The 144,179-nt window shown below is 43.1% G+C and overlaps 1 protein-coding gene and 1 long non-coding RNA gene across 2 annotated transcripts; both read right to left on the reverse strand.

Annotated features, from left to right (window-relative positions):
* Nucleotides 1-3,286: 3,286 nt before the first annotated feature.
* Nucleotides 3,287-54,414, reverse strand: LPAR1 (lysophosphatidic acid receptor 1; the record flags this gene model as incomplete). The annotated part of the gene is made up of 3 exons (XM_082497523.1): nucleotides 3,287-3,598; nucleotides 41,780-42,527; nucleotides 54,355-54,414. The coding sequence occupies 3 exons, from the start codon at nucleotides 54,412-54,414 to the stop codon at nucleotides 3,297-3,299; spliced, it is 1,110 nt and encodes a 369-aa protein (XP_082353649.1). The 3' UTR covers nucleotides 3,287-3,296.
* Nucleotides 54,415-54,499: 85 nt separating this feature from the next.
* Nucleotides 54,500-78,261, reverse strand: LOC309683545. The gene is made up of 3 exons (XR_014270218.1): nucleotides 78,211-78,261; nucleotides 77,585-77,656; nucleotides 54,500-54,523 (listed from the first exon to the last, which is right to left on the reverse strand). It is a non-coding gene; the product is annotated as an uncharacterized lncRNA (long non-coding RNA).
* Between the last annotated feature and the right edge of the window lie 65,918 nt (nucleotides 78,262-144,179).

A 144,179-nucleotide genomic window follows, 5' to 3' on the forward strand; every position in this document is an offset into this window, starting at 1 on the left:
TTAATACACAACTCCCCACCGCTACAATTGCTGAAACAAACACCATTACATTTGAACTTCAAGAGGATTTACTTGGACCAGAGGCAGCCAGCAACAGAAGAATTTTAATGACTGTGGGAGGATCGTTGGTATTTTAAGAAGTCTTCTAAAACCTTTTGAAGGATTTGAGATAAGTAAAAATAAGTGGAGCAATTTTTTTTCCCTAAGTACTTTGCACCATGTTTTCACATAGCAGAAGTGAGTTCTACAACTGCACAACGAAGCTGGAAAATCTGAACTGAGAAGCAAAAGTTAAAAAAAATCTGAGACGAAACCAAGTGGCATGGGAACCACTCTAAACAAGAGAGCAAATGAATCCTTCTATTCCAAGCTCTTGTTTTTATTCTCTTTGCCCACAACAGCTTTAATTTCATTAGCTTGCAAAGAAACACTCCATCCACAGATCAGGTTTCTCAAGGATATAGGGAGATCATGTCAATAAAAAACCCCACTAATTAAATTTTTAAACAGCAGCCACATGCTCAGTGAGTTCCTATAGTGGAATCATACAAGCAACGTTTGCATCCTGTTTCCTTTGATCTAAAGGACTGCATTTCACCTTTTAGAAGAAAAAATCACCTGCTGCCTGAAGTGCTCCCAGATTAATCTACCTCAAGACTGAAATTTAACTGCTGTTAAGAGTTCTAAAGGTCCTGCTTCTTGAGTTGTTGAGTACCTCCCTGGAGAAGGGCTGATCAATGTACCTGGGCAGCAATTGTCACCTGTCACAATTACAATGAGAAAAGAAAAGCCTCCTTTGGCGTCTGTCTTCAGAGGGGACTCTGGACCCATCTGCATGTCACGAGGGATTGCACCCCTGCTTTAAAATAATTCACCCGCAACTTCTCCAAAACCACATTTTCAGCATGGTAAACTGGGGTGAGTGATTTGCTGCTATTTCTTGACATCCTCCCACCCTACGCAGGAGAGGTTCAATAAAGAGCATGTAAACAGCAGTAAAAAGGACACTTGGAAAGGGTAACTCCCCCCAAAAATAAAGCGTCTACAATGTCCTTCTTTTGTGGGGAAGCTGGGGACAGGAAAAAGTGCTCTCCCTGAATCCAGGGAAGAAAGCAACTCCAAGCACTCTTGAGAAAGGAAATTCTTTGGCAGTCAGATGTCCCCTGTTTTTGGAGGCACTCTTACCCTCTCTGTTCTTCTGTTTACCTGCACTAGCTCAAACATCATGCAGGCACTAAGAAATATTTATGAGTGGCTTAGCAATCAGGTGCTTTTAAATGAAAAATCTCACACAGCCTGTTCTTTTCCTGCTCAGTACAGTGGATAAGAAACAATCAACCTTCATGTTCACTTGCTCTCAAATACAGTCAGAAAAAAGAGCTGTTTTGTCCAAAGCAAGTGCGACGTTCAATACCTCGATCAACCTGCAGATAATGCTGCCTTTATCCCCTCTGCCCACTCCATCTTCCACAGTGTCCACGCAAATTTGGCTTGACAGTACAGGTGAATTTCAGTTTTACTGAAAGCAGTGGCAAAACTCTGACTTTATTCAGTGGAGACATGTTTTGCTTGCTTGCTGCTTTCCCCTCCCTCAGCAAGGAACTGCCTTTTCCAAGCAGTTTTATGCTTGGAAGAATAAAATCCAAACATCTTTTCCAAGCAAGAGATGCTAAAAACTCTGCTTTTTGTTGGGCTAACCCTCTTCCTCCATTTCTTCCCTGTGCAAATGGGAGAATATCGTCCCTTATGTTACATTCCAGTATGTTACATTGATGGATACACCTCTGATTATTTTTTTGTTGGTTTTGTTTTGTTTTTTTTTTGTTGTTATAGAGGCAAATTACAAGGAGGAAAATGGCCCCAGGAATTTACTGTTGATATACTTTACAATACTAGGAGAACACACAGTTTCTCAAAGAAAGGTCCCAAGTTTTTTATCAGCAAGATCCCATCTTTGCTCACATTTACCCCTGTCAAGTAGTTTTGATTAATGTCACTGATTTCTCGGTGACTGAGATTCACCTGAGTGGCATTCCTCTTTGAAACAGCCATACATGAAAAAATCCATCTGTTAGCTTAGCTATTCATAACAATGTGCATATGTGGCTATTATATGTAGCACAGTCCAGTCATTTGCAATAGACTGCTACATGTGTTGTCTTGACTTTACAAAATAAAACTGTACCTTGGATTTTAGTAGCCTACTGCTTTCAAAATGAAGCGTACATCACTTAAAAGGTACCCTACAAATATTTCTCAGTGCAAAAATGCAGAGGGTGTTTTTTTTTTCAATTACAAGAAAGGTTCTATAAAAATGTATACTTTTTTCCACGTTAAAAATCCCTTTGCTTTCTGCCACGAACAAGAAAAGCATTCCAATGTCATAAATACATTTTTTTTTAAAATCTACCAACCTGACCATAGCCCTTTAAGAGCCTTAAGGATGTGTCCTACTTTAAGAACTTGCCTATGAAAAACTTGGGACCCCTCATGTTACACATTTCATACCGCACTTCAAAGAAGAACGTTAAATACCTTGTGACTAGAGTATTGTTTATTTCGTAATCTAAACAAACACTGGAATACAGTCTATGCTTTTCTACTTTCCTGCAGACATTACAATGAGCTTTTTTTTTTTAATAATTAAAACAATCTGCATACACACAGAACATGCATGCTCTCTAACACCAGTAATGAAGGTAAGAAGAGTCAGTTTCCATCATCTTCCTGTTGCCTGTATTAGAAAAAAATACTTTTGTTTTTACTGTAGTTATGGCAGTGTGGCTAAGGATATGAAGGCTAGAGCACAGTCTTACTCCCTGCACAGAAAATGTTCATCACAAGCATGCTGATGGTGATAAATATTACATGTCTATTAAATGATAGGCATACTTTTATCCCCTTTACTCCCTTTTTTAAAAAGACTAAGTGGCTACATGTAAATGCAGTGAAGCAGGTATAAGCTTAATTAATCAGAGTTGATTCAGACTGGCACCAAGACGCAGCGAAGTCCGACGAAGTCCCAGAGAGGCTTTCCATGGGCTACCAATGACCTCCGCAGCAAGGCATCTGCCTTCCACCTTTTGAAAGTAGAAATCAAGGGCCTTGCAGCACTGCCAGTCCTGTGGACGGGGTGGACCACGCCGGTGTGTCGGGCTCCCTGGAAAAGATGCACTTGTAGTCCATTAGTGTTTGAGAAAACCTTGTGAGTGGGTTACCTTCCCTGGGGCCGAGCACCCACCCCGCTCCGTGGCGTAGCCCGCTGCCCTCCGTCGGCCACGCGGCTGGCTGTGGTTTTACACCACCGAGTGGTCGTTGCTGTGGACGCCAGCCAAGATGGTGTGGTTGAGTGAGGACGCCGATCGGTCTGAGCCTTCGGTGGGGCCGTTGGCGTTCTCACTGCGCTGGCAGCAGAGGATCTGCTTGAAGGTTGCGCTCATCTCCTTGTCCCGGTAGGAGTAGATGATGGGGTTCATGGCAGAGTTGAACTCCGCCAGGAGGAGGAAGAATTTTTCATAGGCCAGGACGTTGCACTGGGGACAGCAAACATCAAGGAGCAGCAAGACTAATCCTGGGGTCCAGCAGATTATGAAAGCACCTAGGAAGAGAAAGAGCAGACAAAATACTACAAAACCCACAAATATAATAATGCACCGTTACTCATCAAGACACTATCAGAACGATCCAACGGGAAGCTGCAACATTTAATTTTCTCTTTCAAGAGTATCGTTCCCACACTATTTCTTCACTGACCTGATGAGAGGGCCGTCTTTCAAAGATCTGTAAATGATTATGGGCAGCACATCAAAAGAGCAAGGCATTCCCCCCCCCCCCCCCCCCCCCCCCCCATTTGAAATGTTCTCTGCTTGGCAAATACATTTGCATTTAAAGTTGATAATGAGGAACATTTTTTCCCTTCAGCTAGAGACCTCTGACTAATCAATCTCTTGATCAGGAGAAACAATGCTGCAATTTACTTCTCAAACTAATAACAACAAAGAAAACCTTTCTGTGAGTGCTGTGACTGAAGCATCAGTAATAGAAAAAGAGTGATGCAGGCAGCAATTCTCAAGAAAAAGAAAGCCTGGGTCTTGTTAATCCATTTGAGCCCCATTATGTAATGGAAAGTCCTAAACACACATCCTTCTTGCACTGAAATGTCATCCTTCAACAGATCTACTTCTTTTCTTAGGGCTCTATTCAACAGAAATTCAGAGGCTCCTCAGGCTTCAATAGTGTAAATGCCAAAGAGCCTTACCCTGATTAAAATGCTTACCCCTCCTTTCTCTGCTTTGCAAAGCTCTGAGGGGGATAAAGCCCACAACAAAATTTGGAGTTCAATGCAGAAATGAAATCAAACGCCTTGCACTTTATTTGGAGTACTGAGTTAAAAGAAGATGCTAACTCCTCGTACGGTTAAAGATGTTTTAAATATAATCAGCGCTGGAAAAGCCCTTACACACCAATCATGTCAGAATGAAGATGGTGCTCCTGAGATTTTCCAGGCTGACATACTTGGCTGAGGTGGAAACCAAGGTCTTATCATCAGCGGGCAGTTTTAGCGCAGGTATCAGCAACAAGGGCTTCCCAGCTCTACCCAGTGAGTGCTGTTTTCAAACAGGTTCTCCTGTCCCTGTGGTATTTATTTGTTAACATATTGCCTCAATTTTTATTTTTTTTCTGCAGTGATGCTTTCTGCAGGTCCAGCAGCTGACTACAGTCGGTCTCTGCAGCGTGCAACCTTTCCTCCATGCCTGCCAAGAAGGTGCCAGCTATTTCCAGCTTGGGCAATGTTGGCTGTAAGCTGTGCAGACACCCTTCTGTTTGGATACCAAACCCACCTAGATCAAACAGAAGAACAGTTTCCAAAGGGCTCTGCAAACACACAGGGTGTGCCAGGCTACAGGCATTGGTTGCCAACCAGGCAACCATACACAGGCTTCCTACTTACCAAAAAGCATCCCTAAACTGAGCTTGCTTACCACTGATGGTGCCACAGTCCTGCCTATCACTTTGCTGACCAACAAACTTCACAAAGGGAAAGAAGCTGGGAGGCGAACTGCCAGCTGCCAGTACAAAGCACCAATGTCTTTGGCCAAATGACTTTGTTAGGGGTTGGCAGCAATTTTATAGAATAGGGATGAAACTCTCCCACGCCGAGGTGGCATCAAACACATGAATCCACTTCATAGCTTTTGTCTGCAGCTCTTTCAGATTCCAGTAGTCCTAGAAAAGAGTACTTGAAACCCATGCAAAGGACTATGGTCTTTTGTCCCTTCCTTGTACCTGTTGCCAGTACAGTAGAAAGCTGCATCTTTTTATGTGCAGGATTGTCTGGGTTGAAGCAGAGGCTGCCCTCTGCACGGAGCAGCTCTACTAAGCTGGTTCCTGCAGAAACCAAGAGAATCTTTCAAATTCAACCACTCACTGCTGAAACTGTGTGCGCTGCTTTCAACCTCCTAGCTAGTAAGGCAGCGGTGGACTTAGTTGCTGCTTGAGCATATATTTTCTTCATTACAGGCTGCCTCGGGAGAACAACATCAGAGATGGGAACACTGCAAATCATGGGATCTACAGTCAAGGACAAAAGATGATGACAGCATCCTCACCAGCCCTGTAGCAGAAAAGTCCAACGTGGGAACAATGAAGCTGACAGGAAAGCTCTCCTAGCGTTGTTCAAAGTTGCAATTGAAAACTTCCAATTTTCCAACAATTTTGTTGTGGTGGTTGTTGTTTTTTAAATCTGCTGTTGAGAAACTAAATATGTCAAACAGAACATTCTGTTGCTATCATTTTGTGGTATATTAAAAGCAGCAACAAGAAGAGGTATGGTGAGGCAGGCAGGCATTTGCTCCTGAGAAAGCCCCGAAGTCTTTGACAGACTTCCACATCCACTGAACACTGGTCTCAGGTGGAGTTTCTGAGCCTCTCTGGGCTCCTCAGTATCTCAAATAGGTCCGACAACCTCCATGCAGAGGCCTGACATGGTTGCACTCAAGAAAAAGACTGAGGTTGAGCAAGCAACTGAATGCTCTGTGCAGCTCATGCTACACTGAAAAAAGATAAAAACAAAGGGTCACCTTTCCACCCAGCTCTGGAAGAGAATGGAAGCCATTACTCTGCAAGTTGCCACCCTGCTGCTCATGCTGGGCCTGGAGCTGGGTCAATGACGTGCTGGCAGCCAAGGTGTCAAGAGGAGAAGAAACCCACAGTCCCCAGCTCCAGACCTGCTTGGGTAACGTGGCCGTTCCACTGCCCTGGCCCCCAGCCGCAGACCAGGCTGACTTTCCAACCTCTCTCCTCCACGCAGCAGTGATGCAGCAGAAGAGCACACAGCATCCAGGACCTGGCCTTTGTGCAAACAGGGCTAGTAGCCTCAAGCTTCTGAACAGAGGGCTCATTTGTTATTGGGAAGTAAGAGCCATTGAAGCCAGACCCATTCAGTCTAGTGGGTTTAGTTTTACTTTAGCCCCTGGGATTTTCCTAGCAAAACTTCCCACCATGCTAATGGATCCTGCGGCTTATTAAGTTAAGTGCTTGCAAATGGTGACACAAACAATGCCTTGGGTTTTCTCACTTGTTATTTAACTGTCAGTACCCTGGAAAATACTGGAAAGCATCACTCACCGTAAAGGCATGTTTGAGTTAGGTATAATGCAAGCAACATAAAAATGTCAGGCTCCTATTAATTCAGATTTAGGAAACATCATGTGTTAAACATGAAATTCTTTCCCTGAAAGGAAAAAAAAAAAAAGCTTGAAATTTATTTTTTCTACTTCTTACTTGGAATATTTGTCAAAGTAAAGTGATGCAAAGATAAGAGGTTAAATTCTTCTCTTTCCAGAAATCTGTTGTGCATTGATTTCACCAAGAATGAAGATCTCAAAATATCATATCTAATCAAACAATGAGATCCAAAAGCTTCCTACACCAAAATCTTGATGTATTTTTCTGTTCAGGAACAGAATTGAGAGCAGCCCAAAGTACAGTGTCAGTAATTTTCAGGTGCATCCTAACATTTTACAAACTCGGTCAAACCCACGTTACAATGACATATAAAGCAGATCTATTGCATTCAATGAATCAAATAGGAGGTTGCAGAAAGGTGGGACTCGACATGTTTTGTCAAGTCACAGAGGACAGAACAAGAGGAAATGGCTTCAAGTTGCGCCAAGGGAAGTTCAGATTGGATATTAGGAAGAATTTCTTTACTGAAAGGGTTATCAGGCATTGGAATGCATTACCCAGGGCAGTGGTGGAGTCTCCATCCCTGGAGGTATTTAAGGGTCGTGTAGATACAGTGCTCAGGGACGTGGTTTAGTGGTGGGCTTGTGAGTGTTAGGTTAATGATTGGACTAGATGATCTTACAGGTCTTTTCCAATCTAGGAGATTCTGTGATTCTGTGAAATCTGCTCATCTTTGTGGATATGTCATTGTCATGCCGTGGCATGAGGAAAGCCCATCATGCATGAATAAAAATGTTAATGGTATGTCCTTGGGTGGCTGAAGAGCACTGGTGCCTGAACAGATAACACCTTGGGGTGACACCTCCAACCCTGGCAGTCCTTAGAGGTGCTGACACTGCATTAAACTGACCGAGCCATGCATTTGCAGCAGGAGGAATACCCCTATGGTGCACAGACAAGGTCTGCCCTGCAGGTCTGGCAAGAGAGGGCTGGGTGAGGAAGAAACGCCTATCAGGCTGAGGGGAGAATGGCTAGCCATGAGACAGGAAAGCATGAGGGAACCGGAGAAATGGCACTGCATCTTTTAAAAATATTTAAGGAGACAAGAGGGGAAGTGTCCCTGTAGACTCAGAAGCATATTTTACAGCAGGAAATCTAAGTTACAACAGAGCAGTCATGACACTAATCTCATTTTCTGTTGCTGTGTGATACCTCACACTCAGGGGTGAAACTCCAGCTCCTCGTGCATAGTCTGTCTGGCTGAGCTGTGCCAGAAGTCCACTGCGGGCTTTCTGATGACCAGCATATGACTACATCACATATGTCTTGAATCCTTGTCTGGTGCACCAGTGCGGATTGCATTTGCATGGTAGTTGCAGGCTTGGAAACTCCTGGGTAAGTGTGGCATGGCCTTACAGCCAGATTTGATTGCAAGAGAGTAAAAACTGTTGTGGGCAGTAGGCGTATGAAACCAGCCATGATAAATCACACAAAAATGACTGACTAGCGAAACTAAAGAGAAAACAACTCCAAAACCCAGCAGCAGTAAAGAAACAAGCTACATGAGAATAAACACTGACAAACTAGTCACTCATTACTAGGCCCTTGGTCCTCTCAGGAATGTTTGCAAAATCCACACAACAAACTGCAGACAGTACAAAAAGATAAATCAGGAAAAAAGGACACGATAAAAACAGCCTCTTAAAACACAGAAATATTAATTTAAGGCTGTACTTGAATGACAGATCACCTCTGTGCTACTGCAGTCAAGCATGCCTGCTGTTTTAGTTTATTGCTAAGCACTGACCATTCGGGATGACTTTTCTTCCTACCGGTGGAAACTGTCTTAAATGCCTGTATTTACAAAAACTTGGTAAGAACCAAAGTGAGTAAGAGCCCCCCTTCTGAGAAGCAGACATACCCGAAGGAGCTGACATAGTGGAAAAGATGTTGAAGACAGGGGGGAAACATTTTCAGTTCGTCTTGTGGAGCTTTCTTTTGTTTTTCAAAGGCAGACAGTGCACAGATCCAAACCCAGACTCAGAGAAGTGAGTTCCAAGGTACCATCCCTCTACATGCATGGCAAGAGCATTTGGTCCAGCTTTATCTTAGGGCTGCAGATTAAATCATTTCATTGCTGCTGCAGATGGAAAAAGGTCTTGTTTTAGCAGGACACCGATCAACTGCAGTATATTTTTGTGTTAGGCTTCGCTCTGGGGAGGATGTAAGAAGTTCACAAACAACATGCTGCAGGCACACTGTCACCCAGCCCCCAGGGACTGCTCGGGGCCAGCCTTGGCAGGGGGTGGCAGGGAGGAGCACCCTGATGCTCGCCTGCCGTCTCCCTCTTGGCAGCTCCCGGGGGCCACGGTGTCCCCGTGCTGCCCTGGGGGTGGGCAGTGGGTCATGGATGCAGTTCTCCAACATCCAGCCCATACGCTAAGGACCCGCACACAGCCACCTCCCGGTGACCAGGCTGGATGGCTACAGGTGAAACTTCTCAGGTTAGCAGGCGAAGCATTTCCTAAAAGCAGCAGTTTTTTGTTGTTGTTGTTGTTGTTGTTGTTTTTTTTTTCCTTTTTGCCTTGGACAGTGTAAGTCTGTGTTTATCCCATGAACATTTATTTTCCTCTAACTCACAACAGCGAAATAAAAAAAGCGCTTCTGCTACTGCCAAGTCACACACACACATCTATCCATCCCTCAGAGGCTCCAGTGGGATGCAGCTCTTGTAAATGCACACCTATTCTAAAACACCCCTTTTCTTCTCCTTAACCATACTGTGTCCCTTTCATCTGCCCTCTTCCACCCATCTTGGGTGTTGATCCTGGCTTTACAGTTTGCTGGCATGGCCTCACACTCACCCCGCAAATTGCTTATACAAACAAGTATGAGGAATACTCTTTTAGGGAGTAAGAGGAGAGAAAAGGGAAAAAAGATCTTGCTTGTGTTTGCAGTTTTGTTAAGATTACAGAAACAGGATAAGGCACTACTATATCAAAGACAGAAAAGACGCATTCCAGCTGAACTGCAGGGACATTTATGTTCTGCTGCTGTTGCCCACCTACTCTTGTCCACCCGCTGTCCTCTCCAAATCTGCTCCAGTTCTCAGAGTGGCACTTGTGATGGGTGGCTACACCACCTCTTCCACTGGGACAATGGTGACGGAGAGAGGAAAGGATACTGAGCATCACTGACAGTTACCAACAGGGAGAAGGGTCTTGCTGCACTTTCTGCAGGCTGGAAGCAATGCTATGGGGAGACAACTTGTTTTATTCAACAAAACCAAAGCCAAAATGGGCTACAGAGATGCCTGGCATTTTCCACGTCCTGATACAATCCCACCCTTAGCAGGGAAAGCCACTCGCTATGCTAGCTGAGGAGCAAGCTCATCAGCTGCAACACAACTGCACTTCTTCATGCCCTAGCCATCTGTAGGCTGTATCAATAACCCTCCTTATCACAGGGCGTATTATCATGTGCATAGCATGAATAGAGATAAGTACTGCATGAAATAGTGCTTATTTATAGCTATGTATTGTTTTCCCCAGACACAAATATTAGAGAATGAAATCTAAAATGAATACTGAATCATTATATATGAAAAATATCCATGAAAATCATTTATCATGCTGTAAACATAGGGAGTGTAGGAGTAAGTCTTCTAATTCTAGTCTGACATAATTTTCCCCAATTTTTCCACAACATTACTACAACATCGCTTATAGTTCTCGGTGGATGAAAACACAGTAGTTACTGTTTTTTTGTAGTTTCTACTGGAAACAGTCAGTATTGGGGTAAGGTTTGCTTCCACTCTTGGAATTTTTATGTGAAATATAAAATGTGAATACCACATATGGAACAGATTATTAAATGTAAAATAATCCCATGTGAAATTTGGCAAATTCTGCAGAACTTTAGATATGAAAGGCTTGCCTCTCCATCCACAGACTCCAAAAGGCTTGGGGAGGATGACAGTCAAAGATGGTCCTTGAAAAATACCCCTGGAGAGCAGCATGCAATGTGCCAGTAGGAATGGTCTTGTTGAAAAGGGTGCTATCAAAGCCCCTTCATGTATTTAAGGTGTTGTTATTTAAGGAAGCTCTCTGAATTCTGAATGAGGGAGAGATTCGTAGCATACTCCTACTGGAGTTTTTGACTGAGTGCAAAATGCAGTTTTCATGGAATCATAGAGTCACACAATGGTCTAGGTTGGAAGTGACCTTGAAGACTGTCTATTTCCAACCCCCCTGCCATGGACAGGGATACCTCCCACTAGACCAGCTTGCTCAAAGTCCCATCCAGCCTGGCCTTAAACACCTCCAGGGATGGGGCATCTACAACTTCTCTGGGCAACCTGTGCCAGTGTCTCACCACACTCATAGTGAAAATTTTCTTCCTAAAATCTAATGTACATCTACCCTCCTTTAGTTTGATGCCATTACCCCTTGTCCTATCACTACATGCCCTTTTAAAAAGTTCCTCTCCAGCTTTCTTGTAGGCCCCCTTCAGATACTGGAAGGCCGCAATAAGGTCTCCCCAGAGCCTTCTTCAGGCTGAACAACCCCAACTCTCTCAGCCTGTCCTCATGGGAGAGGGGCTCCAGCCCTCTGATTATCTTTGTGGCCCTCCTCTGGACCTGTTCCAACAGGTCCATGTCCTTCCTGTGCTGAGGACTCCAAAGCTGGATGCAGAACTCCAGGCGGGGTCTCACCAAAGCAGGGTAGAAGGGGGAGAATCAGCTCCCTCGCCCTGCTGGCCACACTTCTTTTGATACAGCCCAGGATACAGTTGGCCTTCTGGGCTGCGAGCACACATTGCCGGCTCATGTTCAGCTTCTCATCAACCAACACCCTCAAGTCCCTCTCCTCAGGGCTGCTCTCAATGCATCCTCCATCCAGCCTGTATTTGCACTTGGGGTTGCCCTGACCCACGTGCAGAACCTTGCACTTGGTCTTGTTGAACTTCATGAGGTTGACATGGGCGCACCTCTCAAGCCTGTCCAGGTCCCTCTGGATGGCATCCCTTCCCTCCAGTGTGTCGACCACGCCACACAGCTTGGTGTCATCGGCAAACTTGCTGAGGGTGCACTCAATCCCACTGTCCATGTCACCGACAAAGATGATGAACAGCGCTGGTCCCAGTACTGACCCCTGAGGAACGCCACTCATCACTGGTTTCCACTCAGACATTGAGCTGTTGGCTGCAACTCTTTGTGTGAGACCATCCAGCCAGTTCCTTGTCCACTAAGTGGTCCATCCATCAAATCTGTGCCTCTCCAATTTAGAGACTAGGATGTCATGCTGAACAGTGACAAATGCTTTGCATAAGTCCAGCTAAATGACATCAGTTGCTCTCCCCTTATCCACCAACACTGTAGCCCTGTCACAGAAGTCCATCAAATTTGTTCAGGCATGATTTGCCCTTGGTGAAGCCATGTTGGCTCTTACCAATCACCTCCTTATTTTCCATGTGCCTTAGCACAGTTTCCAGGAGGATCTGCTACATAATCTTGCTAGGCACAGAGGTGAGACTGACTGGCCTGTAGTTCCCCGGGTCTTCCTTTTTTTCCTTTTTGAAAATGGGGGTTACGTTTCCCCTTTTCCAGTCAGTGAAAACTTCACCAGACTGCCACGACTTTTCAAATATAATGGAAAGCAACTAAACAACTGCGCACCCTCTTTGCTGCCCTAAGGATCTTGAACTCTACCATTTCACGACCACTGCAGCCAAGGCTGCCCTTGAGCTTGGCATTCCCCACCAGCCCCTCTTTGTTGGTAAGGTCAAGGTCCAGCATAGCTCCTCCCTTATTGGCTACTCTACCACTTGGAGAAGGAAATTGTCATCAATGCATTCCAGGAACGTCCTGGATTGCATGTGCCCTGTTGTGTTGTCCCTCCAACAGATATTGGGGTGGTTGAAGTCCCCCAGGAGGACCAGGGCTTGCAAATGTGAGGCCACTCCTAGCTGTCTATAGAGGGCCTCATCCACTTGGTCACCCTGGTCAGGTGGCCTGTAGCAGACCCCCACTGTAATGTCACCTGGCCCTGTGTTCCCTTTTATCCTGACCCATAAGCTCTTGGTTGGCTCCTCATCCATCCCCAGGTGAAGCTCTGTGCACTCCAGCTGGTCATTGACATAGAGGGCAACACCCCCTCCTCATCTCCCCTCCCTGTCCTTCCTGAAGAGCGTGTATCCTTCCCGTCAAACACTCCAGTCATAGGAGCCATCCCACCATGCCTCTGTGATGTCAATAAGACCATAGCTGTGGAGGCATGTGCACATCTCTAACTTCTCTTGTTTGTTCCCCATGCTACAGACATTTGCACAGAGGTATTTAAGTTGGGTCCCTGTAGAAGCTGACTTACTGGCTGGAGTGACTGCAGTTCCTTTGTGCTGCACTCCAGGTGGCCTTCCTTTGAGGTGTTTTATCTGCATTTTCCATTGGCTTCTATTACCTCAGGAGCCCCTGGCTCACCTCCATAAGACTTTGAGTGTGCTGCAGTGCACCCAGTACATCTCGGAGCAACAGGCTGAGGGGCCTTGTAGCACCCTCTAACCTTGGTGTGTCATCCCTTGGTTTGTCACGGGCAGGCCTGATAATATCCCCTTCCCCCTTTAAATCTAGTTTAAAGCTTTCTCTGACACGTGTCTGGGAGACTTTCACACAGTGGCCCCTTGGGGTTTCAAGTCAAACATTTCTCTGCTGGGACTGTGTGTGAAAGGAAGGGGAGATATCTCCAGCAGTATAAAATAGGAAATGAGAAAGAAAGCAAAGCCGAATAAAATCTACATTCATATTAATGCAACAATATCGTACGTGTACTTCTCATAAGATGATTTGGAGCAAGAAGATCAAAGCAAATAAGAGAAAATACACAACTAGGGGCACATGGGAGGATCCAGGTGGTATGAGCTATCAGCCTGTCTTCCACAACACTTTATCTGCCCCAACCCTGGGGACCCCCATTCTAGTCTCCTATGAGCTGAATGGCTCTGAAGGTGCAGGTTATAGATAAAATCCTGACCTCAGTTTTTCCAAGTATCTGAACTCCACAGGAAAATTTGACAGGTTTTCCAGATTCTTCAGTCTGTTGTACCCATGCTTCGCAAAGGGATTTTTAAATAAACTGTTTCTGCTAGTACTGCATCCATTCCCTGATTTTCTGCCTTCTCCACAGATATATGCACATGCATACTCCAACTTCTTCTGAATCCTGTTCTGGGATTTTGGGCTGCTCCATTTGGTGAGACTTCGCACAAAATAATGGCTGGATTGTGTAGGAACAATAAAATCATGTCTTGCTCCAAAACTTATTTCCCTTTCCCAGCAGGAATACATTATGTGTCTGCTTCAAACATCTGTTTTCACCTTTGAACTCCTGTGCACAGAATTTATTTGGTACTTAAGACATGGCTATCTTTGTCAACAAATCACCCCTTCTCTGAGGAACCTGGCTCCTTCCCTCTTGAAGCATTTATCTGGTTTAAAACATGCTAATGACTTAACATGAAAGCTTCCTTGGGGCTCTGCCTGTGTTCTAGCTGGGCTGGGAGAAGCAGCAAGCTTTGCCCACAAAATGTGAAGTTCCAGTGTGTGTTAGCATCACCTCTTTCTGCGCCTTAATATTTAGTGTTTCACCTATGTCTGCTCATCCCTTTAATCCTTATCACCTTCTTTCTTTTCAGAACAAATAAAATAAAGTAAAAAATTATTCCTAAATGGACATGCAGTCTTGACCACAACTGATACTCCTGCTGGCATATAGACTCCTCACCCTGTTCTCTTCCAATGCTCGCATCACCACATTGCTCCTGACAATTTGTCATACTCAAAAATTCCTTGGTGAAATCTTTAGGTCAAAGCCCATTTTTAAACCAGACACACTTCTGCACCTACACCTGCTGCACACAGGGCCAACTGAAGATACACCTGACCCACTGTGGCATTTCACAGGGTGCTGACAACAACCACTAGCCAACAACCTCACTGCCACCACCAGCCGCATGACCGCTGTCTCTGAGCATGGAGATGCTCAGACAGAAGATGCCTGTGGTCAGTGGGCTGCATCTGCAGCCATCACGCCTTCCTGTTTCTTGGGGTGGCAGACACCTTTGGTCTTCTTCTCCTACTTCAGTTTGCAAGCCCAGACCAGAGGTAATGAAGAGCAGGTTTCTCTCAGTAGGAGTTGTAAATGGCAGCTGTGGGAGTTCTCATGAGCTCAATCTCTGCAGCACTTCGTGCTCGCTGCCCCCGAGTGCTTGCTGCCGAGTGCTTGCTGCCAAGTGCTGGAGGCAGGGTACCCTGACAACCCGGCTCCTGGCTTTCCTTCTGGAGGTCCTATTGGCTGCATGTCTTCCCACCTGGACCCTGGGTGGCCATTCTACAGAGCCTGGCACCAGCTGTGGATGTTTCAGATACCGTGTGGGTCTCCAAGCCGTTGTGTATCTCTGTAGAATCTGAAGCTTTTGAAGGTTGAAACAGCAACAGACAGAAAAGTCTGGGGAGGACCGATAACAAAACAAAACTGAAGAGAAAATGAGACGTGGGCAGAAGCAAGCCCTCAGAAATGACCCATTTATTTCATGGGTGCTTGTTAAACTCTAGCCTGAGTTAACACTTGGTTGGTGTCATTCTCTGCCTGCTGCTCACAGTCCTGCAAAATGAGTTTGCTGGTATTCCACCAGCTAATCCAGCCACCCTCAAGTATTCCTTGGCTGACATCTCTGAAGGAGAAATCAAGTTTTAATGCAAACAGAGGAGACGAGGACTGTTTTCAACAGACACCTGCAAACCAAAGGTGTTTGAATACCTCCTTGTTTCAAACATACGCTTGTTGTGGTTTTAAGGAACACCTTACAAAGACGGCACATGCAAACTGCTTTCCAAAAAGAAAGACAAAAGCTCAAGCCCATGGCAATTTATCTGCATCCATTTGAATCCCTCAAAACAAAAGGCTGTTAAGGAAAAATGATATTCACCACTGATCTAGTGACTGCAGCAGAGAGATGGTGCTCCCCTCACTGCCCCCCTGCCAAAGAAGAAAGTAAGCCTTTTATCTATAAAAAGCATTTTAGACAAAAAACAGGAAGTCATTAAACGCCAATAGTCAGGATTCCAACTGATTTCTACATTCATAAAGATATGTGAAGCTAATCTCTGCATAAAAGCCTGGCTGTTGCCAAAGCAATCTGAGTATTTATCTCTGTGTAAAGACAAACAGTAGTCCCTGTGGAGTTTCGCTGTTGCCAAAAATCTGACACACAGAGGAAATTTTGGTGTCTTTTTCATCTTTCAGGCGTTCTAGATGAGCCTTTATGCTCTATTGTGGACACAAACGCGCCTACAATCCCAAATCAGTGGCTGTGGCTTGGCTGGAAAAAGAGCACAAAAGTCCAGCTGATAAGAGGCTCCTGAGGCTCATGGTACTGGTCTCCCTGGGTCACGGTGACACAGGACAACGAAAACCAGGCAACAGATGTCTGGGAAAAATTAGAAGCAAGAAACTGCCTTTCAGTCCATACCAAAACTACTTTCATCCCCTAGTCCAAACTCAGCCAGGATACTCTTTATGGGCACCGATTACCCATGGTCATGACTTGGGGTGCCAGGTGGTGGACAAACCCATCCCTAAATGACAAGAAGACCCTGTCCTAGGGGTCTGGGTGAGGCTTTCAAGTCCCGGATGTGGGGCAGCTGGATGTGACCAGGTCTGGTGGCAATGCAAACGTGCCTAAGCAAATGTGAAGGCTCACTGCAAGAGGTCATCTGAGGCAGGAGCGGGACAGCTGGCACCCTGCAGGCAGGGCTCACAAACCGGACTCTGTTCTGCCTGCCTCTATGAGGTATATTTAACATGCCTGGGACCTGGGTGTTTCACTGCTTTTCTAGTACCTCCAGTTTTCAATCACAGAAAAATCATTCACGACCATGTTGAAAAAAAAACCTGTTTTGCTCACTTTTCCTTTGGAAATCCATATACTCCCTGTGGTACTCTGGTACTTTCCCAGGGACAGTCACAATGCGACACTCAAACAATACAGTTTGTTTAGCAGATTTCAAACAACTTTGGTGCAAGAGATTGTTTAAATGTATTTTCTTTTGTTGTTAAGGACATTAAGCGTTACTGGTATTATGTTTGGATAAACTCCAGTTGCAACACAAGTTTCCAAATGAAGCATGGGCGGATGCAATTTAATATGTAAAGGATTGCTTTGATTCTTACACAAGATGAAACCAATAATATTAGAAGAAAAATATTAGAGTCTATCTGCTTCCTTAATAGGAATAAAATTTGTTTCTCCCATGCTAGTACCAGACTGTGAATAGGAGAAAGTGTTACAAAAAGGTAGAGATACTTAAAATGACTATATTATATACCAATTCTACCTCAACTGCAGGAAATCTGAGTGCGTTTTTATTTTTACATAGCCATACTGCATTTTATCTGATTATAGCTAGCTGGTTAAGCTGTGGTAGACACCCTCAAGGCAACTGCATTAAGTCCAGTTATACAAAGCAGTTTCAAGAAGCAGAAGCCACCATGACAGCTGTGCTCCTCTGGGAAAACAACGAGCATGAGCTCCAGAGTGAAGTGGACAACAGGGAAAAAGCCCTTTTGGTTAAGGGGATGTCACTCCAGAATAAATCTTCCTGGAAAATCAGTCTGTCTTTTGGACATGTTAGGATAGCCTCCTCCCCGAAAAGACCTTCTACTCCTCCTCTGACTGCTTACAGATCAAAATACTGCCTTAAAGCACAAGCAGGCTGGGACAGACTGTACATGAACAATGGTGCTATAGTAAGCCACCTGTACACGCCACTGCCCAAGCAATGTCAGGTCCAAACAGAGGTTGCTCAGGCTATCAGACTACCAGCGAGGTGTTTACAAATAGCAATGATAAAATAGAGGGAGGATGAAGCCTCACAGTAGCAGACAGGCACAGCACTGCACTTCACAAGAGAAGCTCTGAGTGAAGAACCACCCAAATTTTGCTTGTGGTAAGTGTATACTGACAGCTTTTCAGAAGGGTAAATTCCAGGTTTTAGCACTTAATTCTATATGTACTCGTTTAAACCTGTCTAGATGAGGCTGATAATTTGGGCAGAAAAAACAACTTTTGGTCTGTATTTCTATGCAGAAGATGAGACGTGGTTTGAAGGGACGCAGCTACCCATTGGTTCTGACAGATGCCTCTGATTTCCCTTGGAACATCTAATATTCCTTATCTGGACAAGGTGCCATTATACTGTAACTTATGCCTTAGGTGTCAGGGAGAATGAAAGATCAGTATTTTATCAACTTCTATGAAGCCCATCTCTGGATTCATTAAAATATTATCATGCAGAAAGAAGCACAGCATCAGTGTACCGTAGGTACTTTTTTTCCTCTGTCAGAAAGGTGTTTACCGTCCTGCAGTGTATAATTTTGCCGTGGTAATGACCGTATTTCCCATGCTTAAAATGGGAAATACAGTGAATAAGTCTGGAAATGTTTAATTGCTGATGGTAAATATCTGGATTCCAGTGGCAGCTTCTCTGTATTTCCTTTGCATTTACCACCCCAGAATCTATATTGATTTAAAGTGTTCAGGCAAACACAGAAGACAGTATTGATAAAATTTAGCCTTTATTTCAACTCACAGCTTCAAGGGTCACATTGCCAAACCATGCATTATAGTGGGGAAAAAAGGTACATCTTCAGGTAGTTTTTTCTCTCACCACTACACAGCTGTGGAAAATCCTGGGAACACAGCTATTGGGGGAGCGATGCTTTGCACTGTTCTATTTTACGTCATTAGGTCAGGACAAGCAGGCAAAAACCAAAGCAAGGGAAAAATTCAGAATGCATAAGACACCCTCATCATTACCAACAAGGGAACCCCAGTCTCATCCATTTAAAGGGTTAGCCATTAAAACTGCTGCTGGGCTAGACGAATGATGTGTCCTCTCACTATGACCGAGTTTCCCCACATCTTGTGCACTTATTGGAGATGTGAATTTGATTCGGCATGCTGAACTGATCTGGGTGTTGCAGTTGGTTTTGGGGAACAGCGTTCTACCTTTGGCAGTCTGCTCTCCTCTTCTAATTTTAGCCCCTGCTAAGCAAAGTATGGCACCTAAAAGAATCCAAGAATAACGCTCGCCTTCCAGCTACTGTGTTAGCACCACATACTGCATCACTGTGGCTTAAAGATTTCTATATAAATAGGCTCTGAAACCACAAAAAAGAGCACTTTCCTACTATTTTGAAGGTTGCTCAATCTGCATGTTTCTGAGGATGTGACTCCTTTGACCTCTGGCGCATAGTTTGCTCCAGTGTCCCCATAAAAGATTGTAGATTTTGGCTATGATAAAAAGGAATAATAACAATGAAGAAAAAAAAAAAAAAAAAAAGCACTAAAACTTCTCTTTCAGTTCCCTTACTCCCACCTAGTCATGAAAGAGCAATTGTATTGCAGCAGAATACTGAAATACTTTCAACGCCGAAACAGAGCTGATTCCCAGCCACCTTCATCTCTTTCAGAGGTGTCTGTGACAAGTGCCAGACAAAGGTCATTTAAATCCAGCCCCTCTCTATGAAGCAAGGAAGGAAGAGGCATTAACATTGCTGCTTTCCCTACAGCGTGCCTTGACTGCAGCTTGGCTTTGTCCTGGGTCATCTGCTGCTGGGCATGAAAGAGCCATCTCTGTTCCCACCGAACTCTTGGCCTCTCTAATGAGACTGCCAGAGACGACAGTAATTATTTTCTACTGTCACCTGTCTTCAGACTAAGGGTGAAGCCAACTCGTCCCTCACAGCGACAGGGAGCAGGCGAGCTGCTGCGAGGGCAGAGCTCATGGCTGTGCTCAGAAAGGGCTCCCCACGGACCTGCCGGGGAGCGCGCTGCTTCTGTGGGGCAAGAACTTGAAAATTCTTCCCTTTTAGCACTCTCCGCTTGCCAGGGACTTCAGTCCTCAAGGGATAAGGGATTTAAACACCATTCAATGTAAAATTTTTGGCAGTTGAAAACGAACCCGTCTAGAAGTTTTCAAAATACAAAAGACATTTTAAATGATTCTCTGAGCTGCAGACCGAGCTGATCGGTAATAATTCACATCACCACTAGGTACGGCAGGGCAGTACTTTACTTTTCAAAATAGCCACTAACAACAGTTCAGTTGGATGGGGCAGATCAGGTACGTACAGTACAGGCCACACCAGTGGGTGCCAGAGGCAGAAGACACCTGTGAAAGCATTTGCTTCTCGCTTGGAAAGCCTGAGAGTGCATGCAGAGAATGACAAAGAAGTGGCATCCAAAAAGCATGCCTAATTTGTTCTGCATGCTCTGAATGGCCCTTAGATCTGTCTAATCCCCTCCAATTGATGCCACAGGCTATGCCCACCAGCCACATCCGCACGGCACAACCGCTCCATGGGAACAGGTTCTAGATGCAGGGGGGTTGAGCTCTCTGCTCTAAGAAAGGGGACGGCACACAAGCCAGCCATCAAAAAAAAATCGGGACTCCACTGACTTCCAGAAGCAGTTGTAAAAACAGTCGCAAATGGTACGGCTGCATTGAAAGCAGGCCTCTGAAAGAAACACAAAAGGCTCCTCCGTACTGTCTCCGTGGAAAATGACTAGAAATTTCCGCAGGGTCCTCCAAAGAAGGTGTTAGTACATCAAGGCTATCTGCTGTACTGCATCCTTCTCCTTTAAACAACGCAGGGTTGCGATCATGGATACAGGCTGCAAAATAGAACACCTAGCTAGTGTAACACCAGCTGTTGTTCCCCGATGAAAGAGGAACCGAAGGACGAAGACTGCTACCAAAACATAAAGGCAATTTCCAGCTGGATTACCTTCCGCGGCTCCACAGGTCTGCAGCTCACCTCTGGGGCTGAGGAGGCAGCAAACTGACGGAGTAGCAGAAGCGGTGAAACAAGGCCGTGATGATCAAAGACACCTCCTCAAACTCCCGCTGCCAGCTTCTGAATTGCTCCATGTTAAAAAAACCTATAGCAGCAAGCAGATGGGCTGTGCCCACCAGCATTGCTCAATGGTACCAGCACACGTCCAGGAGCTGGAACCTGGGGACACACGAAATATGTTTTATTGCAATGACAGCTAATTAAAGAACATACACTGAGTACTCCTCCTCCAGCACACACCCAAAACAGTGCCTGCAGGATCATTCAGATGTTTTAATTCATCACGGCTTGCAGTAGTTTTTTTAGCAGACACTTGTGGGCTTGCACCTAAAGCAAATGGGAAGCTGCACGAGATAAACTGAGACCTTTGAGGCAAAAGGCCCTCCGCTAAGGAATTTTTGGGTTAAAAAAGAAGGCAAAAAAGCAATTAGTACATTGTAAGCAAATCGCTTGCAAAATCCTTCTGCTCAGCAAAGTAATTGCTTCCAAGAAGTACCTCTGCTGCTCTAAATGCAATACACAGCTTTTCTTCTTCTTCATAAAAGAATAACCCCCCCTAACTATTCAGTGACACAATGAAGGAAGCCAGTCAGAGCTGACCTAATTTTCTTTTAAAACATTTTAACAATGAAAGGAGTATTGGGGCAACTTTGAGGTAAACTCCAACACAGCAGCAGTGTGTAAGGAAGGTGCATGAAGGAGGAGCCCTGATGCAAACTCAGCTTAGCCTTCGCTGGACTGAATTTAAAGATCCTGGTGATACTTGCGGGCTTCTCACCATTTTTCTGCAGAGCTCAGAGCAGTGACCGTAACAAAGCCAGGCTAGCAAAATTAGGGATGAATGCAGCAAGGCAGAAAGACCATTTCAGTGCTGTAGGAAAAGCCCATGCCTCCAGTTGATTGTCTCTAATCGGCAGGCTTTGTAGCCTGGGGATTGATCACAGATGAGTCTCAAATAATAAAGGGCAAAACCAACCAGCACAACAAGCTTCAGATCTGCTGGGTTCTTACTAGCTGTTCTGCAAACCATGAGGGGAGGAGAAGAGCACAGATTTTCTGTCTCTGGTACCTTCTTGGAGAAGTAAGCAACAAGGGATGAGTGCACTTGTTCTTCCTCCAAAATTAATCAGCATTCAGCTTCCTTAGTCATCTGGTGATGCCATAAGCATTTGTACTAGCACCAGTGGTCTCTCTGCAGTTCTGCCATCTGAACCCTGAAATTGTAACTGTGTTCATTAATGCTCTCTATCTATGTTCATGAGAATGCAGGGCTGGGAACAGAGTAACAACCAGGTTTTCCAGAGTGACCTATTGCAACTTTGATGATTCCATGGTATTTCCTGCACATATTTTTCTGAAAACACTCACTGTTTATATTTATCATTGACTATACACCTGCCTTAAACAGCATTTCTCAGAGAAGGCACGTGCCAAGTTTCACCAGCTCTAATGCTTTTAAGGATGCAGCGTTGGCGTACGCAACGAGGCTGAACATGGCTATGGGTGCAGGGCAGGTAACGTGGCCTGGGAAGGACAAAGTCTTCGCCCCCTGCTAACTTCATCAGCGTTTGTCTGATCTTACGTCTGAAGCCAGCTGAGCACTTTGCAAAGGTGGGATCTCACCTGAGCTGTTTGGGTCGGCGAGCTCTGTGCTCCAGTGCATGGGATGTTGCTCCCGGTTGCAATTCAGCTTCCCCCCTCCCTTATTGACACAACTTACGTGTGGTGTTTTCTCTCCTGCTGCCTGACCCACAGCCAGAGAAGCCCACATCAGTGCCCAAACCACGGGGGTTTTGCAAAACCCGAGCTGTGTGTGCCTGGGCAAGGGAATGAGTGAGAATGGGGAGATGCAGGAGCACCACTGGAGCCCGCTTCCCCTCTTGCCCTCCCAAAACCAGGAGAGTTTTGCCCCAGCAAGTCATAAACAGCGTCACTCTTTCTCAGTGTTGGCTCTTGTTTTCTCTCTGAATTGGCCAGGGAAGATCCCTTGAGATTAAAGCCTGCTACTGTTGCCCATCGCTGTGACTGTCCACTGCCATCAATGCTCTGTATGTAACTGCAATTGGCTATACATTAGAGTCACAAAAGAAAAAGAAGGTGCCTGTAACTGATCCACAGCCTGCATGTTCCTCACCTCTTCCTCCTTATTCTGCATCGCAGAATAATACCTGTATTCATCAGGGTCACTTTGGGCAGGAGTTCAGGGTTGATGGGAGAGGGTTGAATGCAGAGATCTCCCAGGGTTCAGTCGTGGCTGTCAAACACTGCTGCTAGCAGCGGGTCTGAGCTTGAGTGTTGCTGCAATGCCAAGCATTTCGAGTGGCAAATTCAGTCACTCACAGTAGATGGTGCAGGGCACAGACAAGAGCAAACAGAAGCAAGGAAATGAGTTTGTCTGCAAAATGCAGCACACACTGTCAGGGGGCTTCGAGATAAGCAACGAGATGATCACATACCATACAATGAACACAGGGAAAGGGGAAGGCAGAGGAAAGCATAACAATGCCTGTAAAAGCACTGCACATCACTGCAACAGATGCATGTAAACATTTACAGATGCAATTTAAAACTTAGTTTTTTCCCCAGAAATGTTCTGTTGAGACATGTGTAAAACAGATGAAAAGAGACAACCCCAAAAGTTGTTTACAGCAGGAGAGGGCCATATGTGATCTGCCACCTCTCCGTCCTCCTCCCTGCTGCACTTTCTGAATTTCGTGACACTACAGAAAGTTGTCCCATGAAGTTGGCATCACAAGAGCATGAGCTGTCTCCTTCCTGTGCGGAATAACCAGCAACACAAACTTGCTGACAAAACCCTTCCTTGCCACAATTCTTAGGTAATTTTTCCGGGAACATTCATGTTTAAAGCAATCTGCAACACGTTAAGCAGGGAGAAGGAAAGGAGTGTGAATTCAGTAACTGTACTGATGTGTCCCTCTGGCTCATTTAGCACTGTGTGGCTTTTCAAAAGCGTGTTGTTATCACAGAGGTAGAAATTACTTAATGCCAATGTGGCATTGTGTTTGTGTTGCCTGGCTTCCAGGACATCTAACTGTTTTGATGTTGTGTTTTATTTTTGGTTTTGTTTTTGTTTTGAGGAGAAGTGAAAGCAAAAACACCAGCGTACCTCCATGCCAAGGGAAGTGACGGGACTCCCTGGGAGTCCTTGCTGGAAGATGCTGTCAAGGGACCAGGAGAAGGAGCCAGAGCAGCCTCCACTTATGCTTTTCTCTGAGAAAAGGGCCAAACAGTTCACAGTGGTCAACCAGGGAGAGTCATGGCCACCCTCCATAACACTCCCTGGCATTATGGCATTGCCAGTGAGCCAAAAACCTCACTCATTGGAGGCAGACCCAAGCCCCAACCGAAACTTGCTGCCCCAGCCATATGTTGGGGTTCAGAGGCAGCTGCTATGACCAGAATTTGAGGGCACATCTTCCCAGGGCAGACCCACCACCTAGACCAATGTTTTTTTTGCCTCAAGCATTTGTAGTAACTCAGGGACAGGACACAACCGGAGGCAGTTCCTGCCAATGCATCACGTGCAGACCAAAGGCACGCTTATCAGCTCTTGAGCGATCATGAACTCTAAGCAAGTCCTGGAGCCAGAGCTGACACTGCCACAAAGAGGGCAGCTGTGGTCACAGCAATGAGGGATCCCCTGGAAAAAACAACTCATACCAAGGGCACAAACTGCAATATGCATGCACGCCCTTTAATTTCAAATGATGAAAAATAATCTAATACAAGACCTCTCTGTCTAAATTAAAGATGAAGTGAGCTACCAAACTATTAAATATTTCCAGATGTTTCTGTTACCGATATCTCTCGTGCTGGTTCAGGAAGTTTCTGAACCTATTGCTAGCCTAGCAGCTCTTCTCTCACAGCTCTTTAAAATGCTGGCAACGTGCCTGCCTTTTCCAAGCACTTTGCGTTTTATTTTCCTGGGACATGAAAGATAGAGGTGTTTAAACAAAGAAAATATACTTCCAAGTTTCCAAGCATGTGGACTTTTTTTTTTTTTTTTTAAAGTGGCCAGTCCATGTCATGGAAGTGGAGGAGATGGTTTCAAGATGTGGCGACATACATCCCTTGTTATCACAGATTTCAGCACATGCAGAACTCCACTGTATCACTCTATTGCAAAATGCTCCCTGCAAAATAGCATACGTGCAGCTTTACAGGCAATTAGATCAAGCTACTAGTGCCTTTTCTATGCGCTGTACTAAGACTACTCCCTTAACAACAAAAATACTTAACTCCTTAAAACAGTATCAGAAGCCTTCTGCTTGTGCTGTCTTTGTTCGTTGTGATTTCTGCTTTCTTACATACATCTGAAGAGATACTCAATGAAATTGCTGCATCCAACAGACATTTTTCTTTCCTGTTTGACAGCAATAGCAGCAAAAAGAGGCAGTCAATTTAAACATCAAATGAAAAGAAGGATGTCAAAGCTTGCCTAAGAAAAACTCTGGCAGTTTTATAAAGAATAATTTTCCTTAGTAATTTTCATTATGTTTTGGGACATCTGCACTCAACAGTGCAATATGCAACAGAGTTATCTTTTTAACACAGACAAATGCAGAACTTGTGCTTCAGGCAGCTCTGGATCCCGCTCTCTCCATTTGTTTTAAAGGGAGAAGGGGATGTTAGAAATTTGAGGCACTGTCATATGCACTGTATCCTAGAAAATTGCTGCATCTGTGGCAGAACATCACTTCCAAAGGGAGATACTCAAACAGGCACAATTTCTTTCCAGATCAAGCCTTGACTGGCCATTATCTCTGTGCAATCTACTTTTTCAATTGTTGATGCTCAAACAGGTCCTGACCTTAGGAACTGGAAGTATGTGGCAACCAGGTTAAAATAAAATAAAATCATTTTTAAAAAGTATCTTTCTGGTGTCAAGTTTCCCAGAGCACTGACGAGGGTTTACAGTCTTCCTAGAACAAGCAAAATTTGGGGGAGCCTGCAAAAAAAAAAGAGCATCCTCTGCACGTTTAACCTCTGCCATGCAGGAGGACCTGCCCCAGCCCTGCTCGGCATCTGTGGGCTCCACTGGAGGTGTCTACTTGAGGCAAGAAACCCCCCCAAAACCCCCAAATCTCAGCAGCAACAGTAAAATGATGTGTGCCAGCCAGTGGCCAAGGGCAGTAGGCTCTGTTGGACCTCCATACCCTGCTCCCTTGGACGTGCCCAGCCAGGGAAGCTGGGAGGCAAACGCCCGCCTGGGCAGCTCTGCAGGCAAGGTACTCCATCCATACTCCTCCCACCGAAGTGGTTCTCGACAAGAGGGCTTCATGGTGAATATTTAATTGTACTATTTTCTAAACCTTCCAAGGGAAAAAAATTAAAGTTCCATATCCAAAATTTTTATTTATTTATTTATTTATTTATTCATTTATTTAATTTTAAGTCTTAGCAATTCAAAGTTTCTAGGGAATTCAGAACATCTTTTGCATGTAAGCAACTTTGCAGATGGGCTGCAGGGTATGAAACAGGCAATTTCAGCAAAACCAAAAAAAACCCTAAAACATTTCAAAAACTAGGAAAAAAAATTTAAAAATTCAGTGAAAGCATAATGAATTAAGAGTTCCCTGTTAATTAAATCAGGTTTGCTTGTAAAATCAATGTCCACATCCATCAAAGAAATAGTAAGAGATTAAATCCTCAGTGCACGTTACCAATAACAAACAGTTCAATGAGCTCTACTCTCACAGTTTAAATACATCTGTTTTTAATGCACACTGGAAAAAGCATGGTATTGCCACTGGCAGGGTAAAATGCAACAAATGCTTCTTCCATTTCACAGCCTGTTTCCAAAAGCTCAGGCAAAAAAAAAAAAAAAAAAAAAAATCTGCTCTTCTTCCAGGAGTAAATCTCTGTACGCTGGGTAGTTATGCCTATGAGAATGGTTTGCAGGAAGGTGGCTACACTTTGCCTTCTGGAAATAGGCCTGGAATGGCTTTTCTCTGCCACACCACGAGCCCGGAGAGCCCAGCAGCCCGGTCTGGCTCACCGGCAGCCGAGATGGGGCCACCGGCACAGAGGGACAGTGCGGTTGGGGCTGCCACGGCCCCGCAACCACATCCTCCCACAGCGCGTCCTCCCACGTACCGTCCCGGCGGCTGGGCTGGCTCTCAGAGGCGCTGCTCCCGCCTGCCAGCTGACCGGGGGCAAGGCCACGGAGATAAAGTTAAAAATAAAGAAAGGGAGCGGAGAGATGGGAACAGAGGGAGGGGAGAGGGAGGGCGGGTGAAGAATCGGAAAAATTTAAATAAAAGGAAAAATCTCACGGGAAACGGCATCAATCACTACTGTGTTCTCTGGAATGTGCTTAAAAGGTCACATTTCTTGAGCGCATACGGCTTTTATACACACCTCTCACGTTTACTTGGTGGGGCAAGCAAGGCCAGCGCAGCGTATCTGAAAGCCTTCTGCTCTTTGACACCCCCACACAGCAGCACGCGGTGAATGCAGCGCGCGGGGATTTGATGGATTAATAGACTGAGAGCTGAAGTGTTCATCTAAAGAATGCTACGTTAATTATTTCCAGTTAATTAGCTTGCTTTGTTTGTTTATTTAAATTGACCCCTCCTCACTCTCGACTGAACCAAGCCAAGCGTTTCTGCTGGAAAGACAGAAACCAGCACAACTCATTTCATGCAGAACATTGGCCAAGCAGCCAAGGATTAGATGCTGATTATCCTCAGCGAAGGACCATTTCTAATCCCCATGGCCTACAGAAGCCATATAGCCTGTTAATCCATATGCTCTCCCTTTACCTTTCACTGACCCCTTGGTGCTCAGCACCCCTACACCCACGTCCCATGTCCACATTGCTTCTACCCGGGGCAAGGGCTTTCTGGCAAACAGGCTGCAAAATGCAAAAATGGGCACCAGGGACATGCAGAGCGACGACAAGGGTCCGAGCGGGAGAGGGAGTTTTTGCAGGTGGCCATTTCGTGCACCTCCTGTCCCCGCGGTGCGGAGGCGAGCACCCTCCCTGGGGACGGGAATAGCGTGGGCAGGGGCACTTGCCGAAACCTAGGGAGCAGGGACCGGAGCCAGCTGCCGGATTAGCAGCTCTCTCGGGGAGTCTGCATCTTCTCTCCTCACCTGGGGCTGACAGGCTTTTTCAGCAGAGATGTCATTAAGCCCAAAGTGTGCTTGAGAAAGAAAAAGGAAGAAACTCCCATACCTTCCTGTCTTCAGAGCTAAATCCTGAAGATCACCCTATATTCCAGCACTAGGAACAAAAGCAGAGCAAGTGAAAAGCTGGTTTGCTTCATTTCCCGTTTCACTATCTTACATGACAAGTGCATATATTGAAATAGCAAGAAAAAAGTTGTGACGTGGTGAAGAAACAATGAAGACATTCCACTGCTGTATACTGCAAAAGATACTTCAAAAAGACGCTTTGTTGAAGTAAATTCATAAATTTTCCTAAAGCACTCACACCAATTCCAGAAACTATGCCATGCATTATCAGAAATGCCACTGTCTTCTGTATTTCACAATGCACACAGCATATCAGCTTCAGTGACCAAGGTACTGCATCTCTTCCATTCTCACCTAACAGTGAGTGTTATCTCCTTTTCTCTAATATGAATTACTGACTTGTCAACTTCAGAGCAAGAATTTTAGTCAGCACATTTTCTTGGGAAATTATTATTCTGTTTCCCAAACACCGTATGAGCTGGCATGCAGGGGAAAAAAAATAAACACTTTGCAACTGCATGCTTCAAATTAACTTTATGGGCAGCCAACCTCTGAAACAAAATACAACACAAATTAAAACCCAACCAATTTACCTATCCATCTTGCCTGAATATAAGTCTTCCCTTCCCATTACTATCAACCTTATAGATTTTATTTTTTTTAAGCCTTTAAAGCTTATGCATCACCCCACCACACCCATCCTGCGCACTAAGATAGGAAACCCTTTCAGTAACCCACTGGCATCTGTGTGGCTTTTAGAAGTACAACCTACATTTCAGGTGATTTCTGGCAAATCAGGTTGAAGACCTTCTTCAAAAGTATCTTCCACAGCCCTGAAAGGTACATCCATCTCAATGCAAACCTCTTTCTGTTCTCAACACTCACACCTGCAACTCAGGTAACTTAAAAGTTTCACTAGTGGCTAGTGCAGTTACCAAATGGAGATTGTGGCTTTGCTATGGCACATGCTCAAGAGCCTACAGCAGAAGAGTACCTGATCCAGCAAGCCTTTTGCTGCTCTGAAATTATATAAAACCCCTCCATATCTAGCTGACAAACCATACACTTGAAGTGAAGCAGTAGCTACAAAAATGGAGGCTTAACTCTGAACGATCAGAAATATGGACCATGACCTCTCCATCTCCTTCACAGGTAGAAAAGATGATAGAAATTTCTCAGCCTTACATGGAGTATGAGACTGAAACACCTGAGGATGTCAGCAGGACTGCAAGATAATACATTTACCTCTCACCTTAAGGTAGAAGAATAGCTTGAGGTATCCTCAAACGCACTCTGCCACTCCTCCAGGGAGCAGGAAGGGCAAAGTTTTAAAGTTGCAAACTGTTAATATATGTTTGGACAGCTCAAAAGTTAGTTCAAATGACATCTCCAAGAAATCCATAGCAGTTGCTTTTGTGTGCAGCAGCGTGTAAACGAGAGAGCTGGTGGGGAGGGGAGGCTGGCTAACAACAGTAGGAAACCCAGACAGAACAAAGGCTTCTGATTCAGAAATTAAAGAGCCAAATATCTCTCTGCATTGATATTAGTTCAGAAATCACCCACTGGAAACTAAAAATACACTCCTTTTTATAGGGTGGAAGAGCAGTCCCAGGCTTCATATTCCTTATATTCCTTGGCTTCCATGCAATCCTTAAACTTTTTATTTTTTATTTTTTAACTTGGGCACGTGCATGGCAAAGGCAACGGATCTCCTGGAAAATGAACTGGTGAGCACTGAACTCCATTTGACTATTTCCTGCCACAGGAGGAACAAAACATGATGGTGTGCCCCGCTGACACGACTTTGAACATAAAACACCAGCAGATACGCTTTGCAGGTCTGCCTGCTCAAGACAAACAATTTTTCTATTCACAAATTTCTGTTTTGACCTGTGCAAGCAGGGGTTTGAAGCATCATTCCCACACTGCTTTCCACAGCACAGTAAAAGCAGATGGGAGGTGTTATGCATTTCTATTTGCAAAGAAGACATGACTTTACTCCTTCATCCCTGAGGCTCTTCACAGCCTGGAGTTAAGTGACTCTTCGTAGCCCCATTGCCAACTAACGGAGAGCAAGGGGCTGTTTTACACGTCACTTAAAGATGACAGTTTCTTACTGTGTATTGAAAGAAATATATTTCCCCATTAAATGGTTGTAACCTGGAGGTAGACACCTCATTGCTTGACTACATACCCAAACTCATGGCTATGCAAGTAAAATTTTAATTGTAACCCGCCTATATCAAAAGTAGACCTTGTAGCACCAACTGCTGATTAACAGGCACAACATGATTGACTTTAATACTGTTATTCACCAGACCCTTCACTCCTCACTCTGTGTGCCAGCTGAAGGGATAAATAAAAGACAGCCTGTTCTTCATGTGCTCAAGCTTTGAAATGAAACTTTTTTTTAGTTTTTTGCAATTATGTAGAAATTTTTCCTCCCAATTTGTGGGAGCTAACCGAAATGCACGTGCAATAGCATTGGCACAGAAGCAGGCGGGCTGCAAGGGGCAGCATGTTGCCCAGGAGACTGGCAGGTGATGCATCTGTTTTCGGGTATTAGTGCAACCACTCTGAGTTGGGAATAGTAAGCGCAGTTTCCACTGCATCATTTTTTCTTATATAAGCAGGATGCAGTTATGGTAGAAAATACATCATGAAACATGTTTATTTTGGTAATTAATGAAGGTAACCAAAAAATTCAACACATCATCAAGGAAATCCAGTTACATATCTAAACACATTTAATATACTTTAAAATTTTTCCTTCAATTTTCCTTTTATGAACAACAATTTTCAATTCTAGTTTGTTTAACAGAAGAAAGTGGCAACGATTCTACAAACATGCAATAGGTTTACACAGCTTTTTTTCTTTCTCTTTATATACACAGCTTCTGCTTGGAAAATTCACCTCTACCTTACTCCTTGTACTTCTAGAAAAGTAAAAAGCGGGCACTTAAAAGCAACTTCAAACAAGGGGAGACAAGAATTATCAATGCCATATGTCAGAACAAGTTCTTTCTGAGATTACATCAATATCAGAAGATGGGAAACAGCTCCGAAAACTGCTTTTAGGAGAATAAGGAAGGTACTGAGTCCAGGGTCAGAGCAAACAATTTCCATGAAAAGAAGATAAATGCAGGAGCTTGGCAGCTTTTCCTGCTTGTAACAGCTAAATTCCCTCAATCTTCTTCAAGAGACTACTACTTTTTTACATGAAGGAAGACATTTCAAAAATCTTAACTGTCCTTGCATATCTATGGTTATATTAGCAAATCTGTACTCAGATACCAAATACTTCATAAAGCAGAAAGACCCAAACAGATGGCTCTTACTCCAACAAAAAGAAATGCAACAGAAGTGCTCTCTCTCACTCCCCTCAAGTTTATCTGAACCTTTTTTTTTTTTTTTTTTTTTTTTAATAACCACATAGGCTTTTAGCCCCAACATCAAGTAATTACTATGTCAACCTACTGCAACACACAGAGGCTGCTCTCCTAACATCAGCCCGCAGCAGCAGACGGCCAGCCCTATGGTAGGTATGTCTGGGACTGTTTTACAGACTAAGTTCTCACTTCCTCATAGGCAGAATGTAAGATCACCCTGCCCACAAACTTCAAAGCACTCATCCCTGGTCATTTGAACACCTCCTGTTCTCCAGTGGGCCAGGAAACCAAGTATTTTCGCTTATGGTAGTTCCCCATGCTCCAGTACTTCATTAAGCAGCACAGACTGATGGACAATGCTTGAGTGCAGAAAAGAAATGCTTCAGACTTGACAAATGATGTCATAGCTTCTGAAGTCTCATGACCTTCCATACAAGCTCTGAATCCTTTTATCTGCTCTCCAGGCACTGACGGGAAGGGATACATGTCTGCCAGCGGACCTGCCACGTACACAAGAAGCACACTTGAATGCGGTATCAGCGTTTCTCCATGTGGGTACAAGGAAAATGAAATTCAGAGGCTTTTTGAGGGTGAGCAAAGTGGAAGGGTGGCATGAAGGTTTCCTGAACGAGAACCAGAAAGCTTGGGGATTTTCTGTTGCTGTTGTTGCTTTCAGCTTTAAAGAGGGGCATCAAATGTCTGTGTCACAGAAACATACTCATGGAAGGAAAGAAAAAAACAGTTGAAAAAAAAGAGGAAAAAAAGGAAAAGATCTTTAAAAGAAAAGAAAAAGAAAATAAAGCAGTCCACGTGTGAGTTCAGTGACAGCATCCCCAGCTGTACGAAAGAGGAAAATAGGAAGCTGTTCTATAAAGTCAAAACCAGAAGAGCTCAGAATCACGTTTTTGTTTCACATTCAGGTTCAAAATACATTTACTAAAAAAGTGGTCAAACTAAGCCTTTTTTTTGAACATGCTTTTCATGCTGAGACTTGATGGAGGGAGGCACATATCACTTACTCATGACCATTTCCCACCCCACTGACCGGCTGCTGTACCTTATATATCTCAGCAAGCTTTTCCACCAGCAATAGCTTTGTGTTTTGATGTTAAGAGCCATACTTTCATTGAAACTATAAAGGCAAAAATAATTTGGGCTTTAGAATTGTATTCTTCTGTTTTCCTGGACTACCCCAGAAAAACAGACAACCCAGAACACTTATTCACACCGCTCACGTGCAATGAAGCAACGCACAAGAAGGAGCGCCACTTCTCCTCTCCCACAAAAGTCTCTTGTTCCCAGTGTTTTCCACTGGTGGAAACAAATGATTGTTCAATGCCTCATTGAATGCAGTTTTGCAATGCGACAAGTTAACAGCTGGCATTTTTGTTCACATAGTTTGTCAAGCTAAGGTCTAGCTGTAAGTTTGGCTTAGCATTTGAGCGGTTTTCACTGAAACACTGGAAGGACAAATGGTATCATTCAGGTGAAAACACCAGCCAGTGGCTGGACATGGACATGACTGCAGATTTTCCAGACTGCAAATGCTTTGCTTTAACAGTTATCAAGGATATATCGGTTTTAGCTGAGGACGCAAGAAATTTAACCCAGAGAGTCAGTGAAGAAATTAAGCAAAATGTTTAGAACCAAACTCCCCATGCAACTACATGCTTTCTAGAGCAGCCATTTTGTAAAGGCATTCTCGTTGTCTCTTTTAAAGGCAGTATTCCTATCTTCGGTTCCAAAAAATTCAGCTCAAAAAGCCTGAGATCAGTAGGTCTTGGTCATGTGCTGACATTTTACATCTAAGTCTTCCTGCACATGCTGATTTTCAAATTTTTTCCTTGGTAACGATTTCTACCCTGGGCCGTCAGCTTTTCTCAAGGTTTACCAAGACCTCTGGATTGGAGCAAATGTCCCACAACGTGTCCCCTTCTCCACTGTTTTGGAGAAACCCAGGTTGATGAGTACTCACTCAGGTATGTAGCACTGCTAAGTGAAGTCAGATGGCAGAGTGAGATACGGTACTAATTCATTTTGGTTTAGTGTGGATTTTCACTAAGTCAATTTCACTCCTTAGCTAGCAGTTTGTTATTTCACCTGGATCCCACAGAAGAGGTTGGATTCTATTGCTTGGGGGTAAGGGTGTGATTTTCAAATCCTATTATTCATAAAGAAAAATAAAAATCAATTCCCTTGGCCTTGTTCAGAAGAATACCTACTTTTGCCATTGCAATTCATTTTTATGAGCCTTTTGGAAACAAGAGACAACCTATGCAATCAATTATAGATTTTTAATTTTTTTTTTTTTTTTACTCAAAAGCTGAACGTGAGTATAAACCAAGAACTCCTCAAGGTTTATCCCTCTCTGGCCATTCTTGGAAGAATGCAGAGAGCTATCCTTTGCCCTTTAAATTTATTTCTTCCCCGAAAAGGTAATAAATTATACTGAAGTCAGGGGAAAAACTTTTATTAAACAAGGCCTCACTTCCATCGTATGTAAAGGAATGGATTTACTAGAGGGATTTTCCCCCTTCAAAAATGAAATAAAATAAAACCACATTCCTGCCTTGGGAAATGATGGACGTTCCTCAAAGCACAGTTTCAAAGGATCTCAAATGAAAATAAATAATACTTATTCTTAACTAAAGGGCGAAAGAAGGGGAAAACTTCCAAATGGTTTCCCCAGGGTGAAGCGATGAATTACATAAGGATACCTGGAATACTTTAGAGAAAGGACAGTTAGCAGGGTCGTATCAGTTTTAGCTGGGAATGCAGTAAATTTAATTGGGAGAGTCAGTGAAGGAATTAAGCAAAACATTTAGAACGATACTCCCAACACACCTGACCAAGCTCCGGGTTCAGAGAAAGAGCTGCCTGGATCCAAGGCACCAATAATTCTGCTTCAGCGAGGAGAGCTTGCATGGGCTTGTTTTGAAAAAGCAAGCTACTTATGAAGTTTATCACACAAACAAACTGACCACAGTGTAATTTCCACATGCTGTACTTCCTTATTCCTTTTCCTTTCAATATCCTTACCAGCCAAGCAGTACTGGGAAGAGATTTGGTTTGGGGCTACTAGAAAAAATTAAAAAAGATCAACTGGAATTCATTTGCAGGACTATAAATGACGATAAAAGTGATCAGTGAGTGAGACTTAAGTGTCACAGAGCAGCATGAAAAAAAACAAGCAAGCAAGAAGCATCTTATATAAGTCCAAAGGGTCGTAAATTTAAGACACACTCCAATCACTGCATAATTACGTACAGATTACAGTTTAGATCCTTAGCAAGTTTTCATGCCTCCATTATTTTAACTGAAAGCAGAAACTCATTTTGCTGATGAAATGTAACTGATTTTTAATAGTCCTTTGAGAAAATTTGTCTTCCTTTTATAAAACAGTTCTAGATCTGTCTAACATAGTAATCAAGCTATATTTATGAAGAAAAGAATATGGACATTTACATGTACAAACATAAAAATATTAGTCCACTTATTATGGATAACAGACATCATGAAAATTCTACTTTTTTGTTATGAAATCATTCAGATTTAATAATGAAATCTTGTAATAAATATAAGTGACTTCCATTCCACATCATCTACCTGCAAGCTGAATGTACACTGTCTTTTCAGTCAATACCAAAATGTCATTAAGATGCATGGAAAAAAAAAGAAAATAATAATACATTATAAGTAGTAACAGCAAGCCCTGGAAGCCACCCTGACCTCAAACTGTATGTGTTATTTTCCTCCACGGAAGCTTCCAAGGAGCAATCACAGTTACTCTTAAGGACTTCCACTAAGAAAAGAGAAAGGAATCCAAGTCATCAAAAATCCTGTAGGATAAGGCATATAAAAAAAAAACCAACCTTATAGAATAATTTTATTGGAGATTTCACTTCTTCATGCAAATATTTGATGATACAGCTTGAAAGTATTGCTGTCTCATTGCAGCTCTGAAAGCTCTTATTATAAACCTTCCCTCTTCATACAATAGTAATATGAAATAATCATATAAACTCTATGAGGAGCACTCCATTTAGACTAGTCATCAGCCACAATTTCCAAGTTTACTCGACTGTGGGTTAAATTCACAGTTTGTGCACTTTTAAAATATACTTATCTAAAAACACTGGGACTGCACATAACTGCACCCTGTGTGCTAGAACAGAAAGTCATTGATGCTCAGGCTTGTATTGCCAGTGCCAGTTCCAGAGTTTATTGCCCTGTTTTTCCGTCAGGACTAAATCAATACACAAGCAACATTACTGTGACGCAGGGGTCAGGCAGGGTTGGTGACTCTGAACAAGCCCCTCATGGTGGCCACGGGGTGACCTGGTATTTATGACTTCACGCTCCCCCACTTCCAGAGAAGCAGCTGTGAGATGTGCTGCTCTCATCCGCACTGCAGCCTGATCTCACTGCCCAGCCCAGCTCTCTATGGAAAATGTAACAATGTCAAGGAAAAAACACAACTGGATGTGGCTCTTCTCCAAATGGGGCCACCACTACCTGGTGGAAGGACATCTCCAAGCTAAGAGGACATCCTCATTTTCAGTCATCTCAGAAAACGCTGGTGGAGAGCTCAGCTCTCTTCACACCAGCAGGACTCTTCAGGGAGAAGGTGAATAGGTGAAGTTGTCTTCTTCCAGTCACAGGGCTCAGAGTTAAACCCTGGCCTCTCCAAAAGATCCTCTTATGAGTTGCATTGCGCTACCAGGGCTGATGTTTGCTTTGGCCTACCAGAATAATTTTCCATGGGCAGGGAAGGTCTGCCGAAGTTCAAGCGATGCCATAACCAAGCTCTGTTTAGACAAAATCATCTTCACCTCGGCCCAGGACCACTTACTTGGTAACTGGTGAAATACAGTTAATAAGGCTTAGGTAGGTCAAAGCCCTACAGTTTAGTGGCTGATGAAGATACGCCATGCCAGTTAACCACCTGACACTGCCTGAGGGCTATGGACATGTTTCCCAAATACAGACATGTTTCTGGCAAAGAAACAGGGTGCTGTCATTCCGGTTGTAGCACTATTTCATAGTCTTTCTATTTTCTACTGAAAAATCAAGTGCTCTAACTGCATGAGGGGAGGAAGCGGGAAAAGATGCAGACTGCATGCCAGAAGAGACAGCGTAGATATTGAAAACATCTTTTAAAATATGTGCCTCCAAAGAACTTCATGGTTTTGATCTTGGAATGAAGTGCTGCATATCAATCAATCAATCAATCACCCAGAAAAGTTAAAGTTATCGATAATGCACTTTATTTGCTTCAACTGTCTGGCTACAGCATATGTTGACACTCCTGTGCATTACCATAGCTATTTGCTGCTTTCCATCCCCATTTGGTACCTAGTTGTGAAAGAAAAGCTACAAAAGTACAAAGTCTCTAATGCAATTCATAACTGTGGCAGAAAGAGAGGGCAGGAAAAAAGCTGTTGCTGAGCAGTTCCATCCTTCCAGATGTTTATACTGAACCTCCAGATGTTTTCCTTGCATTTATTGCTTCTTTATAGTAAGTAAGGGACTGTCTTCAAACACAATGAGACTCCTTTAAATCAAAACAATTTATACAAAAAGAACATTCACTTTTTTTATCTGTGCCCACGTTTGTTTCCTCCAAACAAAGTGGATGGTCTTACAGGCAGGAAAGGCCTGAGTGTCTTTTGAGTTCCCAGGAATACAAAGGGTAAGCAATCATGAATTCATTGTTTGCTCTCCCTACGTCCTGGGGACTAGCTGTGGTGCTCAGCTCAACAGGCGTGCCTAATTTTGGCCAAACAACACTGAAAACTCACCCAACACAGAAGGCTAATCGGCAGGATTGGCAAAATACACATAAGAAGGGTTGTTGCTACTATTCCTATTTAAAATTCAGTTATAAAACCTCACTATCGTAATCTCACAGTCTAATGTCCTCATAGAGAAGAATGCTCAAAGACATGCATGGAGGTATAGGTAAGAGTTATCCACGCTGTAAAAACAAAGACTGAAAAATTAAGGATGGGTGTTTAATCAGCATTTAGGCAGGAGAATATACAGGCTAACTTTCCCACAGTAACAATCTAAGATGGTAGTTATCTACAAATATAAGCATATAATAGCCCATAGAAGAGCCTAGCCTTTCATGACTTATTCCAGGCCATGGAAATCCAGACCAGAGTTAGTTTTTCCAGCCCTGAGCCCTGAAATCTTTTTTCAATGCTTTCACCACTTCTTAAAACAGTAGTTTTAATCTCATCTCATCCATTTTTGGGCCAAACCTGCATTTGGCCCAGCCAAATACATTCAGAGTCTTAACTATGACCTCTACCAGGGAAAAAAAAAAAAAAAAAAGTTTAGCTTTGTCCTTAAAATGTAAGATAAGAAAAAGTGTAGGATGGAGGAGAGGATGCCAACTTTCAGCTGTCGTATCCGCTAGGTTTCTGCTTCTTCCCTCAATTGCTCATTTAAACGTAACACATGGTGGTGGTGAAAGGCAAAGTGTCATTGAGCTGCAAGCCAAACCAGACATGATTTTACAGCTATGAGCGGTACACAGATCAAGTCCTGCTTTAGCCCCAGCGCAAAGGAAAGGCATGCTCTAGAGAAAGAGCTTTATGTTCCTTGTTACTTTCGAAAGATTTCAAAAGCAGCCTTGTTAAAAGAAAAAAGGGCTCAACTATGAAATCACTTCCTTCTGTTTAAAATATTTTACTCAAGGAAAAGAAAAAAAAACCAACAAAAGGGCATGAAAAGGAAAAAAAAAAAAAATCTGTTCTCTGCTTTTGACTTGTTCCTAGGATTCAGCATCCCACCCGCTCTGTGGGATGACGCAGTGTGCCAGATCCCGACCGCTCCAGCCAGTGCGTCAAGCGGCCGTAGCCCTCCCCACACAATCGCCCCCTTGTCAGAGGCGGCTGGCGTCCACCCCGCACATGCTGACAGCATCGCCGCCGGGAGGACTGCACCCCTTCGGAGCGGCTCTTCTCCTCTTGGAGCAAGGCAGCAAGGCGCGAGGAGGGCAGGCGGTGTTAGGCAGCTAACAAACAAGGAGCTCTTGTGTTAATTCCATCCCTCTTCTGCCCCCCGAAACAACGTGGATGGGGATGGGGAAAAGATGATCTCCTGCTCGCCGCAGCGAGGCTTTGCCTGGGAGTGCAGCCAGCAGGACAACTTCAGGAAGACCCGTTTATGGAAGTTTAAAAGTCAAATGAACAGTTCATTGCTGCCCAAAACACAAAGGGGTTACTAACAGCTCAACAGCACTCTAACAAAGATCCTAAGACGAGGACTGGTTTGCCTCCCTCTGCCAATGCTCACAGGTTTACTCAGACTCCCAGCTCTGTTTTCCCTTGGTTCCCAAGGCACCCTTCCTCTCCTCCAAACTGAATTGCCTCCTCCTGGGTAAGTGGGCTGACACACACCAGCTCCCTTCCCCGCCCAGCTGTGGGGCAGGAGAGGAGAGAGAGGGATCTTAGGAATAAACTGAAGCACTTCCTTTCTCCTCTCCATCTCCAGCAAAAAGTTGGTTTCTGCCTCAAGCAGCAGTGTGTTACCCTGATCTGCACCATTAAGAGAGGCAGGGAGTCTTTTCCTCTGTGTTATTGAGGTTCACTGACGCAGAAAAAGCCAGATTGCAGGAGATAAATGTTCAGCAAGTTGCTCCAGGCAGCCTATGACACCCACCTTTTCTGCCTTTCTCAAAGCTGAAGCAAATAAACTTGCAGCACTATGCATTGACTACTGTTGCAAGAAGGCGCTCGGGACTTGAAAGTAAATCTGCTAGTGAAAATTCTAAGCCAGACTTGCAAGCGGACCACAAGCAGTGCCAGAGCACCAGGACGCCCGCCCGATCAACAGGCTGACCGCACCGTCCCCTCTAAACTGAGATAGCGCCTCATCAGCGCTTAGAAGCAATGCTTAGCTTTTTTTTCTTTAGAACAACAAAACAATCCTCCATTGGACAAATACCGTAATATGGGACAGCACTTGGCAGTTGATGGCAACTAAGGAACTTTTCTCATGTTTCAGCTAGCAGTCTGCCTAACACCCTGATGTATGAACATTCAACCTCCCAAAAGTCTCTGTGGTTGCGCTCATGCCTCATTCGTGGCTTCAGGCTATATTTTTTTAAAATTATTATTTAGAAAAAAAAAAACAACAACAAACGCCACAGCTTTTTCCCAGCCATTTTTATCTTTGTCTCAGTTGTGTCTCACAGGTGATGTGGAGGTGAAAGCGCTGCTGCTTCTTTACACTGTAGCCCTATGACTGACCTCCTCCAACCAGAGAAACCACACTGCTTTGAAAAAAAAACCACCCAACAACCAACAAACCAAAACCCCTTTTCAAAATAGTACTGAAGTGTGAGACCCAAACACAGGGTCAGTGTCACAGCCTGGAAGTGCCTTTGTCTTCTTCAAACAGATTTGATAAACTAATACACTACCTCTCTGTAAATGGTGTTTTACTGAGATTAGAAGAGGTGCTAAAGCAGAGTGTGCGCACAACACAATGAATTTAACTGTACCAGCAACAAGGAATAAAGTCCTGTTTGAATTTTCAAAAAAGCTTCAACACGTGCTACCTGCAGTCCTGAAAAATCTTCCTCAGACAGCCCCAGTGAGGAAACAGAGATAGTACTGAACTACACCAGCAGCTAAACTTGAGTCACCTTCAGTTTGGCTAATGCTATTTAAACTCTGGAGTTCCACTGTTTCCAGAACAATACCTGGAAAAAATAAGGTACTTATTATAGAAAAAAAAAGGGCTACTTTCTGTTCCTTGTACACGTCTACCTGTGGCCACACTGGGTGTCCTGTATATCTTCCCCATGACCTCTGCTCGTAGGAGAATGGAGGAGGGTGCAGGCACTAACTAGCCTTCCAGCTGCACACGTACCTTTAGTCCCATACATGCTTGGGATTAGCTGCCACACGCTATTTATTCAGTGACTATTTATTTATTCCTACAACTCTGTATTGCACTGGTATAAGCACTTACTATGTCCCACATACTTTTTAAAAAAAAAAAGTCTGAGCTAGTCATTCACTTCACAGGAAATACTCCACTGCTGTATGAACAGCAGTTCCTTCAGGAGGGAAAACAAGTGCCTATTTCCTAAAATGAAGACTGCGAAACCTGAATTTTCTTTGTGTTCTTAACCTCATCTTGCCTCTTCAAGGAGGATGACAGAGGTGTGGAGGGAAAGATTTCTGAACCACCAGGCAGTCTGAAGAGGTTTTTTTTTTACCCACCACTAGTCTCCCTTGCTAAAGTCATAGAGATTCTTTTCCTGAAGAGAAGAGGAGGACACCTAGGAATAGGATTTATCAATGGCTGAACAGGTTAGACAACTACACAGTTCATATTCTGGTTACAAAGCTAATCAGTAGGTCAGAAAGCAACATGTACATTCTTAAACTAACATACGAGTTGACAGAGTGACACGTAAAATCTCTGCACCTATTCTGCCTTGTTTGTGCAGACAGTAACTGTGAGAAAGCACAAGACAGTGTAAAGCCACGGAAATCAGGATGTCAAGGCAAAAACTGAGGCTAAGTTTTGGGCTTTGCAGACTGTGTACAGTTGCATTTATGGACTATCAGGGCAACTTCACAATGCAACAGAGTACTAGGATCCCAAGAGATCTCCATCCTGGAGGACGCAGTTCCCTGGGTGGGAATGCAGTTTGGGACAAGGAGACAATTCGCACCATGCCTACCTGCCCGCAGCTCACTATCGTCTGCAGCAACGAAGAGCAGAACAAACTGCAAGAACATCACCAGGGAATGGTACCCAGTACCCAGGCTGTGCTTTTGAAAAAACTAAGAGAAACTAAGAGCTCCAGACAAAACCCAAGTACAGCCATTCACAAAAAGACAGGAACCTTGTGACTCCAAAGTGTGTCATATTTCCTTCATGTTTCCCTGTTTTACAAGCCCTGAAGCTTAGGCACCTCCTGAGCAGTGTGCTGAAGCACACCAGTGCATGCATCACATGCTACTTTTCTGTATCAGCAAATTGGCAGATACTCAGATGTGCCAAACATTATAGACTTGAGTGACCTGTACAGGCAGTCTTGCTTAACATTCAAAATCTTTTCATCAATAGCCTGTATCCCCTTATTGTTCTCCAGACACAGAGGTACTGCCTGAATACACAAGACACCTTTTGGGTGGCAAAAAGGAGACAAGAGGTACATCAGTGGAAGATTGAGCCTTCCCTTACTATTTTAAGGTTGCAGCCATTTGGCATCTTCAAAGGCAAAAGGGTAAACACTGCACAGGATAAGCTGCTGCAACAGGTTTTAAACCTGCATTGCTGCAAAAACCCACCTTGTATCTCAAGGTCCTCGATTTACATCAGTTTCATGTTACAGGGCTGACTGACCAAGTCTCTTATAGTCACTTCCATAAATAAGCTTGATAGTGTCAACACAGTAAGGAATGCTTGGGGTTCTTATTGCCCTCCCCTCTTCTAGTGTCTTCTAAAAGCTGCCGCCCTCCCAGAAGCTTTGCATTACTGAAATCAACTGATAAGAAACAAAAGGGGGGGAACAGGGGAGGCAAAGTAAGCACTTACCAAGCACAATGACCACAGTCTTCAGGAGGCTCATCATGGTGTCCCGATTCCTGCGGGGTCCAGAACTGTGTCTGGACATTCTCATAGTCCTTTGGCGGACGTACCCAAAGATATGAGCATATAGGACCACCATGACCACAAAAGTGACCAGGTTGAAAATAGCCCAGAAGACCAGGTAGGAGTCACTATAGAGTGGTGCCATGTTGGAGCAGTGAGTGATATCACAAATACAGTTCCATCCGACACTTGGTATGGCGCCCATGACGATGGCCATAGTCCAGATAACAACAATTACGACCACCACTCGCCGGTTGCTCATTCGAGTATGTAGCTGCATTCGGAAAACTGTAATGTGCCGCTCAATAGCAATGGCCAACAAATTGGCTACAGAGGCTGTCAGGCTAGTGTCAATGAGACCCTGACGGAGAAGCCAGGTGCTTACAGTCAGTCTTCTAGTGTTGGGTCCTGTGTTGAACATTAAGTAAAAGTAGGCCAGCCCTGCAAAAAAGTCCGCAGCAGCTAAGTTGGCCATTAAGTAATAAATAGGAAAGTGGAATCGGCGGTTGACATAAATAGCCACCATAACCAAGAGGTTGGCCAACATTATGAAGATGCAGACGGTAATCCCCAGTCCCATTACAAGCTTGCTGACAGTGTTCCATTCAGTGGCTAGATATTTTCCACTTCGGTTATAAAAGAAGGCAATGGTTTCATTGTAGTAGCACTGTGGTTCGCTCATGGCTGTGGACTGAAAGAAGAGGGGAAGAGAGAGAAAAAAAACCCAATGACATCAGAACTGAAAACATACGACTGCCTCCATGGACAAGACATGCACAGAGAGCAGGGAGGGGGACAGGAAGGGAACATGCTTCAGAACAAATTTATTTTTTCAGACCAAATGGCATTCCACAACTTGCCAACAATTGCTCTAAGGAGCCTAATAACAGCAACCAGATTAGAACCAACCAGAAATGCTTCCATCTGGTCTGGGAGCTAGTATGATTTTTGACGTAGTTGTAAATTGCATAGCAAATGAGCTTCTGGCCAAGCAGACCTGCTGAAAAATTCACTTAAAAGAGAAGGTCATGCAATTCGTAATTAAGAAAAGTTAACTCTGTTACAGGACACCTTATTTACATTATCAGTTCATAAATCTGTTGTTTGGCTGCAGCAGTGTTAAAAGAATTGCTCCTCAAAGAGGAGGAAAAGTGGATTACATTTCCCATCAGGTTTTGACTCATTCAGGTCTCCATCAGGGGCATTCCCTCTTGTCTGGCCTTAAAAACGGGGAAGAACACCCTAAATTAAGATCATCAATATGCTCTAAGACGTGAATTGCCAGGGCCAAGGGCTGTCTGTCCATAAAGCATGAAGTGCATTTATAAACAATGAAAGAAACATACCACAGCATTTCTATGAGCATTCTTTTTCTGCTAACCACCTTTCTAAATGGGTTTGGACATACACCATGCTTTTATGTATAACTCCTCTGAACTGGCTCATTCCAATTTGAAATAGAAGGCGTAAGGCAAAAAATCAGAAAAGCAATATTCGACTGAACTAGTATTAAAAGCATCAAACATTATTTCTTGCATTAAGTATTGTTAGGGCTATGTCAGGGGATACATGATTAAGTTTCCTTGCAGACTACTCAGCTGATCACAGCTACAGGGACAACAAACAAGCCCCATACTCCACCAGCACACAGAAGCTTTGCATACAACTGTTGGCTAACAAGAAAATGCTTAACGAGTTTCCTTCCTCAGTTATAAACAATTACTCAAGGTGCAATTCCCAAAAGGCAAACCTTAGAAAAATAAAACCCCTCTGAGTAACATCCAGGCTCCTTGTTTAGCATGGCTTAACAATGAGGATGTAAAAATAATAATTAAAAAAAAAGGGGGGGGGGGCAAACCAAAAAGCTCATGTCAAGAAAGTCTCTTTCTAAAGAGACCCAGGAGACCTGACTGTAACAGCCTGCTTTTATGGCTGTGAAACTCTACTGACTCTACTGTTTTAGCAAGAACCCAGGTAATAAGCCAAATCAAACAACATATCAACAATACTAAAAGATAAGAATTTTTTCCTGTTAAAACCTGCAAACAAAACTCTATGTTTTGGACAGCTCCAGCCATTCTGCAGGAAGTGCTGCAGCTAACCTAACCTTCATGTTGAAACCAAAAATGTACAGAATTGGGAAACAGAATAAGTAACTGCACTCGAGTGAAAATAGTATCTGATAAAGATTTCCTTAGAATTACCCAAAGCTATTTCTGTTTTCTTTAATTTCCCTCTGTTTGTCAACACAATTAAGCTAATTTCAATAAAGCAACATAGAAAACTTTCCACCTATATCTCAAATGCATTGCATGACATTTAGATTTATGTTAAAGCAAAAGGTCTTTTTAGAATTTTACCTCTAACATAAACATCAATCAGACATTTGCAGACCCAGGACAATAAAAAGCTAGAGTAAATAGTATTTCTCATCACAGTGACTATAAAACTTTTATTGTTCCTCTAGGATATATCAACTCTTAGGTTAGAAACCTTACAGCCTTAATTATTTGAGCACTTTTTAAAAAGTTCTCATGTAGGATCTCTCTGTTGCATAGAAAAAACAATTTATAAGGGATACTTAACAAAGGGAGACCTAGCTACAAGACATCTGGCTTTAATTCTTTGGTTAAAGACCGTGTGGTAATAACAGGTCAAGTATAAGAAACCTTGAGGGAGAGAGGAAGTCATACGAATGAATTAGTGGCCCTTATAAAAGCTTGCCAACATCTGCATTAATTATGTGGATGCTCTGTTTTTTTTTTCTCTCTGTAGGAATATCTGGATTCAGTCTTACAGTCTGAATTACAGAGGAGGTCAGGACTCCAGGATCTAGTGTACTTTTGTGGTTCTGAATAAATTCTCTTTGTCTATGTATTTGTTGATATAAAATTTTCTTTCAGATGGCTGCTGCCCATATGTAACAATTCCTGCTCCACTGTTGCTCCTGTGGAGAGAAACCACCTACACCTGGCAGAACACGTATTTTTGGTTCAGAAATTTAAAATGTGGTAGATATAACATTATTTTTTTTGTGTCTTTGCTTTGCACATGGGCTTAGAATGTGAATTATCCCTCAATTTTGTAATATCATCCCCAGCCTTTTCATATGAAGTCTGAAACAAGGTATTATAAAAAAATTTGTATTATTCACAAAATGCCAAGCTAGGGCAGTGCACGTAAAAGTATGTAAAATGCTACAGAGTCACACTTGTTAAATTTAAAGCCTGCCAGTACTTTAGCAATGTTGGAGGCATAGCATGAGACTGGCTTCTTCTCTCCTTTTGGGGACATAGGAACAAAAAGCTCCGTTTGCATAAGGGATTTTGGAGTTTGGTTTTTAGGGCGTGCTAACCTAAAACCTGGGATCTCCTTTAAAAGCAATCTTTTCAGTCCCAACGGAAAGAAAAGCAGAAGAAGAGAGAGTGTGCTGACAAGAGTTCAAACAGGGGACTCCCAGACTATCAGGTTTCTTGGATGCCAGTGTATATCTTACAGGAAGGTTTTGACCTCCCAGGTCACACACATACAAATCCCAAGGCATCACATCCACCTGTGGAGCTGCTATCTGAATGGAAAGGCTCAAGCAGGAGGGAAATATAATGTATCTCTGAGTACCGAAAGTGTTAACAGACCATAATGGCATATGCAAGCAGGCAGACCCATCCCCTCTCCTGCCCCTGCAGGAAAAGGGGCAGGGAAGTTTATATTTTAATTTCCTGAAGTTTCAGTCAGTGTGTTTCATTGCCTGGGTAAGCCAGATGTGCGGTGCCCTGAGATTTACCTCATCCATTTAGTGTATCTCAACAGAAGTTTAAAACAAACTGAGCTGCAAATTGCCCATGTTAACTAAACCTCTATGACACATCTGTGTACAAAAAGAAAACGTCTGAATTATAACCCAACAAGACAGATAAAGAAAAATGAAGTAATAGTAGGCTAAAAGCAAAGCCTCCTCTAACCATGGCTTTAATACCAAGCTTTAATACTCAAGACACAGTTGTCCCAAACCAAAGAACAAGAAAGTCCTGAATACCTGGAGTTAAATGTCTTGAAATCATGAGATGCAGTTATAACCATAACACAGTACACACAGACCAGGAAATTTGGCACCAGGACTTAGTAAATAAAACTCTGCTTCTACAGTCAACACCTAATCATCCCGTGGCCAGAACGTCACCTTGGCACTGGCCTTTCCAGCCACTCTCTGCTATACTTGTCCTCTTGGCTCCTCTTCTCCGGTGGTACAGGACCATGCCACTGGGGTGGCAGTGGGGAAACTGGGAATAAGAACCCATGTAGAGCAACTTTCCAATGTGTTGTGCTTGATTCATCTTGCTGCTGCCCTGCCTCTCCATCACAGCTTAAAGAGTGGGGTGAGGATTTGGATCCAAGGCATGGAGCAGCTTGCCCACGGGATGTTCTTGGGTGAGCAGCCCATTACTCCCCTCCCCTCTTGGGGAAGAGACTGGAGTGGAGAAGGCACTGGCTGCCTGGAGCGGGAAGGTGAGAGGGGATCTCTGGATCCTGCCAGCTCGCTGGTGAGTGACAGCCCACCTGGTGAGGGCTGTGCATGGAGAGATGCTCAGGGTGGAAAACAAACACCAACAAGTTTTCAAACACCGCTGATTGATACTGTCTAAACGAATCATTAGTTAGCACAAGGTGCCCGAGGGACAAATGATCAGAATACCCACTGCAATCTGAGAGTTTTCAGAGATCCTCAGTCCACATAACAAAAAAATGAAAAAGAAAAAAAAAGGAGTACCCCCCCAGCAGGCATGGGTGCATTTATTTCTTGCCGAGAGAAACAGAGCTGAACATTCTTAGAATACTAAGGTCTGACTTTTACAGAGCTTTTAAAACTTGGAAGCCACAAAAATGATTCTGTATCCAAGAAAACTCTTAAAAATATTTTAACCCTTAGCTCTCCAAACAGAGTCTGCTCCTTTCTTTTTTTTTTTTCCTTTTACTGAATTAACCTCGACATGCTGCTGTTTTCTTACCCAGAACACAGGAGAAGATGAAAAGCAACTTATTTGGCAAGGAAGTCTGAGGAAGATGACAATTCTGCATACAATGAAACGCCAAGTACAAGCCAGAGTTTCAAAAGTCATGCAACTTGCATGCAGTCCTCTTGAAGTTTGCAAGCCTGAGAGGAGACTCCTTCTATACAGGATGAGCCTTCGATTCTGAAGTCGCTACCCTTGGATCCCAAAACCAGTATTTATCATTCTCAGCGCTGCTCAGAAATCCAGAAAACATTTCAGAGGAAATACAGAATTGGGAATGGTAGACTAGGACTCCAAAACAGCAACAGTTGTTTTAAAGCTTTACATTTAGCACAGCAGCAAATGGAAAAGCAGTAGCACTGCTTTCAGTTTAGCTAAATACAGTGCAATTTACCCACATACCAGGAAGGCTAGAGCTGAAAAACTTAGGGGAACCGCCAACTTCAAAATCCCCAAATAAGGGTATCAATTAAGAATATCTTTAAAATAAGCATAAGCAAGTAAGTATAGGAATAATTGAATCAATATGCAAATACTTTCTCAACCCACAACTGCAAAACCATGGGTTTTATGAAAGTAAAGTCGTAACAGATGAGAAAAAATTCCAATTTGCAACAAAAAGTTCTCCAATACCTAATGAAAAGCACAAACTATTGTTCAAACTGCAGAATGCAAAAGAAACAAGAGGTTTAAAAATAAAGGGGAAAAGATGGTGTTTCCTTTCAAGACAAAAGCAGAAGTTGAGGATGCTTTTACCCAAGATTTAATTTAAAATAAAAAAATAATCAAAAAGTCAAGACAAGGGTCCTGATTCATTATAGCCTTATGCCTACTATGCCTTGTGTACGGACATAAGTTCACCTGCACAATGAAAGTATGGAACTCTACCACCAAGATACAACAGCTCCTCACATACCCTTTTCAGAATTGCATCTCCCAAAGTAATCGCTCAACAGACTTGTATGTTAAGATGTGGTGGTTCATTCCCAGTAGGCCACTTCTTCATTTCACTAGACTCATTTTACCCTTCACAGAGCTGAAAAGGTGCGAGGAAAGGAATCTCTTTGCAAGAGGATCCCTTTAACTCTGCTATAATGTGACAAAGCATAAAGTTACCTATGGATCCTACAGCAATAGCTAGCATATCCATTAATTTTTAGGAGACTTTTGTAGTAGACTGTATTACTACAGAGTCTCAGAGCTAACAAATGTCCCAACTAGTAGAAACTGAACTGAGAAGTTCTCTGCATGCTACAGCTTATACCTGAAAAGGGTAATGCAACATATCTAGGCATTCAGTGTACCAAAGAGACCAAGACACCAGCAATACTGGAAAAAGAAGCAATTTTACTGCTGGAAGGTATAATTCACAAGTGACACAGATCCTATTGGAAACTATGATTATGACCTTCACAGACTGACTATAAAACCAGGCAGGGTGTTGACCTTCCTTAGTGCTTATTCACTGTTGCAGAAGCAAGTTCAAAAATAGCTTCCGTGGGCTAAAAAAGGAATGGGTGAGAGCAGGAAGTCCAGCGAACTCTAAAAATGTCTTTCTCCTGGAAGATGCCAGATTTGCCAACTAGCAGGTCTGAAATACCTCGACTCAGCCGTACAGCTTTTCAGCATAGATAAATCAGGAGCCATGTAATTCACTATTCAAATACAAGAGCATTCGTGAAGAGCGGTGATGGTCAGGAGAGCACTGAGCTGGCCCAACAGGGCCCTAGACTGCCAGTGCGGTGGTTTCAACTTGCACATCCTACTGCTGCAGAGAGGAAGCAAATGCACACGCAGATGAAGTCTCTTCTGCTGCAGAATTCTGCAAGCAAAAGGAGATCTAAAATTAAAAACCTAGAATTGTAAAAAATATCCAAGGAAAGACAGAGAGTGAACCCATCCCACCAGCAACCTACCTAATAATTCAGACACTGCTGCATTGTTGCTGCTTTTACACAGATCCAGCATTTTCAGATGAGCCGCATCCCTCGCAAGCACTACCCACATGTTCTTGTGAATGTTTTCCAGTTGAGGAGGAAATGAAGACTGTTTGAATCAGGGCATAGTTCAACATCAACACTCCCCCCCTTACATTGCTAGGATGGGTTAAACACTTTAATTACTAGAGATTCATTCCCAGACCAGACAGCATTTCTCTGCTGCCCCATCTCTCCCATCCAAGCTCCTCTCAAAGGGACGTCACCACTGCTTTGCCACTAGGAGAGACATGATTGGGCATGTTGAGCCCAAACTGGGTAGTTGAGTGCAAATGTCCCATACAGAAGGGGTTTCTGCAGAGCTTTTCAAGCTTCATTTTCTTCTGGGGGAACCTTCATGACAAGCTGAGCTTCACAAACATTAACCAAACATGGGTATAGGCTCAACACCTACTTGCTCTGTGGGATACACAGGAACACAATTATATTCCATCAGCTAATTTAGTGACTGAAATGTGCCACCTCTTATGCCTTCAAAAAAAGCCTGTGTCATGACACAGACGGGGCTCCTCCAATGTCTCACCCAGTTCACTCCTGGTTGCCTACCTGACTTGCCCTCAAGGTGAACATCGTAGCCAGACATCCGTCCTGCTGCGAGTCCCTGCAGGCTGCTGCGCAGGATGAGTGCAGCGCAGGACAGACCTTCCCCATAGACCCCAGCCCTTGGAAGAGCTTTCTGGAGAGAGGTGCAGCGCACAGTCCCCAATCCGTGCAACTTTAGAGGCCATCAGGGTGGAAGAAACAGGAGGACAAGAAAAAAATCTGTACCTCTAACATCCCAAGTGAGTTTCCATGCATAATGAATTGCAACATGCATCCTTTGGGCCCAGTTTGGTGCTCAGTGAGCCAAGCTGGGAATTAATTCTTGGCTCCCGCCGCTGAAAGACTGGCCTTTTATGCAGAAAAAATGCCGTAGGCTATTGTAGGCTACCGGGGCTACTTCCATCTCCAGGGCACACCTTCCATCACTCCTCATCAAGCAAACCAGCGGAGTGAGCACTTGGGAGAGTTTAGCCTACAAGCAAAATGTTTATTCAAAATTATGTTAATGAACATAGCAAATTTCCTTCTGGGAGGGAAATTGTGATTTCCAAATAGAAATAAGAAGACTATCCTGTGTGTACCATGGCAAATACATTTTTTTTTTTTTTCTTGAAATATATATCAGACAGTTTGGATTTATTTTGCTTTGGTGTACTGCTTTGTGAAATATATAAACAGAATGCAGAAGAATCTCTCTCAGGGCTCTGGCAACAAGTTCTCTATGAGTAACTTGTTCATACAGTACTGAGCAGCTGCCTATAAGGCAGTATTGGTCTACTTTGAACAAAACGGAGATGTATTTTGAATCCCTGGTAATTTCATCTAGTATAAGAATGAAAAAAAAAACCAAAGCATACTGGAATTTAAGTTTCCCCTATGATGCCTGTAACTGGGTGGATATACCTCTAATCAAACTGTTTCTTCCAGTCTCACCATCTGCTTTTATTCTCTCATTTACCTTATTTACCACCACCAGAGATCTGTTTTGGTAAAGAGGTTAATTTCTTTATTCACCTAGAAGGGAAGAAAAATATCTGCATATTTGTTGGCTGCAGAAGTTTGGGCACCAAATCCAAAATGCAAATTGTGTAGAGCTTTGTTGGGGAAAGGGGTGACAACAGCTGTGCCACCCCACAAGAATGTGTTCTCAAGCATCATTATAAAGAGGAAAAAGCTACTGAGGATGACCATTCTGTGGCAAGGATAGTTTAAATCTCTTCCACTCTAATTCAAACAAAGAAGAAGGGAAAAATAGAAAACTATTCAATGGCACAGAGTAGGAGAAGTGTTTTTTGGCTCTGGTAACCACATAGCCATGAAAGGCCACTATAATGGAAACTGCTCTGGATTTCTCTTTGGAACAGCTGCAAGGCAGTTATTTAAATGTACTCATTTACTTCTAGCGTTTGGCTGGTAGGATCCACTGCTGGCAAAAGCAAAGAGAGAATGATGAATTTTTGTTGTTTTCTTGTTTTAAGCATTTCTGAAGCACTGTTGGAAGTCCCTGGTTCATTAAGCTCAAATCATTTCGTCTTCAAAGCTTTTACTGCAGAATTCATCTCATGCCATTCACAAAGAGTGAAGATACTAATCACTCCACAGAGTACATTAATCAGTTTGGATCACCACTTGTTATGTTTCCTTTTTGCAAACAGCAAAGCCCTCTGGGATGCTACATGCTTCTTACAGAATTACTTAACCTTCCGCTTACTGCATTATCTGATTAATGAGGTTTCTACGATAGAATTTTGCTTATACATAGCTGAGGCATGAAGTCATCACACATACCACAAAATATCCCCAATTTAAAACTCAAAAAGTTCTGTTACATTTTGTTTCTCTCTCTTTAGGAGCAGGATTGCTTTTCTCATCTGAAATCACTAGATTCTGCCTTACAATAAAACCCCATTGCAAAAAACTCAAAGAATATTCTGGAAATTTTTTATTTAATGGAATTTTTTGACATATTGTGAATGGTGTCCCAGAACTATTTTCTATTTCATATTTCAGGTATGGATAGCTAAACTACCCTGAAACTTTACTTATCCTTCACATTTAAACATGACCAAGATGCCTTAAATCTGTACTCTTAAATGATACCTTAAATCTCACTCCATATGTCTGGTAATAGGATGCTGGTAGGGAAAGCAGATGGGAACAGAGAGCTTCAGACAGGTGAGTGCGTAGAGGGTATGAAGATACATGACTGTGGAAAATGTGTTGCTTCAGTAGAGGGTTGTAGAGAGCACCACAAGCAGTTCCTGCGTTGACACACTAGTAATAAGAATACTTTAAAACGGTAACAACAGTTTCACACCTGGCATCAAGAGGTGACTTTCAAAAACTTTTCCAAAATGTGAATCTTTTGTTAGCTGACTCAGAAGACAAATCTTGAGAAAGATCCCATTTGCAATTAAATTAGTAGGAACTTCCCTCATTGTGGTGCCACCACAAGCATCTGTGGGATTCAAATCCAAGCAAAAACCTGGCTGGGTGGGCTTCGGATTGCAAAAGGTCCTGCTGAGGTCTCTGAAATTCCCTCCTGTGGTAAATAAGAGTCTCTTCTTGTTTGCCCTCTGCAGTTAGAGGGCTGACAATAAGCAGAGGAAAATGTATTACTGAGATGTACACACATACATACATATACATGTATACGAAATAGATAATATTTATTTCTAAGACTAAATTGACCAAATGTGAAGAAAACCCACTGTCCTGGCAATGCTAAAGGAAAGTTTAAAGATAAAAGATTAAAAAAAAAAAAAAGATTAGAGAAAGTTTAAAGTCAAATAGCAAAACACGTCTTTTTGTAACTGAGATGCCATCTAGCTCATGCGGAAGGCATGCAAGGCTACTTCCAAGTTTAAAAAAAAAACCCCTTCCTTAAAACATTAGTCTCTAAATGTCTTCTGCAGCACACTGTGGCATTTGCTCAGTTTTAAAAGGCAAAACAATGTTCTCCAGAAAAAAAAATGCATTTTTAATGAATATAGTTTTCTAAACTATATCCAAAATTCATTTGTATGTCAATGCACATTTGAAAGGCCCATGTAGTCCTGATCTGAAAAGTGCTTTACTTAATACTTCCATCAAATGATTTGTCTCTTTAGCTATGTGTCTCACTACATCCTTGCCCGTTAAATAAGCTCTTCCTTAACCTCAGAAACACATACATGGCTCCCAGCTGACTGTTTGGAGCTGTTACTCCTTTACATAGAATTGAAACCTTACAACAACCCTGAGATCCACAGTGGTTTACTGAAACGTATGTGAATTCATGTATGCATGTAAATCTGCTCATATGGATATCAAGTTTGAGTCCCTTTTTACAACCCAAGGTTAAGAGAATGATATTTTTCTAGCATAATCTCCCACGCTGAGATACCAGTCTTTCCTTTGCTTCCTGTTGCTATTTCTTTTCAGCTCCCAAGCCAAATTTCAGTGAAGCACAGTCTCTAAAACCCAAGCGTGGAGGACTGGATTACCAGTTAGTGGCCAGAATCATCCATTTATCTCTAGTCTTTGGTATAGCGATGCAAGTCCAGGGCAGGATTTATTCAGTAGAAACTCCCTGCCGACACAGGACACATACATTTTCTCACCCGTAATTACAACCGAATGCTGACTATGCGGACCATCAAGTGCTTTATAAGCAATAGCTTTTCCTATGGTCATTTTTGCACCACAGTTGACCCTCTGAGAAGGCATTTATCCTGAACAGCAATCCTTAGATACACAGATTTCTCATACGTAAGGAAGTCTCTGAAGAGAGACCCGATGGAGACAGGGGTGCAAAGTGCCTTTCAGAGCATGTGAGAGGATGGCCTGGGAGAGCTTTTCTACAGAAAGGGAGAACACTCCAGCAGCAGCCAGGCAGCCTGGGATGCAAACATACAGCACCCATCTCCTATGAAGTTTTCTGTTCTGCTGTAAAGACACAAACTCCTTCCCTGACCCTAACAGGGACAGAGACTTGAAAAGCAACAAAAATACTTTTAAGATATACTAGTTCTCCACTGGAAAGACAGGAGGAAGAGGAGCACAAATAAGTTTCTCCAAAGCAAGTTTCAGATTCAGCTCGTTTCACACCATCACCCTTTAGTCAACATATTTTTTTGTAACTTCACAGGGCCCAGGGATCGCTAAACTACTGCACTCCTCAGTGCACACTGCTAAGAGATGCAGTCCCCTGAGCCAAAGAATCTCCACCAAACAGAATAAAAAAGCAAAATAAACATTAGATCCTCAATTTTCCGACATCTACCTTAGTCAGTTGTTGTGCCCTCTTCCCTAAAATACACATCTTAAAAGTTTTAAGTTGTAACAGACACTTCAATCCCTATGAAGTCAAAAGGACTCGAAAATGCTTTTCTGAGATGAAAACTTGACTGTTATTAACATCTCCTTTTCTGTTTGTAATATATACTTCACCAGAAAACACAAGGACTTGGTGTTCAGTACATAAGAGCTGAAGAAATCACTTAGGTATTTATAAATATTAAGTCTGAAACACACACTTTGATTCATGAAAGCAAGATTAGTGTGTTAGTAATTTTAAGTATATTATTAATTTTATTGCTGCTTTTGGCTTAAAACTTTAGCTTTTCTGATAAGAACACTGAACCTAAAGTTTCCTGTGGTATTATTCCAACTGAACCACATTATGAGCTCCTTCTACTTTGTGTTCATTCTGCATAGTAAAAAACAAACTGTACTGCAGGGACCACCTACATAGAGTCAGTAAAGATCATATTTGGCCATATATTTTCTTCTACAAGTAGTAGTATAACACAGCAATGTCATGTCTCAAAGTATAACAACATGATGAGTGTCTTTAATACAGTATTTCAGGAAAAATCCCCTCGATGACTCAGAAGTGAGGCAGGAGAAAAAGCTAGGATTCAATGAGGAATAAGAAAGAGGTCTGGTCAGTTCAGCTGCCAGAGTTTCATTCTGGTCTACTTACCTCAATCACCTCAGGTTGGGACATCATGGAGGACGGCACCAAATCAGTGGGGATATCCATGGTAGCTCAAAATGTCCCTGATGTCCTTGCACCCCTCCGCTGCACCCGCAAACCCTTGGTTGGAACACAGAAGCACTTTCTCAGACCCTAATCATGCTGGCATTTGCTCCTAGTAGGAAGGAAAAAAAAAAATCATTGAGAATAATAAGACAACTGGGTATGCAGTCAACACCCAAGCCGCTCGGCTGCTACAAAACCAGCCCATGAGTTTGCACAACCCGACTTGCTCACATGGCCATCCACAACAGATTTGCAGAAGTTTCAAAGGGCGCATTACAATCCGGTTCAGAATAGCAAGACAATTCGCTCGACCACGCAGACTAGAATTCACACAAACTGAATACAGCACGAAGGCGAATGCATGAGCCCCATACACATTTGCAAGGAACGATGGTCACCTACAGAGCATTGGAATAATGTTAACCTTTTTTTTTCTACACCAAAAGAAAAGAAAAAACCCTCACAGAAGAGTACTCGTCGAGTTACTTGCTGGAATTTAGGATACAATTATTTCTTCAAGAACTATTGTTTTACAGTTCAGTGATCATGTGAACTTTTCTTCTGTGTTGAGAAAAATAACTTAAACATTATGACATCCTTGATTTATTTTCAACATACTTTTTTTTTTTTTTTGGTGCCAGATAGGCACAGATTTGCTGTAGGTGAATATACTGAATTGCTGTGTAAAGTTTGATCAGATGATCCAAAAGAATGAAGTTATTTCCATAACTACCATGTTTATCAAGGTTAGATCAGTATCTGTTCTATTCTGTTTCTATTTAGCATCTGTTTCTATTCTTTCGTGCAAGGAAAACCAAACAAAACAAAAGGGGAGAAAACTATAAATGGCCAAGAAATTAAGCACATTTAAAAATTCTCATCGAAGACTACTGCAGTTTATTTCCCCAAGCCAGGCCAGACATATACAACACAACCCACAAATAAGCCACCACAGAAAGGTTTTGGAGAGACACCTATTGCTCTCTGTATCTACCACTTCCTATTCTACAAGTCACAGCAAAAAACTACTTGTGCTAAGTGTATTCAGCAGCCAACAAATATACCAAAAACGTCCCCAAAACCTAACTGGTATTTTTCAAACCGAGACTATGGTGTAGTCATACAGATAATGCTAGTGACTTTCCTGACCTCCAGTTCATTTTTTCAAAGGCAACAGTTAACTCACCAAGCCAAGAAAGAACAGATAAATGCTGTAGGAAAGTTGCACTCCACATGCTTTTCTGAGTCAGTTATATCTTTCTTTTTTTTATGTTGTTCATTTAAACCCAGCTTTTGCACGCCACTGTGGAAATTATTCCTCCTTAAAAAGCATCATCTTGAAATGCCTCTTTCACATTTCAACACATCCCCGCATGCCTTACGTCACATGTAGCTGTCTCATCTTCCAAGCTCTCGGATCACTTTTTCCATCTTTATATGGCTTTCCAGTGACCCCTATTCTTTCCTACTCATTTCTTGCTAGTAACCTTTTATTCTTTCCATTCCTTGCTCCAAATTTCTACTACTATACTCATGGAGAGGACAGAAAATGGAGATTTAGCATTCCTCCAAGAAAGCCTTCACTGGAAGGCAAAGAACCGAGCTACACATCCTTCAGGCTTCCCATTTTCTTTTCAAAAACACAGTTTTGCCTGTTTTGTGAAATTCACTGTTTTTTCCACTGTGCATGACAGATTAAGGAAACAGCATCAACTTGAAACTACTGCTTTTCTGACTTAGCAAAGCTTTGCTGTTTGACCAAGGAGAGAGGGATTTTCAGTGAAGCTCGCATCAACAGCCTCAAGATCCTCAACCAGCACATTTCATCACTGTCTTGTGAGCTGTCACAAATGTAACTCAAGATCTCATAAGACCATTGTTTCTGTTCTTCTCAAAACACGCTTAGGAGCAGCAGTGTCACTGCATCTACATTACAGCAGCTCATTATTAGTTTCTTTTAAAAGTTATTCTCTTCTCTTAATCCTGCACTGCTGCCACTCTTGGATAATGAAGATGGGGATAAAATTACAGATGAAGCAGACTTTAGGGAAGACTATCTAGACCAAAACCAGAGGTATGCTTAGAATCTTGTTTGCCACATATAAAAAGCAGAGAAAATGACCATTTTTACTAGGGACCATCCTAGTGCAGAAGAGAAGAACTAAGGAAAAATAATAACCTTAAGTTGTTCAGCCTTTAGCTAGCTCTGTGTAGTCCAGGTAGAACACAAATATCAGAAAAAGCTTAACCCCGTAAAATCCAACTAGCATTTTAACGCAGATGAGAGGAGAAAAAACCCTGTAGTGACTTTTCACCATCTCTCCAAGAAATAGAAAACACAGGATTAGTAAAAAATTCCTAAGTCTGTGATCATTTCACATTTCCCCTTCTGCATCTAGCTGCCTTGTTGTTGCTTGTATCGAACTGATCTCTAATTTGACTAGGAAAAGAAAGCTCTTCTGCATACACCTTACTTCTTGACTTCCTGAGCACAGCATACAGAATAATTAAGACTTTCTGCCAACTGGTTAGGCTCCTAAAAGCATTCCAGCTGAAAATCGGTTGGACTGTACAAAAGGACTCCCCCCCGGCTCCCAGCCCGCCTCATCTTCTTCAGCAATAATAAAGTACAGAGGGGACTGTGCTTTCACAGCAGAGTTGAAACAGGCTGACTCCATTCAAGCAAACAAAGGTGGCTCCTAACTTAATACCCGTGTGAGATCAGGATGCAGCCCCGTGTTTTTCAAGAACTGCTAATAAAGGGAACAGGATCCTCAGATGAACTTCGCTAGAGGGCATTATGACAGAAAATGTAATCTCTATTAAAAAGAAAGTCCGAAACACAAAAGCACAGGAGTGGCTTCTTACTAATGAGATTTTGATGGCTTGCTGCATTATGAAATGTTGAGGAAAAATACCCACATTGGGAGGCAGATTCACACATATCTTTCCCAAACACTGGAACTGCAGGTGCCACAGGGAAATACCACTCTACATACTCTTGTCTTGATATATGCTTTGTCTTTACAGAGTGCTTCCAGAGGACTGCGAACTGGGGAAACACGTTGGATCCATACCTAAAATTTGTAAAATGAAGATTATAGAATTTCTTATCCCCTGTGAAGGTGACTCATCTCTCAGAAATGATGCTTCACCATAAACTACAACTGTTAGAAAGTAATTTATGGTAACACATTGAGGTTTTGCTTAACTGAGGAAAAAAAAATAAATCAGCTGACACAGGTAGAGTAGCGCATATCTAACATGCAGAGCAGGAAAACATCCTCACTAAACAAAATATACTGCTCTCTGACATGCTATGATTAAGCATCATGATTTCTGGATCAGTTGTCTGGGACCACAGAAAAGAGGAACCATGCAGTTTTGTGATTACTTGGAGTGGTCAGGAGAAATGCAATCATGTATCACAAAAACAACATCTTGAAGGAACTGCTTCTGGAAAATCCATTACAATAACAAAAATTATTACCTTTACTCCACCCCAGTTTCTTGCACAGTACACTGTGATCTGCAATTTAGGAGTAATACAGCAATGCCAACAACTTCTGCATCCCTGCGTATCTTGTCTAGGGCCACAAATATACAGTGCCACTGCCAGAGTGAGGTGCTGGGACTGAAAGGCAAATCAGATTTTCGAAATCTGTGGCTGTCTCCTATGACAATTTCAGGTGTCCTGCTTGTTGATGTCTTTCAGCTTTGTTTTCCTGCACCCCTATAAGAGCATCTTTTGGTACCACAACTTGACTTCACAGACTTCAAGTTTCTGGATTACATGATTCTGCAGATGCCCATTTAATATGACCTTGAAACTGTTAAATGTGACTTAGATAAACAGAGCTACTCTCCCTGCCTACCTCTAGTGAACAAAAGCCTAACTTACGGTTTCTCAGAGCACAGTTTTAGGTCCTAATTGATCCCAGATGGACAGGACCCGTAAACCCGTCAAGGAAAATAAAACATTTGAACAACATGTGAAAAGCCAAGAAAGTAAGAAAAAATCTCACATAAGGGTCCCACTTCCAGATGTCACTTCAGAGACATTCCAGATTTCATGTGGGATCTGAAGTCTTGCCATCCAAAAGTAATCATTTGGCATCACTCACCTCCGGCAGCCTCCTTTGCTAAACAACCACTGCTTGTAAGGGTTGGTTTGTCCAACACACACAAAAAAAGCGTGACCCCACCGTGGCAGCCTTACAAGGCAAAAAGACAAACGAACACCATCCAGGGAAGAGCAACAGCAATGACTTGACCTGTTTACTGCTTCATTTTATCACTTGTTAAAGTGATGGTGATAACATGAATTTTTAGTTACCTGCCATGGACTCACGGAGGTGTTTTTCTGCTCTCCAGTAATCACTTGGTTAATAAAAGAACAACTACGGATACACTTCCTAGCACATAAGAAAATAAACATGAAAGGCAGAAAAATTGGTTTCAATTTCATGCTGCTAAAAAAAGAGAAGAGGCCCTCCTGTTACTCCTTCCTTTACTAGAGTGACTGCTAGGAACTATTGCAAAAATTTGGATTTTCTTTTGCAAGTTACAGAGCAGTAGGTCTTCTTCCTAATAGAAAGATATTACCTCTTTCGAGTCCTTATATGATTTTAAGTAAAGCCTTCACCACCTCTGATGTTGTCACTTTCAACAGCAGATGTACAATTCACTCAGACAAATGCAATTCACCAGCTTAAAACTGTTCGGAAAAAGTTATTTAATAGCAAATGCTGAAACGTCTCTTGACATATGCTTTAAAGCAATTAATGAAAAGATCCTAAAAAAACCCAGGTTGTGTCAACATGATTTTGTAGGTGAGCAGAGGTACCTGCAACTGTGAAACGATAGTCTTAGCAGACTGGCAAAGGGCAAACCACACCGCAGAAACGCAGGTAAGAAGCTCTTGGTCTTCCTGAAATTGCAAGGCAATCCAAACTCTGATGTCCGTATTGACTTTTCTGAAACAGTTTCAGCAAGCCTTTGCATAAACCGAGCACTTCTTTTTTTTCCCTTTTTTATTATCAGTTCACTACTGGTTAAAATGAGGGGAAAAGACAGGTGCCAGCTCCCTGTCCTGTCAACTCAGGACTTTCCTCCTCTTTCCTCGCATGGCATGTCTGGAGTGGTGTCTCAGCAAATGTCTTGTTTTGTATCAGGGACCAGACTGCAGAATCTTGAAATGGGTTTGGTACATGGTGTACTACGGCAAATAAATGTGCAGAATGAGCTGCAAAAGGCATGCAAAGCTTTACTGGATGACCCGCCAAAGCATAAGGACAAGCTGAGCTAATTTTGGTGGTTATGATCTCTACAATCTATATTTCCTCCCAATTATGCCCTCTCTCTGTTCCAGGGTGTGTTCTGCCTGCAAATGAAGATAACCTTCTGCACCTCGCATTAACTTGCTCAGTAATTAAAAGAGCTGCAGTAAGTTAATAGCTGTGATTCAGTATTGGGCAAAAGAAACAGAAAAGAAATAAAAAAGGAGGTTTCCAGATAGATGGTGTGACCCATTATTGTACTCTTGCCTTAAAGTCCTCCTGAAAAACAGCAACAAGTCTCTTCCGCTTAATGAGACTCCTTCCCTATCGTCTCTCCATCAAATTTCTGATGTCTCAGAAAAGAAACCTCCCCTTCTCTTGCCTCAGCAGATGGATCAATAGTTTGGAAGCTAGCACAAAATTAATTGTCTCTGTTGATAGTGTGTGTATTTGAATACACACATTTTACTGTACAAATTCTGCAGCTTGGTTGGTATCAGGCTGGCTCCTTCCCCTGACACCCCTCTCCAGAAACCAGGATAAAGGCTGTCATCGCAGCCACCGTCTATTACTATAGCAGTAAGTATTGGAATAGATCTAGCATATGGTGCTGACTAAACAGGTTTAATAGCAGTGAATCTGAAATTACACTGCTGGAGTTAGAAATTATTTTGTCAATAATAGCACGGAAGACAGTTATCTATTTCTGATGTCACAGGGACTGATGTGAGCACTGACTGGGTTGTACCACTGCTGATATACATCTTTGTAGAAGGAAGTGGAGGCAACTATTCAGCGTGCCTTCAGACCAACTACCTACAACTTGCACAAGTTACACCTGTTATTACATCGCACCCAACACTACCCTCTGTTGTCCCAGTGAAGACCAGTTACACAAACATGCCTCCTCCCAAAGCCTTCCCATCTGTTACTTCTAGTCACCAGACAGACTGCTTTAAAGAGCTATGGAGCTATAGCATCTCAACCGTTTGGAAATTCTTCTTAAGAACAAATAAATTCACTGTGAAAATGGATTTATGAGGTTTCACTGCGGGGTCAGGGAAGTCTGGAAGGGGAGTGCCAGAGGAAAGGGACAACATCACGCAGTTGCCTGTGCTGTCTCTACCATCACTCTCCTGGAAACAGCTTCTGTTTGTAAAAGCAGACATTTCTTGAGTCCAACTTCACTGTTTAGAAAAATAGATTTTACTGGAATTTGCTAACATATGGAAAGGTTCAGACACAACAGTAGGAAATCTCTACCTTGCAGACATTGCAAAAAAAAAACCAAACCCAAACCCAAACCCAACCCCCAGAGTAAAACATACTTGATGGTCTCTTCCCTTTCGCACTAGCAGGAGTGAGTATCACAAAAGTTACAATAAGCCCTAAGAAACTAGCCAGATTTTTTCAGTCTGAGAAGAAAGATCAATGACAGACTGAAGATGCAATGAAACCGAGATAGTCATTCACTTCTGCAGAAGAAATTGAGATCCTCACAGGGAACAAGGTGAATTTTCCATGCTTCTGTTATGCTAGCATGTCACACAGGAAAAAAATCACTTTTCACATACAAGACAACAGGTAATACTACACAGAGTAAAAGGTGCTTAGGCAAATAATACCTCATCCCCAAAACACAGCACATACATTTGTCAAAACCGTAACTGGAAATTAATCCATATTACAAACATTTTTCCACCAAATCCCTGTCCCTGTGGAGAAATGACCTAGTCATTTCTTTGCAGTAATCAATAGTTAATTCACTATGCCATTAAATGTGAGTTCTTTGCAGATATTGTTTTAGAGCTGAGACCTTTTCTTTTGCAGTCTGAGTGGGTTAATCCAAGAGCATCAATTTCTATCCAGATAATTCCTGCTCACAGAACTTCTGTTATTGGTGAAGTAATGCACTGTTTGAGCACAAACATTTCCAGAGCAATTATTGAAAAAAAAAAAAAAAAAAAGGATAATTTTCCAACCTGATACAACAGATGAACAACAAAGAAACTGGCTAAACAAAATATCATTAAGGCTTAAAGAGGAAGGAAGGGAGACACGCAACAAGGATAATGCAGTATTTTAAATGTTCCACTACCATCAAAAAATGACTTGTTAATAATAAACTGGCAACTGGAAATTGAACTGGTTGGCCCGAAAACCAGAACCAATTGGTACTAAACCCTCTCTCCTGCCATCACTGTTTGGCTATATAGTAGTGTGATGAGATTTTGTAATATTTTATCCATCAAGCTAAGGGCTGCATCCCAAGTCACGGAGCTGCAGGAGCGCTAGCTGAGCTGCATCTACAGGATGTCCTGTGTGATGCTGAAGGCTTACAAACACCTGCACAAAGGTTGACAGGAGAAGAGCCTCCAGCAAGACCCCTGGACAGCAAGCGCCATCGCTCCCTGCCACCTGATCTCCGGCGTGCTGCCTGACCCTCCTCAAAGCCTCTGGGGAGATCAGGGTAAAAGAACACAAATACCCCAGCAGATTAGATCACAAGAGTGGAGATCCCCTCCTCTATCAATGCAGGTACCGTCTACATGACTGCTGCTCCACCTTCAGAGTGACAATGTCCTAAACAATTATCTTGGAAGTGATTCAGTGTCATAAAGATATTTTTTATTATTGCTATGGACCCACACGAGTAATACATCTGCTTCTATGTTTGCATGATGCCTGCTATGATTGCACTTTGTCAACCAAAGCATACATTCTGCATAATATTTAACACAACCACCTCTTAGCCACTAACAGCACCAAAAGCAGGACAGCAGCATGTTCAGCTGTCTATCACCTTGCAGATTGCTTTACTGAGAACAGCAACAGCTTGCCAGAGAATTTAGCTTTTACTTAAGCAAAACAAAAACAAAATAACAAACACCACCTTGGGAAATTTAACCGCAACTTGCCCAGCCACCTGAAAAGCCTCTTACAAAAAACCACCAGGAATAAGAGAGCTAACTTAATGCGATCAAATAAAAATGCAGAAGTTCAAAAGTGTATTATTAAAGCAAAAGAAAAGGAACTTATCTTTCCTACTTTCCCTTCTGCCTTCAGCCAACTCATACCTGTACACCTCAAAGAGTTTTTAAAAGGTGCTCCAGGGAAGTTTGCAACTTCCCGAAGTTAGAAAAGACTTACAGTTTTCACTACTACAGTCTTCACTTTCAGGAGTGCAGTGGAGCTGTTAGCTCTCCTTATGTAAGGAAAAAAGATGAAGTTTTCAGCAGCAATCTGAGGCTAGAAAGAAAATGATTTCAACACAAATTAAAAAAATTGCCCTTCCGTTCAGTAGGACTCTTCCACAACACAATAATCAACAGAGGATCTCAAATCTGCATCGTTTGCATTCACAGCGCAGCCTGTGCTTCAAACAAAAAATAATGACATCAGTCAAACCTTTTTGAATAGGAGCTCTGTGGCTAATCAGGGAAAGATCATTGTTCTGGGCTCAATAATTAATACTGTGAGTACTACAAGACTGCTGCTAAATCTTCCCATGACAAAATACAGGCTGCAAGGAGTTTGGCAAAGATGTGTCAGGTGGAGCATCCTTACCCAACATAAACAGTTTCATGAACTCTGCAGAGGCAGCGTTGTGTGAAACTGTCCCTTCTTCCCCACTGCAAGATTAAGGAGGCAATCTGTCACCTTATTGATTTTCCACGCACTGAACTGATTTACAAGAATGAAATAGTGCCACTGTGCAGTGTCACTCCCTCTGAGAAATCACCTGTGCTCACAGAGAACACATGGGTCAGGAGAGATGTCTTTCCAGTCATCCCACCAGGGCAAGATCAGAGCCCCTGCCTATCCCTCCAAAAAAGCAGATCAATCTGAATGCATGAAAGAAAAAAAAATATCTCTATTCACATTTTCAAAGCAAAAAATTCAGTAGATAGTACACTACCCTGAAGCATTTATTTTGCAGGGAAATCTTTTCCATATGCCACTTTATTTTGCCTGTCGCCGTGCCTCATACCCCTTTTGAGGATGACAAAAGCAGGCTGACCACAGTTATGCACTGGGTTCCACCAAAGGGCAGACAGTTCAAGTGTCTGTAATTAACCTGTGCATGTCTGCCTTTCTCCTTTGCCTCCTCTGATGTTTATCCCCAGAAGGGACCTTCAGACGTTTTACTGTGGCCACCATGAAGGCTCTTCGGTGAGTAGATTATTCCCAAAATTACAAGCTGTTCATTCTTTCTGGAATTGTTTTTGTCTCAGTTTTTTTTTTGTTGTTGTTGTTTTGGTTTTGGCATTTGGGTTTGGTTTTTTGTTTTCTTTTGTTTTGTTGGTTGGTTGTTGATTTTTTGTTTTGTTTTGTTTATTCTGGCAAACTTGTGCCCATGAAGTTCAAATGCATTTTGTTGATGACCTCAGTGGCAGGCAAGGAAGGCAGGAGGACTCCCACTTCCCCAAGCATTTACAGGTCCAACCCTACTGAAGTCAGAGAGCCCCAACACCATTCTTTCTGCAGCACGTATCCACGAGATTTCCTGTTGTTGGTTACTCATGGCAAAAGGTATTTGAGGAGACGACGTTACAGTGTTGATGGAAGCAGAATGGATTCTTATTTGGCTCATCGTAACACTTCTTTTCAGATTAATGGAAATGACCAAGAACATCTTGAAGGGAAAATAACAGACATCTTTCCTCCTCTGTGTCAGTGGTAGCAAGATGCTCACTTAAAAGGTCTTTTCTAAGGCACATAAACATCCCATAATAAAGGCAGGAAACTAAACATTGCTGTATCTGATTAAAAATAAAAAAAGATTTTTCTTGGCCTTTCTAGTCTGCTGTGCCCCAAAAAATTAACTCCTTTGCCTCAGCATATTCTAGGAGATTTATATCTTTACTATTCTGACTTCTGGTATCAGAAGAAAATGCCACATTGTACTAATAAAAAGAAAACACATTTTGAAAGGACAAACCCAATGTATTTGGCATTGTAACGTGAAATCACAAACATACTCCCCTTAAGTGATGTCAGTTATGATACAAACTGGACTCAAATCAGCTGCAGGCTAATGCACAAGGCATGGAGCAGTGCACCAGGTTTCTCTGCATACTGCTTAGATAAGATTAAAAGGAAAAAAAAAAAAAAAAAAAAAAAAAAAAAGAAGCACTCATTATTTTCTGTTAAAATCTCAACATTTTTGCTAGAAGTGCCACCACCGTGCTGTCCACAACTGAATCATGCTCCTTTTCCCTGTTAAACACAGGATACTTTTCCTCTCTCTGCTACGCATTGAGGGACTTGAAATCTTATTTACCATTGGATAAAACTTCCATTTAGTTTGTGTAGTTATCCTTTTTAAGAATCCTTTCTCTACTTCGCTGACCTAGGTCAGTTTGCACCATCCAGTGCAATTCTCTCACTTGTTCAACCTTCTTTCCTGATTATTTCCTTATTGTATCTATTCCACACCCATCTCTTGGGCAGCATTTTCTTGCTGGTTTTTAAATCCAAAATATACTTCCATCTTCTCTTGAAGCCTCCTACTTCTTCGAAAAGCTGCTTCTGAGCTTTGTCTGAAAAGTCCAAAAGTCAAAAAAATACTGCACGCCTTCCTCAGTTTTCCCATTTTCTTGCAGTTTCCCCTTTAAAGCAAACATGTCAGGTTGCCTTCCCATTACCGTCCAGAACCTCTAGACTTATTTCAGTCATTATCTATCAGGAATGCAGCTTCTCCTAATGACTTCCATTAATGCTTGCTTGTTAAGGACCGCTTAGAGATTATCGTTGCTTTGCCACTCACAAAGCTGGAGAACCTCTTCCCACTCTCGCTTGGGCGAATAAGCGAGCATCTGCCTTCATGCAAGGGGTATGTGCATATTTCTTCAGACATATTAGGAGCTTCTTCAACAGAATGATGAGGCTGGCACAAGATAAAATAACCAAACCAAACACACACACACACACACACTCACACACACACAAATTGCTTTAAAGCATCTGTGCTAACCACAGCACCAGCTTCAAGAAACAACTGCAACAACAGGTCCGCCGGGCTTTTTGAATTAGTGAGTGCCGGAACAATAAATACCCCTAAAAGTGAATTTCTAATGTCTCCGTTTCAAGTAAAAGAATGTGAACTAGGAACAGTCCAGAGTAATACTTCATGCCATCATTTAATTTCAACATTCTCTCACTACTCTAAACTGCAAGAAAGAATCACTAGAATATAGAGAGGAAAATTACAGCTAGACACTGACTGCTGGAAAATAACACCAATCTGCTCAGGCTTATGTAAACAAGTAACTACAGTGTGGATGGTCTCTCATAGCACAACCACAAGGAAGCCGCTGTCATATGACAATGTTTTCATAATCTGCGCTTTCATCGTAATGACTTCTAAAGTACCAAATACTTCTAAAATAAGTAATTTCAAAACAGTTTCTGAAACTGTTTTAAGATGATTTATTTCTACCGACGGACATTAAATTTGAAGAAGTTAACTAACAGGGAGAAAAGTTCAAAGTCACCATGGATAGCTCATCATTTAAGATGCATTGTGTCTGCGTGTGTATGTGTAAAAGAAGCAAATATGCTGCATGGTTTTGTCCTCCTCCATTACAAACAAACAAACAAAAAAAAAAAGCAAGGAGCTGCTCATTAAAATTATTCTGAAGACTGGGATTGCAAGAACCAGTTTTCACAACACAGAGACAAGGTGGAGGCATTGCCTCACACTGGTAGTTGATGGAATTTAACTCTTAGTGCATCCTCATTGCTATTTTGCTAACTAATCAGTATCATTAAAGAAGAAAATAATAGACCAAGTCACTTGTATTAAGGCATAAATTGCCATATAAGATATCAGGATGCTTTTCTGCAGCTATCACCCCTCAGCAGGAAAAGCCGCAAGAACTTATCTTCTCAACAACTTACAGACATTTATTTCCAAGAAGAAAAAACAAAGTGATACAATTGAACACTTCCATGGATCAGCATCAGAGACTCCATTTGCTAACCCTACCTGACATGACTCACCTTTTGTTTAAAACTCAGAATAGTAGTAGTATGCTGGCATTCTTCTGAAACAAGTTTTTATTTAAACATCCAGGCAATACCCTTTTCAGTAGATAAAAAACATCTGGATGATAACAGAATGTCACAATTCTCTAAACAGCTTTCAGGGGGGCCAGGGTTAAAGCAAATACTTCTTTCCCCCCCACGTCCACAAAACAGATGTTCGATCTTCAGGCAGAACAAACCACCACAAAATACAATAATCTGGAAATGCTGAAGCCAAGGAAGTCCACAATTAAGCATGCCAAACCCAAAACCCCAAATTACAGATGTACCATCCTAATATAGACCTATGTGGACCCTGACCAACGGTGCATAAAGAGGAGTTTAATGAAGTTTATCTGAAATAGAAATTTGCCAACCACCCCCCACAAAAAAGTACATTAAAGACTGTAAGGCATCAGCTTAACATGGTTCAGGCCAGCACCAGTGCAGACACAGTAACTGTTTATCAACCCCTCAAACTAGAAATAACAGTCATGCTGCTTCAGAAATATTTTTGTAACATCTGCATCAGTTCAACTGACTGAATGAAGTTTGAAAGAATGTAGAATTGACAATAAGAAAGAATTATCTTAATGACAGGGTTTAAATTCCCTATTCTCACGTCACTGTTTTTTCCCAAGGCTACAAACAAACTTATCTGATGGACAGCAGTGACCCAGAAATAAGATCTTACCTTTGATCTTGCTACGATGGAGAGGGAGCAAACCCAGTAGCTCAAGAAAACAGAAATCCTAATGTTGACAAATGAAAGGTAATTACTTCTTGCCCACCATGTGAGTCTCTCGGGACAATACACCCAGAATTTGTGAGTCCATGCTGTAAAATCAGGTCTGGTTACTAGTGTCTTGGCAGAGATCAAAAGGGCTTCCTTAACCCCTCAGTCTGCACCATATTCCCCACTGTCTACAGCATCCCAACTCAACCACTTGGGCTTTTGGAGGAACAACTTTTAGGGATGATCAGGAAGTAGCACACTCCCCAAAACATCCTGGGAGCAGCAGCAGCTGTCAGGGATGCTTAGTAGGGAGCTACAAGAGAGTACTGGGTTTTGGCCTCAGGTAGCTCATGCTGATCATTCCATGAATTCAAGAATTATAAACGCAAGCAGTCCTGAAATATGCCCTGAAAGGAGACAGAGGAAGAAAACGCCAAGATTTCATCACCTTTCCCTCCGACCCTTCCCCTCTCAATTAGCAAGTGAAGTTTAATGCAACTTAGGCTGTTGCCTATCTAAGTAAGCAGATAAACACAGAGGATTAGCACGCAGCTTGACTAATTCACTATAAGAATAAGACTTGGATTAACTCTGAGTTGTGTTTAGCAGACAAGCTTTTAGTGCACACAAGAGGTCACATGAATTAAGTAGGTTGTTGTAAATTCACACCATACTTCAGTGATTACTCAGCTTCTCTGACTAGGTCCTCAGCATACACACTGCCCAACAGAAACAACAAATATGTCAATCAGAATATTTAGGAGATACCGAGAATTCAAGAGGAAAATGAAAAGCTGAGGGGCAGAATGCAGTCAGTGTAAAACCAGAACAAGAAAAAAAATAATCTTCTAACGCATACAATGACAGAAAAGTTAGTGTCCGAGCACTATCTAGTCTGTCTCGCCCCTTTTCAGATACAATCCTTTTGCACATCTTTTAAAGAGCAAGAAAGGAGAAAAAGCAATCCTATCAGAGAAGAGTACAACTGAATAGCAATGGATTATTCTTAAAGAAGAAAGAAAAACAAAACTAAATAGTAGTTTGCCTCAAACTCTCCCCTTGGAACTCAGTGCACATTAGCATGGGCATAAACATTAAATGTACACTCACTTCAAAGCCCCCTTAAGACAGTTTGTAACAAAAGCATAAGCCATAAAGCATTATTCAGGAACCACTAAAGACTCTTTTTTTTTTGTGACTACACAAATAAACTAAGAAGTCCAGGGGATCCAGGCCGCAAAAGGAGAATGTACTGAAATTCACCCGCAAACCAGATTTGTTAGGCATCCCACAGTCGTGACCCACCAGCTGTGTCCACGACACCAAAGCTAAAGGCCCACGCAGAGCTCCTCTGACGACTGACAACACCCACTTAGGGCTGCTGGGTCTGATTTTCGGTCTCTCCTGCTGCTGAGCAGCCTCTCCTAGGTTGGCCAACCTTATTACAAACATACGTCATGGCACGCTGGCAGAGTTGACAATGTTTTGGAGAAACCCAATGCCTACTACTCGGTCAGCCACTGCGTAAGGCCACTGGCGCATCCCATCTGCCTTCGGTCCTGCAGCAGCCTCCTTCCAACCATGCTCCACTTAACCCAATGGGCAACACTGCCAGCAGGAAGAGTAAAGCAATATAACTAACCAAATCCTCAGTTTCCCAGCATAGCTATACTGGCATCCCCCTCTAGTGGAGACGCAGCTTATACCAGCAAGAGTCCCCACTGCAGGGTCTCGGGGGGGAAGTTAAACCACAAGCGGAACAGTCAGGGAAGATATGGGGCACAGGATGACTTCTGGCACAATTACGGGAGGCAGATGCACAGCAGGTTTGTGTTCGAGTTTTCTACCGACCAGGAAACGTCACCTCATCTTGGTAGCTCCAAGGAAAGTCCGTATTTTCTCTCCCTGCTTTTCCACATGCCTGCCAATGCTGAAGCATGAAGGAGTAGGGTGTGGCTTCAACGCCAAAGCCTTTCCCGCAGTTTAGTGCCACTCTCCTGGAGAAAAATGCGATTGTTTTCCCACAATAATCATACCAAGAGTCCCTTCACAGAGTCTTCACAGCATATTAGGAAAAATTTAGAGACGAAGAACTGAAAAAGTGGTAAACAAGTCTCTCAACCAGAACTTTGTCATTAAAATCTGGGCAACTGGCTTCTGTTCATAAGAAACTGTGGTGGAGAGGCGGAGGACAGAAATATGCAAGACCACGGCAGAAGTGTTTGTTCAGGCATATTAGTTTTAAGGCATTTATGTGTTCTATAATCACGTAATTCCCTCCTGTCATCAGGTTGTCATCAGCTTGCACATCTCTCCCGGCATTTTTTTTTTCTCTAGGCTGAACCTCTTAGGATGATTTTGTGTGTGAAACTTAAGCAACCCAAGGCAGGGAACAGAAACATACCATACTTCTTGGAGATCCAGGCACTAAGCTATGCTATTCCTATCAACTGTTTGCAAAACTGCAATAATTCTAGAGACCTATTTTAAGTCTATTCACTAATTACCAGAATTGCTTTGATCACAGCAATACCCTGAAGTCTCAGCTTCCAGTCCCACTTGCATGGGGTATTTGAAATAGGACACCCCAACTGCTCTAAACAAGAAGCTGAAAGACCAGGGAGCAAACAGAATTTGAAGAAGTCTTCTCTAGTTTGTAAGGTTTCTGTTTGGGCAAATGCACTGCTCTGACGTGAAGTTTTCATCAGTTCCATCCAAAGCTTTAGGAGGAGCCAAATGAACCTGACGTGTTGCCAGCCACATGAGGACAGGTCTCAAAGCCTTGCACAGAAACCACGCACAGGGCAGGTCAAAGGCACCCTGGCTCATCTCCATAGCATTGCTCTCCATGTCTGCAGTATTTTGGGACGAACAGCAAGCAAGAGGGAAGACCACTAAACTCAACAGGCATTCATAATGGTATCTGTCAAGTACAACACGTCACATTCAAGATAGTATTCCTTGAACATTGGGTACCTATCCAGACATCAATTTGCTTGCAGTTGGTTACCCCACTGCACCATCTCAGGAAAGCAATCGGTGAATCCCATTTCCCAAGAGGAATGAGGGATCAGTGACCCTGTTGGAGCACTGGCCTTGTGTCTGCAAGAGTGCAGTGGTAAGTGGGGGGACGTGTGGATAAAACAGCTGAATGCCCCAATGAAGTCTTCACCAAAAGCCAAGGCTTTGCTGCTCGACCAAATCTAATGATTACGTAGTCACACACTCAAATGTGACTCCCAGTAGGTCTTAGGTGTTACCGTGGCATGTAGGACAACATGCTCTTAGTACCTTGGCTGGTTCCTCCTGACAAGACAGGCGTACACAGGGACATTCTCGGTACGGACCCAGAGAACACTCAAGTTATTCTCCTGTACCAATAATTTGCCAATCAGACACTTCAGCAGAGCTGTGTACACACATGCAAAGACATCTTCCAAGTGCAATGGTCAATGACATGCAATGCAGTATTAATACAGAATTTTCTGTGCAGCACTCTCCTGGGATTTACAGACTTACTGTCATCAGTCTGAATCTATTCTGGTCTATGGCACATTCCCTTACCAATTTCCCAAATGCTTTTGTACTTCAATAATTAGTTTTATATGTTCAAAACTAGCAGGCAACTATAGAAATGTACTACAAAGTTTAATCTTATAAGCACAGCCTGAGGCAAAATAGCCAAGTTGCCCCTTTACATTCTACACTACAGCTTTGTTACCACATGAAAACACCACCTTTCCACTACAGCTCATCTCAGGACTTGTAAAACTACCAACCCAATCTCTACAGGCAATCACTGAGAACATACCTGTCACCATAGGCATGGAAACAGTAACCACACAAAAAGTGCATAATTTACTTCTACTAGCTGGAGTGTCAATGAAAGCACTCAGAGATGTCTGGATAGAACAGCAAACACACACCCTTGACAACCTTTGCTACTACTTCCTATTTGGTTACAAGTAACTCTGAAAATGGTTAGTAAAGTAACAACAAAATCTTAAAGGTGCTAGGACCCTAGAAGTGACATCACAGCTGCGCAGTAAGGGATTGGAAAATACACAGTAACCACAAGAAAAAGGATCCTGCCATGAAAGTCAGTGAGCACCTGATGCAGGCATGAGAAATGAAGGAATACCATGTCTTGACCACAGTAACTACCACCACAGACCCTCCCTGTGCAAGGCAACTTCTAAGAACAAGGTGACCTTCTCCTGACACAGCTGTTGGCTTGAGATATTAAACCACAGTTCTTCACCGAGGTCTCCTGCCTTTAGCCAGGTAGTTGAGGGCCAGTAGCTGTAGCTGGTGCCACTGCTTGCCAATTTGCTTCTCCTTGCCCCAAAGCATCAGGAGAGTGGAGGTGCTCACCACCTGCCAGGCTGCTGCACTGGGAGCTGAAGGGACAGTGACAGTGGCACTGGCAGCGTCCCCAGGGCCAGGATCAGCCTTTCCACCTTGCTCACCACCAGCGAAGCCAATTTGGAAATGAGCAGCAAACAAAGTTGGACTTTATTCTGCACTAGCATCCTGGTGACACCGGCAGCCTCGCTGGGGATGGGAAGGGAAGGGGAAGACACACTGCCCTTCACACCCTGCAGCTACATAACACTACCCAGGTTCCCTTGCTCTATCACCAGCTCCATCACTCAAGGCTTTGGGACACCATCCTGCAGGTCTGCCATCCCCAGTGGGTCAAAAGCACATTGCACTATCCATGACTAAACATTTAGTGGAATCCAGTGGTGACAGAGCCTCTACCAATGGCCCATTGCAACAGACAAAACAACACTGGGTACACTTGCAAGGTACGTAGCTACTTCCTCCTGAGAGGTTAGCAGTCTTTCTCCTTTCCTGCAAACACCAACCTGAACTATAACTACCTAACAAATAGATGTGACCTGTACAGCATCTCCCTTGACTTCTCAGATACCGGTAAGTCTTTGCTGGAGTTCCTGTTAAGCTCAGTGCTCCTAAATAATCATCCACCCACCCAAAAGAAGATACAAATTTCTCTACGTGGTAAACATTCAATACTCATCCAACACTTTTTTTTTTTCTTTTTAAATTTGAACAGAGCTGCAGCTAACTTCTTCACAGTAAAAAAGGATACTGCTCTAGTTATACATACATTTTTCCATCCAGGCTGAAAACAATCATCCCCAAATGGCCAAAGAACTTCTAAGAAAAGTCTCTGCAAACTGCTCCCATAAATAATGTACTGGGAGACTATTTCGTATTTGACATACACACCCTAAAAAGAGGGGGAGGAGGGAGGGAAAGGGGCTTACAATGAAAAACAGTATGCATTTCCTTTGCCAGATTTTTACCACTCTTAAAATCTCCAGCATTTTGTACAGAAAGATCTTGCCTTTGATGTCAATCCAATGCTTTTTTGCTTGCTCCTGCAAGCACTGCAGTATGCAATACATTTTCTAGCTGGCAAAGAAACAGATATACTGTCTAGAGAGTGCCTGTGAAATTCACCCAACTCAGAAGGTCACTGTGGCATGTAAATGCCTAAAGAAAAGGCTAAACGCTGTGTAGGCCTCATGCTGGCATACTACAGAGAGCTGAAGTTCATCATATGCGACTATCAAACTCATCAGTGATTTTTCCAGCAGTTTCAAAAACCCACTTCAGGAGATGTTTGCCTGTTATTCACAGTCAGAAGCAAAAGTAGAAAGAAAATACTAGGCTTGCATACTTGGCACCTTTGTATTTTTAAATAGAAGGTGAAAGCACCTCCAAAGTTTATCTAGAGTATGCCACATGGATGCCAAAAAAAAAAAAAAAAAAAAGCAGTTCCAATGCCTTTCAAGTTAAATTAATTTAAAATAAAAATAATCCAGTTGGCACGAAACTGTAATGCAGTTCTCACCAAAACAGTACCTGTGCTCCCAAAATATGGTTCCTGCTAAGGGAGATGCAGCCTTCCCGTGTCTGCAACTGCAAGCACTTCTTATGCCACCGATCCACACTAATTATCCTCACCTCAGCTGCAGACCACGCTGCGATCCGTGGGTGAGAAAAGGTGAGGGGCAATGCTTACCTCCCGTTTCCCCAGCAGTAACGACCACCAGGTCCTCATCCAATTCCACCGGCAATAATCTTCAAGGCGTTTGGAAAGCAAACCACTCTCCAGCCCAGGACACCATCCAGGCTATTCAACCCTGGAGTGGCCTGAGGAGGAGGGACGTGGTTTCCCCCCCAGCAGTGCTGCTGGCAGCAGCACACATACTTTACCCAGACTCCTTGAACCACAGCAGCCACGCAAGTCTGTGGCTGTTTTCGTCTGCCAGAAGCAGAGGAAGAAGGTTCGCTTTCTTTTTGGGAAGAAATGCTTCTTTAACCTTGCGTAAATGTGCCAGCGCTCACCCGTTTATGTGCGCTAACATAATTGCCTACATTATGTGGGTCAAGAAGGAGCCAGATCCAACAGGATGTAGATGCAGGACTGAGAAAAATGTGTTTAACAAACTACTCCAGGTGGTGCCTGTCATGAAATGCTGGTGACTTTGCACTGATCTGAGCAAGGCTATTGTCCCTCTATACACAAACACAAAGCCTTAACCACCTCAAAAGGTCTTTTTCAAGAGGTCGTTAAGGAAATGCTATGATCATGGAGTTGCCATGTGGGATAGGGACACACATATACTACGCAAACTGGCAGTAGCAGGCTCTTTTCCTTACCAGTGCTAAATATTGCACAAATGGAAACTACGTTTTCAAGAATAAGAGGTACCAGTCATTAAAAAATGAAAATTGATCCTAGAGTACAATCTTCAGCCAAACAATAACTGAGACTTTGCAAGCCAGGTGTGCTGTTCGTCAGCTCGGGTGTGGGGCAAGAGTGTCAGGCAGTCAAGAAACAGCAATGGATGAGAAAAGGAGAGATCTGGATTTACAAAGGCAGGCACTTCTCATACTTTTCCGCTAGCTTCATTAAAAACCAAAACAAGGCACCGACCTGCTTCAGATGTTTGTTGTCATTTGCTTCAGTATGGCAATGAAGATGCAAGAATGCACAGGCAACACTTCTACTTGTTTTAAAGCGACTAAGCTTGAAAGAGAAATGAGGAAAACCAAAATTCAGGTCTTCTCAAATGTAAGCAGAACAGCAGCTCTTATTCCCTTGATAGAGCTTTCCTCTGCCCTGGGATTAATTTTGTATTTCTGTCAAAGCAACACATCAGCCTTGCAGCTGATCCAAAGCTGTTCAATGCCAATATAGATTTTACCATTGATGTCTATGGGCCATGGATGAAGCCCTAAGTTTCTGAGTTAGCTATGAAGGAATCTCAGGGAAAATACAAAGTGTGTTAAGTGCAGCCCTAACGCTGCACAACTGAGGAGTGTCACATTTCTACAGTATCACCTCACAACGCATGGAAAAGCAAAGTAAAAAACGCACATGGGATGCTACATAGTCAATACCAGTTCAAGCCATTACCATGCCAAGTCCCTCATGATCAGATATTTCTGGAGAGCAGTGAGCGGTGTTCTCCCTTCAAATTATTATTAAATCCTAAGATGTCAAATGGGGACCTTACCTGAAGGGAAAGCAACCTTAAAGCAAAGGACAGAGGAAGGGGTGGGGCGAAGTGCGAGTAGTTTTTTTCATCTGTTGGCATTGCCTTTTGATAACTCCTGTGGTTTTGTTTACTTTTTTTACAATCACACTGTTTACTTTTTTAAAAATTAGTTTCCTTTTCTTTTCATACTACTAAACTGTTAAAAAAAAAAAGAATATAATCCCTTGTGAAGGAAGAAGCAGTGAAACATACAACATATAAAGAATTAATCCACAAACTAAAGATGCTGATGGGATCAAATATTGTTTGCTCTATTCTCCTTTCAGTAAAACAGTCGTATGCTTCTTTTCCCTAGCATTATTGATAGCAGTTGCAGTTCACATAACCATTCAGGTGGTTCACAGAACCATTCAGATGGATTTAAACCGAATTTAAGTGTCCCTTAAATTACATGCACTTTTTTTTATGAAAGGGAAGAAATCCCACAAACGCAGAAAATTTCTATTTTGGGGGGAAATGGTAACGAGAAAAACAACAGCCTCATGGTTGTTCCCGCTCTCAGATTCTTCTGGGTGTCCTTGGACCATCACCAAGACCACGAGTAATGGCTGTGAGAGCTCCCCATCCAGCCCTGCTGGCAACAGAGCTGCACTTGGTTTTCCCCTGCACCCATGAAATAACGAAGCCACCATGTACACAGCAAATGACACAGCACTCAGCAAGTGCTGGCAGGTCACCACCTAGAGGTGCTCAAAGCCAGCTCTTCAGACATCTGGAGGAGGCAGCTTACCTCTGAGAGCTAATGCACAAAACTGCTGGGTACTCAAAGGTAAGATGGTGGTGGTCTCCCAAAGACAAAAGCTACTCAGAATAAATACTTGCCTTTTGGTTTAAACCTCTGAATAGTGGACAAAGCAAGCTCAGCATGGAGAGGCTACTGGGAAACAATTAAGGTGTTAAATTCATTAAGGTGTTATTAATGGCTCATCACAGCAATGTGAAAGCCAACCCTACGTAAAGCCTACCTAAGTTTCAGCCCCAGAGGAAAACACTTTCTTCAACACCCTCTCCTGGATTCCCAACATGGTTTCAGTGTGTGACACTTACTACAAGACCATGTTAAAGACAGATTTTCATTTTCTCCCATTTCTTAGCAGAGAAGGAACTGTATTTTAGTTACAGTCTTCCAGAGTTACTGATGAAAACCACGCAGCCATAAGTATATTTGCACACAGTGATAAGATTGTCTGTTACTCACACGTTAATTTCACATATTAAAGCTGGGTACACACTGTAGCCTTACTTTAATTTTGCATTTCCCATGTGTTTTGCCTCAAAAGCTGTTTAACCTTTCCACCCTCAATATTTGCTTTGAAGAGGGGAGGAAAAGAAAGCAGACACCAGTCCGTATTTTTCTTTCTTCAACCAGCACCATTACTGGTAACTTCTCAGAACAAGGTTTATAGCAGCCAAGGGTCTAACTAGTACAACCTGTAATAGAGACTGATAAGGACAACACCATACCGAGCATGAAACAGTGTTTCCCAGTATTCCTAAACACCTTTTCCTTAGTTATTTGCAACTGAAAAGCCAGAACAAAAGCAGTTCGCGTACAAGTGCACAGGATGAGACAGTGCCAATCTTTTCTGGGGAAAGACAGCATTTGATTTTGTGTAGTTAATATTTAATAAAAAGAGCAGTAAAACACAGGCCTATCAAGTTTCTTTCTAAGTCCAAGCACATATCAGTTAAGGAGAAACATACGGCACACCTACAGCCAGTATTAGCGAGCTGCAGGACAGAACTTCACTTACGCCTGTGCACACAGAGTACTGCTTCAGTCCACTACTGAAATTGCCAGAACGTAATATTTTAGTACCACAGTATATATACCCCATCCTCACACAAGAGTAACAGGCTGCATGGCATGCAGTCCTGGCTGCCAAATTGAAACATGACTCTCAGACCTGAGAGTGACTCATTTTAGACCAAATGGTACAACACACCAAACCTGACTTAGCATGCAAGAGACTTTCTTTGAAAAGACAGAGTTGCAACAGTTTTTAGTAGTAAAAGACTGCAGCCACCCCAATTCCCCCACACTTTGGGAACACATATTGCCTACAGAAACTCCTACAAGCTATTTCGTCTTGAATCTTCAAAAAAACTGCAGCAAAGAAGAAAGAAAAAAAAAAAAAGAAAGAGGGGGTTTGAGCAGCTTCTAATTTATTCACAGACAACTGAAATCAGAAAGGTGTGAGCTTGTTTCACAGAGAAATCCACAAGAAAAAACAAAACACTTCAGGCATTCCAACATTTTTCTGATAAAGAGCTATACAGAAAACTTTTCACATGTTTCCATAGGAAGAAGCTTTTTGGAGGGCTTCCCATTGCAGAGCTAGTTAAAAAGAACACGCAGAAAGGAGCGAGAGGAAGAAACTTGGTCCCTCTGGTTCCACCTCTCTCTGCTCACTTCAGCTTGCTAACGGCTTTTGTCCTAAAGCTTCCCTCCTGCTCCCCACCCTCCCGGTCTTTCTCTAATACTCTGTACCCTTGTGCTTGTCATTTATCCTCTCCCTGTCCTTTACCTTTGTAAACACCGCGGATACACGGACGGACACAGCTCCCATCTGACTTTAGCAGGCTCTTCGTCTGAAGGACTGAGAAAATCAGGAGAGAGAGGTGGCAACCATTTTTTTAGCTAGGACTTTTTCCACTGCCTTAATTTGCTATAAATAAATCCAAAGAGACTTCACGGAAAGAAAAAAAAAAAATGGAAGAAGAAAAAAAATAAGAAGAAAAAAAGAAGAAAAAAAAATCAGGACGGTAAGCGAACAATGGCAGTACTGTTAGTGTCCCTTAATCAAACAAGTGTCCATTACTTATTCCGGGCCAAGCTCAGAGATGTTAGTCCCGCAGACACAGCAGCCTGACCCGGCGCCAACAGCCCATTAAAGCCCATCCCTAACGAGCCCCTTGGCCGGACCCTGCGCGACTCCTCCGTACGCTACTGCACAGCCGCAGAAGTCAGCACCGGTTCCAGAAACACTACAGAAAACACCCAAAAAGAGGAGGAAAAAAAAAAAAAAAGGCGCCATGGACGGGGACCCCCCTCGGGGAAAGGGAAGCGGCACCCTCTCCCGGCCGGGGACGGCGGGACCCCCACAGCACACACCACCCCCACACGCCCCCCGGCTCCGCGGTGCGCTCTTACCTGCGGGGGCTGCGCGGGGCTGCGCGGCTGGAGGGAGCGCGCCGCCGCCGCCGCCGGCGCGCACGGAGGGAGGGAGGGAGGGACCGGGAGGGACGGGGAGGGAGGACCGGGCTCCCTCCCGCCCCCGCTCCGCCCGCCTCCGCCGGGCGGGGGCCCAGGTGCGCCCCGCGCCGCTCCGCCCCGCTGCCGCCCCGTCGGGGAGCGCCGACATCCCCGGCTCCCCCCGGCTCTCCCGCCGGCTGCCGGGCGGGCGGTTCGCCCGCTCTCCGCAGCAGAGCTTTGGCCGGTGGGGAAGGATACCTAGAATAAGGGCGGCGGGGTTTCGGGGCGCAGGGTGCTTGGGGGCACAGGGTACGCTGATGTTTCCGGAGCGACCGAACTTCTGCTGCTGCAAAACGTGTTCGGATCTCCTGCCCGTGTTGGCAAGAACCGTGCGGGAGCCCCCGCTGCAAGAAGGATCGATCTGTAGGTTCATCAAACCCTTATAGTTGGAAAGGGGCAGGATGCTTTTCCAGACTTAGTAGAGTTATTTCATTGTACAAAAACCAGGTTCAAATTACTTCTTCTCCCCCCATCAGTTTTTGCTGTGAAATAGTCTGATTTAGTTGGATTGCAGTAGCATCTAGAGGCCACTTTCGCATGTGCATGCATCAAGTGAAAATACCACATATGCTGCACAGCACTTAGTGTTCGGTGGCTGAAATGGCTAGGTGTTTCTAAGCCCTGTAGGGAGATTTCTAGAGATATTACTTACAGCTATACAAGCCAGCAGTACCTCCAGCAGTACAAGAGCCCATAACAAAAGACCAAGCCCATTTAAAGTACTCCTTGTGTTTCCCAAGGAACCAGAAAGCAGTAGGGATAGTTCTCCTCAAGTCAAATCTTTGCTTATGTACCATCAACACAGTGATGACACTCGCTTCCATAGCTACTGACAAGATCTGCAATATCTGCTGTATCACAGGTATTGTTATCAGAAAGGCTTTCAGCATCACTGTGAGCAGATCTCTTTCTGCTATGGCTTGTTAGGAGCGCCTTCCCATTAAGAAGCAGTCAAGTGGTCAAGTGCTTTTTTTTTTTTTTTTTTTTTTTGGTATCAAAAATGGTTATGTATATATATGTATTTCAAGAGAACAGACGTTTTGTCCCCACACAATAGCGGACCTAGTTTCTGTACGCAGCACTGTGATTTAACACAGAGATTAGGCTTCAATGTGCTGAAAAGTCATGTTAAGTATTCAGCAGGCCATTAACTTTGGAAAATGCTTGATTTCATCATCTACCTATTTTCAAAAAGTAAACTACCAAGTGTTTGCAAGGGTAGACCAAGAAGTACATTCTGTTACAAGCTCCACCTAATACCTGGGCTAGCATCCATACACTAAGTACTGTGACAGGTCTTCACAGTTTCCCATTTACGCACAGGCTGCATCCAAGTTGGACAACAACTGCAGGTTTGGAATGACGTGCTCAAACTGCACGTGTGCTCCCCTGGTGGTAGAAACGGGATGACTTGCATGACCCACTGGTTGAAAAGCAGGTCTTCAGAATGCAAAAATAATTCCACCAGTGCTATGGCTATATATATATATTTTTATGTCACTTCATTATCAACTGGATTTTACTCAGCTTTTTTGGTCAGGAACTGCCTGCACATGTCTACAATTCCTGTCCTGGGCTCAGCCAGTTGCCCAGATACCACTATAACAACCAAGATTATTAACTTAAAAATAATCAAAGCTTCAAGCGAAGGATGAGCTTATAGGACTTTCATCTCCGTGGCAAGACCTACAGCCCAAGCATGCAGGAGCATGCTTCCATGGGACAGTGCAGGTATGAAGATGCTTGGTGAGAAGAGCTACTGCATCTGTGAATTGGGAATTACCACTGCCTAGCATCCATAAAAACATCTCACCTAGTATGGTTATTCAGATTTGCTCTTAGGACCTTCTCAGTAGTGACTCTAGATTGAAGGAAAATAGTAGTCCTGTGCTCATGGGGAAAGGCTGATCTGTACACGAGATGGAATTATATGAAGGCAAAATGATGACACACATTAAAAAAGAAGTATTTCGGAGTCTACCTTCAGTGAAGTGATGTAGTTAAAGCAGCAATGTTAGTTGCTTGTATTTCTGTTAGTGACTTCAGACATGCTCATTCAGCCCTGAAACAGTGACTTTTCATTTATCCAAGACTAATATAATTAATTCTGAGTCTTCTACTCTTGCTCTAACTAGAAAATATAGGGAATCTTCAGTAAATCTTAGAAACAGGCAAATATTGAAGGTCCAGGGGAGATCACGTGGTCTAAAAAAGTTTAATGAATGTAACCTCTATGAGACTTGGCTGTGCTGCTCCGTGGTCTGAAACGTGTTTGTGTAATCACACACAGATGTACTGAATCGCATTAGATAAGGAAGTAGTTTTCACATCCTTCAGTCTGGAAAAATGTCTATTTCCAGAACAAACCACGTAAGTTCCATGTGCTTAATTTTGTGAATTGATTCAAATCATAAATATGCTTAACATGTACACACATTGGTATATTTATATTTATTTCTCAACATTCATACAGTTTCAACAATTAGTCATACAGTCCCAGAAAAGTTAGACATCTAATTCCTCTTCAGTCTGGGGCTGGAAAGTACCTCTGGTGTTTTTAATTAAAAAATAAAAATTCAGAGAATTTACAGTTAAGATGACTCTTCACTCTGTCACTTCTCTATGCAGCATACTGTGATGTTCTTTCAACAATGGATAATCTTATTTCAGATTGGAAATGTGACGAATCTTTCACTGCAGTGGATGCTTTAAAGGAAATATTAGATAAGACCACAATTAATAGCATCCTAGCGGGGAGGGGGAATGGCAAGTTTCAGCATTACCTGAGATAGGAATAATTAGGGAACTTGAAAAATATTTTCACTGTACACTTTTTATTGATCAGCTTTTAAGTATATTCTAATTTCCTAAAACACCACCGTCAGTAGTGCATTGCTAATGCACGTGTTATGTTATGAAGAACAGCTCCAGCAACGCATGCAGAATAAAGTGCTCTCTGGAGTTAGACTTTTTGCTCCTTTATTATAAAGGACTATCCGAAGCCCAGTGCTCATGTGTAGGGGATCTGTTCAGAACAGGATGCAGAAGAATCTGAGCGAATAACATTACCCATAGTTGGAAAATACGCTGTTCTCCGGAGCAACTTCAGACACATCAGAAGTCTCACAGAAAGACAGCACCCCTGTCTGCAAAGCCACGACATCTTTGTTCCATTGCAGTGCTTCTGCCCCTGTTCAGCCCCCTCTGGCCTCCTGTTACGTATTTACAGCAGCAGCACACAACGCCCTACAAACCATGAACTCCTCTGAAATCTGGAAGGCTCTCGACAGAAAGCATCTTTTTCCATGCAGAATCTCCCTCTCCCTGGCTCGGCCTCATGCCTCTCGGGTCTGAGCTCGTCCTAATCCTTCCACAGCGCAGCTGGATGCTGAAAAGCTAAAATGACTGTACTGCTCCTATAAGCCAAGATTTGACTTTTCACCGATTTCTGCCCATGTCCAGCCTTGAACAGCGGGACTACAAGGCCACAGTTGAAGGAGAAGTGGGTGATCATGAGTACCTGAGCATAGGGAGGGTGAGGGATGTACCCACAAAACAGAGAAGATGGTTGTTCCTCATAGTCTCTGTGGCAAGATCTGGGTCAGATCAGGCTGTTTAGAGCAGCCTAATGCCAGAAATGAGAGCTGCATCTGTCCAAGTGACCAACGTGTCGGCTCTTTATGAAAGGGGCTTTGGTTTTGTCCCGGTGCTCGCACCACCCATGTTGGCCTGAGATGATTGCACCAGGGTTTGTAAGATGCTTCAGGGAAGTTATTGTCAAAGGTGCAAAGGAGTTCAATGCATTACTGACAAATCCAGTGATAACTTATTCAGGACCATGAGCCTCAGCTTTATTGTTAATGATCTTACAACCCATGTGGCATCAGATGCTGGTGCACAAAAGAGCCGGTGGCTGTGTGAAGCATACCGTGCTTGTTTGGGGGGGGGGGAAGCACGGGGGCAGGAGGCTGCCTTTTGCGGGGGGTGGGGTGGAGGGGGCGGGGCTGGAAAACTGACTGTCGTGACTTTGCCACCATGCAGGAGCTATGAGTTTTGGGGTAAGGACAGAGACAGGGATGGGCTGCAGGTTCCACAGAGGGAAAGTGACGGGGGAAGCTGGGAGCACGTGTCTCCCATGGGAGGGCAGCAGCGCTGAACAGCAAGCTCAGCGGCAGCTGGTGGGTGCACTGCTTTAGCACACCTCTCCAGCACCCTGGCTCCAGCTGTGAGGTCCAGCGAATGTAAAATCCTGCCCCAACAGAGATCGTTAGCTCACAGACAGCATCAAAAAATACATTTTTCCTGTCTGTGCCTGTTCACCTGGAGCTGAATGGTATTTTTCCACTAATAGATTGAATGCCATACTCCTCTCCAGGATTAAAAGAAAAAAAAATTACTCTGAAGAAGTCTGATGAATGTCTTTGTACTGTATATAACTTTGCACGTCCGCTTGGTCCATTTAAATGTCAGATCTTTGAAGAGTTGCTGGAGCTACCAATTGAAAAATTAAATAATGGCAGGTGAAAAACTCAGTCCTACATTAGAATTGTATTTCATCCAAGCTAGAGTATTTATCATTAGTGTCTAAGTGTTGTTATTTTCACTGAAATATAATTTGCCCCTTCTCTCTCTTCCACGACTTCAGCACCATAACTCACTAACACTTATCCAAGAGGTGCTGTGTCCACAGTGGGATGGGGCCCACGCATGTCCCCAAAGGAGAAGTGGTGTGGGACTGAAACTTTAACTGAGCAAAACTGACAAAACGCCCCTTCAAAAACACAGGATAGAACCTGTATTATTAGCTGAAAGTTAAAGAATTTGGATATATTTAGTTAATGAAAGCTCTTGCTTGAAGGTAAGATTGGGTCATTTATGACTGCACAATAACAGCCCCAATGCAGAACATATGAATGCCAGATGGCTGGAACTGTTCCATTAATGAACTGATGCTTTCATTGTTCTGAATTTGATTTTGTAGCTTTTTGCTTATAATGATTTGATTGCACCGTTAAAAACCTTCAATAACCTCTCGATAAATTATTCAGTCCTCAGAATGCAAAAGAGGACATGCCTCTCAGCCTCCACTTTCCACTGGCCTTAAATGGGACCTGCAGGTGTGCAACACCTCTGGCAGTCACGCTGATGAATACATTTCATGCTGTTTTCTTAGTGCTGCCATTTAAATAATGTATGCAGGACCCACGCACAATATATTCTTCTAAGGCACAGGAAAATTCGATCCAGGTGGTGCTCCATTGGAGTCAATGGGGTTATCCAGTTATAAATATGCAGGACAAAAAAAAAATCATAGGTGTGTGTATATAGGGAGAAATTCCTTCCAGATATGTGAAAATACAAGAACAATGTCAGGCACTGGAAGATGTGCTCTTCCCCTAGAGCCCATGCCTCCTTCATTGAACATAATTCCTATTACAATAATCTTCCTGGTCTCTAGGTTTAATTAATAAACACCCTAGGAATCCACTTCTTGTGCATGTCACCATAGGCACATTGATTTTTCTGGCTTACACACCTCCTCCGTAAACTTGCTCTCACTTCCAACACTCAACTCCAACACTAGGTGCATCTCCCCTGTGGCTTTGCAGCCACCCTTTGTCACAGAAAGACCTGGTGTAGTTAAGTGACAAACATATCTCTGTCCTCTGGGGCTCGTCTCTGATCCCCATGTCTTAACAGAGCTTATGGACAGCAAGCCTGGGAAAGTAAAACAAAAATATTGTAAATATTAAGTTAGCGGCGAGCAAAGGCTTCCTACCAAAGCTGTGCTTTTGCTGTACACCTACCTTGGAGATGCTGGGGGGGCTCCAATCCCTAGTGCCAGGTCTCTTATTTTTTCTTTTACTTCCATTTCAGTTCTTTTAAGGTTGTACTTATTAAGCAAGCTAAAAATAAAGTAAAATAAATCAAAAAGAAAACAGGGGAAAATGAAAGAAAGTAGAGGAGTGTGGATGCAGACTGCTCACAAGACCGCTGGGGAGACACTCTGCTTTCTTCTGTTCCCCGGGGCCTCTGTGCCCCCTTCTTTACCTAGCTGCCACAAACCTCCCAGGGTGTTGGTAGGGATTAGTTATCTCTGATACAGCTTTTGGGGGAAGGGCCACACGGAGAAAGAAGCAGAGGTCAGGTGGTAGAGAGAGATTTTGGTGTCCACCCTCCTCAGCATGAACGCAGGAGTACAAAGGCGAGCTGGGATGGGGAGAGGCAGGGATACCGGGAAGCAGAGCCGGCAGCCCTTTTTTCTAGGCACTGCATTTCCCTTAGAAGAACACAGTTTTTTTCCAGGCGTGCTCTGTCCGGTTTGCTGCTCCTGGACTTTGGCATTGTATCTCAGGGATGCTAAAGGCAGGGGCTGACCTCCAGCCTGGAAACCAGACGGTAGGGATGGGATTCACCCCACCAGCTTGTTCCACCTGGTCACTGGGGTCTCTGAGACCTGTCCCACAGGCATTGGGTGCACAGGTGAGCTTTGGGAAACCCTCCTGTAGCTCTTTGGAATAGGGGGACAGGGCATTCTGGGGCACTTCAGATGGAAGCAGCCAGGGATCTGAGCAACCTGATCTAGTTGAAGATGTCCTTGCCCATTGCAGGACTTTGGAAGGTTCCTTCCAGCCTAAACTATTCTATGATTTTATGTAGGTTTGGATCCAGTTCCCCGCCAAGGGAGATCGAGGAAGGGCAGAGTGATGGAGACATCTCAAGGCTTTGCCCACCTCCATTGGAGCAAAGCCCACACAATCCAGAAACCCAGTTGCTGCACCCTCACTAGTGCTCTGCTGGTTGTCCACCACAACTCCGCTTTCCGATCAGGCTGGTGGTACGCACTCGGTGAAATGCCCCCTCTCCGCCTCACACAAGCATGGAGGAAAGATGTGGGGTGAGCTCAGCCTTGTTAGTTAATAATTGAAGGGCTGGTTGCCTGTTACTATCTGTTGCCATTAGGGGCTGAATCACTGCTTGTTTCTACAAACCCACACGTAATATTTGCAGCATTTGTTTGCAAATGTTCTGATAGTTCCTTTGTGCTGCCTTCACAGGGCAGGCAGAGGGACGGCTGCCATGAAAAACAAGTAGAAAGCTCTTTGTTTAATGCCAGCAGAGTAGGGGAACAGACCCCTTGACCTCATCAACTAAAGCCACTTTAAACCTGTTAAAGTCTACCCCCCTATTTTTGACAGATGAGGACACCTTCCTTGATGTCACATCTGCTTTTTTGAGCAGCTGCCAGAAGTGGTGCTTGGACCGTGGTTTTCAAAGATTTCTGGATGCCCAGTTCTCATTTCTTTTAGTGGGAAGGTGGTGTCCAAAGTGCAGAGGGAGATCTGGTAATTTCCATGGTAACTCTTTGGAGACATGCTTGCCTCGATGGTGACCTCCTCAGCACCGAGAGAAACAAGTAATAGCTCCGTTTCTGGCTTTTGAGCTTTGCCATAAAACACAAGTGGGGCCACATCAGATTTTCGGTTTTGAAATTTTGCTTTCAGGAGCAAAAAGTCTCCCAGGCAGGGCAGAGCAAAGAGTCACCTGAGCCAGGGCAGGCAGGAGGCTCGGGGGAGCTTACAGCTCTGATGGGACACTGGCCTGTGGAGGATGTCATGTTGGGACACTGGAATCAGAAAAGAGAAGAGCAAAAGTAAAGGAACAACAATGCACCAACCCAGTCCCCTGTGCCACCTGCAGCATCGCTGAAGAGGATGAGTGAGTGCAGCAGAGAGAGCAAAAAGGGAGGAGGAGAGGTGTCAGGACCAAAGCTGAGATGTTTCTCTAAGCGTTTACCCATTTTTATTTCTCAATTCTAAAATCAGTAACTAGAAGCTTGTTAATTGGCAATAAATTAACTTGGTTGAAATTCCCTGACACAAAACTGGGGTTTTGGCCTGTGACAGAAAGAAGCGGTCTGGTAGGCAGAAGAATATGGGTTGCTGATTCCTTTAGTTTTGTTGATGGAAGTAAGGGATGTCAGGTTTTTGCTAAATAAGCAACACCTGAATTCATGTCCTTGCTCTACCATGGCTTAAGATCTTCAAGCCAAGAGTATGTAGATGTTTTTTGTGTAAAACACGCTTTATCAGTCATGAATTTTGCACACAAAAGGTGAGCAGCCAAGACAAGGTCTGTGGCAAGTGTTACACTTAAGGTTGAACTTAATTACTTTTCACTGAGTGTTCAAATATATAGGTTGAATGAAAAGGATAAGCCTGATGCTGCCTCAGCCTGGGCAAGAAATATCCTACCTTCCAGAAAGCAGTAACTGTGTTAAACGGAAGGGAAAAAAGTGTGCTGCATTACAGGAGAGAGGCACTGACCTTTCCAGAGGTTAACAGGCAACGCACAGAATGGAGATTTTTTGTTCATTAGGAGGAAACATGAGAGTGTAATTAGAAACAGACTGTGCTGTATGGTTTTGCCTACTGCTACTATTCAACACAGCAGAATAGAAGAAGGTACCCACTAGTCTGGGGACCGAATTAACAACTGGAAATTTAACAGTGAGTGATTAAAATAAGCACTAATTTTTTCCCCATAGGATTTAGGAGACTGACCTGTAATTGAGTGTTTGAGCTTAAAGTCAGTTGAATAATGGTAATTTTTTTAAAAATGTGGGGGGGGTTGTTATTTGATAGTATAGGTAATGAAGGGCAACATGCACCATTCAAATGTATCATTACGTGGATGCAACAATAAGAGGCAACAGGAAAACTATAAGCGTACTGTCTAAGACCAATCTGTTCAAATTGTCCTGGAACCTGCGCATAGAAGATCCTGAGACAAAATTCAGTCTCCATCACACCAGCTGCATGTGCAGGCTGAAAACAAAGACTTTTTATTTTTTTTTGAGGTAGGTACATGCGGCCTATGAAAGTTAATGGGAACTGCAGAAGCCTTTGCCCTACAGGAAGGTGGAGTTAGAAAAAACACATCACTAAAATGCCGGAACGGAGGTTTGGTCTTTAGCACCTACAGCCTACGCGAATACATTGAAACTCTTTGTTCTTTTCCTTCTCAGGAAAAACTCTCATTAAAGTTGTAAAATACTGAGGTTGAGCAGGAAGGAGTAGGTCAGGGTGCAAGGCTGTTCAACTTTATATATTGGGTGCGTTACGGCTGAATTGCCTATGCTTGCTGCCACATACTTAAAGCAGAGGCTTTAAAAATCTGGCCTGTCCGGACTGCTCTCTGCTGAAAGTTGTTGCTAGTTGGGAAGGACTTCTTAAGCCAGCGGTTTGACACAACCTCTTGATCATAGAAATGACTCCTGAATCAGGTGGCATAATGCTTGAATCACTGGAAACAGAAGCATCACTGTGCCTCTTTCCATTCAGTGGCATCTACCAGGCAAGATTTGTAGCCTGAAAAAGACCAGAAATCCACCTCCTTTTCAGACAAAATCTTCCAGGTTATCATTTTGAGGCACTTGCTTTATGGTCACAGATCCGTCATCCCAGCAGTGTATCTTACTTTCTGACACGCAGTAAAAAAATATATGTGTTTGAAAGTATCAGATTGCAAAGACAAGAAAGAAGGATTCCCTTTATGTGAATGCAAAGAATCAATCTTTTTCAAGGCACGTTTGAGGATTATGAACAGGTGGAGGAGCCAAGTGAAATCCACTCCTCACCCTGGGTTCTTCCCAGCTGAGGGTCAACACAGGTGCATGGCAGCAAATCTTCTTGCAACTCAGATAAGGTGAGTTTACCTGGTCCTGTAAGCACTGAGCAAGTGAAATTACCTATTGTGTGAGAAATCTGAAAAATCCTGAGGCAAAATGCTTAAAAAAACTATTTATGAGAGGAGAGGTATCGTGTATAGTCTCTACTTCAAATAACAATCTGTATAATGTGCTAAATAAGCCTTTTGAATATCATGATTTATTACAGCTGCATGAACTTTGCTAAGATAGCTTTTAAATTTCTTGCATTAAATAATATATTCTCAGCCAAACACTTTTGCGCCTTGTTGATTTTTTGACCTTTTGAACTGTGACCCATTTTTTGTCCCTAGTGTGATTCAGCCAAGCTTTTATTTACTGCAGTAAGTCAAAGATTACATTTTGTGGAGACATAAGACCTAACAAGAAGACATCCATAAAGTTATTCACACAGTAACTACACATAACTTCTGTGAACTCCAGAAATCAGTTACTGCCCCAAAATACACAGGTTGTGTAGGCAATGATGAGTTAATGGTTGAGGTCAAAATCAAGTTCTCGGTGTTAGAAAAGGGCTACTGTAAGTTAAGCAGCTTTACACGAAGCGGTCCATGCCGCTGTCTGCACATCTAGATAGCTCGACCTGTGACTCCTGTTATAGCACTTGAAAGGAGCGCGATGCAACAAAATCCCTCGTCTTCAAAATAGGAATACACCCTCATATTTTGGCACATTCCCGCGAAGCCTGGAAATGCACTCCTTGTGACTCGGGGCGGGTGGTTTCCAGATGCTCTTTTGGTCAGTCAGTCAAGCAGGGATTGTGCACAGTGCTGCTCCTCAAATTGCAACCCTCCTCACGCTGCTCATTCAGCAGAACAAATGCCCGTGCTCCCTGGGAAGAAGTTTAAGAATAAAAGGCAGCAGGACTTCCCCATTCTGATTCCTACTGAGTCAGGAGCTTGGGCTTTGTTATGCCAAAGATTGATTTGCTTTATGTTGCTAGAAGTATAGGAAGACTCTGGGTACAAGAAATAGCAGATTTTCCCTTGGAGTAAGGATGCTCCCTGTATAGAGCAGGAAGAGCTGCTTTCAGCATCCCTGGCATGATGACAATATGCCTCTCTGTCTCCCATCCCATTTTACTTTCCACTCTGCCTCCCAGAGTCTACAAAGAACAATAAATCTGCTTGTCTTCTACACACACATGTATTTTGTCTGGAGGAGGATTATCTTCAGGTGAAAAATAGAATTTGCCAGTAAAAAACCCATCTGTCTTCTGAAAAATCACGATCCTTAGAAAGTCCCATCAACTAGGAGTGGTGGAGATAAGGCTGGACGGAAGAGAAGTGGGGGAAGAGGGTGGCACGTGCAGCTCTGCGGTCCATCCATGAGCTGGGCACTTGCTGCAATCCAAACCAGGATTTCTGGAGGACCTTAGAGTCTGAGGTTTCAAGGAGGGTGAAAAGGAGAACAGAGTCCCTCAGGGTGTGGGGTGCAGAGGGAGGCTTTGAAAAAGTCTGAAATTAATCTCTGCAGTCAAAAGAAGACATAACACCTTTTACTCCCCTTTCAAATGCTCCAATTAAAAGCATCAATGCAAAACTTGGTGAAAGCAACAGCAGGAATTGTAAATTCTTTGGGGCAGAGACTGGGATTTGACAGTTTCTAGCAGAGTGAAACATCAGTTTTGAGCGGAATCTGTAAGTGTTACAGTTAAAAAAAAATAACAAAAATGCAGTTGATACACTGCCACCCCATACAACTTGGGCTATTGGAAGCATGTGATACCTGGGTTTGAGTTTCGAATGACACAAAAAGTACACTGGCATCGAGTATCATTACGACTAACCACAGGCCTTGCTACCCACTCTTATTGATGCAGACATTGTCCTGCTTTCACTTAAGCTCTGTGTAAACTTGTGTTTCACTGCCATAATGTCACAGACATGAATTAGAGCTCCTTGATGACATCACAGCCACGAGACTTGCCTCGTTTTGTGAACTGGGGGTGGAAATGACATGCCTGACTTTCAGCAAGGCAGAAGACAGTACGTGCGTTGCAGGGGCGCAGAACAAGGGGGTGAAATAGGAGCCTCTGTGACAAAAGGAGGCCAATCTCCAACAACAAAACAAAGCCCGTGCTGGGATTTTAAAATGATCATGTCACAGCTTGGAGCCACTCTGTAAAAGCTCCACCCACCGCTGTGCAATGGCAGACTTGACGACTTGCGGGCGGCAGAACTGTAAAAGCCAGGAAACCATCAAATAAGCACAGCTGTAACCCATAAAGTCCCCCTTCTACCCTGCAGCAAATCTGAAAACAGCCTAACTTTAAATGTCCCTCCTCCTCTTGTCCGCATAGTGCGTGAGATATGGATAGCTTGGGACTGGGGATGCCAAAGATGCGAACCCAGTTATCGAACCCTCTTCTAACTCCACCATCGTTAGTTTGGCTGCTGCCATTCAGAAAATCTGTGCTAAGTAGATGCTTTTAGTTGAATTACAGAGAGTGAAAAGGCTGGGCATAAAGCAGGAATCTTGGAAGGCTGTATAATGTTCTGAGATTATACAGCAGAAATTGATAAAAAGACAGGAAGAAAACTGAATTTTGAAAACCCAAATATCTAGCCTAATAAGATAATAATAAAAAGCCTTTTGTCTGCAATGTGATCCCACGGGTTTCATTGTTTCCTCTTGCAAACAACGTTATCTGGAGAACAGACAAAATTTCTGTTTAGTCCAAGGACTGTGACTGTCTCCATCTTACAGTCGTCTATGTTCTACAGCAATAAGGGGGCAGCACAGATGAGTTGTACTTTTTTTTTAAGTCTTCCCTGTATCTGAAAAGCTCCCCTAAGACAAACATTTTAAAAGCAAGCATATTTCTCTCTCATTTTTTTTGAAGACTAGAGTCATCAGTGATGTCATAAATTTGGAAAAGAAACCCCCATATCTCCTGCCAGCAGTAAAAGGTGTATTTTGTCCTATAGCCATGACTGATTTTAGATTTCATGTTAAGATTTGATCAATACACGATTGGTGTATCTGAGCATTTCAGTGAAAAAAAAGCAAGCTAGCGTTCAAAGGCTGAGGTGCCTGCCTGAAGCAGAAAGGTACACACACAGGGACACACACTCCTCCCCCTCCTCATTCAGGTCTCTTCCTTTCAAAGTACAGGTAGTCACTGACCTCCTTTGTCTCTTCATCTGTGTCTGCTTAAAAATGCCAGTCAGTTTAGGCTGTATAAAAGACTTCTAAACTAAGTCCGATAAACATCTCTGTCATTCTGAATATTACCTGTAATAAGTTCTTCACAGTGGTTTACAGACAAGACCACTTTCTTGTGGCTTTGAGAGGTGTGTGCAGGACAGAAGCCACTGACCTTGCAGAATGAAGCATCATCAGCACGGGTGGGAAAGCCATTACTCCTTTACTACAAATAAATGCGTAAATAAAAACAAGCCACAGCAGTGTTAAAGGGCGTGTGTCTAGGGTGGAAAAAACACCAGGAAGTAATTACACATCTCTGTTGTTTTGTTCAATCTTAAACTGTATAGCACTTGCCTTGTGCTGGAGTGAGCAATAGGTTGTGTGAAAGCTCTTGTGACTCACGGCTACGCAAGTGCTTGTCTCTCGCTCACCTGCTTGCTTACCCTGCACTTCATCCCAGTCCTTTACTGGTTGTTCTGGAAATTATTTCTACGGCAGCAGCACCTCTTGTTCTCTCTCCTGCCTCCCCCGCTCCACCCATGGGTATCAGGACTGTGTTGTGCCAGATGTGTATACGCTAGAACAGAAATTCACAGTCTCTATAGCTTGCAATCTAAATGAGCAAGACACGCAGAGAGCAGGAGGGAAGGAAGAGTTATATTCCCCATTAAGAAATGAGGGATTTAGTGATTTGCTCAAAGTTGCACTTGTAATTGCTGTCAGAGCTCAGAATTGGAAACAGGACTCTGGAGCTCCCAAGTGCCAGAACGAAGAAACTAGACTTGTCCAAAGTTTGCTCAACTCTGATTAAAGGAAATAAGAATATACCTTAAAAAAGAGACCCAAAGGTTTTATGTTTGATATATATCAAAAAATGCACAAGTAAAATCCCTTCTTTCTCAGACCCAGACTCAGTGTACAGACACAGACACAAAGATGAACTCAGAGTTTAAGTGGGTGAAGTTTGGTTTATTCCCCTGGAGCTGTGCCTGTTTACATATGGCTGAACTAGAGGTAATACGTCTTTGACAACGTACTCCATTAATATTTTTGTACATATGCATCTGCACCACAATCTCCAACTGTTGTCTATTACTCTGTTTTTCAGTTGTTTAAACTTTTCACCTTCCTGCTGAGTTCCTAATGGAACAGATTCCTAATGCTCTGGTTTCTGGTTTCTGGTGTGGTGTGTTTTTTTTTTTTTTTAATTTTTATTTTTTTAAGGTTTGCACAGATTGTCCAGCACTTTGAGCAAAAGCTTTAGGAATAAATATATAACAGTGGGACCAATCCTTTTGCCGTTCCTCATTCTGAGGTTCCTCTTTTGGTTTCAAGAGCAGAATTTGCCGAGCAAGACACTACTCAGCACAAATAAAGTTGGCAGGAGGAGCCATTAAGCAGAAACAGAACTCCTGTCCTTCAGCCAGAAGGCATTATAATTTCTGTGACAAAGGAGATCATGTTGCACTGTTGTTCCTACAGTCCCAATATGAGGAACAGTCAGTTCTCAGAAATACGTGATTTTATTTTAAGCAGTTTTGCATGGTAAAGAGAGCTGAACTAACACTGCAGCTAGGCTCCTAAAAAGAAAAATCCGAAAAAAGCCTTGAGGAGCAGATCCTCTTGCCCCTTTTGGTCTTTAAAAATACAGCTGGAGGGGTCTGGGAGTAGCACAGCAGCCAGCTGTGACTGTGTGAGGATTGCACCCGCACAGGTCAGTCCGAAATTAACCTCCGAAAACATCTCCAGAGGACACAACTGTGGAAAATGCTTGATCAGATGCTTCAAGTATCAACATTCGGATTTATCCTAAGTTATGCTTTCTTGTTCCTGCAGTATAAAGGGCACTAACTTAACCTGCTTGGCACAGTGACAAAGCAGGTGCTAGCAGATCTGTGCCATGCTAATCACCTCCTTAGACCAAATGCATGGACACACCTTGATGACCCCAACTTTTCTTCTGAAACTGGATCTAAACCTTTAGAGACAGGGGAAAACACCATGGAAAATGCAGATTAGAAGCAGTAACATAAGGCAGAGCACGTACTGGGAAAGGACGACAGTGCTGTGAGAAGCTCCTACTTTACTGAGGAATGGATTTGAGAGGAAGGAGAAAAGACATTCAGGAAGAATAATTGACATTACCTAGAGACAACATAAGTCAAGCTGCGCGCGGAACAACTGGATATCAGCCCAGTGAGCAAGAACTGGAGAAGCTGAGAGACATAGAAAACTTCTCAGAAAAGAAAAGCACTGCACTGAAAACTCCCGCAAAGCTCACTGAAAAACTGGAGGCGGAGGAAAGTGCCCAAGGAAGCAGTGAGAGCAGGGAAAAACAATGCAAAAAACGTAAGTGAAGACTTAATGATTGAAGCAGAAACTTCAGTAAAGTGGGGAACTGCAGAACGTTCTGCCAAGTGACAATCTGCAAAAGAATAAATGGGCCAATTAAAAGCAAAGATGGAAAACATCCTCAGATTTGGGTGGAACAACACAAAAAAGATTGAAAAAAGTAAAAGGCACAGGACTTCCAAACGGAGTTAGTTCTACCTTAATACAATATCCAATGAAACATGGGAACTTAGCCAAGATATCATTAATATGACTCCAATAGAAATGTCAGAAATACAAGCTGCAATTGAGAAGATCAAAAACAATAGAGCAGCAGTCAAAGAAGTCCTAGCAGTAATGCTAATGATATGTGACATCCACCACTTGAAAGAAACTGTGGCAGAGCTCGGCAGCAATGCCTGAGAAAGAAAAGAGATCCCTCCAGCACACTGGAAACACAAAATTGTTGTCAAAATGCCCCAAAATGGGATCACAGGAACCACGGTGTCTGCAAATGAGTAAAGATCTGTATTTAATCTGAAAAGTTTTCTGCAAGTGCTGCACCCCATGGGGTGAAAGAAACAGTGGATGGAAAGTTTTGGGAACAGTCTGGATATAGACTGTGTAGACCAGATACATCCACTTAGCCCATTGTAGATGTATGCAAAACAAATCACTGGCTTTCAAAGCTCCCAAAAGAGCTTGAAGAAATTTTTGTCATGGAGTGTCTTTTGGTCCTAGGGAAGCTCGGCTGCTGCTATTAATAACAATAAGGAGCAGAAAAGTGAAGTGCTGTATCAGAGAAAGAGTAAATGGTGATTTGGCATTAACACTCCTACAAAATGTGGCTGCATTTCCCTTACATTGATATTAGGACTTGCCATGGATGGACCATGAATGTGTGCACTGACAATACAAATCCTAGTAAGTGTGGATTGGCAATAGTTGCTGAGATGACCCAGACTTCATTGCTCACATGCTACTGAACAACACCTCCAAGGAGTGACAAATAAAAGCCGAATGCCTGAAAATGAGAAAACAGGTCAAGCAAAGCTCAGTTTGAATTATGCCAAAGGGATTATCCTTAAAAGCTGTATTCTCAGCAGACAACATGAAGAAGATAAAAATTTTACCTTAGTACCGTAGCAGCTAACAGAAACCACAAGAAAGATCTGAAATTAAGAACAAGAAAGATATCTGCAGTATTCACTCAGCTTAACATAATAGTCTCGCAGAGGCACAAGGAAAGGAGGGTGTATAGGAGAAAACTTTAAGAAGAATTTTTCCCAGGGGGTACAGATACCTGACCTTATCTTCAGGAGAGAGAGCATCAGCGGTTAAGGAGAAAGCAAAGCTAGAGACACAAGTTCCCACACTGAGCATCAATGCCGTTTATGAGGAGACACTTTTGATAGCACAAATGTCCCTACGTACAGCTTATTGCCACAACGTGTCACAGGACTTCTTAGATAAAGAAGGGAAGGCTAGATGTTTGCATGGCTGCCTAGAGTACATGCACCCTACATCAATTCTTCTTTGGAAGATCTGAAAATAACCACACTAAAATTTCCATCCTTTCTGACCAGGTGATGGGAGACAGTTGTTATGCCATGGCTGTGACATGATCCCACCTATTTTATGTGCTGAACACATCTAGGACTTCCCTGAAGGGTGTAAAACACGGTGCAACCTGAAGTTGACTGCATCGCACATGTGCAGAACTAAGTTCCTGAGTGCTTTGAAAGGCCTCTGGGAAAAGCTGGGTGCAGAGCACCACCGGAATAACACATGCAAGTTACTCCTTGCCATCATCTATTTCTCTATGCACCTGACAGCAGGCTGGATGTATTTATCTGGTGGCAGCAGCACACTCCCTGTTGCTACCTTTGCGGGGAGTCCTGTAACTCCTCCTTAATCACATGGCAGACTCATTTTCCGGTTATAAAATATTACCAGATCCAAACGAGACTCAAGTTGCAGCTATTGTTAGTTGACTGTGTTGTCTGTGTTGCTCCATCAGAAACAATGGGAGTTTGCTGCTTGTCCTGGAGGACACTCTCATGAACTTACCTCCCTGATTTCTTCACCATAAGCAACTGACAGGTGAGCTGCCATACCTTCATGGTGGCTCTTCAGCCTCTCCTTCACTGCCCTCTCAGCCAGCTAGGGTACAGAACACTACTGGCATGGATGCATTCCTTTTGCATCCATCCCACTCCTTTTCCCACCTTTTGCAAGGTGGCATTTCTGAGTGATTTTTTGGTAATTCCCCAGAGCAGATTTGGGATGTGTTGTTCAGCTTCTCATATTCATTTTGCAATCACTTCAGTGCACCAGGGTAGTTAACTCCTTATCAACACACTGGCATTTCTAATAAGGTTCATAGTCTCTGGGAAAGGTTATCGCAACGCTTCTGCTGGTGCTGGTTACCACTGGAGGTCCAAGTCAGTAGCAGGTTGAGATTCTTGCAGAGTTTGCAGAGTTTGGCTCAAGGATACGAGACTCCACCGCCTCCTCCAATATGGACAGGAAACATTTACAGATGCTCCCAGTAGACTCTTCAAAGGGCAAGGCAGGAAAACACGTGGTGAACATGTGGACTTGGGGGGTTGGTGGTTCTGCTGTGATGGTTTTTTTTTTCCTCTGTCAGCTTGTTGTGGTACAGACAGCAGACCCTGGGGGAACAGTGGGGCCGTGCCTAGGAGTGCAAGCTCTGCTTGCGCTGAAGCGACAGGCAAAGCTGCCATTGCAATCATTTGCATCGCCAACAGGTATGAGACAAAGATTGGTTTTAGTGGGACAAACACGGTATCACAAGGAAAGGCAAGCAGGTTTTCTAATGAACATTTCTTTGGCCTTGAGTTTTGTCACTTTGTGGAAGCTTATGCAGCAGAGGGAGGAAGAAAGGGAACTCCTCCTGCTTTGCTTCACTGCTTTTTGCCAAGGGCTAATTATTACTTATACATTGCAGTTGTATAACTGATTATCGCAAAGTTGATTAAATCCTTGCAAACCTCAGAACCCCAAGCAATTGGGTTGCCATATTTAACCATTATATTTGATCAATCAGTAGTAGAAGTAAACTCTTGTTTAGAACCGAATATGCTCTGAAATTGCTCAGCCTCTGCTTGTATCTTCCAATGCCCAGTTTCTTACAGGAAAAACTCTTTCCAGTTTGCAAACAGAAGTCACGTAAAGAACTCTTCTGCTTGTTCTTTGTGCAAACAGCACCACAGGAGTCCACACTCTTTGCTGCTCATGAGTTTGCACTGAACGTAATGTGTACACAGAATTATTTTATGTCTCTGGCTCATCCCGTGCTTGAAGAAGCAAGATGTTCCTGTCTTTCTTCCTTGATCTTTAGGTCAAAAAGCAAAGCTTTGCCTACTGCATGCCTGCAGAAGTATTTCTTATGTACTCACATGACCTCAGCTGCTTCTGCACAATGCAGTTTCACAAGGAAACTTTGTGCCATGACTGAATTGAAACAGGATTCCAAGACACCAGGAAAATGTGAAAACTGCTCAAGTGCCTTAGCAATATTTTCTATACTCAGTCAAAAACTGGGAAGGTTAGGAAAAAGCTGCCAGTAGTTAGCATGAAGAACTGTTGTACCCAGCAAAGTGCTGCATGTCCTTCTTTATGACGTGTGCCACTTTTCTCCAGCGATGAAGCCATCCCTTTTCCTTCCTTTCATCGGCTATGAAGGATAGTATTTTAAAGAGCACGTGTGTTAGCCAAAAATGTCTCAGTATTCTCAGAAGCAAGAAGAGGAAAACAAGCCCAAATTTTTTCATGTGCAAAAAAGTAGGAAGTCTGTTTCTCTGGATATTGTTTGTCTCAATGATGCAGTCACTTTGGTATGAATCTGATTGATTTCACGAGCAAAGTAACAAAATGTTGGCTAATGTACACTACTTCTATTGTGTAGCAAAGTAGAGAAAATAATTGAAGATGGCTCCTTCTCTGTTACCCTGGGTGGCTCTTGAGTGCTGGCTAGAATGAAAGCCAACAAAATATAATTTTGTCACTAAAGCATCCAGACATGACTCTAAGTTCAGACTAGGAACAGAACAGGGAGGAATGAAGGTGACACATTTTTAATGTTCCAAATTATAACCACACTCCGAGAAAAGAAAGGATGGGATAATCTTCAGACTCTTGATTCCTTGGTAGGGGATGAGACATCTTGTAGAAACCATGATATTCTGATATTTTGCATCTGGTCAACAATATAGTTAATGTACTGGGAAAATCAGAGATGCATGCAAGCAAAAGACAGCGCAGAGAAGACTTGTCCCACATGGGAAGGTCATGAGTAGAGTGAGCTGTATGCCATCAGCACTGAATTACGAGCAGGTCAGAGGTAACGAGTGTAACAAATCACAGTTCCACAAGAGCTTTTCATGCCATTTAATGTCCCGCTGTTGCATAGTGCAGTGAGGGCATGGAGCAATTGCACAACAGGTGAATGCAGCAGGTTTCCCTCTGATTTAAGCACAGATTTATGTACAGCCTGGAGTAATCTGCAACCTCAACACATTTGACTTGTGTTTGAAAAAGCACTAAAGCATCTAGATGCTTAATGGATCCTTTAAGTCTGTGGAACTGGGTTAGGGATGTTGCATACAAATCCTTCCTTGTCGGGTTTTTCCGCAAAGGCTAATTTGGCTGGAAGCACAAATTGCTCCTATCTAATGGAAACAACTCCTGTCTCTGTCTTCATATCCCCATCTTGAAGTTACTCAAAAGATTCAGAAAACCCTGGGAGAATTCCAGATTTCCAGCATGGGAGGTCTCTTCTTTGAGTACATTTAGTGTCTCCTTCCTATTAGAAGTCCAAGTCCCTCTTTACTTCCCTGGGTCCTCTTCCTCCAAAATTAAAGTCTTGCAGAGTCTGAGGTACACTAGAAACATGTAATCACAGCCTCTACCTAAGAAATGCAGCAGAGAGAGAGTGCTGAGAAAACCGTTAGTATGAAAACAACAATATACCCACTCACAATCCACAACTGAGAAGCTTCATGACTAATACATTCTAGAATCTTTCTTTGCTCACCATTTAGCCCTAAAAGTTTATAGCCAGAGTTCCAGTCACATCACACATTTTTACTAAAAACCTTGCAAAAAACAAGGGGGATTTTTAGAAAATAAAAATTTGTTCCATTCAAATTTTCTTGCCCTGTGTGTATTGCACAAACCTTTTCAATAGAAATTGCTTCTACAAAACCAACCCCCCTTTTGGACTAGTCTGGACTCAAAAGGCTATTAGGGGCAAACTCTCAGGAGAAATCTTCCTTAAATTGGAGATGTGGCCCCTCCATCCTAATCTCTAGACGTAAGTTTTCCCTCAATATAATGAAAAAATGACTCTGAAGATCCAACTCACATTCCCCATGCAGTCAAGAGGAGAATAATTTTTAACAAAACAATTTAATTGTGCCAAATAAAGGCATTAGTTAAAGAGAATGGGTCAGCTTAATGATCCTAATGTTGATAAGGGGTAAAAGCTTCAACTTTTTACTGGAGTGAAACAGCGAGAGAAAAAAAGGGCTTCAGGAATTAAGAAATCTGGGGGTTCTAACCTGCTGTGTTGCATGGTAAAGGACATAATTGCTTGCAGAGTTGTTGAGAGTATGTAAATCCAGTAGAAAAGTAAGGTCTTGACATGTCTGATACCAGTGCTTTCAAGAAGGATTCCAATAAGTTGTTGCAGCCATGCTACAGTGAAGAAATTGGGAAACAAGTACAGAAGAAATGCAAAGCCCACACCAAAACTTTTGGGTCAAAATAGAAGGCTGTGTGAAAGATGGCATGCTGGAATCCGTGACCTGTCCAGGTGTCCCTCTATTTAAAGATGAGGATACCAGTGATCTCCACTCATACAAACCATAAAGGTAAATGATGAATCTCTACACATTCCCCTCTTCTAGTATACCTACAACTGTACTGAATGTTAGAGGTATCTCGGTTTTCTTTTCATTTCACTTACAAAAATAATAAGGTTAGCTTTCAGAGAGGTGCATCAGAGCTTTCATGTCTTAGTTAAATGTAAAGGTAAGCAAACTTTTGCAGTCACAGATTGGCAGAGAGGCACCTGAAAGCATTTTCCTCTGCAAATTGCGTGCAGACACACCATAAGCATCTTAATCGTGTTTGCTTTGGAGTGGGAAGACAGCTTTAAGAAAAGTAAAGCAGGCGCTAGAGCCAGGTCTTTTGGGAATTTTGCCATTTTTTCCCATGATGAAGCTGTGTAGCATTTTCCCACTATTGAGGATGTACTTCACTAAGGGCAAGTTGTGTCCTTGTGGAGTTAGGCACTGTCATCCCTCTGAGTGCAATTTAAAAGTACTGTTTCAAGTCCTGGAGAAGTCATAGGAGTTCTTTATGGGGAGTATGTGGTGTGTTCATGGGGTGTTCCACAGCAATCCATGTGTCCCGGATGTGTTTTTAAAAAAATAATTTTGCCACTTTGTGAGTTTTCACTTTCCTGGATCCCTCATGGCAAATAGCTCATACACTGTCCTGGAAGCTCAGACTTGCCTCAGTGGTACCCATAAAATGACATTCTCAATTTTATTACCAGCAAAGCAAACAGCTGTTAACCTAAATATACTCAGGGCAGCTCAGAATACCATGGTGAATACACTCCCTTGCTTCAGCTTCACTTAATATAACCTTTATCTTAACCCTTGTTAAGATTCATGGACAGGAAACTATGAGAAGTTTCTCAGAAACTCTAGGAAAGAAATGTACTGTCCTAATTTTTTTTTGGGTGGGGCTTGCAGACATCTCAAAACACCATTGCTATTTTTTTTCTTTCACTTTTGCTTTAACAAACAAGTTTTCTCACCCCAGCCTTGCTAGTTACCAGACTGAGACTTAGCATTGTTCCTAGGGATGCACTTTTATCATGTAAAAATGCCTCTACTTATCTCCCATTGGTTTTCTAGTTATATTTAGTAGGTTTTAATACAATGAAAACTTAAACATAAACTAGGGTGATATAAGAATTTAAGGAGTACGGTACCAGCTCGGGCCAGTGGTTCACCTAATCCAGTTTTTGGTCTTGAACAGGGGCATAATTGGGGAAAGCATGTAAACCTGGCCCCACTTTGCAGTCCATTCCCCTTGTACTACTGCCCCAGCACATCCGCCTGTGTTGGGGGTGTTGGAGAGCACTTCCCTATGCCTTACAGAGCCCACTGACAAACCTGTCATCCATGAATATGCCCCAGTCCCATTTAGAAATTTTCTGTTGTTCTCACTTATGGAACATTTCAATCTTTTAAAGGCCCATGTTTTCCATTTAAACCTCCTTAACTTCTATGGACTGTGAACTATTTTCTTTTTGAGTCGTGGCACACAATTTACTTTGGCTTCTAACACAGTATTTTGTAAAAGCTCCCTGCTTGCTTGTAGGCTTATTATTTTTTTTCTGCCTTGGATGTTTTAATTTGCTTTACCCTTTGCTTCATTTTCTGCAGTTCCTTCCTTGAAAGCGAGCAGCTTCAGGCTACATTGATTTGGCACGCTGTCTTCTGCTATAATGTTAAACTTAATGCTGAACCCTTCAAATGGAGTTCCCACTATAGTTCCTAATTTTGTTATTGTAAGACCTAAGAGTTATTCTTCTGAGCTCGTTCTGTGCCGTCTCCTGACTGGCATGATGATTGCTGCTTCCTGAACTGTGTTCCTAAATTAATGCTTGTTCTAGAGCCAGAGATACAGCGTGGAAAAAAAAAATTGAGATTTTTTCATTGCAAAAACTAGTGGCGTGGCTGCTCTCATAAACTTAATGTGGATCTGCTTTGCAGTGGCACACTTATTGTTGCTCCACAGCCCCAACCTTCACAAGCTGCCAACTAATCTTAATTCCAGACATACCTGAAGTAATGACACCCTCATTATTTCACTGAGAAACCTAATGTCACTTGTCCCAAAAATACACTGTGATTCACTTCTAAAGAACTGATTTTGAGAGATTTTTACTGAAAAAGATAATTGGGTAACACAACGGAATGAATACAGTTACTGAATACTGATATTTAATGAAAAAAATAGCCAGGAAATATAATTTTATGCACAGAAGGAAAAGAATCTTAGTAATTAAATTCCTAGAAGCTTTTAAATACAACAAAAGATCACCAGTCTTTTTACAGCTGTACCTTTTCCTTTTGCTGAAAGGAAACAGGGGTCTCAGCGTACCTGCTGGTGAGAAGCTCAGCATGCAGTGAGCCTGAGGACAGAAGAATATTTTTCCGGATGAGAGGAAGTTTTTCATTGTCTAATCACTATTATTGATTTGTGTTATCACAACTGGCTGTACTTAATTTGTTACTCTGTGTTTTTTTTCTAGGAAGGATGGATCTAAGTCTACCTCAATTTTTGTGTTTTGTGCTTATCTTCACTGATGTCATTTTGTTCTGTGGTCAGTTGTAGCTGGGCAGCGACAGCCTCAGCTTTGTGAGTGATATCTACCGGAGAAACCTCATGGATGCAGTCCTCAGTACACCTGAGGTCCATTATTCAATTGCAGTCTAATTCTCACTCTATAGCTGCTACTTTACTAAGGTGTAAACAAATTGCTTTATCCATAAACGCTGCTCTTGTGGAGATAGTTTTCTAAACAAGTTTTCTAAATTTTCTTGTTAACATCTTCAGGGATTACTGTGCCTAAAACTGCATTGAGATTTTGTTTCCAGCTGCCCCCTTATTTTAATCCAGACCTGCTGTACTTTGGTGGCATTGTTCTCATGGGTGATGGCTATTCCTGTTGAGGCTTTCACTTCTTTGCATTTCCACTGCTACAGCACCTGAGCATCTAGTGGATTTATTCTCCGACACTCTTATGAGATCCTACACTGCTGCATTGAGACTTGAATTGCTTCCCGTGGGTACAAAGGAAATTTTTGGCAGTGCAAGTAATTGTTCCCTGTCTTCTAGGTGCCTCCAGTCTCAGACAAATGAAGTCCTTTGCGTGACTTTCAGGGACAGACAGCAGAAGAGGCCCTGGTAGTACTGTGCCCTGCAGCTTTGTGGCCGAGCATGGAGGAAGGACCCTAAAAGAGCAACTTCTCCATCTAATTTTGTTGGTCTCTACCCCGTGCTCTCCTTTGGCAATCCACCTGTTAACTGCTGCAGGTGTTCTGTTCTGCAGCCAGCTCCCTGCACCCAGTGAACTGTTATCATGAACACAGCAAAAATATCTCTGGAGCTGCCAATGATTTGATTTCACTTGATGGCCTCACTCGGTACCAGATTGCTATGGTTAAAATCAACACTTTTGAAAGCTTAAAGTGAATTTGTCTTTGGGTTTTTTAGCAGTGGTTGGTGTTCAGTTAAGACAGCAATTTAATGGCTGAGACAGAGCGTTATCTTGGCCAAAGCGTTACCAATATGGCAAACAGAAAACTGTATGCAGTCAGCCTCAGTTATCTTTTCCTGTTTGACATTCAGTACCATTGGGCTCAGGGAGGCAACCAGCTGCTCGGTGCTGTGCTGTGCCAAATAACGCTGTGAAAGAGCATAAGCTAACACAACCCCTGACACCTCTGTTGACTTTTCCTGTAGCACTTTGGGAAGGTAAATTTGCCTAAATGTGAAGTGAAAGTAACTCAGTACTGCAAATCCTCCGGCCTCACTGCTGTGCTTTCATGCCGCCTGCTGAATGGGATTAGTGGGAGTGGGCTGGGACCCCCAGCTCCGCTGGGCAAGTCACAGCATTCCTGGGAATAGGGGTATATTCCTGAATGCACACATGTGTACCGGTGTGCACTAGACAGGACATTCACAACCTCCACGTTCAAACAAAACAAAAGCATAACCAGTGCTCATACACTGAGCCTCCCATGGAGTTACAACTCTGAGCTAAGAAGTGATGTCACACGTCAAAGAGTATTTTATTGCCTTTTCCCCTGCTTTTTAGGCATGAATGTGACTTTAGATACTGCACATATCTAAGTAAATTGCAGTCACTTGTGTATTTATCCCTTTCAGTCTCTATGAGGCGAGATTTCCCTTAAGATTTTCAGCTCAGCTGACCCATCTGGAGCGGTGTGACCTATCTTACCAGAGGGGCTGAGTGCCTTTATGCCTGTAATGTCACTCATCTCATAATCCCTCATGCACCGGAGCAGTACCATGGCCCCTTGTGCACAGGCAAGACTGGGAGTGCAGGGAGGTAAAAGCCCTATCCGACAGGTCCATGATGTAGGTGAGCACCTTGCCCAGGTACAATCCACATGCCATCTTGCTGTGATTTAACTCCAGACGGCAACGAAACACTACGCAGCTGCTCACTCGCTCCTTCCCCCTGCCCCTGGTGGGATGGGGAGGAAAGTTGGAAAAAAAGGTAAAACCCTAGGGTTGAGGTAAAGACAGTTTAATAGGACAGCAAAGGAAGAGGGAAAAAAAAACCAAACAAACAACAAAATCAAAATATACAAAATACAAAAAAACCCCACACCAAAATATACAATTACTCACCACCCACTGACCGATGCCTGGTCTGTCTCTGACCAGTGATCCCAGCCTGCTGGCCAACTCCACCATTCTATGTACTCAATGTGAGTTGTCATATGGTATGGAATATGGCTTTGGCCAGTTTGGGCCAGCTCTCCTGGCTTCTCGTGCACCTCCTTGCTGGCAAAGCATGGGTAGCTGAAAAGTCTTTGACCTAGTATAACCATTATTTAGCAACAACTAAAACATCAGTGTGTTGTCAACATTATTCTGATATTAAATCCAAAACACAGCACTATACCAGCTACTAGGAAAAAAAATAACTCTATGCCCACTGAAACCAAGGCACATCTTCTCTAGGTACTGCATGGAGACTCAGGACTACTGCAACAGCATACAGCAACCAAGCATGTGTCAGATCAGGTTTTGCAGTGGCCAAGCCTGGGATGGGATGGGATGGGATGGGATGGGATGGGATGGGATGGGATGGGATGGGATGGGATGGGATGGGATGGTACTTTGTTGAAAAAGTGTCAAAGGGTTGATAGATACTTCTGTTCCTCTTCTTTCCAGGTACATGCATGAGGTAAAAAAGAATTGTGTGCTGGCAAGACTGGCTTTGGGGATAGAAGAGGAGCTCTTTGCAATTCGAGACCAATAAACCCCCCTGATCTCTGTTTGCGTTCTTTTTTAAAAAAAACACTGCACTACTGAAAGGATGCGTGAACCAAGTTTCCTCCTGCTATGTTCTTTTTTTTCCCGTCACAGTTTCAAGATATTCTTCACTATAAAATGCTTAAAGACAATTATATTTCTTTCCAAACAACAAGATAGCAGCCAGAGGCAAAGTCCCATATTGTCCAACTCTAGTGTGAGCTTTCAGACTGAGCCTCCTTTTGTCCCTGAAGCTCTGGGTTCTTCCAGTGTCAGGTTTGGAGCATCCAGAATTTATTTAGAAAACAAGAGAGTTTAGCCCCTAAGAAGCAAGTTATGCCATATTTACACAGTCAGATGCAACAGCCATGACTGAAAGGCTGGAAACCCCTACAGTGAGGGAACCGACCGGTGCTTTCAACACTTTATTTAAAAACAATCTTTGTTGGTTTTGTAGCTTTTGGCTACATAGAAAAAACACAGCCAGTTACAAAAAAATCAAATAAAATCTGAAAAATGTCCGGTGGAGCTTAGGCTCTTTCCTCTCCATGCCTTACTCCTGAATGCCGGGTCTAACTCACAAAACATTCGGTAACCTTGCTGTTCTGGACACCAAGAGCTACTCCAATGCCAAGCTGTCCCTGGGGGTTTCTCTAGGCCTCCTGACACATCACCACAGTTGTTCTGCTAATGCAATAAGCCTAATTTGTTTCAAACTGAGATCCTCCTCTTAATCCTACTAATTTACCAGCTACTTCTCTTCGTGTCATTACTGTACTCGGAAACCTTCAGGTTTGCAGTAGTAGGGCCGCTTTCCTCAACATATCCTACCATTTCTTTGGCCACATGAAATGTGAATATTATTTCATCTGTCTCCTTCATTATAACAAATGCTGCTCAAATCCCATGGCAGCCCTACAAGAACACCTGTTAAAACAGAAAAAGAGAGATAATAAATAAATAAATAAAATATCTGTTATAGGATCCAATAAAATGGTCAGAGGAAAAGCAGCTTATGTGGCTTTTGAAATAAAGGCTTGTAGATGCCTCGTCCAGCAGTTACCTTCCACTGGCTGTTTGGTGGAAGGGCACAAATCCACTTACGCAGCCAAAAAAAGCATACGTGCAAGCACGTGTATTAAGCATGAAACCATTCTATAGTTGCTTTCGTCTGTTCCACCAGGTGATATTTGGTAGGTCCTATGTTGTGGCATTTTGGTTTTTTTATGCTGTGGGGTACTTCAATGAGCTGTTGTTCTGCAGAGCTGTTCTGTCAGTTTATACTCTTGTAAATATCTCTCTGAAATGGTGGAGAGCTAGCTAAAATTAAAATCATATGTCTTTCCAGTTGCAGCCAGTAAATGAGGATAAAGGCATTCCTGAATCCCATTAAAGGATCCCTGTGGTATTTCAGACATCTTGAGGTTGCTGTCATCAAGCCTGTCCCTACTAAAGATTACTCCAGCACTGTAAGAAACTCACTCATACAATTGTCATTACTGCAGTACTAATTGTCCTAGGAGGTGGGTGGTCACAAAGAAAGTGAGCGCTCTCTCTTGCTCCTGCAACCCTGAAACACTGAGCCACTCTCTTCCAGATAACCTGTGCTGGCAGGGTCCTAGAGCCACCTAGGCAGCCCGTGGGCATAGGACCGAACCCCAGTGGACTCCCTGCTCAGGTGGAGGCTGCCATGGAATCAGACCCATGTAAAGGACAGAGCCCAGAGGATGGGTGAAATACATCTGCAAGGACAGAAAGGGGAGCAGGCAGCAGAACTCAAGTAAGAATTTTGGACAGAACAGTTTGGCATGTGGTGTGAATCAGGGAAGTAAGTAATTATGCATAGGATATTAAGCACATGTAACTTAATGTATTAACAGTCACCAAAAGAGGAAGGAAGTATGGCTTTGAATCTGGTAGTTAGAGATACATAACATCGTGCAACTATCTCCTTTAGCCTCATCCCATGAATTTTGTGCATTTTCTCAGACTCTACAGCTATTTCAAGTTTCCAAATATGCTAGCATCATCTGGTAAATCACCTGCCATCTCATTTGCTTACTAACACCAGAGAAGAAGAACGGCTTTCATTTGCAAAATAAGGTATGACCAAGCAATTGCTTGTGGCTATTGCAAGGCCACTGTGGACTTCCCACATGCAGAGCTATGCTGCAGCGTGAGACTGTGCTCCACACAAGACAGCTTTGTTCATCTGAGCCCTCAAGGGCTCGGGTCACGTCAGTTATCAGTTCCTGTATCAGTGTTGCTTCTGTGGTCCCTCCTTTCAGGGCAGGCACGCTTGCAGCTGCAACCTTGACCCCTTGCTCTCAACCATGCAGACCAGTAGAATAAAAAAAAGTTAGTGAACGTGGGCAAAGTGTTCCTCCCCACTCACCTCTAACTGCTTGACCTGATGGGAGGGGAAATAATTTTCTTGATAAAACGGGAGGCTGCAGTCGCCGAGAGCTCTTAGCCGTGGGTAAGGATGGAGGGTGTGCGGTGTGAGGGAGCAGTGCCCTCCCTGCCTCTCCGTGCATGGCCCATTCCAAAAAGCAGCTGTCCCCAGGGCCACAGGTCTGCAAAATATTTCAGAAGAGACAGTCCTCAACCACCACCCCATTGCCAATCAAGCTTGTCAGAAATAAGCTTTTGGCTGTAGAAACACAACTGAAGGACAACCTCTGTCCCAGTCTTCCTTCCAAGGTATCTTGTTGAACCATAGTTCCCCTCTTTATACTGGAGGGTAATGGCTGCTATTGACACTCAGCGAGTAGCTGTGTGCATGCAAGTAACAAAAAGCTATTGTAAATATAATGAAATAAGAATTTTTACTGAAGGGTGTGATACTTCCTCCTTATTTTCCCCAAAGAATCCAGTGCATACTCTGGAACAGAAAAATGTTCCTTCCCTTCATTTTTTTAGACACTTAGCTACATTTTAGGATTTTTTTTCTTCCTAGCTGAAGGCATTTTCTTGCCTCAGCTGCTAAAAGTATTCAGTTAACAATTTTCTCATTAGCCACCATTACCAGAGCTAAATGGATGCAGTTAAGACTTTCACCAAATTAAAGCTGCAAAGCAAATGTATTGGTTAGTCTTTCATCCCGTATTTTGCCAAGTATAAACAAGAGAGTGCTGGTGTGAAAGGACGCCTGCAAGGCTGAGGTCACAGGGAAGGTAAAACTGAGGGCCACGGGGACTCTGGATTACACACAACGTTAAGAACAACAATCTAACTTTTAGAAAGTGATTATAATCTTTAGGAATACAAATTACTTACAGAACCATGCTTCGTGTAACTTACAGGTTACATGTTCCAATTTGTGCATATCTTTCAACCAGATTATAGCAGAAATGTTCTTCAGGGAACAGGTCTACCCTATCAGGATCTTAGACCTCTCCAAGGCCAGCAGGTAGGCCTGGGAGGTAGGAAGAGCATCTTCTATGAGGCTTTTTTGTCTTTCTGATGCAAAGCTGACAGGGTCAGCACCAGTAGGCAGGAGATGGTGGCAAAGATACATGGGGAAGACATTCCATGGAGAAAGGAGAGGAAAAAGAGAGGTTTCAAAATACATCTCATTCCCACACTGGTTTCACCATATGTATTGTAACTTCATTTTCTGGGAGGTGGTGTTTGTATGAAAAATGTTTGTGCCCCTGTATTACCTGCTTTGCACAGTCACTTTTTTACAAAATATAATTCCTTCTTCATTTCCTGAGTATTGCCATGATCTAGATCTAGATCAGTACCATAGCCCTCAAAGGTGGCCCTGAACAGTATGCTATGCAGACAGCATTATGGCATTAAGTCTAAGAAATACAAAGTACATTAAGCATAATGAGAAGTGTGCTTTAAAAAAGAATAGCTTTTCACATCTCTGGAAACAAGAAACCATACAGCTGAGAAAGGCCTGAATGACAGGGGTCAAGTTCAAACTGTGACCCCAATATCCCCAAAGGCCGGTGGGGTTTGGAGGCAGAATTTTCCATTAGAGCACTGCTACTTCAGTGAACTCCGAATTTAGCTTCATATACAGCACTGAAGTCTCTCAAATCTCCTTTGGATGCAACATCTTGGTTTGGGTCCATCTCTGTTGAGCAGCTCTGGCAAAACCTAAGTATGTCAAATTTGTGTTTGGTGAACCTCGTGTCAATTTCTGCCCTCTACTGGAAACGAACCTGGTGGCACTCACACAGTGACAGCAAACTGGAATGGCAGCTGCTGCCAGAAAAATGTTTTGTTGCGCACACACTTAGTTTCTGCTTTCGTGACTGGCAAACAGTTTCACCTATAAAACTGCTATTTTGGGTGACAATACAGAAACTGAAATAGTCTGTGAAATTGTAGTTCTGAAGCACTCTAGCAAATACAGTGAGGGTTTTAAGACTGTGGGGAAAGAATAAAAAAAAAAAATAAATCACACGGTGCTGTTTTTACATTCTGTGGTGCAATGTAAATTTGTTTCTTCTGGCCCTAAATAAGAGGTGGGGCAGTCACATGTGGGTCACTGAAGCAAGTATCTATCCTTTCCTACTGGGGTGACATTCAGGAGACTGCTATCGCAGGCTCGCCAGCGACTGCCAGATTTCTTATAAGTTATGATTATCATTATATAACTATACTGGCTTGTGGGTATGTTGGTCTGCTTGTGCATGGGAGACAGTGGTTTGTTTGAGAGCTCTGGGAAAAGGGGAAATAGGTCTGTTCAGGAAAAAATAACCGTGAGAATGTAGATGAAATTATGAATGACGCTATAAAGTTACACAACATGAGTGAATGGGGCTGTTACAAAGAGAAGAAACTTCCAGCAAAGTCCTTCAGGGGCACCACTACCCCAGGGTGAAGAGATTATCTACAGGTACAAAGCTGCAGATGCTGGGAGCTGCCTGCAACTCTCTCCCTTGCCTTGTCCTATTTGTGAAGGTTTTCCCACTGCCACTCACACTGAGGTGCACAGGCAGAATTTGCTGTAGCAATATTGAAGCAGGTGAGGGAAGCTACTCAAATGTTATGACAGTGGCTCATTTTGGGGTATTAAAGAGCACAGAGGGATGGAATGGGGCATATTCTCTAACAAAGGACAAGAGAGCATTGTATAGTGCAACACATACTGGTAGTCGAGTCAAGTGAAGTAAGAATCTCAGTCCCTTTCAAGATCTCCCTGATTTCCTCTTCTCTTTGTAAGTCTTGTCCACATGACGAACTGTGCCAGTATTGCTTGGTGAGTGTTTTTAAGTAAACATAGTTAAATCAATTTAGATCCTTTGTGAATGTCTAAATTAGAAGGATGGAGAACCTCTGACTAATAAACTTTCTAATTCTCTCTTCACCACTTGGAACGGCCACAACAGGACAGACAGGGCGAAACTCCACACTTCTAGACTAAGCTTTTATTTTTGACTCTTGCTCATACTCTGTTCTTTTGCTTTTCTTTTCTTATTGTGCCATTCCCCCTGAACAGGCTTAGGAAGCATCATACACTCAGAGCACGAGTGTTTGATCCAAGAGCAAGTACTCACTGCAAGGAAAACTGTCCCAATCTAAAGAACTGCTGTATAAGCAAACAGCTGTAATACACTTTCCTATTTAGCCTCAAGTCAATAGTATGGCTCTTTACGTATATGATACTGCTTGTCCTGATAAGAATGCAGTATGCTGCCAAACAGAAGAAAATAGCATGGGTTTGCATCTAAAAGTCCGAGTTGGTACTTTTGGGGCTCTCTAGAGCCTTAGGGATTTCCTATTAATTACTGCATACTGCCTTGCACAAACTACAGGTTTTCCCCATTTTGTTGTTTAAAAAGAAACTCCACCCAGCCTGCCTTTCCTTCTTTGTAGCTCCTCACACTTCTTTCTATCAGCCCTTACAGAGGTGAATTCTTTTGCAGGGAAAATTAAGAATTTCAAAGAAATTAGGAGGTGGGTGGTTAATCTTCATGAAGCTTCACAACTGGTGTCACTTAGCATTACTCTAAACAGCTTCAGCATAATTAAGCCAATGCTTCTGGCTTTCTGGTTTTGTTTCTGCTGCTTGTAGGTTTGAAATCTTTGTAGGAGCTTTAGGTTTCCCAAGCTGGCAGCAGAATACGTGTTGTAGCTGGTGTCTGCAATGAGCAGCCTGGTGGAAGTAGGCAGCAGGCAGGCTGTTGGGATGACTTGTGGCAGAACTTCAAGCCCAACAGAAACCCACTGCATACTTTCCAATAGCAAAACCCCAACAAGACCTCTCTGCCTTCACAGTCTGGCCTTCCTTCCTCTGCAAGCGTCATGACACGCAGGGGAGAAGGTGACTCTGTCTACCACTGCCTGCAGAGCTGTCCTGCAGCCCTAACAGTGGTGACGGAGAGGAGACATGGGTCTGAGTCATGCTCTGAGTTGTTTGCAGTGTCAAGTTGTGGTTCAGGGGGAGCCTTGTGCATCGCAGCTTTGCTTCAAGTGGTGTGCTCTCATCATTTGCAGTTGTGTCAAATGCCTTGTAAGGGCTGTAATTTTTTCCCTGTTCCCAGCGAGGGAGGAAAATGACTGTACTACACCCAGACACAGCTTCACCTCCTCTGACAAATGAAAACGAGGGGGGTCAGCCATCATTTGCATGAAACAGCAGGGCACTTCTTTCTCCTTCCCCCCTTAGGGCACTGAGAACATGTGTGTGTTTCACAGACCTGTGCCCAAACCATTAGGCAGCAGTCACTCCCCTTCTCCCCAAACTGCTGAGCATTCCTACCTTATGGTCCCCCCACTTTAGCTGCTGCTCCAGAAGTCCAGTGTTGACGGAAGTGTCAGCTCATCCCTGAAGAGGTGACACTGCCTTGTTTAACTTCAACTTATTTAACTTTCTCTAGAACAAGCATTTTCCTTGCCAGACTTTTTTTTTTCTCTCTCTCTCCACTCTTCACCCCATCCCAAAAAGGACTGGAGAGGGATTCATTTCCAGCTGTGTAGGAAAAGAAAGAGAGCAAAACAATTCACAGTGCAGCCAAATTTCATCTGAAAGATGACATTGCATTTACTAAGCTGTAAATGCAGACGAAATGCTGCTTTTTTACTAACGAATGGGGAAAGGGAAAGCTTAACTCTCTCAATACAAATAAAGGCAGCTGCAATATCATGAATTTAACAGCATCTTGCATTATAGCGTGGCGAATGCTTAGCCCAAGGAGACAAAAGCGCTGAAGCAGGAGGAAATTGCCCCCAGGCCTGGGCAAGAGCTTCGTGTTTGCACTGGGGTTAGTCTTACACAGATGGGATTCACATGACAATGAACTGGGAAACAGCAGTGTCATAATAGGAGGGAGCTAGTGGAAAGGTGTACGCTGTTCATCAACAAGATGTGAAGCAACACTGGAGAAAACTGATCTGCACTTACAGTTGTACTTTTGCCCGGAACCAATTTAGAGCCTATTTAATTCTGATTTATACGGAGCTCTGCTTGACCTAAAACTGGTCCCTTTTTCTCTCTTTTTCCAAGTTTAAAGTATGACAGCATGAGGAAACTCAGAGTACAGCCAGCCTTCATTGTAACCACATCTTTCTCTCCACTCCTTGGTTAAGATCTACCCTAACAGAGAGGGTGCTTGGCTTAGGATTTACGTGCTGAGCAGGGATTTGACCACCACTTGGAGCTCAGTTCCCAGTCTGTGATTCAAGTCAATCTGCAGGATTTGGGATTATATCATTTCAGTCAAAGCCTTCCCTTCCTGTCTCTAAACTGGGCCCGTCATTACCCTTCTTGCATTTTGCCAGCCTTATGCTATTGCTGCAGATGCTTTGCAGGGACCGCCTTGGTCAGCTGTGTGAGACGTCTCCGTAACCCTGATGCAAGAAGTATTCATCCTTTTTTATGCAAAGGTCAGCGTGCAAGTGCAGGCAGACCCAAATGACGGTGACTTGGCTGAGAGTGGGCTAGCGGTTGGATGGCCGTGCCACACCAGCTCTGAAGGCCACCCTGCCTTTGGGTAGGAATCCCTCCCGCCTACGGGGATGGATCTACGGTTCTGCTTCCAGACTGACTTCCTTGTCTGTAAGACAGCATCAGTTCCCAGAAAACTGCACGTGGCTGTGGCTGAAATACCAAGAGTGTGATTCTGTCTCAGGGATTTGCTGCCTTCACGCTGCGCTCCAGCTGTGCTTTCATGGCAGATGACATCAGCAGCACTCCTCAAGCCCAGCATATAATATTCTTAAAGCAATACAGAAACTAATTAATTCCAAGTGTGCCCCTGATTTCCTGACACAGCTTGTATCTGCCTTTACTTTTGCACACGCAGGAACCAAGCCTTCTTCTTTCTCCTCATCCTAAGTGGTCTTGAAGTAAGCAACATTAAATAAACATGCAAGGTTGTATATATTCCCTACAGACTGCATGGGGTTTTTGCAATGTGGATCTCATTAAGATCAAATGGTCTAAGGGAATAGCAAACCTGGCTTTGAGTAATAAAATAATCATGATAGTCCTTGTGTAAGCCAAAGCTTTCAGAGGAATTTGCCACCAAATTCAACATTCCAAAAAGTGTCCTTTTATTTTGCACGTGCAACTAGAGCGCTTCATCAATATCACAGCCTGTCTCATGCTGAATACAAACTAATAGGGGCACCAAAAATCAAGAGACATCAATCTCATGCCCGTCCTGCAATTATTTGATCAAAACTCAACAGAATCAATAAGAATTCTTTTCATAAAATTCAGCAGTTCCTCAATCATATCCCCAAAAAGAATCCCCACCACGGCTGCATCCTTTGTAGGGCTTATTTTACATCCAAACCCATTTGAACCACTCTTAAGAAAAGTCAAATATGTCACAAAGGTTATACCTGTTTTGACACAGAAAGAAATGGATTTGGTTAAATTGGTATGATTTCACCAGAAGTACACTGTGGTACTATGACCCTGAGCTGTTTGGCCATCATCACAAAAGAAAAGTTTGGCACCTTTTCTGTAGCACGACACTCAGCTATGAGCCCCCCTCTGCCCATGAAGTTTTTTCTTGAATTCCACAGACAGACAGCTGTAGCACAAGACTGCCGTTGTAGCCTTCATAATGATATGCAGTGGCGGGCAAAAGCAGTTAATAAATTTGCTGCAAAATTCAGATTGTAAATGGAAAGAGAAATATCAATTTGACATTAATGTTGTGGGGTTTTTCTGTATTTTTTCCATCAAATAGTTACATATCTCTTGCTCATCCCGTGTCTCATTCAGCTGTTTGCTTGAGGATACACTGAATGAATGAACATAAATAAGGCTCCAGGAAATGCATTTTTCCAGAGTTCCTGCTTTTCACAGTGGTGGAAAAAAAGCTTAGAAATGTGAGTAAAGTGATTGCTACAGGGTTAGCAACTGTAAAAGAAAGAGAAGGGTATCCACTACACAGTACCAGAAGTTGTTCAGGGTCTTTTCTCCTAAGCTAAATCCAGCCATCGTGAGGCTCTGACTTAGGGTTTTGGGGTGTTTTGGAATGATAACTATTGCAGCAGGTCAGATAGGGTGACTTTGACACTTGAAAACCTGGGGAGACCCAAGGAACACATCGGCTGGTATCTGCTGGACATTATTACTCTGGATGTTGTTTTACTCACCTTCTAGTGTCCTTGCCTGTAGTCACTCACAGTTAACAGGTTCCTTTCCATGAGGCTACAGCACATTCTTATATAGCTCACTCTGCACAGCATGCATTTTGTGGGGGCAGTCTGCAAAGATGCTTTAATTTAGGTCACCAAGCCTGAAGCCTGGAATTTTCCTGCAATTTTGAGGGGTTCCTGATGTCGTGATATGGGATCACTCTGCACCATCAATGCAGCCTTCTACATAAATCATACTGTTAAAGATTCCTTTACAGCTTTTGGGTTCAAACACAGATTTTCCAGCCCCCGCAATCACAACGCCTCCAGGCCAGCTGTGAATTAGGTGAATTACCTCAAGCTATTAGCTGCAGCACATCTCCTTCCAAATAATTAATGGGCAGGAGGGAAGAGATGTTTTCCAGACTCCTGGTGTGAGGTAAGAGTTGGCTTCTCTCCGTTTCAGTACAGAAATGGCCGGAGAGGTACCCGCCCACATGAGCCTCGGTTAAGTGACGTGAGGTGAGAGCTCCTGGCCAAGGGAGCAGCCTGTTGCACAATTTACCCCATGCCACTTGAGCACTAAGGAGAAAAAAGTGGGGGCATAGGGATGGAGTGTGTGAGACCATGCTGCCACCAGGAAAGGTAGCAGGCCTTGTTGGCAGCCAGTGGCTTTTGCGGGAGGAGGTATGTGATTGACATCCTCATCATCCAGCACTGGGCTCCAGTCAGGAGGCACCAGCTTCTAGGAAACTGTTGCAATTCTTAATTGCCTTTTTTTTTTTTTTTTTACAACCCATTTCCAGGGTTTTACATCACTATGGGCAACATAATTTGCCAAACACTTGCTCCATGTCCACCTTGGGTTGCGGGTACTCCTGGGCTGGGATTTTCCTTTGATCACAGTGCCAAAAATGTCTTTGCTTGGATGGGAAATTACCATCAAGCACACGGAGGTCTGATCAGACAACTGGGACTATTCCTCACTAGAAAGATTAACAGCAACCTGAGATGCACCAAAGGCTTCTGTGTGAGGTGGAGAAGAAAGTCTCCATCCGTTCCACTGGATTTACCAATACCTTTGTAAAAAGCACACGCAGATGTTTTAACTACACAGACACAGCCCAAAATCACATCCTTCATACCCAGGTATGTGGTATAACATCTGTTGGCTTCAGAAAGGTCATGAGCCAGCCCTGAGGAAGAGCACCACCCCATTATCCATTTATGAAATGATGCATCCAAAGGGGTGATGAGCAGGACAAGTGGGAGCTGTCACCTGTGGATCTGGAAGTGTGACCTCCTTCCCGGTCACAAGGAAGTCAGCACCAACAGTCTAAACATCTGAGGGACACAAAAGCACAAGGCACAAGAAGGAATTAAAATGATGGAAAACACAGCAAATATTTCTGGGCATTTGGTGTACAGTGGGGCACCAATTTGAAAAAGAATTCATTGCATTCAGCGGTTCAAGCGCATAGATCTGTGATCTCCAAGCTTTTATCACACTTCTACACTTACATTATTTTTTATTCCAAAATCACCATTTTATGAAACCCTTAAATAGTTATTATGCACTGTTATAACAATGGATATATGCATTATGTTAAGTTCAGTCTTCCATGAATGCAATAATGTTGTCTCTAGACTATGTTGTATAATAAACTTCGGCTGGATTTACTCCCTCCTCCCTGTATTTTTCCATTTTTTGCTGATGCTATAAGCTTTGGTTTTATTTCCCGGGAATCTTATTATTTTTAATTAAAATAAATAGTTTCAATGTACTCTTTCTCAAGTAATGCAAAATATCTAAAGAATGCCAGAGCAGTTATTGCAATTCACTTCCTTCTAAAACTTCCCTTGTAGTTGGAACATGCTTTGAGCCACTTCTGAAATTCCAGTTTAGTGCTCCCCCCCCTTCAATATTTTGCTCTATTTCCTTCATTGTTTCCTTCCTCAAGAGCTATCAAGAGGCTTTTCAATTTTGAAGTTACCACAGATAAGATTTCCTGGTGTGTCTTAGGGGAGGACGGTGTATTATCATGACCATTCTGCCCTTGTACTGGAGCACACCTGCAACACCAACAAGTACCTAAGGGACCTCCTATGGTGGGACATGTCATAGAGGTGAGTCCAAGCTGAAGACTTTTCCTCTCATTGACATACCTGTTAATTGATATCATTGTCTATGGTTTCATGAGCTGTTGCAAGGAAACTATGGTCAGATCTCAATGATATTGAAAAGATATTTGGGCCATCTAGCAATGATAGTATTTGATTTGATTCACTTCTTTCTTAGATTGCAGGTAATATTTGCAGATCTCTGCCCTTCTATACCTAAAGAATTTTTTGCTGTTTTAATAAGTATGAAATTATTATATCAAAGGCATGCACAGTTTTCATTACTTTCCTTACCAAGCCCCATCCTACATGTGAAACACACAAAGGCAACAGAGAAGTTCTAAAACGTTACACAGTTCATTTAGAGAGTGATAAAAAAATATGCAATTGAGGTAAGTAAGAAATATTTAAGCGAAATCCAGAGATGGTAAAAAAATACCCTGACTTTGGGCTGCCTCAGCATCTAAAATTGATGAATTCTTTTGCTGAAGTTCAGAAGCAGTGTCTGACTTGGTCAAACATTGGCCCATTGTCAGAGACATAGCTTGTGCTCTTTTCAAAGCATAAGCTCCTGCTTGCATTGCTGAGATGAAAAAAAAAGAAATAGGTGTAGCTTGGTGTTTACAAAGCTTTCCCATGGGATTTTGTGCTTGTCTAAAGCTGAATTTGAGTTGAAACTCATAGGAACCCTGGACAGGTGGGAGTCATGAAGCTGAAGTAATTGCTGATTGCAACTTGCTGAGAATGCCAAGGACAGAGGTTTTTGGAGCTATTAGCAATGTTCAGTTCTGAAAGTTTTGTGGGGGAGTTTCCTGAGATTTCTGAATAGGCATCATAGCATTAAGGGCTCTGATAATACTGTATACTTTTAAAGAAATCTGCACACTGGTGATGCTTCTTCATTAAAACCTGGAATTGCTTGTAAGGACACAAGGTAAGGAGATAAATAAAGAGGAGGCCACCTTAGTGAGCTACTGAGTGACCAATCATCTTCACAGAGTGCCTGGCGGGATGCAACCCAGCAACAGACCAACTCTGGAAAACCTCAAGGTTCATACTGTGGGCACCTGCAAGCATTTCATGATGCTAACCACCACTTTGTGGCCTCAGAGGCAGACAAGTACTCACTGTCCAGCTCTGGGACAGTCTGCAGGCTTCTAGTGCAGTCCCGAATGATAGGGACTCAACCCGGTGTTCAAGAGCTGCTTGGGGGCTCACTGCGCTCTCCTTTGTGCAGGCAAGGCAATGTTGGCCACCTCTCTCTCCTTCTGCTACCCAGCTACAGCTCCTGTTGCCTCCATCCACATTTCTCCCCATTCTCCTCGGACGCTGGGTCTCTCCTCACCATTCCAAGATGTGGGTTTTCAGCCCAACCACCCACACCTTCACTTCCTCTAAACCCCCTGGCCCTTTGTACCGTCCTCTGCAAGACCCAAGAACTCACTGCAGGAAAATACCACGGTGGCATCGAAGTTCCTTTCCTATGAAACAGTGAAACCGCAGTTTCCTTCCTACTGCCTCCAAGAGTTCCTCCATCATCGTGCTAGGTCCTCTGTTCTGCCTACCAGGGCAGGCTTCATCTCTCAAGTTTTTGGATGAAAATGAAAATTATTTCCTCCCATCTCACTCCTTACCACATGCATGGAACAACTGATCATTGTACTATTTGTAACTTGTTTGAAAGTTTATGTGCCATTGCGCCTTCTCCTCTCTAAACTAAGCACCTCTAGTCTGCAGGAGAACACAGGTAATATTTCTAAATATCTTGTGGCTCTTGTTTGGTTTCGTCATTTGCAAAGTAAAGAGGCCAATGGATATTTCTGCCAAAGCCTCCCAGCTCCAAGTAGGAAATTTGAGGGATGAATCTGTTTAATTTGAAGTGTCTTCTCTCACTATTAACACCTCCTTCAAGCTCTCCTAAAAATGCTGGCGTAAAATCAGGCCTCTGACAGTGCAGTTCAACGGGTTTGCTTTTCTGGAGGGAAAAGAGCCATTGCTGTTTGCCAAAAAGGGCTGAAATGCACTCACTCTTTACAGAAACAGGGCCACTAGACCTTCTAGCTGCCCAGAAAAAAAAAAAGAAGCAGTAGTTCTAATGACAAATGAGAGGTAAATATTGCTGGCAAAGCCGTCCCTATCTCTAAAGGGATGTTTCCTCTGGCTGTGAAAATCTAACTTTCATGACCTCTTCCTTCTGTTGTTTTTTGTAGCAGCTGGTTCCGATTAGCCTGCAGGAATGCCATCCCTGGGCTGGTGCAGAAGTGAATGTGCCACATGAAACCTGCAGCCTGCATGAAGAAGGGAAAGGAGTATCCTGCAAAGATCATCAAATAATAATGACTAATGATCCATTTCCTACCTACATGATCTATCTGGAGGCATTATCTGATTGACTTGTGTTTTTTCAGCTTCCCTTTTTAAAACAAATGTGTTTTAGAGCACAGAAGTCACTGGAGTGACCCAGGGAGAATGTGTGTTACACTATTTTTCTACTTAAAGCTGTATTAAAATTATCAACAAAATACAGTCTTCTCCACTTCAGAAATGATTGTCTAGAGGCAAAAGCCAATTCTTTCTGTGTCCCCTCCCAGGTATTAAGAGTTCTATAACCTTGTTGACATCACCCCATGCCACAGGCAAAAAATATCTTTAATTAAGGAAACGGGATGATTAAATTCATTTCCACATGCATTTAGCTTCCAGTCTGTTATTCCTGTTTCAGACATACAGAAAGGCTTGTGTGCCTGTCACCTGATCAGTTTTTTTGGTCAGTACTGGGTCAGTTTGTCTAATTAAAGGTAATATCCCTCTCAATAAACCTTGCATCGTTAATTGTCAGCAAAGTCACGTTGAAGTAACACAAACTTAACAGCAGTGGATCCAAACACACATGATTTTGTGAAAGAGAGCCGACCAGTGGGACGTGCCACACATATGTTTAATATATATGGGAATGTATTGAACAGCCAAAAGGAAGAATGTTAATTTTCTTTTGTCTCACATGAAAATGAAGATCTTTCAGATACAAAACACAGACTTTATGAATGGCTAGCTTGAATTTGGCATTGGAAAGGAGGAGTCAGTAGAGGACAGGAGAATCCTTTTTCAAAAGGGAATGAGTTAAAAAATTGCCTTAAACATTGTGTTCAAAATAAAAAAAAATGTAATGGCTATTTTATGTCTAGATGTTCATTTTTCATGTATTATTTCTTATGTTTGAAACAGGCAGTTTTCAGAACAGAAGTATAGATACCAATTTTAATTGTCCACAGGTATAAAAACTGCCAAGTCTAAGAGTGAAAAAGTAACACGGGAGAAAAGATTAGCAGAAGAATTTGCAAGATAAGAAAAATAAGAAAAAAGGAAGTTTTCTGCCCTTGCAGATGGTAAATAAACTAAAGATGGTAAATAAGCTGAAGAACAGCTGAGAAATAACAATCCTGTCTTCTGTTTTCACAAAACTTTGATATTTTTCCCCTTGGAAGTTCCAGATGCCTTGGGAGACTCCCGACAGCCTCCCCAGGGCACGGATCGGTCAGGCTCAAGTGTCTGAGCTCTGCAAACACACCCACATCCAACTCTTCCTTGTAAGAGGCTTGGGCGGGAGATCAGAGATCACATATGACCTTAATAACAGACAGGCATATTTTATGCATCATCATTATTCTGCAGCTTCAGGAAACCTGGCTTGGAAAGTCGCGCTGAAACTCCCCAAAGGCATTTTTTCTGGTTTTTTTTTTTGACATGGGCCAGAGTCCTAAATGTAAGCTGGCTCTAGGAGAGGTACGCAGTTCAATGAATTGGTTTCCGTGGGTTACTCAGGGGTTACCACTGACTGCCCTGTGAAAGAAGTTATGGGGAACAGACCATCTCGGCGGACCATTTCTATTTTGAGCCATGGCATTTTGTCAGCTGCCCAAGAATTTATGCAATGTCAGACGTGTGCTATCAGATCCAAACAACTGATGATCGACCTTTTTTCCGGACCAGTTTTGGAAGAAGACCCTCAAGCTCATAACCGTTCTCAAAATCATCCTCTGGGGACCAAAGGACAAACTTCAGGCAAAACAGTTTTCTCCAGTCTTCTCATAAAAAGGCTGCATTTTGTCCGAGGTGGCTGTCCGTGATCAGTGTTTGAGCGCAAGAGGATGGCTGCAGTTTTGAGCCCCCATTGCCCGCATGATGTCCAGATTCACAGCAGTAGTGAAGGGTTATTTTACTTCAGACCCTGTACATTGTAAATCACAAAATACTAAGACATCACCCTCTGATGCTGCACCTGTTCCTATTAACAGACATTTCACTACTGTTCTCCGTGACAGCAAAATCTGCCTGGAAATGTGCATATTTCAGATACACCTGGACACACAGGATTCATCCCTAAGTTGATGTCACAGAGACACTTCAATAGTGTCACAGAGCTTATTAGCTCAGACATCGCATTCACAAACAACCAAAATAAGAAGAGAAACAAACATGTGCATTTTACATTTTCTACTGGTAAAATATTTCCTCTTCCCAATAGCAGGTTTGATCATCTTCCCATTGACATCAATAGCATGTTTGTTATTATTCCAAGATGAAATAGCATTAAATGTGTATATTTGCATGCACGCGTGTAGTCAGGCTTTTGCTCTGAACAAAAAAAAAAAGATGTATATGACGGTGAGATGTTCAGGCACAGGTCTCTTGCCTCGCCAAGGTATTTTACCGATGTTCAAGAGACCATTTTAGTCTCATAGAAGGTAATACTGTCTTTTCTCAGAGAATCTATTGCTATATTTTAGTTACACATCTAGACACAGGAACCACAAGGCAACCTGCTCAACGTCTCCTAAGAAAGGTCATGCCCCATACGTAACCCTTTGAATACTTACATACTGGGGTCAGCAGTTGTGCTTAATATCTGTGAAATATTCCACAACGACATTTAAGGTCATCTGTATTTTCATGCTCAGAAGCTAATCCCGTTATCAGATTTCTAAGAAATATACAAGCACTTCCTCCTGGCTCCTCTGTTCTTAGAAAAAAAGTTATTGTTGTCTATTATTTGGCAGCAGGGGAAGATGACCCCTGTCATAGACACTGGAGATAAGGAAGAGCTTCCCCTGGGAGAAAAAGTAGCTGTTGGACAGTCTGTCCAAAAAGGGGAATCTTTAAACATTTTTAGTAAGAAACACCGAAGCTATCCAAAGCCCAGCTTTGCGAAACAGAGGATGAGTGCCAACAGCAAAGAGTGTGTGATTCTCCCAGTATCGCACACATCTGCGGCAGAGCCAGAGGAGCGGTCTGCCTGGCAAACCAGGATGACAGCAGGGATAGTGCAGGCACGCAGTGGCATTGCATAGCTGCTTGATCCTCCCTCCAGCATCTCTGAGGGAGAGATAGAGGGGGCGTAGGCCAGACCTGCCACAGGCTTTTCCCCCAGACTTCTGCCTAGCAAAGGAAAATTATGAAATAATTATCAATGATAAAATTAAATGTCTAGTATTATCCATCTAGCCTGAGCAGTCCAAATAATACAGGAGATATTACTAAAAATGCTGTCTCAATTTCATTCCTGGTGTAACTTCACCACAACCGATGGAAGCAGAGCTATAGTAGCCGAAACTAACTTGTTATGTCCAAAACCCAGACTTAACAAGGTACACAAAGTGTCGTACTACATGGATCTCACAGAGCTGATGTCCTTACCTTATAAAAGAACAAATACATCTGACAGATAAAGTGAAGGCCGAAAACATCAATGCTAGTTAAAATGGCACTCAAAGCAGTCTTTTACTCCCCTGCTGGGGCTGAAGTGGCTGCTCAACAGCAGCTTCACCTCGCTGGGGGGACCACGGGCCCCCACTCCTCCAGCAGGAACAAAACTAAACCAACGGTGCTGTTTTGTCTGGTTATCGGATAATACCAATGAAGGTTTTCACTTGCACACTTTGGATCCAAGCTTGGCCTTCGAATGTCTCATTGAAGCCATGCAGACATCCTATCAAATTTCAGCTGAATTCTGCCTGTGGCTGTGATCTGGCCGAGGTTCATGTGAAACAGCTATCTCCGGCTCTCCAGAACATGCTCACGATGGAGAACTTGTCAGCGTGCTCCCTCGCTGGTCCCAGCAGCTAGGGTGCAGTGCCACAGAAAGGAAGAATGAATCACTCGCAACTTCACCTGTTCTTAGGTGGTATTCCTGTTCTGGTTGTGCTGCAGAAGGGATGACAACCAGGCAGAAAAAAAGAGAGGCTTCAGTGCTACACGACAGGCACGCACCTGACTTCGCAACAGCGCTGAACCGCTGCTCTTAAAAGTAATTTTGTGATGTTACTCACAATCAGCACAGAGGCTGTTCAGAACAGTTCAGAGCAAAGCAGACTGAGAGTTTTACTGCCTGCCCTCCCCCTGGCTTAGGTGGGTAAAACAGCGCCAGGTCCTGCCGCCCAAAACTGATGCTCCCACCACCTCTGGTCTCATGGTCCCCTGGTGCAGGACGACAGAAGAGTGGGAAGCAAAAGCTTTTCTATTCGTTTAAAGCTTTTCTGTTTGGTTTGGATTTCCCTGCAAAATTTACTGAAATCTAGATCCATACATGGTGGTGGCAGGGCTGCCCCTGGCTCGAGGTTTTTTCTCCACCCCAAAGTGAAAACTCCCAGGTGTGGCTCAGGACAACCTCTGTCTTGCTCCACTTCTCTCCTTCTCCCCACAATGAGGCACTTCCCCACCATCCCAGCAGTGCTCACATCCAACTTGCCCAGCTTTGCCCTGTTATCAGTGGATTGCCATGGTGCAATATGTTGCTTTTTAGCAGAAATATTCCAACAACATCCTTTTTGCAAGCTCATATTCCCTGGCTTACCTTTAAGATCAGCCTGCCTTGGGGAATACCTCACCCCACACCATTTTCCACCCCGCTCAACCTGAAATGTTTTCCCAAAAGGCATCCAGAGTCCTGAGCTCAGGAAGGATGCACAGTTCTTGGAGAGGCAGAGGTGCTGGATGTCCTGAGTCTGAAGTCCTGGGTGAATCATAGAATCACTGAGGTTGGAAGGGACCTTTAAGATCATCAAGTCCAACCTAACCTACCCTGACAAAACCACTTCTAAACCATGTCCTCAAGTACCCTATTTACCCCTTTTTTAAACACCTCCAGGGATGGTGAATCCACCCTCTCCCTGGGCAGCCTATTCCAATGTTTGATAACCCTTTCAGTGAAAAATTTTTTCCTAATATCCAATCTAAACCTCCCCTGACATAACTTGAACCCATTTCCTCTCATCCTATCACTTGTCACCAGGGAGAAGAGGTCAGCCCCCACCTCTCTACAACCTTCTTTCAGGTACTTGTAGAGGGTGATAAGGTCTCCCCTCAGCCTCCTCTTCTCCAGGCTAAACAACCCCAGTTCCCTCAGTTGTTCCTCATAAGATTTGTCCCTCACCAGCTTTGTAGCCCTTCTCTGGACACACTCCAACACCTCAATGTTCTTCTTGTAGTGAGGGGCCCAAAACTGAACGCAGTACTCGAGGTGGGGCCTCACCAGTGCTGAGTACAGAGGGAATGTCAGCAGCTGGCCAGTTTGGCATCTGTTTTATGTCAATGCTCATCTGCTCTCCGATCCCAGGGTTCAGCTCGTGTTCAGCCCAGAAGATGAAAGGGAGAGATGCCATGGGACAAAAATAATATTCAGTATAAAATGGAGTTGCCTTTCCACATGCAGCTTAGCTGGAAAAGAAGGCAGTTAAGCAGGGTAAGAAACATCTGCTTGTATTGGAAATTAAATGTCATGTTGAAGGACAGTAATTCAGTATTTCACAGAAGTGTCACAGGATATGTTTGTATATACTAACTTAATCCTTATTACCTGGTACCAGAGTACCAGAGTTTTTGGGGTGTGGAGATGGATTAATCTTTTTTTTTGTTTTTTTCCCTTTTTCTCATTTTCTCTTCTTTTTTCCCCCTTTTTTTTTTTTTTTTTGAGCTTTAAAAACTCCATTGTGGTGGCACGAAAAAACTGGTTTTGGCAAACCCAATGGCTTGACGGGGCAACGCACGTGACCTAATTTCAGAGACAGCTTTGTGTCTCTTGTTTAACGGCTTGCAAATGAGTGCACATGAAGAAAAACAGCAGCCAGTGGAGTATGAGTAATCCAGCCGGGAATGTGGTTTGTTACAGGGATGAAGAGAGTGCCTGCTTGCAGCACGCATCGCCCACGGCAGCAGCCCACAGCGTGGGAGTGCCCGGCCAAAGGGGGACGAGAGCTAGCTGACACACGGGGCCCAGTGGTGGAGGCACTGGTTTTGTTGGATGGGAACAGGAGCAAGGAGCACAAGGGTTGAATAACCCCCTACTGCTAGGTCCTGCTCCTTCCCATCTCCTGCACCTCTTCTTGTGGTGCACCCTGTGGGATTCAGGTTTTTTTTACACCCTTGAGGGCTTAGAAGCTTCCTTGGGAAACGACAATGTCTGTCGACGTTTCACCCATTCTGGGTCTCAGGTATCCACAGCTGGCCATGGTCTCACTCTTAACAGCCTTTCCACATTTGGGGAAGATTCCTCTCATGTTGCAAGTCCCAGCCTTGCCTGCTTTCTACAACCATACAAGCACATTATCCTAGACAGGCTTGGTCCTGGGATCCAGCCTGTCATTTCAAAGACAATATAGCTTGGACTAAGCTCTGTTAAGAAGCGGACAACCCCAAACTAAAGAAGGGATGTGGTGAATACAGAAACGCAGCATTACAAGAAAAGAATAACCAAGAACAGCCCAAAACTGCTTTACAGTTGGCAGTAGTGGCCCATCAGTACAAACTTTTCTGAGTGCCACACAGGTAATATAAGTAAAGAGAGATATTTCAATATATTTTTAGAGTTAACCTCTTAGAAGTTAATGCCAGATGATAGCATCATTAGTCTCTGTCACCAAAGACGCTGACTAGTTTTCTGCTGTGAGGATGCAGCATCAGGTAAGATACCGAGGGGCATGTGCACTGACCTCTTTTGCTGCCAAATCCAGCCATGCCTGGGAGCTGCTCTCAGCCACCCTGGTTTTCTGCAGGACCTGCATGACTCCTGCAGAGGAGGCTCAGAGCTCTCAGGACATGGAGGAGCCTTTCTCTGGTCACCAGCAGTTGGCTGTGGGCCCTAGACTGCTCCTTCATGTTCTCACGAGTCGTCTCCCAGAGAGAGGACTGAGGGCTAATCTTTCCTGAAGCCTTATCCCGTGTGTCTTGAAAACGACTATTTTTCTGCTCTATTATTTTCTGATACAGACTTGTTGCCCCCAGGTTCCCCAACAATTTAGTGTCATAGAAATGTCATAGAAATGGCCTGTAATTATCACGGCCACTGGAATCCTATATGCTTTTTCCTCATCTTTCAGTCTGTGTCCACATTGGGCATCTCAAGCACCTGTGACAAAAGTAAGGGTGACATTTAAGATCCCCCTGTCCTGGCAGGAATGGTGGATGTTTGACTGCAGCAAGGCACATTGCCCCCTAATTTTGGATAAGGTGGTTATGTTACTACTGTACTAGGTGTTCTACTATGTTGGCTGGTGTTCCCAGTGGAGGCTGAGGCTTAGGAATCATTTCTGTATAGTCCCCTCTTTTTTCTCTCCTTTAAAAAAGATTTTAGATGCTTGGTGTTATGGGTGCTAACCTTCATATTAGCGTTAGGGTTCAGTCTGTGAGAAACTGGAGTTCTGATAAGCATCGGGTAAAAAAAGATGAAGTGGGGACCTTGCACAGGCATAGACTTTGGTACATGTTTAGTTTCTTCAAGCTCCCAGGTTTCATGTCTAAATGTAGTCTGAGAAATAGGACCTCCTTACTAAAAATCCCCAAATTATGTTACCTGTTGTTGTGATTTAAGCCCAGCTGGCAGCTAGGACCATGCAGCTGTTCCTGCAGTTCTCCCCCTTCCCTGAGAAGGGCAGGGAGAAGAGTGAGAAAAGGAGGGGAAAGGGAAAGGAAAAAACCTCGAGGGCTGAGATAAAGACAGTTTAATAGAACAATAATGGAAAAGGATAATAGTAATAGTAATAATAACAATAGTAATAATAACAACAACAATAGCAATAATAATAACAACAGCAATAATAATGATGATGATGATGATGATGATGATGATGATGATGCAAGTCACTCTCACCACCCAGTGAATCAGTACCTTCCCGAGCAGTGATTGCAGATTCATCCCCTGGCCAACCCCCATTTATATACTGAGCATGACATCTATGGTACAGAATATTCCATTGGCCATTCCAATCTTCTGTCTATGCTCCTCCTCAGCTTCTATGGGAAGTTGAAAAGAGTCCTTGAAAGGTATATACATCATCTAGCAAGAACTAAAACAATATGCATGTCCTGGTTCCAGCAGGGATGGGGTTAATTTCCCCAAGGATCTGGCAGAGGAGGCAGGTATTCCATACCACCTGGCAGAGAAGGCAGGTATTCCATACCACCTGACCAGTGCCCAGGCTATAAGAGGAGCTAGCAGGGGAGGGGAGAGCAGTCACCAGTCTGGGGTGGGCTGTGGCGGTCTGGGTCCAGTCGGTGCGTGGCGGTACTGTACTCGTGTTTTTATATCCCTTTATCGGTGTTACTGTTTTCTTCTCTTCCCTTTTGCTGTTCTGTTAAACTGCCCTATCTCAACTCATGAGTTTTGCCTTTTTCTTCTGATTTTTCCCATGGCTGTGGGAGTTGGGTGAGCGGACACGTGGTTCTTTGTTGCCGGCTGAGGCCAAACTATGACAATGCATTACTAACATTCCTTTCACAGCAATCGCTAGAAAGAAAATGAACTCTTTCACAGCTGAAACTGGGACACCTGTATAATACAACACCCACTATATAAAAAAATGGATGGCTGTATGCAAAGCAGGTGTATGTATTATTTTTTAAAGTTAAACTTTCTGGATATCATTAGAATGTGAAAGATATAACAAAAGGCTTAGATTAGGGTTCTATTTTTCAGAAATCAGTATACTGCAAAGAAATACTAACACTATCGTGGAGGCTGTTCCCAGCAAGAGTGCTTGCAATAATCTAACCTTTCATTTTTTTTTGCATTAGGAGACCCAGATAGGGGCTAATGTTCCCATAAAGCATGAAGATGTTAAGGAGGGAACTTCGTGACTGATCACAACATGCGTCTCAGTATTAGTTTAAATTTGTCATTCATTTGGCAAAGCTTGGACCCCTAACCAGCATTCAGTTTCAAACTGGTTTCTGATTAGGGTAAGTGGGCCACCAGGCACAGTGGAGTGCTTTTCCTACCATTTGTTTTAATCTGTTTTTACATACTGAATTCTGTGTTTATGTTAAATTAACTCCGGAGTTCAGAATGTTGTTCTGCTTATTAAAAGGCTCTGGCAATGAAAAGGTGGTAAGTGGTCTACAATGAGAATTTGAGGACCGATGTCTAAATGTTGTATTTTTAGGCTTGAGATTCCTAGCTGTATTGAGATTAAGGCTATATCTAGGGGTAGTATGGGAGTTATGTGTTGGTTTAAGACTGTGGTATCAGTCATTAGTAATGATTAGGAATGTCATTAGTATCACACTTGAAGGTCACTTAATTAAATTAAAAGTTACTTTAGCACTTATCTTTGGGTCTTTTAAAATATCTTTAAATTAATGCTGGGCTAGCTAATTTACAGCTAGGGTCAGAAATCAAAGTAAAATTTTAAACTGGAGTTAGAAGCAGAGAATAGATCATTAGACTGAATTAAGGAATAGTGTAAGAGCTGGTCCCCTTACTACTTTCAGTCTACAAATCTTTGGGGATCAACGGGCTCATTTAGCATTTGGGTTGTGGCTAATGGTATGGGAAAGAGTGGAGTGAAACACAAAATACGCGCCCTGCTACCTACGTGAGGCTGCGGTGCCAGACCAGCTTTCTGGCTTCCCAAAGGTCTCCAGTCACAGCAGGGCAGAGCTAAACTGAAGATTAGAAGGGTCTTACAGCCAGGGCCAAGATAGACCCATAACCATGTTTAAAAGTGGGTTCAGCATGGATTGTGGTTAACTTCTAATGTAGGTTTACTTACTGCTTTTAGGTCAGGTGCTTATAGGGGTAACTTGATTACGTTTAATATGCAGGACTAGCGGCAGGGTCCAGACTTGAGGGGTGCACTAGTAAACAGTATATTCAGGACAGACAGTCTAAAAGCACAGCTGGTCCCAGCATTCACCACCAATTTGCTTTTAGTCATTGGAGTCAGTGGGTGTTACTAAAACTGGAGTTAGAAATATGTCTAGGATTTGGACTGGGATAAACTGACGCTCTGGAGAAACCATAGGAGGAGCCAGTGCTGTCAGCACAATTTTAGGACAGCAGAGGCCCATCTCAAGGCACGCTTTGAGCTGCAATTGATGGTGACCCCAGACTCATTATTGCTCTTGGAAGGGCATGTGACTCCAGTACAATTCCGCTTCCATGGCTCCCCTATGCATGCTCCTCAGCAGAGCCCAGTGTCATCCCTGCCTGGGCTACTAGCACCAAGAAGGATTTGGGAAGAGCCATGGGGCTACTGGGAGAGTGGTGTGTACTCAGGGTTAGGCTTCAGAGTAGGTGAATGCAGCAAGAAAAGGTTTAAGGCCAGATTCAAGCACTGTCCCCAAGCTACTTGACCCTGTACTTTCTGATTTTGGCTTTTGTCACCCTTCACCTTCTACCTTTGCTTTTCCTAACAGAGTATCACCAAAAATCTAGGACGCAGCCTCACCCACCCTACAAAACTAAGGTCTAAAAATATGAAGCAAGCTACACAAGGTCCTAACTTAGGCTTCTAGGCTTTTCTCAGCCTTGGTTTTTTTCCCATTTTTTTTTTCTCCCAGCCTGAATTTCAACCTTAATAACAGCCCTTGTTTTAACTACAGTTTTAGATCTGGTCTGGTGACCTCTGTGAAACCCAAACCTCAACATCATCCTGTGTTGAGGATTTTTAGAAACTGAAACTCTAGTTCAGTGACATTAAAGCAGAACTTCTGCCCTGGTTTCTTTCTTTAAATACCAAGATACTGCTAATTCCAACACCAGCAAGACTCTATATCTGAACCCTAGGCCACTGATACCTGTGAAACTCAGGTTGAAATAGCTTGGGAATAATGGTAATACTAACTTTCAACATATCTGGTGACCTATTTTGAGTATCTTCCTCTATCCAATTATTTACCTGAACCAACACCTAATGCTGTTCTCAGACTAAGTCGTGTAACACACATGAAACCCAGATTTAAAAGTAATTGTGGGACCAAGGGCTACTGCTACCAGTCCTAAAGCAAGATTATCTAGCAATTTTTAAGTCCTTTTCTGCTTTAACTTTTTAGTATCCCTTTTCTTGTTCCTAATCCCAGTATATAAATGAAAGACAAAAAAATGTAACTGGGGGATTACTCTAAACACCCCTGTCACCCCAGTTCTTCAATTTCTCGAGGCCTGAATCCTAATTATAATCCCCAGACTTAGCTTATGGACCACTAAAAATGGAAGATCTAAAAGCATCCCTGTAGGTGATGCCTGTTTCCTCTCAACTGCATTTGGAAACTTGTCCCGAACATCTTCATCAGAGGTGACCATTCATTTCTAGCTGCATAAATCCCATACAGATCATCGTTTTGTAACACCAGTGATTTTCTGAACAAGAAAATGTGGACCCAGGCTGATACCAGCTCTCAGCACAGCACAGCTGATCCTTCCTGAATTCCCCATTTCTCCACACCTTGAGTTTTTCCCCATCTTCTTAACTCCTAAAAGTAGCTCCAGGGACTTGTGACAATACAGAACTCAAAGTGTTAATATACTCTCAGGAATGCATTCAAGCAACAGCCCCAAATGCAATCTGCTCTCAGGTCCTTCCCTCCCTTAGATCCCATCCATATTTCCCAGACTGATCCCTCACCAGAGCTACAATCCCTGTCCTAGTTTTAGTCTTAGTGCTAGGTCTCTGAAACTTGTGAGACTTTCAGCTTAACATTCCCAACTCGCACAAAGGAAAAAAAATCAGGACCCTTGTGGACATATTGCCTTTTATTTCTTTACCAGTTTGCCTCCCTGAAGCCCTAACACCGATCCCAAATTCTGCCCTGATACATATCCAGCATGACATGTCTGTTCTCAACCCTAGCCTTAGAATAGATCTTATAACATCTGAGAGCCTCAAATCTAAGAGTTCAGCGATGTATTTTGGGTCAATTGCTTAGTGTAGGGGTCAATTGTTCTCCCACAGTTGTACCTTCAATTCTCATTCAATGCCTCGCTTTTCATGCAACTGGGCCTCTATGTAGCACAACCATAGAATCATAGAGTGGTTTAGGTTGGAAGGGACCTTAAAGGTCATTTAGTTCCAACCCCCTGCCATGGGCAGGGACATCTCCCACCAGACCAGGTTGCTCAAAGCCGCATCTAGCCTGGCCTTGAGCACCTCCAGGGATGGGGAATCCACAGCTTCCCTGGGCAATTTGTTCCAGTGCCGCACCACCCTGATAGTGAAAAATTTCTTCCTTATATGCAATCTAAATCTACCTTCTTTCAGTTTAAAACCGTTACTCCTCGTCCTATCACTACATGCACTTGTAAAATGTCTCTCTCCATCTTTCCTGTAGGCCCCCTTCAGATGCTGGAAGGCCACTCTAAGGTCTCCCCAGAGCCTTCTCTTCTCCAGGCTGAACAACCCCAATTCTCTCAGCCTGTCTTCATAGGAGAGGTGCTCCAGCCCTCTGATCATCTTTGTTGCTCTCCTCTGGACCCACTCCAACGGGCCCATGTCTTTCCAGTGCTGAGGACTCCAAAGCTGGATGCAGTACTCCAGGTGGGGTCTCACGAGGGTGGAGTAGAGGCACAGAATCATATCCCTCGCCCTGCTTCTTTTGATGCAGCCCACAGTGTGTGTGGTTGGCTTTCTGGGCTGTGAGTGCACATTGCTGACTCACGTCAGTTTTTCATCCACCAACACCCCCATTCCTTCTCCTCAGGGCTGCTCTCAATCCATTCTCCACCCAGCCTGTATTTGTGGTTAATGTAATAATGTTTATGTTAAGCATGTAAACCATGATACTCTTGGTGGGTGCTTCCTTACAGTACAGGAACTTGCACAGAGTAAAAATGCAAAGAAGGAAGGCTGAGGCATCCTATTCATCCAGCTAGAAAAAAAAAGGAAAGCTCTGCTGCACATAAGGAAGAATGGTAAGAAATGTGGAAGCGTAAATTGCCCTTAGGTGCACACCACCACAGAGAAAAGTCCAGAGAGGTCCAGCTCTGACTTCTGGCTTGCTAGCCATAGCCAACTGCTCCCTGTGAGCCTGTGACTCTGGGAACAAAGGGTTTGACATATGGCCTTGACATAATTAAACAAGCCACAACTCAAAAGGATTGGAAGTACACAGGAAGTGTTATTTCTGCGATGCTTATGGCAACTTAAAGTGATACAAACTGAAGGATTAAATATATAAACTTATCATAGGACAGAGAAGGCATGTTTTCTCAAATTTTCAACCAAATGCTTGAAGGAGGATATGGCATTGAACTGTATTAAATGACCTTTACAGTCCCTGGCAAGAGAAAAATGGCAAATAGTTTAAAACTTAAGGAGACCAGAAGGATTGATTTTGGAACAATTGTCCCAGTAAGCCATTACATTTCTCTGAAATGTTGAAATACTTTGACTGATCCTATCCAGCTACATGCAATATTCACCTAAAGCTTTTGTGAATCTGACACAAGTTGCTTCATGGCGAAAAAGCAAATAAGTGTTTGTGATGGATGCTAAGAAAAGGTGGTCTTCCAGATTTTCAGATCAGGCACCAGAGAGATGATGTAGTCCAGTCACAGGAAATTTCTTTCAAATGTTCTTTCCCCCAGGACAGAAGAAAAATTGCTTCCTTTTCCTATGCCCTTGTCATCCAGAGGTCAGGGAGAAAGTCTAATGAAAGGAAAGCACCCCTGGTTTACTTGCGTTTACTACACTTAGCATGCTCATGTTTGGATTTGGGCCGTGCAATATGTCTTCTCTAAGGTCAGTGCTAGAAAGTTCTCTATATTGTCTGGAAAATAACATAAGTTTTTGCTTAGACAGATGTCTCATTGTGAAGAGTAATTTGCAGAATATTTATACAGTTTCACTTACTTCATCAGTGAGGTACAGTTTACTGACTCTTTTTAACCCCAGTGAAAATGTTGTGGTATTGCCTATGGCTGTTAAAAAATGTCATTTTTTTACAGCAACATTGCTCGAAGGAAGATTTTCAATGATGACTGTGTTTTTTTTATTCTTTTCTGTTTGGAGGCTCCCTTGTAAATAAAGTTAAAGGCAAAAGGCCTGTTTGAATTTTACATTTTGAAAAGATAAACTGAAACTGAAAATGAGAATTTATCAAGCGTACAGTGTTTTGAGAACAGATGCCTAGGAAATTTAATTCTGGATCAGAACTAGGGATTTCCTGTTGTGATGCTTTAGATAGGCTTGTCTGGTAGAGTGAAACAAAACTTTCCCTGGATTGTTCATTAATGTGTGGAAGGGTAGACCTTGTCTTTCTGCTTGGGATGTAAATAACATTCCTCAGTACGTGAGACTCCTGTTTGCATGGCATGTGGGAAACTCTGCCTCCATTTTGGATAAGACTGTAAAATAAAGACCATTGCTGTCCCACATCTTTCCATGAAATGGAGATTCAGGTTTCTGTGCAGCCCTGGAGGCAGCACCCTGTTGCACACGTTCAGGAGACATCTTCCCTCTAGGTTGGCAGTGGGTCTGCTGCAAGCGTGACCATCTGCATGTAGGCTTATATCCATCAGGTAAACCCTGATGTCCGGCTCCTAGGGGTTTCAATGGGAGGCAGAAGCACCTCTGTGTTTTTGGACTTCTTTCTTTACCTCAGTTTATATGAGTCTAAGCTTTTCCTTTGGGAAATTTTTTACTGCCGTTCCTGGTCACATCAACAGGATGGCATCACCGCACCTACACAGCTATTTCAGGCAGATGAAGACAGAAGATAAGATTGCTCTGCAGCACAGCACTTCCCTCAGTGCATCAGCTCCTCTGGTACAGCAGTGCTGTTTTCAGTTCAGCTGATCAGATATCTCAGATCCATTTGTAAAAGTCAAACCTGAATAGAGACAGGGCTTTAAATATTTCTGCTGTTTGGGTGAATTGTGATACAAAATATTTATTCAAGCCTTATTTCTCTTTTTCTGTGCTGTGTTTATACACATGCACTCCAAGAAGTTTCAGATGCCCAGTCACACAAAAGGCTTATTTCAAAAGGCATTGGTTTTTCCTTCCTCCTTTCTTGTAACATCGTGTTTGTTTTATGCTATCTGATGCTGCCAATAGATGCACCAGTACTACAAAAGGACGCTGTTCTTCCAGATTTGAAAGGAAATGTAGTCATTGCCAGCTTGAAGATATGAGCACATTTGCTAAAAGAAACATCCACCAAACCCATATATCTTTGTCATTTCAGTTAAGTACTTTATGAGTCAGACATCTGGTCCTCACTGGATGCCTCTGCATAAGCTCTTTGTTCAGTGGGCCGAAACGATCCCAAGGCTGTTTGTAAAGACTGCAGAGCAAGCCTTGTCTTCTACATCTGGGATGAGAAAAGCATGCACAAGCTGAGGATCCTTTCCCTAATGTCATAGAACACAACCCATGGGATGTTTCTCAGAAATAATCCATACATACCTTTTGCTTTTAGATTACTGTCCTCTCCAAGTAATATTATGCAAAAAACCTAGTGAAAAGGGTTTCATTCAGGAATGGAAGCTTTTTTCTAATGATCCCCTGAGTGGATTCAATGTCAGTGACTTTTCAGTGTTTTTGAGGCAGAAACTAACAATGATAAGGACGACTGAAGTACCCCTCCAACTTCACTGAAAGAAATATTTTGATTCAAAACACTTAGGCTGCATTTATAAAGCACTTACTGGGGCCTGATTTCCGTTGCTTTGATGTCTATGTGCTTAGTTTGAAACTCAATGTAAATCAAGCCCCCTTTCAACCTCAGGAAACATGGGGAAGGTGCCAACATTGGGAAGTTCCTTGTGGTCTTGTTGCGAAGAGTGGCTGCTAGACCAGGAGGCGTAGACAACCGGCCTTTGCGGCTCTGGGTGGGTGGATGTGATATCGATAAGAGGGTCTCAGTGTGATTAAGCTTTCAATGTTTGAGTCAGGAGTCCTGGAGGAAAGTTGAGACGCCAAAACTTGGCTTTGAGAAGACTGATGTACTTTTGGAATTGGACCTTGCTTTTCTCAACAAAAAAAGGCAGATCCTAACTCCAGCCCCAGCTTAGCTACCCCTACAAACCCTCCTCATGAGTATACCCAGATTAATTTTGTTAATGACTGCCAAAAATTATCTGCTTACCCACCCCTAGTGAGGTGGGATGACAGCAGCGCCGAGGTTGATAGCTCCTTCCTATCCTCTGCCAGATCAAATATTCACCCTCATCCAAGCCTTAGCTGTAGATACCGTTATTCTAAATGACCTTTAACAGTCAGAGTATTGTGATGGCTGAACTGAGTACCACGATGTTCTTGCCCAGGCTGCTGGTGTTTCACTGAAGAATTGCCCATAGAGCAGGAGCGTGTTTACCTTAAACAATGGTAACAAGCAGATACTCAGCACGCTGACTTACTGCAAACCAGCCAGCATCCCACTTCCCATGGGATGTGACACGTGAGAAACAAAAGGGGCCGGCTGCGTGAGACAAGTTTCAGGGAAGCAAGTGCATAAGCACATACCTCCATATACTGGATACAGAGGAGCTGGAGACGAACACAGTGAAAAATGGGCTAAACACCTTAGCTCCGTGTCGGCCAGGACTATTTCCTTCACAAATATTCCATGCCATCCTGCTTTCATAAGCCTCCAGGTTAGAGCGAAGATTCAGCCAGAATGGAGGGAAATCAGAATGTTCCCTCTAAAGAGGATAGGACCTAAACTTAGAAAACTCATGATCCTTTAGGGGCTCGGTTTCATAGCAGAACACAAAGTCCCCTAATCTCAGTGGAGCAAAACAAAGTGTGGGATCAGGAACCCTCTAGAAAATCCCATCTCGGAACAACATGACATCAAGACAGCATTGGTGAGGAGGCTGTACTTACGCAGATCATCTGTGTGCAGTTAACCAGAGGGGGAGACCCTTTGTTTCTCCCAGGCTGTATTCCATGTACTGCATGGGAGACATGGTGCTCTGTTTCCCATCAGGCGTGCAGGTTTAGGCTGGGGTATGTGCTTCTTATCGTGACAATATCATCTTGTCATTAGGAGATCTTCAGCAAACAGACCATCTGATGGCTTGTTTACAAGCATGGAGATGAAAACCAAAGCAGTAATTTTACCGCTCACTTCTGTTTGCTTGGATGCACTAGTGCTGATTATGCCTTCAGCAGGGCATAAATCCTTTTTGTCCCTTTCGTGTCTTCACATCTACAGAGGCAGAAACAAAGCTAAGTGTCACATTTTTGCTATTAGTCCCTGCTGCTGGCATGGAAGAACTTGTAATTTTACATTTTAACGACCACGCTCAGACCCTAAGCCTCTGACCGTAATGTTTGCCAGGTTTGTTCCTATTGTGGGAGCCCAGAACCATTCGTCACATTGGAGCAATCTCCATTCCACCCACAAACCTGATCAAAAGCCCAGGGAAGTGACCACAGAAGCAACCCCACAGTCTTAAATATGAATAAGTGACTTTGATGGCCAGGAGATCGCTACAGATTTTCAAGACATACGCCATGGCAGCTAATTGCCTTTCAACATGTTAAGAGGTTTTGACAATTAGATACAACAGCCAGAAATTGGTTCCTTGGGGAACTACATCAGTTTTCTGTTCACCTGTCCTCTTCACAAGCTTGTGTATTTGGGTGTACAATGGATATCCCCATTCCAGACCATGAAGTGACTGGTGACTATGTTTGATCCAGACATTAAAGGAAATGAAAGTTTTTATAAGCATCATATAAATTGCTTTATTATTTGCAGATGTTCTTGTGGCATCAAACAGATGCTATAACCATGGCAGTTATTTATTAATTATAGACTAATATATTAACTACACTAAGTATAGACGACAGTCTATAAAACATAGACTAACTATTAACAATTACCTTTGGACTACTTTATTAACTTTGTTAATAATTATCTACTATGTATCCACTTCTATCCAATCTAATATACTGAACAGATAACGCCTCAACAAGTTTTGGATTTAAATTCTTCAAAGCCTCTCACAAGCTGCAGCATTTAACATTGCCCCTTGCAACCACCAGCAAAATTACAAAATAAGTGACAGAATAGCTCTAACCACAAAAAACCAAACCCCCTCATTTATTATAAATTAAAAATTCCACGTCTGTATGCATAGATACCTGGAAAGCCTCTACAGCACTCCTGCACAAACTGTCCCTCCAAATAATAAGCCAGTTCAAAGCTTGTATCTGATTCAGGTGCAACCTTTTTAAACCAGGTGTGGGTTCTAATGAACTGCATTTAGCACACTGACTATGCTTGATAATTCACACCTCTGATGACTTGTGTGAGTGACCTTATTTTAAAGGCTCAGCATGTTCATTGCCATGTGGAAAGCACCAGCAATGCCTGTGGGTGAAATGTTGTGAGAAGGAGGTATCTTAGGTGAAGAAGTTTGACCTCTTAAGGAAATGGTACTGAGAGGGAGTTAGGTCATCGGTGCCAAAAGCACAGCTTATTATACTGACCGATGTGGTCTTGCTGTTTTGCAGTCTTTCCCTGTTTGTGCCCATTTGTGGCTTCTTATCTCTTATATCTGTTTTTATCTCTTGACCTTGATTTTTACTATGTGCTTCATCCAGCATTACACACAGTGAAGACCTAGCCCATGAAAGAGACTCCAGGGCACCGGCTTTATACAAATAATCCCTGACAGTAGCAGCAGAAGACTAACACCTTGGCTGACTGAAAACGCTGCCAAGCCCTGAAAAATCAGTGTCAGGCCAGAGGACCCCTTAGCTTTCACCCCAACCCACACTCCTGCAATGGTTTCTTTCCTGATTGCAGAAGGAGACACGGGATAATCAGGCCTTTAGTCTCACTGGTGTCTGGATGCTGTCCTCACAGTAAATACTGGGATCAATGAAGAAGTCTACGAACTACTGCTTAACAGCAAAAAAAAAAAAAAAAAAAAAAAAAGCAAAAATAAAAAAGCCAGGCAAATGAATGCAAATCACACAGCAAACACAGATTTTGCACCTACAGCTATATTTCAATATCCCGTGACTATTCCTAAATTGAAAAGTGTCTTTTTCTCTGTTTTTTCAAGCAGTTCCATTGCTGCATTGTGGTGGTAGCTCCTGAGCAAACGTCTGAAATAGCAATATATTAACACTTCCAGCACTGTTCACTAATGACTGAGGTGCTCTGGAGAAAAAACAGTATTTTTTTCCTTTTTCTGGCTATGCTGTTTGCCAACCCGTATTCCCAAACAGGTAGTTAAATGTACTTCAAACCGGACAAAGAGTCCCAAGAAACACATACTCAGCTTCACTTCCTGACATGCTCTCAATTGCTTTTAGTTCCGTATTTCTGTAGAAACACACCTAGTGGCTAAATTAGAGGATACAAGCTACAGCAAATTACAGAGCGTGGTCAGACTCACAGGCCAGCTCCTCATGGTTAGGGTGAGGTTTGCCTTAAAACAGTTCCAGGTTTTGCCTCCTTGGTCTGCATTTTCTTTTTCAAATGCCCCTTTCGCCTTTCTATTTATGCTTCCCTCTTCCCTTTCCGCACCTCAGCAGCCCCTCGTATGTTGCAGGAGGGAGCGCACAACAAACGTCCTCCAGTTGGAAAAGGTAAAATAAAAAGGCACCCAGCCGCTTTCCTGCTCTGCCTTCTCCCTCTGCTCCCCATCGCTCTCCACCACCCCCACCACAACCTGCAGTTTTGCCCTTGTCTCCCAAGGTCTGCCTCGGCTGGAGCTGCGGCTCGTTGCAGCCGGGCAGCCCAGGGCAATGTTTGCAGCAGGTTTGGCAGGCAGGAGGGCTCTGGCCACCGCTGCTGCACCGTGGTGGCACATGCCACCACCAGACCCCCTCCAGCACTTGTGGTGGGACCGGCAGTGAGGAGGCACAGGGAGAGACGCGCAGCCTCTTTGCTCTTGTCTAGACTCACGTTGCAACCACACATCCAAGCACAGCCCAGTACGAGTCCCTTGGTGGATCCCTCGGCCGTGGTGCTTCCTCTGCTTGGTCACCTGCACTCAGGTAGGGTGGTTTGGAGAGACATCCATCCATCTGCTTTGTGTTCCCAGCAAACATGAAACTGCTGGCTTTTCTGAACCCACCCGGTAAAAAGCTGCACAGTAGAAATGGCACTGCAATTCTGAATTTGAAAAAGCAGCTACTGGACATTTATGGAATGATTGTTACACAGTAAAAATATCTGCTTTAGATGGTTGTTAGGCAGATCAATTTTAACAGAAATGTGATTTCTGTTTTTTTTTTTTTTTTATTTATTTTAAAAAAGTAGCATGTAGTCTTTATAGCTAATTCTTTGAAAATATTTTTCCCATGATCAAATGTAGAACAAAGACATACAGTTTAGTTTCTTCCTAATGCTATGGGTACCTGAGGTCCAAACCAGACACAAGGTTATTTAGAACAGCCCTAAGAGACCTGTAAGGCACATTTGTTTGTACCCAGAAGTTAAAATATCAGAGACAGCCAGAAAATCATTAAATTTTGGCAAAGTCCGCTCCAATGACATTCTTTTCCATCAGCAGAAGAAGCTTTTCTCCCTGATTTGTATCAAGGAGTTGCAAAGGAAGAAGATTTGAGCAGAGAAGTCAAGCCCAAACTGCACCTTGGAAAAAATGTTGCTGAGCACTGTTGTCAGCCCAAACAGAAACACTCTTGTTTTTATTTTAGACCACTACTACAAAGAAGAGCTGTGCGAGTCTAGCAACTATGTGGAAGGAAAACAAAAAAGAATCATTGACAGTCAAACAAAGCTATGGTCTTGAAAAGCAGGTGACAGAAATCTAGGAGGAAATTGAGAAATATACAAGCAGGTGTGGCCAATGAATGTTAGCGGAGAGAATGTATTTTGTCAAAACTGAAAGTGATGGCACTTTTCCAATAAATTATTTAAATCTATCTACCAGGACTGAAATGATCAGTGGCACCACCAAACAGAGACTACACTTTACGAAATGTGAATGCCACCTTGATCGTTTCAAAGAATCAAGGTGTGAAATTAGCAAAGGGCTCCAAGAATGGCTCCTAACACAACAGATGTGCACTGATGGGGGAGTATCCATGAGACGACTGCCAAATGGTAGCACTTCACATCTAGCTGCCAACTCCATACCCACATGTCAGCCTGCTACATGTCTAAGTGCTACCATCCACTGAGCTTCACACTCACATGGGTCAGTGGGCTGATATGTAAGTGGTACCATCTGTATCCACTAAAGTGTTGCAGGAGCAAAATAGTTGAGAAATTAATGATACAAATAAGCTAGAGACAAGTAATTTATTGACCCTGTACCCGCAACCACATGCGTCCCTCTTGAAAAGTAACCCCTTCCTCACCAGCATGGCCTCTTGAATTCAGAGCTCCCAGGACACTTGCAGATGCTGGAAGGTCTGCAAGCACTCGGGATGTAAAGAAACACAGGAAAGTACAGAAAATCCAAGAAGCTGACTGATGGTTAATACATGTGTACACTCTGTGCATGAAAACAAAGAAGAAAAGCCCCACAAACTAGTGGATATAGCCTTCTCACAGACCATCTCTTTTGGGGATGAAGATTTCATGTCACCAGCACCTTTGCCAATTGGATCTGATTATTGTAGTCCTTTTTTTCCCATTTCCTTAGTGCTCTCAGAAATAACTATCAAATGAAATTACTTGGTAATTACATAGCAGGCTCATAAACTGCCCATAACGGTAGCCTGTTATCTATTGCTTTCATAAGCACAGAGGTAACTTTGCCATGTCACTGTGCCCTGTTCAAGTACTTCACCCACGGTTGTTTGTACTTAGTTCATTGTCATGTGAAAAATGAGATTTCATTGCCATGTGCTTGGGGACTTCTGTTAAATCAGACTCCCTGGTCACCTTGAATTTTATCACGGCAGGAAAAAAACTGTAGGTGAACCGTGGTATTTTGCTCTACAGAACATTATATTCTTTCTGGGGCTACTAATTGCCAGATGCGAGAGTCTGGCAGACCTGCAAGTCCTGCTTATGGGCATACAATCCAAACCCACTCATCCATTTCTCAAGGACAGCAGGAGCAGGAGCAGGCTATGCTACATATGTATGTGCCTGATGGGATTAAAACCTAATGGGCTTAGTTCAGGATCCTTTTTCGACCTGGATGAAGAGTGAGAATAGTGCTCATGACTCCTTTTGGCAGCAAATGATCTGTGGCTGAGGACCAGTTTGGGGAAGCGACATGGGATGTCCTGGGATGGACATGGGGCACCAGGGGTGTTTGCACTCCCAGGTTCCTGCTCCAGTGGAAGTGGAGGGGGTGGGCAGGGGGGGCTGCACAGCTGCACTGTCCGCTCCCGCACATCTGGGCAGGGACACGTGAAGGGCCCTGCACTCACTTCTTTGAAGCTGACTCAAATTGAAAACATGTATGAGGCTGTGCCACTTTTCCTGTGAGAGGATGAAGGTCAGAAGAAAATGGGGGAAAGGAAAGTAAAAGGAGAGGGGCAGGTTTTGTCTGTTAACCCCCATCCCTCTCCTTCTTGGTTTTCAGTGCTCTTTCCTCAATTGCTGAGACGAGTGTATTAAAAAAACAAAAACAAAAACAAAAACAAAAAACAACAAAAAAAACCACCAAAACCAACAAGAAACAAAGATGAAAAAAAAGAACAAAAATGAAAAGCAGATTTTTCTTTGCTTTTTGAAATGTCAAGCAAAATGAAAGGTTACATTGTCTTTTTCTAAAATAAGAAAAAGCAATGTTTTCCTGAATTTGAAGTGCTTTCATAAAACAAAGAGTTTTGGCCAAGCTGCAGTTCTCAAAGATGATTTTGGACAAAAAATATTCACAAGCTTTAATAGTAATCCAAACTTTCAACACCTATAGCTTAACAGTTGCTCCCACGTGATCCGTGGCAAGGGTGACAAAGGCAGGGGAATTACGCATGAGCTGGACCCAGAGATGGACCCCTTGTAGAACCTGCTCACTGATACCGCGTCTGTTTCTCTGGCATGCAGCCATGCGCACAGCCCCACCACCTGCCAGCAGCAGCATCCCCCTGAAACTACACACCTCTGTCCTCTCCTCTCCTCTCTGCTGTGGAGGTAGGGTTGTTTGATAATTATTGGCCGCTCTACATGCAACAGAGGAGCAGGAGTAAGTCCTGATTGTTTCTTTTCTTCTAGTTGCGGATGAAGCCTGCACTCTAGTGGATTGTCTCTACAGGAAAGTGTGATCTATTTATTGATTTGCGGGATATAAGGACAGGATGTCCAGAAATGCTGGGCTCTGGTATAGCTCCACCTCTTGAGGACTGTGAGGACAGCAAAGTCCAGAAGGCAACGAGTGCTTTTTAAAGTCCTTCCTCCACCCCAACCCTAGATTCTCCAGGGAATCTCAGAGATTTTGGTTGTTCTAGTGTCCTGGGTCGTGCACTGGGGACTGATTAGGTGTAGATAGCTGCCCATATTTACACATAAAAAGACAGTTTTCCATTGATTACTCGGCTAAAGAGGCTCAGGAGTATCATTCATTCTAGCAGAAATATTAGACATAATAGACTAGTTCTTTGGCTACCCTGGTTATGAATAGCTCCTCTCAAGTTCATGGAGTCTGTCTGATAAAAACCAGATGAGGATCTGGTCCACCATGCTCGTTGAAACATACCCCTGATTAGACCCAGGCAAATCACTCATACTAAAATATTTGTTTGACACTTGCAATTTGCTTGTTATGCAGTCTGAAGTCTCCTTCTGGCAAATTTCCACACTGAAGCAGCAAGGCTCGCTCTTTAAGGCTCTGGTTTGAAACCAAGGATGTCAACGTAACTCTTTCTGTTGACTCCACAAGGCTTTGGAGCAAGTTCTAAGCCCCTTGTTCATGGAGGGTTCATGCTTATACTTAATGGTAAACATGTTACGTTTGAAAAGGCTGAGGATGCTAGGAAGTAAACATACTCTTTGCTTTAGGCTTGTCCCTAAATCCTTTGCCAAATCTGGGCTTAAAATATTTACTAATACAATGGGGAGCTGGAGACAGTCAAAGTGAATTTGTTTTAAAATCTGAATGCCTGAGGACCCTTTGTTATACTGTCTCCTCAGCTCTTATTGCTGTCTAAAACCACAATGTCAGGCATGAATAATGGGAGCCAAGAGCTAAGTGTACTATTAAGTATCATAAAAGATGTTTCCCTGTGTGCACTTAATTTCCACTAAAAGTGGGCAGGAATGATACTGTATCCACAGTGTACAGAGGTAACCCCAATTCCGTCTTCCAGCATTTAAACCCTGGCACAAGTAAAAGGCATTCTCAACAACCAGCATCCTGTTTGTTTGTTTGTTTGAGTGCATGCAATCACAGACTTTCCCTCTGGGCATGATGGGAAGAGTTAGATGACTTTTCTCTCCCCCAGCAGCTTTGAAGCCTGTCATGCATCCTTAGTTGAATTAAATAGAGGGAGTCTCTCCATTCTTGCAGGTTTGATGAAAAGAAGCAGCATGTAGAAGCAAAAAAGCTCTACTCCTTCCCCCTTTAAGGGAAAAGAAGCAACCCAGTTTGACCCCTTCCTCCCACCCCTCGGACAGACGGGAGTCATCAACAAACAGTCGTTCTGAGCATCCACATGCCCAGAAAAACTAAGCAGAGCTCACGTTTTATTTATCAAAGGTTCTTTGTCACCTGGAGCCTTGTGTGTCTAACAAGGCTTATGCTTAGATATAGGCTTCCCCACAGACAAGTCTTGTGAAATACCTGTCTTTCATGTAGATGTTAGCATTTCACACAGCATGAGCTGCACAGTAGTTCTGATAGGATTTAGGCAAAAAGTCAAAATGTGCAAACCAGAAATCGCCTGAAAGGGAGGTTACTGGAGATTAGCTCCACTGCTTATGAGCTACTTAATTCACATTGCCTCAGAATGTAGATTCTGCACCTGATAACAGCAGAGGGTTAAAACTTGAGACAAGTTGAAGATGACTGGAAATACAAATACTAAAACTGAGCTCAACATGCGTTGCTGGAGTTCATGCCACACAAAGTGTGCTTCTTGGCCAACTGGGCTTTCCCTTATGGTGCTCAAGGTTTTGAAACTGCTCTTATTTGGATGTTCTCTGCTGATACAGTAGAAAGTGTCAAATTCTTCCAAGCTCCAAGGCTTTCAATGGCTATTGAAAATTTACATTTGAGATGTCCCCATCTTGCTTTGTGATATATAAAGAGCTGGATTGTGACAATTCTAACAATTAAGATGACCAGAGGCTTTTGTATTTAAATTTGACAGATCTCTGCCAACAGTAACACTACCGAAACTATAGTACCTACTGCTGGAAATTGCAGCAGAAATGTAAATGGAGGCAGCGTTTAACAGATGAGATGCTGCACTGACTGCTTATGTCATCCTCAGACTAAATGCAGCAGCCTGCCTTTCTTAATGATCTGGCTTCTTCTATTTAACAGAATTTGAATGCTCATTTGTTGTTCTAACCTGACCTCTCCAGTATTAATTTTCTCTCAGCTCTGTGGAGCTAGGGAGAACCTCAGAATTGTGCTGCTGACAAGCGCTACCGTGGTCACTGTGGGGAGCCAGGAATTCAAGGAGCAAAGTCGATGTAATCTGCTTGTATCTGGCTCCGTGCAATTTCCAGTTGCTTTATGCAAAGCTAGTCATTGTTT

The sequence above is a fragment of the Vanellus vanellus genome, assembly GCF_965231255.1.
Source record: "Vanellus vanellus genome assembly, chromosome: Z".
Classification (NCBI taxonomy): domain Eukaryota; kingdom Metazoa; phylum Chordata; class Aves; order Charadriiformes; family Charadriidae; genus Vanellus; species Vanellus vanellus.